The sequence below is a fragment of the Panthera tigris genome, chromosome X (genome assembly GCF_018350195.1).
Source record: "Panthera tigris isolate Pti1 chromosome X, P.tigris_Pti1_mat1.1, whole genome shotgun sequence".
Taxonomy (NCBI): Eukaryota; Metazoa; Chordata; class Mammalia; order Carnivora; family Felidae; genus Panthera; species Panthera tigris.
The window spans coordinates 126,048,286-126,177,969 of record NC_056677.1 but is presented as its reverse complement, the minus strand read 5'-3'; the positions used below and the strand labels follow the sequence as shown (position 1 = coordinate 126,177,969).

The 129,684-nt window shown below is 58.6% G+C and overlaps 9 protein-coding genes, 2 long non-coding RNA genes and 1 other non-coding gene across 15 annotated transcripts in view; 3 read left to right on the top strand and 9 right to left on the bottom strand.

The window, feature by feature from the left end:
- Positions 1–9,091: 9,091 nt before the first annotated feature.
- FAM50A (family with sequence similarity 50 member A) lies at positions 9,092–15,771 on the bottom strand. Its single transcript, XM_042975024.1, has 14 exons — positions 15,755–15,771; positions 15,577–15,715; positions 14,265–14,349; positions 14,064–14,163; positions 13,730–13,875; positions 11,212–11,288; positions 11,033–11,099; positions 10,831–10,892; positions 10,443–10,519; positions 10,006–10,060; positions 9,764–9,812; positions 9,594–9,664; positions 9,401–9,511; positions 9,092–9,270 (listed from the first exon to the last, which is right to left on the bottom strand). The coding sequence occupies exons 2-14, from the start codon at positions 15,685–15,687 to the stop codon at positions 9,262–9,264; spliced, it is 1,020 nt and encodes a 339-aa protein (XP_042830958.1). The 5' UTR covers positions 15,688–15,715; positions 15,755–15,771; the 3' UTR covers positions 9,092–9,261.
- A 771-nt stretch (positions 15,772–16,542) lies between these two features.
- On the bottom strand, positions 16,543–22,593 carry GDI1 (GDP dissociation inhibitor 1). Its single transcript, XM_042974733.1, has 11 exons — positions 22,429–22,593; positions 21,093–21,200; positions 20,854–20,953; positions 20,573–20,707; positions 19,912–20,110; positions 19,513–19,644; positions 18,827–18,926; positions 18,265–18,436; positions 17,822–17,966; positions 17,631–17,685; positions 16,543–17,548 (listed from the first exon to the last, which is right to left on the bottom strand). Exons 1-11 carry the CDS (start codon positions 22,471–22,473, stop codon positions 17,396–17,398), a joined length of 1,344 nt encoding a protein of 447 aa, XP_042830667.1. The 5' UTR covers positions 22,474–22,593; the 3' UTR covers positions 16,543–17,395.
- Positions 22,594–23,172: 579 nt separating this feature from the next.
- Positions 23,173–31,156, bottom strand: ATP6AP1 (ATPase H+ transporting accessory protein 1). Its single transcript, XM_042974623.1, has 10 exons — positions 30,955–31,156; positions 30,590–30,716; positions 28,126–28,200; positions 27,654–27,847; positions 27,089–27,129; positions 25,926–26,011; positions 25,250–25,488; positions 24,576–24,623; positions 24,252–24,483; positions 23,173–24,029 (listed from the first exon to the last, which is right to left on the bottom strand). The coding sequence occupies exons 1-10, from the start codon at positions 31,101–31,103 to the stop codon at positions 23,820–23,822; spliced, it is 1,401 nt and encodes a 466-aa protein (XP_042830557.1). The 5' UTR covers positions 31,104–31,156; the 3' UTR covers positions 23,173–23,819.
- Positions 31,157–39,893: 8,737 nt separating this feature from the next.
- TAFAZZIN (tafazzin, phospholipid-lysophospholipid transacylase) lies at positions 39,894–51,578 on the bottom strand. The gene is made up of 10 exons (XM_042974876.1): positions 51,145–51,578; positions 50,848–50,976; positions 49,800–49,845; positions 49,470–49,555; positions 42,044–42,124; positions 41,932–41,973; positions 41,645–41,707; positions 41,398–41,450; positions 40,899–40,976; positions 39,894–40,746 (listed from the first exon to the last, which is right to left on the bottom strand). Exons 1-10 carry the CDS (start codon positions 51,251–51,253, stop codon positions 40,645–40,647), a joined length of 789 nt encoding a protein of 262 aa, XP_042830810.1. The 5' UTR covers positions 51,254–51,578; the 3' UTR covers positions 39,894–40,644.
- Positions 51,579–53,663: 2,085 nt separating this feature from the next.
- Positions 53,664–59,578, top strand: DNASE1L1 (deoxyribonuclease 1 like 1). The gene is made up of 8 exons (XM_042974410.1): positions 53,664–53,872; positions 55,957–56,168; positions 56,518–56,606; positions 56,686–56,772; positions 57,722–57,822; positions 57,968–58,080; positions 58,161–58,409; positions 58,492–59,578. Exons 2-8 carry the CDS (start codon positions 56,037–56,039, stop codon positions 58,606–58,608), a joined length of 888 nt encoding a protein of 295 aa, XP_042830344.1. The 5' UTR covers positions 53,664–53,872; positions 55,957–56,036; the 3' UTR covers positions 58,609–59,578.
- A 929-nt stretch (positions 59,579–60,507) lies between these two features.
- On the bottom strand, positions 60,508–63,169 carry RPL10 (ribosomal protein L10). 2 transcript variants are annotated; one of them, XM_007097282.3, is made up of 6 exons: positions 63,001–63,162; positions 62,058–62,116; positions 61,856–61,963; positions 61,488–61,626; positions 60,806–60,968; positions 60,508–60,718 (listed from the first exon to the last, which is right to left on the bottom strand). In XM_007097282.3, the coding sequence occupies exons 1-6, from the start codon at positions 63,021–63,023 to the stop codon at positions 60,566–60,568; spliced, it is 645 nt and encodes a 214-aa protein (XP_007097344.1). In that variant the 5' UTR covers positions 63,024–63,162; the 3' UTR covers positions 60,508–60,565. The 2 variants fall into 2 exon arrangements, with proteins under 2 accessions (XP_007097344.1, XP_015399818.1); XM_015544332.2 differs by lacking the exon at positions 60,508–60,718 and having other exon boundaries at positions 60,849–60,957; positions 63,001–63,169.
- LOC122235608 lies at positions 61,018–61,150 on the bottom strand. Its single transcript, XR_006213649.1, has one exon. It is a non-coding gene; the product is annotated as a small nucleolar RNA SNORA70 (small nucleolar RNA).
- Positions 63,170–65,500: 2,331 nt separating the features above from the next.
- Positions 65,501–68,708, top strand: LOC122235338. 2 transcript variants are annotated; one of them, XR_006213404.1, is made up of 4 exons: positions 65,502–65,848; positions 65,987–66,569; positions 67,077–67,179; positions 67,306–68,708. It is a non-coding gene; the product is annotated as an uncharacterized LOC122235338 (long non-coding RNA). The 2 variants fall into 2 exon arrangements; XR_006213403.1 differs by having other exon boundaries at positions 65,501–66,569.
- Positions 68,709–80,384: 11,676 nt separating this feature from the next.
- On the bottom strand, positions 80,385–82,884 carry EMD (emerin). Its single transcript, XM_042974166.1, has 6 exons — positions 82,667–82,884; positions 82,470–82,577; positions 82,220–82,297; positions 81,866–81,999; positions 80,870–80,916; positions 80,385–80,774 (listed from the first exon to the last, which is right to left on the bottom strand). The coding sequence occupies exons 1-6, from the start codon at positions 82,746–82,748 to the stop codon at positions 80,441–80,443; spliced, it is 783 nt and encodes a 260-aa protein (XP_042830100.1). The 5' UTR covers positions 82,749–82,884; the 3' UTR covers positions 80,385–80,440.
- A 4,458-nt stretch (positions 82,885–87,342) lies between these two features.
- Positions 87,343–113,075, top strand: FLNA (filamin A). Of its 2 annotated transcripts, XM_042973882.1 has the most exons (48): positions 87,343–87,440; positions 90,495–90,982; positions 93,982–94,230; positions 94,338–94,435; positions 94,563–94,710; positions 95,207–95,325; positions 95,405–95,482; positions 95,576–95,738; positions 95,829–96,029; positions 96,537–96,674; positions 96,761–96,884; positions 96,978–97,114; positions 97,213–97,406; positions 97,556–97,669; positions 97,763–97,906; positions 98,617–98,740; positions 98,823–98,983; positions 99,068–99,158; positions 99,249–99,418; positions 99,687–99,804; positions 99,900–100,162; positions 100,391–100,988; positions 101,082–101,255; positions 101,338–101,500; positions 101,580–101,740; positions 101,830–102,000; positions 102,391–102,514; positions 102,603–102,759; positions 103,443–103,632; positions 103,788–103,811; positions 106,213–106,460; positions 106,572–106,667; positions 106,856–106,958; positions 107,045–107,185; positions 107,278–107,406; positions 107,580–107,753; positions 107,851–108,012; positions 108,106–108,309; positions 108,385–108,537; positions 108,655–108,777; positions 108,899–109,165; positions 109,314–109,451; positions 109,630–109,745; positions 110,277–110,409; positions 111,102–111,278; positions 111,448–111,666; positions 111,757–111,960; positions 112,568–113,075. In XM_042973882.1, the coding sequence occupies exons 2-48, from the start codon at positions 90,610–90,612 to the stop codon at positions 112,753–112,755; spliced, it is 7,944 nt and encodes a 2,647-aa protein (XP_042829816.1). In that variant the 5' UTR covers positions 87,343–87,440; positions 90,495–90,609; the 3' UTR covers positions 112,756–113,075. The 2 variants fall into 2 exon arrangements, with proteins under 2 accessions (XP_042829816.1, XP_042829817.1); XM_042973883.1 differs by lacking the exon at positions 103,788–103,811.
- A 9,295-nt stretch (positions 113,076–122,370) lies between these two features.
- On the bottom strand, positions 122,371–125,850 carry LOC122235333. The gene is made up of 3 exons (XR_006213398.1): positions 125,230–125,850; positions 124,509–125,091; positions 122,371–124,001 (listed from the first exon to the last, which is right to left on the bottom strand). It is a non-coding gene; the product is annotated as an uncharacterized LOC122235333 (long non-coding RNA).
- A 2,312-nt stretch (positions 125,851–128,162) lies between these two features.
- Positions 128,163–129,684, bottom strand: part of TKTL1 (transketolase like 1) — a 25,211-nt gene continuing 23,689 nt past the window's right edge. Inside the window, exon 13 of the mRNA XM_042974758.1 lies at positions 128,163–129,005. Within this exon, the coding sequence (XP_042830692.1) occupies positions 128,833–129,005 (173 nt within the window). The 3' untranslated portion in view covers positions 128,163–128,832. The remainder of the gene's footprint in view (positions 129,006–129,684) is intronic.

Sequence of the window (129,684 nt, the reverse complement as noted above, 5' to 3'; positions counted from 1 at the left end):
CATTTTTAATTGAGTTTTTGCTTTGTTGTTGTCAAGTTGTAGGAGTTCTTTATATATTCTGGATATTAATCCCTTATATATGATTTGCAAATATTTTCTTTCATTCTGTGGTTTCTCTTTTCACTTTCTTGATAGAGTCCTCAGATGCACAAAAGTTTTAGATTTTGATGACAACTAATTTATCCTTCCTTTGCTGCTTGTCTTTTGTTGTTCTAAGGAACTATTCCTTAATCCAAGGTCACAAAAACTTACCCCTATGCTTTGTTCTAAGAGTTTTATAGTTTTTGCTCTTAAGTTTAGGTCTCTGATCCATTTTGGGGTTAGTTTTTGTATGTAATGTGAGGTTGTGGTCCCATTTCATTTTCTTCCATGTGACTGCTATTCATTTGTTGAAGAGGCTGTTCTTTCCCCCATTGAATGGTCTTGGCACCCTCATCAAAAATCAGTTGACAATAGATATATGGGTTTATTCCTGGACTCTTTCATTTCTATTCCACTGATCTATATGTCTATCTTTATACCAATATCACAGTGTTGATCACTGTAGTTTTGTAGTAAGTTTTGAAACTGGGAATTGTGAGTCCTCTGAATTTGTTCTTTTCCAAGAGTGTTTTGCCTGATACTCAATGTCCCTTGCATTTCCTTATGATTTTAGGGTAAGCTTGTCAGTTTCTGCAAAAAAAAAAAAAAAAAAAAAAACCAATGGGAGTTCGGTAGAGATGAAATTGACTCTGTCAGTAAACTTAGGGGGTGTTGCCATCTTAATAAGATTAAGTCTTTCCATCCATGAACATGGGATGTTGATCAATTTTATGTTTTTTAATTTCCGTTGGCTAGGCTATGGTCCCCAGTTATTTAATCAAACACTCATCTAGGTGTTGCTGTGGAGGTATTTTGTATATGTGGTCAATGTCTACAATTAGTCAACCTTAAGTACAGATGGCCCTCCATGATTTGTGTGGGTCTGGTCCACTCAATTGAAAGCCTTAAAAGCAAAAATTAAGGTTTCCTGGAGAAGTAGAAATCCTGCCTCAAGATTGTAACATAGAAATCCTGCCTGAGTCTCCAGCCTGCCAAATTGCCAGCCCCCACAATTGCATGAGCTAATTCCTCAAAATAAATCCTCTGTGTGTGTGTCCTGTTATGTTTCTCTGGAGAACTCTGACTGAACAGATGTTTTTCTGTTTATTTAGGTCCTTTTTAATATCTTTTGACGATATTTTGTAGCTTTCAGTGTACAAGCCTTGTACTTCTTTTGTTAAATTTATTCCTAAGTGTTTTATTCTTTCTGATCCTATTTGTAAATGGAATTCTTTTCTTAGTTTCAGTTTGGATTGTTTATTGCTAGGGTATATAGAAATACAATTGGTTTTCGTAATGACCTTTTGTCCTGAAACCTTGCTGACCTCGTTTATTACCTCTAATATGTTTTTAGGGGATCTCTTAGGCTTTTGCATATACAAGATTACGTCATCTGAAAATATAGTTTGACTTCTTCCCTTCTAACCTGGATGTCTTTTATTTTATTTTGTTGCCTAATTGCCATGGCTAAACCTTCCTGTCAAATGTTGGCTAGAAGTGGTTGATTTCCTTCTAACTTTATAATTTGCAATTGTTTTGGACTTACAGAAAAATTGTAAGAACAGCACAGAGAGCCCTCATGTGCCCTTAACCCAGACTCACCCATAGTTCATATTTTGCCCCATTTGCTTTCTCACTCACCCTCTCCGTCACCCCCACCTCTCTGATGTATGCACGTGTGTGTATATGTGTATACATATATATATATATATATATATATATAGTGTAAAACATTTATTTTATGTAAAAAATTGATATTTTTTCTGAACTATTCAATGTCATGTGCATACACCTTGCCCCTTTACCGCTAAATGTTTCAGCCTGCACTCCATAACCACAGTATAGTTACGATAGAATTATTTTAGCGACTTACATAACCACAGTACAACATGTCAACATCAGAAATGTTCACGTTGTTTTTTCTGATGCAGGGTCCAGCCTAGGACTGCACATTGCATTTGGTTGTCACTTCTCTTCAGTCCCCTTTCATTTGGAACATTCCTGTGCTTGCCTTGGCGTTTCATGACATGGACACTTTTGAGGAATGCAGGCCAGGTATTTGGTAGAATGTCCTTCAGTTTGGGTTTGTCTGATGTTTTCTCATGGTGAGATCCAGGCTGTGTCGTGTTGGGAAGACACCCACGCTCTCTCCCTGTGAGGCTAGGCCGTCTCTCTGTGTGTCTTTGCCTTGTCCCTTCCCTGTGACGTTCACTGTGAGCACTTTGTGAGTTCGAGCCCCGCGTCGGGCTCTGTGCTGACAGCTTGGAGCCTGGGGCCGGCTTTGGATCCTGTGTCTCCTTCTCTCTCTGTTGCTCCCCCGCTTTCTCTCTCTCAAAAATAAATAAAGATTAAAAAAAAAAAAAAACTAGTTTGTAGCTGAGCCCCTCGCTGGCTCAGTCAGTGGAGCGTGTGACTCTTGGTCTTGGGGTTCTGCGTTTGTGCCCCGCGTTGGGTGTAGAGTGTACTTAACAAAAAAGTACTTTGTAGGAAGATACTTTAAAACTAGGTAAATATTCCGTTCCTCATCAAAACGTCACCCAATCATTGATAATCCTTGCCTGCATCATTGATTATTCTGACAGCTGAGAGAGGGGTTTTCTTCCTCAGTGACCCCTACTACATTTATTCGATGGCCTTCTGCCATCAGGAAGAGCTCCTCTGTTTATCTGTGTATTCATCATCAGTATGGGCTTGTGGACCGTCATTTTATTCAGTGGACTATAACCCATTATTGTTCATTATTCATGTTGATGCTCAAATTGTGTCAGATTTGGCCCCTTCAAGCTGACGATTCTGCCCTTCTGACATGTCCCCATCATTGTTAAAAACTTTTTTTAATGTTTATTTTTGAGAGAGAGAGAGACAGAGTGTGAGCGGGGGAGGGGCAGAGAGAGAGGGAGACACAGAATCCGAAGCAGGCTCCAGGCTCTGAGCTGTCAGCGCAGAGCCCGACGTGAGGCCCGAGCCCAAGAGCAGTGAGATCATGATCTGAGCCGAAATCAGACGCTTAACTGACTGAGCCACCCAGGCGTCCCGCCCCATAATTCTTTAGGTCCTTTATTACTTTTGGCACAAGAATTTCCACATGCTTCTTGTACTTTTGCTCACCCCAACCCTGGAATCAGCCATTCTTCCAAGGAGAATAATATTTAGAAACCAAGAAATGGGGCTGAGGTGTGCTCATCGCTACTGCGGTATCATGCTCTTAGGCACTCTCAGTGGGCAGAGCTAGGATATCTGCCCCGATAGATGGATATACATAGATAGATAGACGGAGAGATAGATAGACAGACAGATTTATATATACAAATCCGGAGGACACACTACTGATACCTTCCCTTCCAATTCCACAATAAAAGTTCTTAGCCTTTCCCCAATCCATATTTATGTCTCCCTTCTCCAGTAGTGGGAGACAGAGACCTAGCTCCCAACATCGTCAATATGTTGACTCGTTTGCGTGATCCTCCTGTACATAGGCAGCACCCACAGCCCCAGGACAGACAAACCTACTGAGTGGGGTTTGGGATTTATTTGCAGGATTTTGTTGTTTGTGTCTTCCGTCGGCACTGAGGGTGTAAAGTAAGAATGCTATATTTAAAGATTGCTTGGGGGCGCCTGGGTGGCCCAGGCGGTTAAGCGTCCGACTTCAGCTCAGGTCATGATCTCGCGGTTCGTGGGTTCGAGCCCCGCGTCGGGCTCTGTGCTGACGGCTCAGAGCCCAGAGCCTGCTTCGGATTCTGTGTCTCCCTGTCTCTCTGCCCCTTTCCTGCTCACGCTCTCTGCCTCCCTCTGTCTCTCTGTGTTTCTCTCTCAGAATAAGTAAGTAAACTTTAAAAAAAAAAAAGTTTGCATTTTTATGAAGTCCAACTTATTTTTTAAATTTTTTTAAATGTTTGTTTATTGTTGAGAGAGAGGCAGAGACAGAGACAGAGTGCAAGCAAGGGAGGGACAGAGAGAGAGAGGGAGACCCAGAATCCGAAGCAGGCTCCAGGCTCCAAGCTGTCAGGACAGAGCCCGACGCGGGGCTCGAACCCACAAACCGTGAGATCATGACCTGAGCCGAAGTCAGACGCTTAACCGACGGAGCCATCCAGGCACCCCGAAGTCCAATTTATTCATTTTTCCTTTTATGATTAATGTCTTCTGTGTCCTGCCCAAGGTCACAAAGATTTTCTCTGTGTTTTACTTAGATGTTTTTCTCAGTCTGGGCTCTTACTTTTCGGCCTATAATCCATGTCTAGTTCATTTCTCCATGTGGTCAAACAAGGTGAGTGTCCTGGGGCTGCCGAAAGAAAGTGCCACATACTGTGGGGTTTAAAACAAGAGATGTTTATCCTCCCACAGCTCTGGAGGCCAGAGGGGGGAAAGCAGGGCCGAGCTCCCTCCGAAGGTTCTAGGGGGAGGCTCCGTCCTTGCCTCTTCCAGCCTCTGGTGTTGCTGGCAGTGCGTGGCCTTCCTTGGCCAGTAGACACACCACTGTAGTCTCTGTTGTCACATGACCTGCTCCCTGCATGTGTGTGTCCGACTCCTCTCTTCTTAGGATGCCAGTCATATTAGATTGGGGCCCATTCTCCAATACAAGCCCATCTTAACTTAGTTACATCTATAAAAACCCCGTCTCCAAATCAGGTCACATTCCAAGCTCCTGGGGGAGTACTGCAACATTTCTTTCTAGGGGACACAATTCAACCCATGACATCAGGGTTAAAATTCACTTTTTCCATACAGATATCTGAGTGCTCCAGCACCCATCCATCCTTCCTTCCTTTCTTTTTAAATGTTTATTTTTGAGAGAGAGAGAACAACTGGGGGAGGGGCAGAGAGAGAGGGGGGGCCAGAGGATCTGAAGCAGGCTCTGCAAGGACAGCACAGAGTCCGACATGGGGCTCGAACTCATGAACCGCGAGATCATGACCTGAGCCGAAGTCAGTTGCTTAACCGTCTGAGCCACCCAGGCGCCCTCCCAGCATCATTTCCTAACCGTAAATGTAAGGATTTATTTCTGGACTCCTGATGCTGTGCCATCCACCTGCACACCTATCCTTGTACTTATATGACATGCCTTGATTAGTGTGGCTTCATAGTAAGTTTTGAAATCAGAATTGTTTTTTGGATATTCTGGGTCCTTCGCATGTCTATATGCTTTGAGGATGAGGTTGTCAATTTCTACAAAAAAAGCATGCTGGGGTTTGGGGTAGGGATTGCATTGAATTCATAGATCACTTTGGGGAAAGTTGTCATCATGGGGCAAAATTCTAAGATGGCCCCAAGCTTTCTGCCTCCTAGCATATAAGCCTGTATGATCCCCTCCCCTTGAGGCAGAGCAGACCCTTCACACATGGTGGGACATCACTGCCATGGTCAGGTTACTAACCAGCTGACTTTGAGTTCATCAAAAAGGAGAGTATCTGGGTGGGCCAGACCTAATTAGGTGAGGCCTTAACCACAGAGGGGCCTTTCCTGAAGAGAGAGATTCCAAGCATGAACATGGCTATGGAGGGCTCTGGGGTGGCAGTGAATCTCAGGTGGCTTCTGGGAGCTGAGAGCATTCTCTGGCCCACAGCCAATGAGAGAACAGGGACCTAGTCCTGGAGTCACAGGGAACTGACCCCTACCAAGAACAATATGAGCTTGGGAGAGGACCCCAAGCCTCCAATGAGAATGCAGCCCAGCCAACCTTCAGGGAGACCTCGTGAGGCCCTGAGCAGAGGCCCCGCTTATGTCATGCCTGGACTTCTGACCTACAGAAACGGTCAGGTAACGACTGGGTGTTGTTTTAAGCCACTGAGTTTTGCTTAATTTGTTACACAGTGATGGAAACCTAATAGAGACACCCTGATGGTATTGAGCCTTCCAATCCATGAAGATGAAGTGTCTTTCCATGTTCATAGATCTTTAATTGTATGATTCTGTTTATGTGAAATTTCCAGAAGATGCAAATCCATACAAACAGAGAGAAGGTTAGTGGTTGTCAGGAGCTGGGGGAAGGGGGTGAGGAGAGACTATTTAATGGGCACAGGGTCTCTTTTTGAGGTGATGGAAATGTTTTGGGACCAGGCAGAGGTCACAGTTGCACAATATTGTGAACAAAGTAAATGCCACTTTGAAACCTACATTTTTCAATGGTTAATGGTTGTTGTTATGTGAATTTTTCCTCAGTTGAAAAGAATTTTTTTGAGAGAGTGTGCAAGTGAGCGAGGGGCTGAGAGAGAGAGAAAGAGACAGAGAGGGAGAAGCGGGGCTCACCCGAGGCGGGGTTACAGGTCACACGATGTGGGACTTGAACTCACGAGCCGTGATCATGACCTGAGCCGAAGTCAGAAGCTTAATGACTGAGCCACCCAGGTGCCCTTCGGTTGAAAAGACTTTTTAAAAATTAAATAAAAGCCCCCACTGCGAGAACACACACTCCGTCTCGGGTTGCGTCTGTCCCCTGGCGAGGAGTGATGGACCGTCCCCTGTGGGCAAGGCTCAGGGGCGCCAGGACACTCTCACCTGCTGGTGGGGTTGCAAAATGGGCCAGGCCCTAGGGAGGGGAATTTGCCAACGTCGGGAAAATCAATTATACTCCTTTAAAACAGAAGCATGAGGAAGCTCTGCGTGTACAGACGCGGAGAGAGACACAGGACACTCAGATGTATTGGTTAGTGACAAAAGCAAGAGCTTCTGTGTTGGGGGCATTGAGGAGTGGGAAGGGAGGACCGGGCAGGAGGTGGGGCATCCCCGCGTCCCCCCTTTCTTGCTGATGTATGAACTGGGTGAAAACCTGGGCTTTGCAGAACCATTCAAGGTAAACGAAAAAGGATCGGCATCCACCCCTCCGGCTCATCTCCCGGACCCTAGGCTTCTGACCTGTCTCTCCCTTCCTTCTCCTTCCCGTCCGTCCTTCCCTCCATCCCGGCCCTGCTCACCTCCAGCCTGCCTGCCAGTGTCTTCCCACTTGCTCTCCCCTCTGCCTGCGACACTCCCTCCTCCACTTTGAGACGGCTGACCTCTTGCCCCTCTCGCCAGCTTCAATGTCCTGACCTCAGAAAGTTCACTTCTGGTTTCCCTGTTTGTTGTTTACGTTCACACACGTGCACACTCAGCCTCCCACCCCACCCCCCACTAAACACATCAGGAATGAAGCCTCTCTCACTTGTGTCCTCAGGACCCAGCCCACCCCTGGCACAGGCTGGTCCCCGGAAACATCGGGGACTCACTGACCTTGGTGACGTCACTAGTTCCAGAGTCTCACACCTGTCCAGACAGCTTACCTACTTCTCCCTGCAGCCGCCCACCCTCTCTGAGCTCCACATTCCTGTGGGTCCAAGGTCCCAAGAGGAAGGCCGTGCAGTCCCCCTCCTCACAGGAACTCTGGCCTGTGCCAGCCAAGCGTGAGGCCAGATGCCCAGTGCCAGCAGCCAGGAAGAGCATCTGAGTAACGCCCTTAGGACAAGGGGCTCCTCCCTGAGACCCCGCCCCCAACTATGGCATAGCCTTTTCTGTCCCTTCATTGGCTATAAGGAAGTGGGTCTCCTTCCCTTACAGTCCCACTGGCCCGTCGATCTTGACCCCCAAAAGACTCCCTCCCTGCCCCACCCCCACCCAACCTCCAGGTCCTTTCCTGCCAGGACCCAAGATTGGGCCCAAGGAGTTTATTTTCCAGAAGCTATGGGCCCCCTGAAGGCGGTTCCCTTGGAAACCATTTCCATTGGGTAAGCTGGCTAACAGGGGCTCCCTTTCCTTTTCAGAGACAGCACGAAGGATTTGGTGCAGAGGCCGGACGATCCCCTGTCCAGGGTTCCCAGTGCCAAACAAAAGGCCCCGTTGACGTCCTCACACTTGTCCCCCACGTCCAGGACCTAGGGTCAGGCTTGGCCACCCACTCCCTGCTGTGCCCCGAGGTGCTCTGGCCCAGGCTGCCTTCTTCCCTCCTGCAAATGACCCCAGATGGCTCTGCTCCAGGACCCACCCCCCGCCGTGTTGCGTCCGAACAGGACTCGGGGCCCAGCCCGTGGGAGGAGGGCACAGGAGCCTCTGTACCCCGGGAAGTCCTCCCACGGTCGGATCTGTGCATCTGCCAAGGAGGCGGGGCCAGACCCAGAGCCTGGATGCCCTCTACCAGCCCCGGGGCCGCCCCGTTCCCTCTGCTCCGCCTCAGGCAAGGGGAAGAATGGAAGCTGGGACTAGTCAGATTGCCTTCCTCAGCCTCCCGGAATGGGACCGTCTGCCTCAGCTTACCCAAGGGGAACTGGGGGATCTGGCTGCCAAGGTGGGGGGGGAATAGGGGCACCCACCCCCAAACCAGATTTGTCCCCTTGGGACCATGACGGCGGTGCGAGCAGGGCTGGCTGAGCCCGCGTGTACAGCACCCACGGCCGCCTTCCCACGTGAGGACGGGAAGACATGCTGGGAAGGGAGCGGCACCAGGGGGCCGAGGGGTGTCTGCAGAGCCCTGGTAGGGACGGAGGGCGCTGGGAGCCACAGGCCGGTCATGTCCCCTGTGGAACGGGGAGCTACGAGGCACAGAGGGGCCCACGCGCCTGGGGGGGACACCCTTCCCACCCACAATAAGGAACCACAGTGCCATGTAGGTGCCCTGGGGAGTGCGGGTTGGCCGCAAGGACAGCTGGGTCCGCCCAGGCCCCAGTGGGTTGCAGATGCCGCCTTCTCCCCCCACAGACTCACATTCCTCTTCTACCTTCCCACCCCCACCCGCACCAGATACACACTTTCTCACCAGACACAAAGGCCAGAAATATTGTATGATTCCACTTACGTGAAACTTCCAGAAGAGGGAAACCCATGTGGACAGAAAGTAGACAAGGGGGTACCAGGGACTGGGGGAGGGACTGTGCATGGGCACGGGGTCTCCTCGAAGGATGACAGAAATGTTCTGGAAGCAGGCAGAGGTGATGGTTGCCCAACACTGTGAATGGACTAAATACCCCTGAATTGGACACCTTCAAATGGTCAAAATGGTGAATTTTCCTTCAGAAAATGTTTAAAACAAAACACAACGGAGGTGTTCCGACTCTGACACGTGTTTATTTACTGTAAAAGAAAAAGGCAGTAAATGACGACAGCAGGGGCAGGGGCCGGCCGGCCCTTCACGTCAGGGCCGGGACAGTGGGGGGCAGCGCCCGGAGTCCGGAGGCCCCGGGAAGGGGGCGGAGGGGGTCGGAGGCGCAGCGACATTCACCGGATCTGGTGTGAGCACAAGAGCACAGAAGAGGGAGGTGGAGCGGAGCAGGGGCCGGAAGGCCTTGGCCTTCCATCCTCTAGTGGCCCGCACAGCCCGACCCCCGCCCAGCCTTCCCGGCCCGGGGCCACTCACCGTGTACTTGTCCCACTTTTTCTCGGGGTCGTAGGGCTCCCAGCGGCTGGCAGGGAAGATGTGCTTGTTCTTTTCGTACCAGCTGCGCAGCACCACCTTGCCCGCGTGTGACTGAGGCGGGGAGAAGAGCCGTTCAAGGCTACTGGGGGGAGGGCGGGCACCCCATCCCTCCGCTCCCCCTCCCCCTCCACACCTCATCCTTCTCCACGGTCGCGTCACTGAGCAGCCGCACGTCATCGTGAACGTCGAAATTAAAGAGCGGCCCTGCAGGGAAGCAGCAGCCATCCCAAGGTCAGGGTCACGCTGCCGCCCTGCCACACAGGAGAGAACTCAAAGGCAGGGGGCCGGGCCGGGCACACTTACCACTCTTCCCTCGGGCCTTGGTGACAATGAAGTCATAGAAGCTGTGGTGCTGCGAAGGCAAGAGAGCCGTGGTTGACGAGCCCCCTTCCCCCCCCCCCCCCCCCCCCGCAGCCCACCCGCCGGCCCGAGCCAGAGGGCCAGGCTGGGGCAAGGTGCCCTCTCGAGAAGCCCCGAGGCACCCCACAGCCCACCGCCCCGCCCGGCCGCCCCACCCCCAGCTGCAGGGAAGAGAAGGGCCTCACGTGGGGGATGATCAGGTCCTCCTTGATGTACATGAGCTGCTCCACCCCCGCTGACCTGAGGGAGAAAGGCACGAGGCTGTGGGCGCCCGGGAGCAGCCACCCAAGGAAACCCCGGCACCGGAGCTGGGAGGCAGTGGTCCCGGTGGCAACCCAGAATGCTTCGTGGCAGGCTGCAAGGTCTGGCGGGCCCAGGATGGGCACCCACCACCCTACGCCTCGGGGCTAAAGAACCAAAACAGGTACCCCCACCTAAGCTGTCCCCGGTGACACGAACGGAAAAGAAACCTGACCCTCTGGCTCAGGAACACAGTGCCCAGCATGCCACCTTCCCACCCAAGGAGCAGCAGCCAGACTTTGGGGCTCCGGCACCTGGGACCCTGCGCTCCAGACGCGCAAGCATACACACGTGCTGCGCGTGCTCCTGAGCTCACACGCACCTGAGCTCGCTGAAGTCTTTGCGCAGGATTTCAAGCGCCTTCTGCAGGAATTGCTGCATCGTGTTGCCCTTTTTCATCTGGAGCAGCGGCCCGGGAACGAGCATCCACAAGAGCAAGGGGTTGGTAACACAAGACAGAAGCCTGGAGAAGAGCTCTTAAGAAGGCAGTGGCCCAGAGGTCCCTGCCGGGGACCTAGGAGCCCCAGGCTACCCCCCACGAGGGTCAGGCCCTTTTCCCTGCCCCTCCAGGCTCCCCAGGGTCCTCCCACAGGAAAGGGCCTGTGAAATTCTGAAGTCGGGACTGAAAGCTCCTTTCCCACCGAACCCGAGGGAGGCTGGGCCCTGGGGGGGGCCCAGGGAGGGGGCTGTGCGTGCTCCCCACCACCCACCTTGACCGTCCGCCGGTGCCCGGAGCCATCCCAGTAACTGAAGGTGATTTCGATCTCCTCACCTACAAAGCAGAATTGCCTTTTGGCCTCCAGACGCAGACGTCCCTGCCCCCTGCAAGTTCCCGGGACCTGAGGCCTCTGCCCCGACAACTGTCGGCAGGAGAGGCAGCCCACCCCAGCACCCCACGCGGCAGGCACTCACTCTTGATCTTCTCCTGCTTGGCCTCCCACTCCTGCCGCAGCTCTTCCCGGAGCCGGTTCTCCTCTTCCTGGGAGAGGAGGGGGATGAAGGAGGGGGGCCCAGGGCTGTTCGGGGGGCGAGCGGGACCCCACTCCCCGAGAAAAAGCCCCTGCCCGGGCCAGGGGGCAGGCCACTCTTACCTCACGGTCTCGGTCGGGCAGGAAGCTCGTGTCCACATCTGGGTTCTTCCCCAATTTCCTCTTCTTTGCAGTGATCTCTGGAGCAAAAGGAAACAGGGCAGTCGGCTGCACGACGGGCCCCACTGCCAGGGCACCCTGGCCCTCTGTCTCTGCAGCCTCAGCTCAAACACCACCTCCTTGGAGGCTTCCCGGAGCGCCCTGGCACCACCATGGGTTCCCAGTCACGGTGGCCGGCACTGTCTCGTCCACAGCACTACGGAGACCCAAAAAGCACCTTTGCCAAGAGGCCTTCGCCTCGCTCTCCACTGCCAGCAGCTGGACAGGAGTTCGGGGACTGTGTTCACATCCCATCAGCTGCGACCTCAGGCGCCTCAGGGGACCTCAGGCATCGGTGCCGGTGTGTGAGGGAGCAAAGGGCCCTCTGTACGGAGGGACGGGGCATCCTCAGAAGGGTGGATGCTTGCGGAGGACCCGCTCTGCACCCAGAGCCGTGCTCATCATGGGCCCACACCCAATGTATCACCTAACCCTCACGACGGCCCCGAAGGGGTGTGGCGCTCCTTGTTCCCAGACAAGGACACTGAAGCCCAAAGTCCCATGACTACTAACACTGGGGCCGGAGGGGAAGAGGGAAGAAGAAGCCCCGCTAGGGCTCAGGCCAGGCTCGTCAACATCTTGGACTCTGGGACTCAGTTTCCCTAATTCAGACACGAAGGAACTACAACTTGCTGGTGTCAGCACCCCGAACCCTCTTCCTTACAAGTTACCAAGGACCCCGGAGAGCTCTCACCTCTGGGGGCTGTAGCTCTGGGTAGTCACCGAATTTGTAATTAAGCCTGAGAAACAGTGAAGACCCGGAAATGGGAAAGCCCACGTTCCGTTAGCTGTTGGAGTGATGACATCATCACATGTCACGTGGCCTCTGCAAAGCTCCACACCACACGCTCAAGAGAGAAGGAGGATGAAAAAGGCCGAGCAGGCTTTGCCGCGCTTACGGAAGTGTTTTTGACCTCGCAGACCCCCCAAAAGGGTCTTACAGGCTCCTAGGAGCACGGTTCCGGAGCCCGGCTGCACGTCAGCATCACCCAGAGAAGAATCCCACACCAGTGCCTCATCGCCGGGCCCCCCAAACAAAACCACCGTGGGGAAGGAAGTGCTCACAAAGCCCCAGTGACACACACTGAGCTTCACGGCCTCCCCCCAGATCCGCGCCGTCCACCACAGTGCTCCCTGCCGCAAAGATGCACAGTTCCCGTGACAGTATCGAATGCTACTCAACACTTATATTATGAAACAGCACTGGGGCGCCCAGGGGGCTCAGTCGGTTGAGCATCCGGCACTTGACTTTGGCTCAGGTCATGATCTCACGGTTCGTGGGTTCAAGCCCCGTATCAGGCTCCGTGCTGGCGGCGCAGAGTCTGCTTGGGATTCTCTCTCTCCCCCGACCTCTCCGCCCCTCCCCTGCTCTCTCCCTCTGTCTCTCAAAATAAATAAATAAACAAACAAAATTACTAAACGGGACTGCAGTTATCTTCACTGGTTTCTCTTCAGCGTGTTTGACTGCGGCTCGTGAACACAGGGAAACCCAGGAGGCTCGGGCTCTCTCTCCTTACCGCGTCAGCCGGTCCTCTTGAAGCCACCATACGGGGCCGCGGCCACGCCGTGAGGTACCATCCCCCGCCTCAGATCCCTCACGCCGGGAAGCCCTGCCACGTCCTCAACTGTGTCCGTTCCCGCTGGCTCTACTGCCGGCCACACTCATTCTGGACGCAATACATCCCTCCACGCCTCACCTCTGGTTGCTCGTGGAAGTCCCCTTGCTCTAAAGGCCCGGCTCACCTGTTCCCACCGTGAGACGCTCTCCCCGCCCTGGGCTGGACCCGGGCCCTTCAGAGGGCGCGCGCTCACCCATGTGACTCCAAGGAGAGGAAAGGCGCCCTGCCTCTATCTATCCGCCTCGGCGCTGGCTCAGAACAGGTACGTGGCACACGGGCCCCCCATGCTGGTTTCATCCTTGCTCCCCAGCCTTCCCGAGTTGTCCCTGCCACCCCCTGGTCCCTCGGCTGAGACCTCTACTGAGGTCCTGAATGTCTGTGGCTGTATCAATTTACACTGAAATGAATCAAACAATGGACACTCGGCGTCCGTTACACAAGCCACGTGCTCAGTGGCCAGCTAGCAGCACAGAGCCGAACGTCTCCATCATCGCAGAAGGTTCTGCTGGGCTGCCCCAAGGCCATCCTCTCCCCTCCTCGGTCCATCCTTCACGGGCACTTACGAAGGGCAGCTTCTGAAGACTTCCTGATCAAGCATCGGCGTCTTGCACCAAAGAGCCCACAGCCCTGCCTAGCGGCCACACGCCAGGCCCTGACTCACTCTGCCCCTGGAGGCAAGCCCCACGGCCGCTCTCTCTCCCACCCGATGTGTGAGGTTCAGGACCGCGACGGAGCAGGCCGTCGAGACGGGGTAACGGATATGCTTCTTCTGCTATGGCCTGGCTTCCCAGAGCCAGCCTTACCTTCCCTCTCCAGCTCCTCCTCATACACAGCCACCTCCTCATCCTCGTCACCTGCCTCCTCCTCTTCCTCCAGAGTGAAGGACAGGCTGGAGATCTTCCGCTTGGCCTCCTTCTTGCGCTCCTTCTCTCGTAGCTTCTCCAGCTTCCTACCAAGGCACAGCACACCATGCGCGACGTCCCCACCCTGAGGCCCCTTCCCTAGCCCAGAGCTGCCCGCAGACAGGCAGGCCCACTCTCACGTGGCAGGAAGTGCCCGGCCCACCCCCAAGCACTAGCTATACGTTGGGGCGGGGGGGGGGGGGGGAGGGCTGCCGGCTGAGATGTCAGGACCCACAATTGCAGCTCCTTCGACTGCTCTTTCTTGGCCAGCTGCTTCTCCCTCTCCTTCACCAGCGCCTCTTGCTTGGCCTTCATATCATTCAGGGTCACGAGACCTACGAGGTGAGGAGAGGCGAGCATAAGGGTGGGTGGCCCAGCGTGGGGAAGCAGCAGGGCTCTGGATCCGGGGGGGGGGGGGGTTGTGCGCTTCGCTCACCGACGGTGCTGGACTTGAGCTCCGCCTCCACGGCGTCGTAGTGCGCAGAGAACTTCTTGTCGATGTTAGATTTCATTATGTTCTCCTGTGGCAGAGGGAGGACAGCAGTGAGGGCTCCCCACCGCCCCACCGGGGAAGCGGGGAGCTGGGCTCTAATCCCGGATCTGCCGCTGGGCTCACGATAATGTGACCCTGGGAAAGACATGTCCCCTTTCCTCGGTCAATGGGAGGTTCCACAGGGCTATGAAGGGCCCTTCCAGTGCTGAGGGAGCCAAATGAAGTGGCTCCCTGCGACCTGTGTGCTGATCTGGCCCCTCCGTGTCTCCTGCTGGGGACCAGAGTTCCCTCAGCGGCCCCGGGGTCACAGGCCCTACCTGCCTTGGGTGTTTTTCATACCCAGCCTTTAAGCTGAAGGTCTGGAGACCCAAGCCGAGAGGTGACAGGAGAGAGTGAAGAGTGGCCAAGGGGCTCTAGATGTTGCCCACAGCTTCCCATGAGACCTCGCTCCAGGCCAGCCCCATCCCACTCGGTACCACACAGGTCCGTCTCTGGCTGGTGGCCTCCAACGCAGGTGGCCAGCAGAGAAATGCAACTCCACGGGCCGAAGAGCCCACACCAAGACCGCAGGGCTTGGGCGCCAGCGTGAAGCGAGGCCACGCCAGGCCCCGGCGCACAGCTGTCTCCCTGGGCCTGGCATCCACAGTACCCAACGTAGCCTGCTCTCCCCTCTCACCCCGGGTCCCCGCTCTGCAGACGAGTCTCCCCAAAAGGCCCAAGCAGAGGAATCCTCTTTCCTGCCAGCCCGCCGCCACCGACCACTCATTAAAGCCCTTAGTGAACCGCTAGCACCCCGGACGCGGGACTCTGCCTCTGTCGCGGTGCAAAGGGCTCTGGAATGAGCCTCAGTGGCCTGTGGATGCGCCACGGCCTGTGGGGCCTGACTTCCCTGGCATCCATGGGATCAGGGCGGAGGCCTCGTTCTCAGGGCCGAGGGGCCAGGGCGAGGACGCTCTGTGTACGCGAGGGGAGCCCTAATGCCACCAACGGAGCCACGACTACGGCTCCCTCCTGTTGGGAGCTTGTCACAAGCTAGCTCGTCTCCGCCTCCTGGGCCCATTTTACAGATGAGCAGACTGTCGCCAAATCGTTTCTACATTTTGCTGGAGGTGCGGGAGCAAGGGGCCGGCCCCGGCTCGCCGCCTGCGCTCTGCATCCGCCGCCCAGGGTCTCGCGGGGCCCCAGAGGGCCGGGGCGGCGGGCGGCGGGCGGCGGGCGGCGCGCGTGCTCTAAGAGGCCCCGGCCGGGCCCGCACCTCGGCAATCCGTTGCTTCATCTGCTCCATCTGCTCGCGCTGCTTCTCCCGCTTCTTCATCAGGTGCATGGCGCGGCCCGCCTCGCTCGCGGCGCCCTTGTACTGAGCCATGGCGGCGGCGGCGGCGGCGGCGGCGGCGGCGGCGGCGGCGGCGGCGGCGACAGCGGCGGCGGCGGCGACAGCGGCCTGCTGGAGCCTCAGCGGCTGCAGGGACGGCGGCGGCCGTGCAGTCAGCTGACGCCCGCGCGGTGACGTCAGGCACCAGGGGACGCGCAGTCGCCCCGCCCCTTCCCGCCGGCCTCCGGAGGCTGGACCCCAGTCGCTCGCTTCCTACATTCCCCGTCATTCCTTTGATGACGTTACCCCCTGGCCCGAGGCTGGGTCCCCCGTCTTGCTTCAGCCAGCTGACCTCAAGCCTGGGCCCCCAGACCCTCCTCTTCCTTAATGCTGAGGCCAGCCCAAGGCCAGACCCACACCGCTGCCCCGCGCCCTTGCTGCCTCCCTGAGGCCACCCCGGTTCCCACAGCTTCGATTTTGACCCCCCACCCCCACCCAAGACTGGGCCCCAGTCTCCTGTTTTAACCCAGGCCATGAAGCTGGGCCTGGGTGTCCTCCTCCTTGACCTGGAGACAGGGACCCTGCCCTCTCCACTTCCTCTACTTCCACCCCCCACCCCAGGCCGGACTCCTTTCTCCCTCTCCTCCCCTCCCCCCCCACATTGACCCTAAGGGACTGTAGTCCTGATGCCAGCACCAATTCGCTGGGTGGCCTTGGGTAAGCCGGTGTGACCGATTTCCTCCGGACGGGCCCTTTTGGTTCAGCAGCTAATTCCCTGATGAAGAAAGTCCCCTTTCACTCCCATCCGGAGCAAAGCTAAGCCAGAGCCTAAACTGCTACAACAAAACAGCCCCGGGAGCAGAGGCCCCACCATCACCCGTTTTTTGGAAATAAAGCGAAAGACCTGGGTTCGGGTTTCAACACAGTTTTATTGAGAGGTTTTCTGTGAAATACACTAGAGGTCGGGGAAGGGGACACATTCACTTTGCAGGATAAGGGTTTCCCACCACTAAGGGAAAGGTTGTGGGCTGGGGCAGGGCGCACTGGGGTTTGGATCCATTTTCCCACCTCCTTCTGCTTTGCTCACATTTCTTTTCTCTCTCGGCAAATGCCAGAGAACACAAACACAAAACTAGCAACAAAAATAGCAAGATCAACCTCCAACCGGGCTGCACGCAAGCCCTCCCCCCTCCCAGGCCACACCAGAAGGCTGCGGGCAGAGGCACTCTGCTCCCTTCCCAAATCAGGGGGGCCGAAGTTAATAAATTAGAATAAATTAACGAGGGCGGGGCGGGCGGGGGGAGGAATGCAACTTTGTGCTGGGAGGGCCCCTTCTCTCCAACACGCAAGAGAGCTGGTGGGGGGAGGCAGGGGGCATCTCCAAAGGCCACTACAAGTAGGGGTAAGAGCAGTGGGGGCAGAAGTCAGCTTTTCCTCCACGTTCTTCCCAAACAGAGCAGAAGAATTAGGAGTGGAGGGGGAAGAGACACACACAAGGGAAAGAACCCTCTTTTCCCAGAATAAGGAAGGGCCAAGAAAGAGGATACTATCCAACCCCCCGTCTCCCAAACCATCACTAAGGTTAAGGATTTGGTCAGTGAATCAATGAGGTGGGTGACAGGAATGTAGAATGTGGTGGGGGAAGCAGAGAATGCTGGAAACAGGGGTGCCCAGCCACGCCCATCTCCCCAGCCCTGGAGGAAAACCGACTCAGGTCAGGGGAGAGGGCACCAAGGGCTAGGCTGTGGGGGAGGGGCATCAATCACTGGTCAGCTTCTCCAAAAACGTCATTCTGTTTGCGCTTCATGTTCTCAAAGTCAAAAGCGGAGCCTGCCATGCGCTTGTAGATGTCTTTGATGTCATTGCAGGTTGTCTCGAAGTGTGTAGTGGCGTCATAGGAACAGGAACAGAACACCTGGAAACACCCAGAGCCAGGGTGAGCTGGGCAGGGGCCCTGGGTAGGCAGCTAGGAGCTGGGGCCAAGACAGCCTGCTTACCTGGCTCTCGGAACCATCGTCAATGGGCTCATATAAGTCACTGATGGCCACAAACCTGAGGGGTACACGGAGGGGAGGGAGGAGACCTCGCGACAAGCCTTACTCCCTGTGGCCTCTGCCCCCCCCCCCAGCTCCTCGGCTCCCTTCCTTCCCCCCCGCCCAGCCTCGGCCCCAGCCCCCCAGCCCCTCACTTCTGGTCAATGGGCTCCAGCAGCTCCAGGGCAGGCTCAACCTCCTTTTCCGGCTCTGCAGTCTCCACCGTGGTGCTGGCAATGGCGATGTACTTGCCCTGCGCAGCCACGTTGTGTGCGTAGGAGATCATGCACACGTAGATGTCTGCCCGCAAGAAGGGGCTCCGTTAACACGGGCACAGAGGGCCCCTGGAAGCTGGGCTCGATTCGGGCCTGCCTGCCCACTCCTCCCCAGTCCGGCACAGCAGGCAGCATCCAGACCGCCACCCTCACAGAGCACAGCCCAAGCCACCCAATCCCTAGGGCCCCAAGTCACAGGGACTGCTATGCGGGTCCCCATCCTTCCATGGAGGGATCAGGCAGAGAGCTCCAAGAATTACGGGGAGAGGCAGAGCCACCCCAAAGAGAACACACTAGAGGAAGTCACGTGGGGCTTAGCCTACCTGACTTCCTGTTAACTTGGTTCTGGGGGATGATGATTTGGCAGGAGTTGGCATCATTGGTGTTCTTGATGGGGTGGCTAAGGATACAGATGATGCGGATAACCTGGCCGGCTTTCCGCACCCGGTCTGGAATGTAGCTGGGGTCACAGATCAGCTGCTTGCAGCGGGCCACCTGTGAAAACACCGGGAGGCCTATCCAAACACTCCCCTAGGTGGTCGTGGGGTTGAGTCCACAGCGAGGGCTGGCACTGTGCTCCTCTGAGCGGTACAGCTTCATCTTGTACCTCGGGGAGGTGGGCCCCCGTATGCAGCGCTGGGAAACACCTTTTACCGAGACCCTGTGATCGGGAACACTCCCTGGACCCCTGACACGGCAAGCGGGTCTGAGAGCTACCTCTCACCAACAGAAGTGGCTATGTGGACTCCTTCTGGGGCCCTGGTCCGCAGCCCAAGGGGACCCAGGGAGAGACCCAGCAGAGGCCGAGTCACCGGGGAGAGTGCCTCTAAGGAGAAGGCCAAGCCCCACCCAGACCGCCATCCTTGCACCACAGAGAAGGCTTACCTCTCCCTCTGACTTCACACCCACCACCTTGCCATTCTCCATGATGATGTCATCCACGGGTTTGTTCAGCATATATGTCCCCCCATAGATGGCACTCAACCTGTGGTGGGGAGAGTGATGGTGGGAGTCTCCTTCCCAGGAGAAAACAGGGACTGGTGCCCCTGTGCTGTCCACTCCCTGCCTCCAAACCAGTCCTAGGGTACAAAGAAGGCTGCCCTAGGCAGGCAGAGCTCAGTAGACCTGGTGGTTCTTCCCACCTCTGTCACCGCCACAGACTCAGGACTGAATTCGGAGTACTCCTTCCTCTCCGGTTTCCACCCAAAATACTCTGCAAAGGGCTACCGTGAGAGAAGCCTGAGGGCATGGCTCCTCAAGGGAATGGTCTGGGGAGCAGAACAAAGGACTCTGGGGAAGCCCTCCGACTTGAGGTTCCAAGGCCCCAGGCCCAGCCGTGGTGCCGCCTGAACGTGGCTGGGAGCCAGGCAGGCCCTGTTGGTGAAGCCCTGGTCCTTCAACCCTGTACCTCCACGCCCTGGTGTGGCACACCGCCCCCGCCCCAGCACCCGAGCACGTGCAGTATAAAGCACACTAGACCACGATGGGAAGGCACGAATGCCACAAAAATCCTCAAGGCCATTTCCGTTCTTGGTCCTACTTAGTACTGCCAACAGAAAAAAGCCACCCACCTTGCAAAGCCCTGGGGCAGCTCACCGAGGCCGTAGAGCGGATATAAATAAGGACTCTTTCCGTACCGAGCCAGGGACTCACTGTACAACTTGATGCGGTTGATGGTCTCGAGACAGGGCTGGTCCAGGTAACTGGGAGGATGGGGTCAAGAGAAGAAGCTCCAACAGCAGCACCCCGGCTCACCCCCACCCAAGCACCAGGCCAGCCACCCCACCACCGTCTACGGCCTGGGGAAGGCTCCGGGTCAAATAAATGTGCAAAAAGAACAAAAAAGCTGACGGGTGAGCATGTGGCTGACTACGAGAAACGTGCAGGGCGGATGGAGGGAGCAGCGTGCAGGAGCGGGGAGGGCAGGGTGCAGCCAGACGAGGGGGTCTGCCACGCCAGCTTCCTCTCACTCATCAGTGCGGTAGAGCGCCAGGGCATGGCCAGTGAAGTCGATGACGTCCTGGCCCAGGTCAAACTTCCGGTAGACGTCGCGCATGCTGGTGCTCTGGGGGTCGACGCCCTCGAAGGTCTTGGGGTCGTTCTCATCAAAGTTTGCTACAAACACCAGGAATTTGCGGAAACGCCGTTTCTCAAACATGCCCATCAGATCTGTGGAGGCAGATGCGAGAAGCCTGTACCCCGCAGAACGTGAAGCCCTCCTTCCCAGCAGGCGGGCTAAGAAAGCAGGTGCCCTAGCTCCCAGCCAAGCTTTGCTGACGACCACCGTGTAGGCTTACGTGAGCCCCTTTGCCCTTCTTGGCCTCAGTTTCCCCATCTGTACAAAGAAGGGATTGGGCTGGACAGACTCTGCAGATCCTCCCAGCTCCAACACTTGGGGATGTTTCACGGGACAAGTGGAGCCCCGGTCAAGAGGCTGAAGTCTTTCCAGAAGGAGCAACCATCCACACATCCGTTCTGCGTGTGGTCTTCCCTCCTGGCCTCCACTGTGAGGCTCAGGGCAGGTGAAGGAGGCCAGACCAAGGGGCTTCTGGCAGTGCGTGGGGAATGTGACCTTGGGCGCCCTGCTCTGCCCCTCGCCATAATTCTCTGGCTCAGGGAACCTGTACTCACTGGAAGCCAAGGCTTCGGTCTCAGTGGATGGCACTTTATAGATCTTTCCCCCCTTGTAGACAAAGCTGCCTTCCACCACCTTGAAGTCCAGGTAGCGCGTCACCTCTGTATATAGCAGCATCTTTACCAGCTGCCCTGTGGGGCGGTGGGGAAGAAACAACATTGGCACAGCTTCCCCCCTCCCGAAGCTCCCTAGCTGGTGTGGCCACCCCTCCTCCGGAGCCTGCCCCTCTTCAGCCGTCCTCATCACCTCCCACGACACCTCTTTTCATCTCTCTCACCATTGGCCATGAGGAATTTAGGGATCAGGTCAACGTTCCAGTCTCGGCCCCTGCCCATGGCCTCAGGGGGCCCCTCCAGCAACTGAAAACGCTTATACAGCTGCAAACAGGAGAAAGAAAGGCGCCTCAAGGACCACCCTGTCTGGTCCCTGCCCCCCTTTCCCAGAGAATCTATGGAGCTGCTCAGGCAGCTTCTGTGAGAGGGCAACGGGGGATGGGCCTGGGCCCAGGAGCCTCACCTCCTCCAGGGGCGTGATGGAGGAGCTCTCTCCCCCATAGTAGGGGTTCCTGTCCATGTGCAGCACTTTCTTGCCGTTCACGGACATGATGCCGGACAGGATACATTCCTGGAGAAGGGGGCAACACTCACTGCATTTCCCTCTGCCCACGTTCCCAAAAGCCGCCCTGATTTGTTCCCTACCCTAAACCTGACGGGAGAGCAAACCTACAGAGACCCTGCCCCAGCGGAAGCTCCTTCCACCCCTGGCTGGCTGGCTCCCCTAAAAGCCCGGGTGACAGCTTCATCTGACCACAATCCCTTTTACAACTTTGCCGAGCAGAGTTGAACAAGGAAAAAGAAATAAGGACGGTGCCCAGAGAAAGAGTGCCCAGCAGACACAGGGATGGTCTTGGCCATGACAAGAAAGCCATCTATCTACGTAGGACCATGCTAAAAGGCAGAAAGCCCACAATGAGCCTCAGAGGAGATCCAGCTGAACAACGAAGGGCACCAGAAAGGGAAGTGGAGAGAGGCTCGACACTGGCCTGCAATCTCAGGCCCCACCCTGGGCTGCTCTTTCCTCAAAGGACAGGAGCGGCTGACCCTGTGTGTGTGTGCCCAGCCACAGGAGGGGCTTCTACACCCTGACTGAGAAAGAGGAGCCTCTCCAGGGGAGCAGTCCAACAGGGTCTGGGGGAAGAGGGAAGATAAACACCCTCACTCGTTTCTGTCACCAGGCCAAGGACAAAGGCTGCAAATACTCCTCAGCCTGGAATCTCCATGGGAAACCGTGGTAGGGTAGCGGGAATGTGCTCCCTGGCCCCAATGCTGTTCCTTCTGGAACATTCCCTGGGCCCCGGACCGCATTGAGAAGCCAGGAACGCAGGATGAGGGCCCGCCCCGGTGAGGCCCCCTTACCCAGGGACCTTGTACTTCACCCGCACCAGAATTAGCACAAGATGTGGGAGGGATGCTGTGTGGGCGAGGGGTGCGGATGACGGCTGGGGGCCTGGTGGGCGGGGTCGGGGGCACGGCGGGGAGGGGGGACTCCGGCCGAGTGGGGGATGCATCTTCTGGCCCAGGAGGCCTGGATACAGAGCAAGGGGGGGATCGGAGGTCAAGCCCGGGGAGTCGAGGGGGCGGCTAGGTAGAGGGCCGCTTCTTGCAGACCGGGCGACGGGGGTGGAGAAAGACGATGGCGCGGACGGTGGTGGGATGGGCACGGGGCGGTCTTTTTTGGGGACCCGAGCGCCTCGGACGGCAATGACGGGAAGATGGGGTCGGCGGTCGGGGGCGGCAGCGCCGCAGGAAGGACGAGACGATACGGGACCCCGGGCGCCTGAAACCGCACTTACGGTGAGGCCGGTCCCCAGCACGATCACGTCGTATTCCTCGTCCATGGTCAGGCCTCGCTGCCAGCGCCCGTCGCTCCTCCTCCTCCTCCTTCAGCACAGTCGTCGCCGCCACCGCCGCCGCCGCCGCCGCCGCACTGGACCAAAGATGGCGGCAGTCGACGCCGCTTGACCCCTCCGCCGCGTCAAAGAGTCCCAGCCCCTCCCCGCGTCCCGCCGCGCCAGCTGGGGCCACCGCCTCCCTGGCTCGCCTCCCAGGAAGGCGGCCGGGGTCCGGGAGGCAGCACGAGCGCGGTTCCGCGGGCGGCGTCGCTCGCCGAGAGCCCTGAGGGGACTGGAGAGGGGCGGGGCGGGCGGGGCGGCCGGCGGCCGGTGCTGCGGCCCGCGAGGGATTCGTGCGCGGGAGCCGCGCGCGACCCGCCCGCCCGCCCCGCCCCCCAGGAGGCTGGGTGCGGCGGGCGCGCGCCGCTGCGGCAGCCGGGGGCGGCCCCCTCGGGACGCGAAGGCAGCTATTGTCACGACGGTCTCTCTCCCCCCCCCGCCCCCACAGGCACGGACCGCCCCGCCCTCCCCGCCCGCGAGCCTCAGCCCCTCCGTACCCTCGCCGGTTAAGGGCTTGCTGAAGACCCTCCGGCCTTCCCTTTGGCCTGGCTCCGTTACAGCTACATCCGGGCGCCTCCTCCTGCAGCCCTCAGCCAAGCGCATCCCCTCGTGCCCGGTGCAGAAATGAGTGACAAGAGGCCTAAGCATGGCAACCTGTCTTTATTTTATTAGGAAGGAAACCACCCAGAACCCCAGGCTCCTGCCAGGCACTCCTGGCGGGTACATGCCAGAAAACCAATGATTACACCCAACCCAGCTGCTGTGGAGGTCTCTTCCTTCTCAGGCCACAGAAATAAACCCCAGTGTACTGCTTATTATTAGCACAACATCACCAAAAGACAATGACACCAGCCAAGCAGGACAATTAAATAGTACTTCCACACTGCCCCAAACTCAGGGAACCTTCAGCTTCTAGCTGCTGCAGGGAGCCCCGTAAAGTCTGGGGAGGGAGCATTTGATACACAAAAGCACTATAAACAGCAAAGGGTGAAGGTGGAGAGATGAGAATAAATAAGGGGGAAGAGGGGGTCCCAGAACTCATGTCCTCTCCCCCTACAATGACTGGACCTGGGAGATCTGTCTCCTATCTACGAAGAACTATGTACACCTTGCTGGTAGATGGAGGGTGGAGAGCCCCTCAGCGTGTTCAACGGGTAACAAGACAGGCCGAGGGGAACTGGGGGGTTCATGCTATGGTAGGAAGAGGGGAAGCCCTTCGGTCCAGCGTGCCTCGAAGTGGGAAAGCAACAACCTGGACACCATCGTGCCTGCAACCCCCCACGGGCATGGAGTCACACAATCTGGGTCAACGAGATGGTGGGGCCCTTGTGGTCGTCAAAGCGGTCCATGGTCTTGAGGCTGAGGATCATGTGTAAGCCATAGGTGAAGATGAACAGCATGAACAGGGAAGTGAGCAGCCCCATCCAGATGCCCGGGGAGAAGAAGCCGGCGCAGTCACTGGCGTAGGAGAACTGCTCGCCTGTCACGTTGAAGGCTTGGATCTGGGAGGGGACAGAAAGGACCATGTGGCCCCACGTGAGGACCGGGGGTCCCAAGTTAGTGGGTTAGTCCAGATCCCACAGAATGGCAGCACTGTGGGCACAGGACCCTCAACTACGCGGCCAAGCCCAGGCCCAGAGATGCCGGGAGCCGTCAGGCCTCCGCTGCCCACCCGCCTCCCCCAGGTACGCTGCTCCCCACAGCCCGGGCCCCGTGCTCCCTACCTGGAAGTGCTGAAGGGTCATCTGCCAGAGAGAGGGCCGCACGCGGGGCACGAGGAGGTCGCCGTTCTTGCCCAGACAGCTGACGTACTCGCAATGAAAGGAGTAGATGCTAGGCCCTGTGACCTGGGAGGCATTGAAGTAGGTGACAGAGCCGTTGCTGTGGATTTCAAGGCGCTCCATGGTAAACCAGTGGCGGGCAGACACCGGGTAGAAGCGGTTGGCCAGAATGAACCTGAGGGAGAGGCCGTCCGGGGATTCGTCAGGCAGCCGGGAAGGCCGGAGCCACGCCAGCCTGCCCACATGTCAACTGCCCCTCGGACTCACCTGAATGTCACGGTGGTACCAAAGAGTTGTTCGTAGGTCAGCGAAAGCCTGCGGGGCCAGAGTAAGAGGGGAGTTGTCAGGCTCTGGGGGGCCTTTAACATCTAGCAGTAGAGCAAGTTCCTCAAGTCCACTCTACCTATGCTGCCCCGGGTACTCACAGCACCTGAAGAGGCAGGGTCCCAACCTGACAAATGGGGAAACTAAGGCCCTATCACATCTAGGTCAGAAGCCAGCACCCAGGCCCCCCACCTCCAGCTAAAAGCACCTTCCTCTGGTTTCCCTGAGCCTACTGCCCCTCCTTTCAGGTCCCCTCGGGGTTGCTGAGATGCCCGGATTGGGCTTTGGGGATAAAGGTGGTCTCTCCAGCCATGCAGCGAGGGTACAGAAGCCCTAGAACTAACTCAGGCCTGGTATACGCCCTCGGGCAGTCACCCTGAGGCTGCTTAAGGCAAAGGGGGTGTGGGGAAGTGTCAGGTTCCCTGGTGACGGGGAAGTGTTAACAACCAAGGTTCTGGGCAAGGACTAGAAGGCATGGAGAGGCAAAACTCTGAGCAAGCCCCACTCCAAGAGCCCTCCACCTGCCCCACCCCACAATCTCACCTGCTTCCCACAGTGAACCTCCCCCCCCAACATACACATGCACCCACCTGCAGTGGCAGGAACTCTGCCCTTACCTGGCAACGGAGTCATTCCAGAAGGAGCCAGTGAGGTTAAGATCCTGGACCCCAAAGGTGAGGGAGGTCAGGTCCTCCCAGTGGTTCCCGTATGCCACTGAGAAGTTTTGGGCCCAGAACAGGATCCGGGGGGCAGTGTCATTGTAACTCACAGGGGGATGGACCACAGCTGACACTGTCTGTTTTTGCAGCAGCTGGCGACCTGGCCCCCCAGTCACCATGGCTACATCACGGGCCACCTGTACAAACAACCCACAAGCCTTGTCTCAGTGGAGCTGAGAGCATGGCCCAGAATCAAGTGGCCTTCCTCATTGTCCCCGCTGGGCACCCTCTCTAGTATCTGCAGTTGCACTGGTCATACTCGGAGGCCCTTCCTCCAGGAAGCTCTTCCCGGGCGGACCCCTAAGCCCCTGTGATCTTCCTAGTCCCTCCAGATTAGGAACACTTGGACATATGTCCAAATATGCCAGCCTGTGAGGCCCACTGGGCCAGATAGGAGGCTGCAGCCCGGAAAGAGAAAGCATCACTTTCTGGTTCATCCCTGTCCCCCCACATAGGCCCAGGGGAGAAACCGGCCCCCGCAGGGCATTCCCCTTGGAGCCGCACACCTAGGCCCACTCAGCACTTGCCTCTGCCCCCGCCTCCCAGGGCCCCTGCAGAAGCACACACTACGTACCCGGGAAGGGCGGACAGCTGTGAGGGCGGCGGTGTACGGGACGTCTTCGGATTTGAGTGTGCTCAGCACCTGCCCGATGACCTCATCTGAGGAGCGAGGGGGAGAGCAGAGAACCAGGTCGCAGATAGCTACTTACGGTAACACCCCAACACCTGCCAGAAGCCGGCTGCCAGTCCCGCAGCAGAAGACAACAGAGACGGGGTTGTGCCCTTCCATGTGCCATGTGAGCGGCCTCTCTTGATGACATCCAGTGGCATTACCGTGTTGGGGTGGGGACCACCAGATGTCTGCACTGTGAAGCCTCCCACCCCTGGCAACTGACACACCCTGTGTGGTGGGACACCGAGATCCTCACAGAGCTGGCTCCTATCACCCTTCACTCACGTTTTCAGGGTCCCTCACGGGTCCCTAAGAGCAGCTGCTTCTTATCCCACGCACCCCCAGCCTCCCCCGGGGACACCTACGGCCTCAGCAGTTGGCTCCCTAATGCCAAGCCCTAACTAAATTAAATGAGAAAAGGGGCGCCTGGGTGGCTCAGGCGGTTAAGTGTCTGACTTCGGCTCAGGTCATGATCTCGTGGTCTGTGAATTCGAGCCCCACGTCGGGCTCTGTGCTGACAGCTCAGAGCCTGGAGCCTGCTTCGGATTCTGTGTGTGTGTCTCTCTCTCTGCCCTCCCCTGCTCACGCTCTGTCTCTCTGTCTGTCTCTCAAGACTAAATAAACATTAAAGTAATAAATAAATAGATGGATAAATAAATAAGAAAAGACAGAGATATAGAAAACTCCAGGTTCACTTAGACATTTTCAATGACCTTTTGGGGGGAACGATCATCCTTCATAGCAAAAGGGAAGTCCTCAGAACCGTTTTTTTGAAACACTGCCGGTTTGTTAAACCCAAAACGCTAGGATTCACGCTTCTGGAGTGGAGACGGACTCCACGGGCCCCCCCACACGGAAGGCCCCTAGATGTCCCAACACCTCAAGCCGGCTGAAGAGGGGTGAGGCCTGGGGGCCGCATTTCTCTGCTCGGCCGCCAATCGTTCTGAGAAGTGGGGGGGGGGGCACCCTGGGAATGAAGAGGGCCTGGGGAACTTGGAGCCAGCTCTCTGCAGCCACGGGCTGAATGAGGCTGGCAAACGCATGCCCTCCCTGAGCCCACTCACCATTGCCCGTGAGGACTTCCCTCGGCGCCATCAGACCTGAGCTGTGGAAGAGAGGCAAAGCGTTAGAGCCCCTGCAACGCCAACAGCTCCCCACCGCCTGGGGACACCTGCCCCCTACTCCTCCAGTGTGTCCTCCACCCCATGCCACCATCCTCCCCCACTAGTCCCATTCACCCCGCACACTCCAGCCGGGGGCTCTGGAAGCCATGGTCACTCGTCCCCCTGCACCTTTGCTCGCTGCGTGGCCCTGCCCTTGCCCCCCTCCTCCAGCTTCACGGACCCAGGAGAGGCCCCGCCGGCTGCTCCGTGAACGTGTCCTGGCCAAGGGAGCTAGCTGCCACCAGCAGGGCCCAGATCTGCCTCGTCTCTAGAGGGCCTCACTGAGGGGCGGGCTGCTAACTCCTGAGTCACGACTGACCAGAGGCCCTTCCTGCCTCTTCTGGACATACGAGGCACCTTCTGATAGGGCTTCAAGGCACTGAACAGGAGGACTGATGTTTTGGCCGAGTTGTGCCACCACGGCCAAGAGCTTCGCTGCTCTCTGGGCCCCGGGGCTAGGACACACCTGGCTGTGTACGGCAGGCGGATGAGCAGCAAGGCTGGGAGGCTGGCATTGAGTCTCAGCTCCCGCAGGGTGGCCAAGTCCACGTGCAGGGGGCTGGCCCCAAGCTTCTCCTGCAGGTAAGTGGTCAGAGTGCTGACCGCATACCAATCGACGGCAGGAAGCACCAGAGACGAAGGAGCCAGATCCAGGGCATTCTGGGGGCCGGGGGGAGGCAAAAGGACAAGTCAGCAAGGGACCGGTGGGCCCGTGCCAGCCCCCAAACTTCCGTGGCAGCCCTCTTTAGCAAGGCACACCCACACCGGCATCTTATCCGAGGTCAGAAAAAAAACACCCCACATTCCCGGCCCCCGACACCTCAGGCTTTTCTACCCCCAAGCTGGCATGTCTGGTTCCTAAGGGGACGGTTTTTCCTGTGCTGTGGGGGAGAGTGCTGGACAGCCCCCGTGGCCCCTGGCTGGGAGGGGACACTTACCTCCAGGTTCGAAAAGGCGCTATCCTGCTTGTTTCCAAACACGCCACCATATGCTGTGAAGTCCTCAATGCTCAGCTAGGAGAGAAGCAGAGAGGACGCCTCCGAAGGTGGGGCCAGGGAAGGGGCACACAGCTTCCGTGTGCGTTTGCGGGGCCAGCCAAATCTCATTTACAGCCAGATACGGTCTGGTCAAAAGACTGAACAAAGGCACGCTTGGGGATAGGGAGTGGGGGAAAGGAAGGTTCTCTTTTTTTCGTTCGGCACCCTCCTGGCAGGGTGAGAAAACATGGGTGGTGGTCACGGGGTTGGGAGGAAATCTGTGGGCAGCTGACTTGTGGTAACCTCAGGATTAAGAGTCAGCCACCTACCTTCGGATGAGGAACTGGGTAGGGAATGGGGAAGCTGGGAGAGGGGTAGCGGGCAGCGAGGAGCATTTACTGCAGCGCCCCCCATCCCCGGGGCGGAAGTCAGAGAAAACGAGAAGCTGCATTCAGTCGCAACGGCTATAACGCCGCCTATGTCTGGTCTGGACGGGACCCTTCTCAGACAAGGGCAAGGACCTCCTTCCCTGCCTCGTTTTGGTGGGAGGAGAGAGGTGAAGACGACGGAATGTGCTTAAGAAGGCCCCGAAGTCTTCTGAGTCTTCTGAGCTCTCCGGACCACAGTAACCCCGACCCCTCCCTATTCCTCTCCAACCTACAGATGTCCTTCAACTCCTGCCCCTCCACCCCAACTCCCAGATTCCTCTGGCTTTTCCCAGTTAGGCCCAGAGGCGATCTTAATCAGTTTCCCTAACCTCGTTCTGTTTAGTACACACACTTGCCCAGCCTCCTCTCTCTTCTGGGCTGGGATCCTGACCCTGTTTGGCCGCCTGGGCTCTCATTCTGAAAGCCCAGTAACCACCACTGTGTCCTCCCGATAGTCTTCACTCCGAATTGCCCCCAAATGGCCCCAAAGCTTCCCGCCACCTTTAGAACTACAGCAAGCCTTTCCCCCTCATGTCCTGGCTACCTGGCTAACCATGTCCTACCCGCTTCTCTCCCTCACGACACTCCACTTGAGCCACACCAGCTCTTTCTGGGCTCACGGAGAGCACCCCTGGCCCAGGGCCTTTGCACCTGTTGTTCCCTCTGCCAGGAAGCCCTCCCACCCATACCCACATGGCTCTGTCCCTCCCTCCATTTAGGTATCTGCTCGGATATTGTCAGGGAGCCCTTGCCTGATCACCCTTAAACAGCATCACCAGTCATTCTTTCCCCTTGGCCTGCTTCCTTCTCTGAAAACTACAGCACTGACATTATATGATACACCAATTCAGCATTTACCTGTTGCCCTCACAAGAACGTCAGCTTCTGCCAGGTAGAGGCTTGAGTTATTCTGCTTACTGCTCTGTCCCCAACACTTGATACCTGGTACATACTAGGCAGTCCACGTTTGGCAAATGAATGAACGTGTGAATGCCATAAGGGGACCGCAGGGAGCTGTTTTACATAGATTATAAGTGTTGCTCCTCACAGCCCTCTGACAGAGGCGGTGTCTTCATTTTACAGATGAGGAAACGGGCATTCTCTGATTCTCTCGCACGTCCAGAGTCTGGTAAGTAGTAGAACTAGAACTGAGTTGCAGTCTAACTACATTATTTACCACCTCCTGACAGGACTACCGGCCAGCATGGCCATCGCTGTCTTCCCACAGGGCAACAGGGGGAGACCACAAGGGGAATGAGCCACACAGGCCGCCACCAAGGAAGGAATAAGCAGAGGCTTGGTAACCTCCCAAATACCAAGTCTCCACTGCCCTAGAATCTTCTTATGGTCCATCTGCCTGCTTTGGAGGCAGAGAGACCTGCATGGGAGGGAAAACTGTGTGCTAGAGCACAAGCCGTGGGGGGGGGGGGGTCCTCTGGCAGACTCAGACGGGAACCAACTGTGGTGCGCATAAACTACGGACCACCAGCCAATCGTCGCACCTCTACCAGCCTCAGTTTCCCTGGCAGTAAAACCAAGAAAATGACATCAGCTTAGCACAGTGCCTACGAAGCAGTCAATAAGTGATCATTTTCGACCATCTCAATTATGATCATTAAAGTTAGGATCACAACTCTGTCACCCATCAGCTGTGTCATTTGCCATTGCCATCCTTGGACAGAAGTCTTGTCATCTGTAAACAGTGTCAATAATCCCCACCGCACAGAGTAGCTCAGGTAAGTACTTGGTACTCAGAAGATATCTGCCCTCTGACCCCCTGCTTCACCCAATCGAGGCAGTGCCATTTCAGGGCCCCCGTCCTTCCCACTGAACCTTCTCCTGCAGGCCTTCTTCCCAAGAGAGGAGTCCCACGTCCCTACAGTTGGCACAAGGTCACTGAAGCCTCCCTTGGGGAATGGGCCTCGGTGTTGGGGGGGGGGGGGCAGGGCCTGACTTCTTCCTGACAACTGAGGGAGAGAGGGGTGGGGCGGGCGCACCTTGTCCTGGAGGAACAGCAGCACATTCCGGGGGCCCAGCTCCAGGGCGGGGTCTAAGTAGGTGGAGAGCTGCATGTCGCTGGTGATGTGGCCCTCGTGGGTGTTGGCCGCAGGACCCCACAAGTCCCTGGCAGGGGACAGAAGAGGTGCTGTCAAGGGGGGAGGGGGGGCGGCGCATGACTTAGGATCTGAAGCTCACGGGCTCCCATCTTGATGCGTGGGGCCCCGAGCTCTGATCTGGCTGGACAGTCCCCCTCTGCCCCCCTTGGCCACCGCTCGTGAGGACAGCCCCGGAGCCGGGCGAGGGCACCTCAGCCGCCGCGGCGCGCAGCACAGCCTGCGCCGGCCCGGCCCGCCACGCTCACCGGTCACTCGACCACAGCACCAGCGGCACCTGCTGCTCCGCCTCCGCCTCCGCCACCGCCACCAGCACCAGCAGTAGCCACCGCATCTGCCAGAGCGCTGGGGCCTGCCGCGTCCCCGCCTGAAGCCGAGCCGCTGCGGTCGCCGCCATCACAGCCTCGGCCTCCGCTGCCTCGGCCGCCGCCGCCGCTGCAGATCAGGTGACCGTCGCCCCCCGCCTGAGCTCCGCCCCCCGTCGCCATTGGCTCGCGAGTAGGCCCGCTCCCCAGGACCGCAGACGATTGGACAAAGATCATGCCACTCACGGCCACTCCTTTTCACTGATTGGCTAGGCGTGTCTCCGGGCGCGCACGCTCCAAGTAGGAAAGGAGGCAGGGCCGAGCTCGGCCGGCTCCTGGTTCCCATCGCGAGTTAGGGCGGGGCTGGGGCGGCTGCGCTCGGTAGGTCTTCACACGCAGGGCTTCGCGTCTCTCGGTTTTAATATTCCTTCCGCTTAAAATTGCAAGAGTGCTTTCTTTTTCCTGCAGATGGATTCTGCTTGAGACAGATGAGGGGAGAAGAGGGCCCCGGATAACGTGCAGAGGAACCCCAGCACTTAAAATGGGCAGGGAGTAGGGGGGTCCAGAAGAGATCGGAGGAGTATCCAGGAGGAGGGGAAAACCCAGGGAGAAGCGTGGTTTCAAGGACACCAAGCTTAACAATGTCAGAGTTAACTGCTGCCAGGAAGCAGGTAAGATGAGGATAGAAAACTGTTTCTTGGACTTAGCAACAACTGGAAACTTTGGCAAGAGCGATGTCAATGGGAGGAAGGAGACACGGTCGTTAAGTTGTCTTTTCTCGAAGTTTCCTTTAAAGAGAGGAAAGAGACAAAGTGACAGCTAGAGTCAGAAGATGGGAGACACCGCCTAAAACGAATTGGAAGACTTTTATCTTTTTCTGTGCCATGTTCGGTTTCTCAGACTGGTGACTATTAGAAACAAGCGGACAAAAAAACCTGGTAGCTATAATCAGTGAAGTCCCGTTAGGGATATGTACACCGATTTATTTAGGAGGAAATGAACTGATGGCTGCAACTTAGTTTGAAATGCACCAAAAATAAAATGGAGGGAAGTGTGGCTACAGAGATAGGTTTGTGATAAAGCCAACAGTGGTAAAACGTTAATGGCACAACCTAGGGGTGGATCTACAGGTGGGCACTGTAAGCTTTTTTTGACCTTGCTGTATGTACTGGATGTAATGGTGACCCCTTGAAATTCATGTTCATCCAATGAACTTGTAACGTGACCTTATTTGGAAATAGGATCTTTGCAAATGTGATCAAGATAAGGTCATGGTGGATTCATGTGGGCTCTAAATCCAATGACTGGTATCTTTATAAGAAGAGGAAAATTTGGACACAGAGACAGACACACAGGGAAGAAGGCCACGTGACAATGGAGACAGATTAGAGTGTTACAGCCGTAAGCCAAGGAACCCCTGGACTGGCCACAAGCTGGAAAAGGCAGGAAGGTTTCCTCCCTAGGGCTTTCAGAGGGAGCATGGACCTGCCTGTACCTTGATTTTGGACTTGGAACCTCCAGGACTGGGAGAGAAGTTTCTGTTGTCTTAAGTCTGCCAATTTATGGTGATCTGTTATGGCAGCCCTAGGAAACTAATACACTATATGTGTGACATTTTTCATAACAAGAATTGAGAAGAAAGTTTGATAATGCCTATTGTCAGCAAGGATGTTAGGAGATAGAGTCTCACCTACAAAGTGGTAAGAGTGTCAGTTGGTAGAACCAATTTGGTGGATAATTTGGCAGCATCTAACAAGCTGAAAAAGGTATATGACCCTCAACCAAGCAATTTTCCTCATACGGGTCCATTCAACAGAAACACTCACCTGAGCCAGGAGACGCACATGCAAAAAGGTCTGCTGAGGCACCATTTGTGGTTGCAATAAGCCGGGCACTCATGATTGGACAGCGAGACACTATGGCCAGACACACCGCTGCCCTTCAAACACCCGGGCCAGCTCACTGATTACCTCTGCTTGTCAGAGAAACTGCTTAAGAGATTGTAGTCGTGGTTGTCACGAGCGTGGCTCCGACTAGGACAGTGGCAGTTGAGCCTAGAGAGAGGAGGTGGACTTGATAGGACATGGTTGAGGAAGACGGTGTCCGAAGGTGACTCTTGGGTCTCTCAGTTGAGGACTGAGAGACGGAGTCAACCAGGGACAGTTAAATTTGGGGCATTGTGGGGCCCCCAAGTGGCCATGTTCAGGCCAGCTGAGGGGAGACGTTTGCACTGGAGCTTTACTTTATCCCCAGAAGCCCCAGTGCCATGATTTGATTTTAATTTTTTTAAGGTTTATTTATTTTTGAGAGAGAGCTTGAGTGGGGGAGGAGCACAGAGAGGCGGAGGCACAGAATCCGAAGCAGCCTCCAGGCTCTGAGCTGTCAGCACAGAGCCCGACGCGGGGCTCGAACTCACAAACCATGAGATCATGACCTGAGCCGAAGTCGGACGCTCAACCGACTGAGCCACCCAGCGCCCCCATCTGATTTTTTGTTAAGCGGCTGATCTGGCTGTGGTAAGCAGAGCAGACTAGAGGGGATGAGAGCGCTAGCAGAGACCAAGAGGAGGCTGTCACGTCTCTGGGACGGAGAGGATGGGAGCTTGGCAAGAGTAATGGAGGGGCAGAGAGAGAAGGCTAGACAGACCAGAGGCTGCTGCCTCAGTGTTGGTCTGGGACTGATGTTTTGACCAGGTGTCGTGATGCCAGCATGGGGGCAGGGGTCCTGGGAGCATTGGGACTGAGAAGTTGGAGCCGGAGCCAGAGCCAGGGCTGTGGCAGCCAGGGAGACGAGGGACCAGCACACAGCACGACCCTGGGACTCAGCTGCATTCCCTCGTTTGGTCACTCACGGAAGTCCTGGAGAGCCTGCCTGGGCTGGCACCCAGTGGTGAAAGAAATGAGGTCGAGGTCCCTAAATGGCATCGCAGTGTGCTGAAGTCCTCCAGGCTCAGGACAGACCCAGAAAGGGCCATATTTTGGGAGGAAAGTTCTAGAATGGTGCCACAGGAGCAGAAGGTATCAAGGGAAAGGGATGGATGCCTTGGGGACCAGGAGAATGGTGACACAGAGTGATAAGAGGAACCACTGGCCATGAGCAAACTGAAGAATACAAAAAGAGCTGTTTAAATAAATTTTGAAGGCAATGACTTTCTTGCAAATGCGACGTTGCCAGCCAGCAGTCTCTTGCTGAAATGCTTTCATCCTTAGGGGGGAAGGTTGCTTGTGGCTGCTTTTATTCCTCTGAGTTGTCAGGGGTCCTTGGAGTGGTGACCCTCGAGGCTTCCTAAAGCACTTGCTATGGGCCAGGCACTGAGTCAGATTTGGACCCCACCCCCCCTCCCCCAAGTTCCCAATCCAGTCTGGTCTAGAGAAGATGCAGGACAGCAGGACATGACACAGGCTGATGGATGTTCAAAACAGGGAGGGATGAGGCTGGGAGGGAGGCACAGAGAGGGGCACCTGCTTGAGGCTGCTCTGACCAGGAGGTGACATCTAAGCTGAGTCACTCACACTAAATGTTGACAGCACCAATGAGCATCTTCTCTCTGTGGGCTTCCTCCACCTTTACGGTAAAAACTTCAATAATTCGGGGCGCCTAGGTGGTTCAGTCGTTAGGCGTCCAACTTCGGCTCAGGTCAGGATCTCGCGGTTCGTGAGTTCGAGCCCTGCGTCGGGCTCTGTGCTGACAGCTTGGAGCCTGCAGCCTGCTTCGGATTCTGTGTCTCCGTCTCTCTGCCCTTCCCCTGCTCATATTCTCTCTCTCTCTCTCTCTCTCTCTCTCTCTCTCTCTCTCTCCTCAAAAGTAAATAAATGTTAAAAAAAAATTAAAAAAAATTTTTTTAACTTCAATAATTCATTAGAACCCTTCTGGGCCCTCATCATCCCTATGTCTTCTTAAATTGTTTTATTTTTTTAAATGTTTATTTATTTAGTTTGATAGAGAGAAGAGGGGGAGAGCATGAGCAGGGAAGGGGCAGAGGTAGAGGGAGACAGAAACTCCCAAGCAGGCTCCGTGCTGTCAGCACAGAGCCCGACGCGGGGCTCGAACTCCTGAGCTGTGAGATCATGACCTGAGCTGAAATCAAGCTTAAGTGACTGGGCCACCCAGGCGCCCCTTCTTAAATTGTTTAATAGAATATTGGACATGAAGCAAGACATGTATAATATCTATATGCTACACAGGTTACATATGTGTTACATGTATATGTGTCACCTGTTATATGTTACCTGTATATGAAGCATACAATAAAAGGAATCCTCATAAACCCTGCCCCAGACTTCACAGGCCATTGCCAACTCCTTGGCAGGAATCTGGGTCCCCACATCCCATTTTCCTGCCTCCCCACAGAAGTCCTTGCTAGCCTGAATTTGGTATTTGCCGTTCTCTGCTTTTTCTTAGTAGGTTGACCACGTGTATATGTGCCCATGTGTCTAATGCCTGCACTCCTCTCTAATCACCTCCGTCTCATTTCCACCGAAGTGAGCCCGGACCTGACTTTTGTGGTCATCACTTTGGTCCTGATAATTTTACTAATTGCATTAACCTGTTCCAGCTGTTATGATAAAATACCACAGACCGGCGGCTTGTAAACAGCAGAGATTTATAGCTCACAGCTCTGGAGGCCAGGAGTCCGAGATCAGGGTTCCAGCAGGGTGGGGCGAGGGCCCTCTTCCAGGTTGCAGGCCTTGATTGTATCCTCACCTGGTGGAAAGGGCCGGGGAGCTCTCTGGGGCCCCTCGGGGGGCACTAATCCCAATCGTGAGGGTTCCACCCTAAAGACCTAAGCACCTCCTCGCGCCCTGCCTCTTAATACCATTAGGACACTAGGTTTCAACATATGAACTTGGTGTAGGATGACACAAACACTCAGACCATGGCACCAGTTAAGCATGCATCTCTAAATATGATGGCTTTGTTTTGCCTATTTGGGGACTTCATGTAAGTGAAATTATTCAGTATTATATTTTGCATCATGATCGCTCAAGAATGGGAGGTTAATGCGAATCATTGCATGATAGCAGTACTGCTGCGTGGCATTCCCCTGGATAAATATTCTGCCAGTGATTGAGGCCTTCCCCTGGTGACGGACATCTGAGTGGTTTCCCACCCTGGTCAGTATGGCTAACGGCGCTGCCTGCAGTTATGTATATGTCTCGTGGTGCACATGCATGTGCATTCCGGTGGGCACACACCTAGGTGGAGAATGGCCAGGTCATACGGTATATGTACCGGGTTGAATAACATCCCTCAAAATTCACGCCCACCTGGAACGTCAGAATGGGACCTTATCTGGAAATAGGGTCTTTATAAATGTAATTACTTAAGATGAGGTCATGCTGGATGAGTTAGAGCAAGCCCTAAGCCAATGGCTGGGGCCTTTTTAAGAAGAGAAAAAGGGGCGCACAGACTCAGAGAAGGTCACGTGGAGGTGAAGGCAGAGATCGGGGTGACTTTTCTAGGAGCCAAGGGACACCAAGGACCGCTGGCCACCACCGGAGGCTAGGAGACGGGCGGGAACGGATTCGCCCTCAGAGCCCTCAGAAGGAAACAGCCCTGCCCACGCCTTGACCCCGGACTTCTGGCCTCCAGAACCGGCAGAGAATACATCTCTGTTGTTTTAAGCCCCCTCAGCTTGTGGTACTTTGTTACTGTGGCTACAGGAAACTCACGTAGTATATATATTTTCAGCCCTGCCCGTTGTGTTTCCTCTCCTGTGAAATGCCTGTTCTGTCCATCTTCCCATGTTTCTGTTGCATTGTTGATCTTTTTCTTGCTGATTTATGAGGATTTATGAGCTCTTTACATATTCTGCATAAGGCCCTGTGTTGCTTATGTGTGTTACAAATCGCTTCCCTTTTCACTCTCTTTTTAAAAAAAAAAAAATTTTTTTTAAGTAGGCTCCAGGCCCAATGTGGGGCTCAAACCCACGACCCTGAAATCAAGAGTCAGGTGGTCCACCAACTGAGCCAGCCAGGTACCTCCCACCCCTTTTCACTCTCCTAATGATGTTTTCTGATGAACCAAACTTCTTAATTTTCAAAAGTCAAATTTACCATTTTTTCCTTTATGATTAATGTTTTTAATTTCCTGTTTAAGAAACCTTTCCCTGCCTCCAAGATTATGGAAATATTCTCCTACATTCTCTTCTAGAAGTTGTCTTGTTTTTCACACTTTTATGGATAGTGTGAAGGTAGGGGTCAACTTTCTTTTTTTCCATAAAGATGTCCAATTGTCCCAGTACTGTTTATTGAGACGAACGTCCTTTTACCCAGTGTCTTGAAAGAGTGCTTTTGGGCGATAAGAAGCGTCTATGCGGCTGTGGATCAGCTTCGGGGCTCTCCATGCCATGCCAGTGGTCCATCTGTCTATCCAACACCACAGTGTCTCAAGCACCATAGCTTCATACTAAACTCTGACACCTGCTCGTTCTTCTCTTTCAAGAGGCTCTTCTCGGGCCATTGTGCTTGCATATAAACTTTAGAATCAACTTGTTATATTGATCAGATTATTTCTAAAATCTTGATTATTTAGGGGCACCTGGGTGGCTCAGTCGGTTAAGCGTCCGACTCTTAATTTCGGCTCAGGTCATGATCTCGCGATTGGTGGGTTTGAGCCCCACATCGGGCTCCGCACTGCTGTGGCGGAGCCTGCTTGGGATTCTCTCTCTCCCTCTCTCTCTCTCTTTCTGTGCCTCCCTCTCTCCCTTTCTCTCTTCTCTCAAAATAAACAAATATACATTTAAAATCTTGAGTTTTAAAATTGTGGTAAGGGGCGCCTGGGTGGCTCAGTCGGTTAAGCATCCGACTCTTGATTTTGGCTCAGGTCATGATTTCATGGTTTGTGGGTTTGAGCCCCCCATCAGGCTCTGAGCTCACAGTGCAGAGCCTGCTTGGGATTCTGTCTCTGCCCCTTCCCCACTTGCTTGTGCACACACAAGCTCTCTCAAAAGTAAACTTAAAAAAAAGGAAAGTTCCCTCCTATTTATAGTCTGCTAAATTTTTTTTAAACTATGAATACTCTATCAAATACTCTTTCTGTATCTATTGAAATAACCACATGGGTTTTTTTCCTTTATTTGGTTAATACGGTGAATGGTATTTGTAGATTTCACAATCACATGACAAGCCAAATTAAAAAAAAAATTTTTTTACATTTATTTTTGAGAGACAGAGTGAGACAGATCGCAACAGGGGAGGGGAAGAGAGAGGAGAAGACACAGAATCTGAAGCAGGCTCCAGGCTCCAAGCAAGAGTTCGGCACAGAGCCCGATGTGGGGCTCGAACCCACGAACCATGAGATCATGACCTGAGCCGCCCAGGCACCCTGCCAAATTTTGCCGTGAACCTAAAACTACTCTGAAAAATAATTTGTATGAAAAAACCTAATTGCAGAAACATCTATATGGTAAATATCTGTAGTTGTTTGTTCAAATGGACATATATGAAAAAGTGGTATTACATTTGGACCTGCAAATGGAAATTAGCCAACAGTATGTGTCCCTCCCCACAAGTGATTTTTTTCCTTTCTGGTTACTTTAAAAAAAAAACCTTTGGGGCGCCTGGGGCGACTTCATGATCTCGAGGTTTGTGAGTTCGAGCCCCGCGTCAGGCTCTTTGCTCATCGGCTGGGAGCCTGGAGCCTGCTTCGGATTCTGTGTCTCCCCCTCTCTGTCCCTCCCATGCTCATGCTCATGCTCTGTCTCTCAATGATAAATAAACGTTAAAAGAAATAAAAAATAAAAATAAAAAAAAACCTTTTGGCACTCCTTTTTTAAAAAAATGTTTATTTTGGGGTGCCTGGGCAGCTCAGTTAGTTAAGCGTCCGACTTCAGCTCAGGTCATGATTTCACAGTTCCTGAGTTTGAACCCCACGCCGGGCTCTGTGGTGACCGGTCAGAGCCTGGAGCCTGCTTCAGATTCTGTGTCTCCCTCTCTGTCCCTGCGTTGCTCGTGCTCTCTCTCTCCCCCTCTCTCAAAGAATAAACATTGAAAAATTATTTATTTTGAGAGAGTGCATGCAAGCGGGGGCAGGGCAGAGAGAGAACCCCAAGCAGGCTCTGCGCTGTCAGTGCAGAGCCAGATGCAGGGCTCGATCCCACAAACAGGGAGACCATGATCTGAACTGAAATTAAGAGACGCTTAACCGACTGAGCCACCCTGGTGCCCCCAAACCTCTTACTTTGAAATAAGTAGATTCACACACAATTGCCGTCCTGATCAGGTTCTACCTTTTTTTTCTTCCACATTTCTATTATTTTGCATATTGTTTGACCCTGTCAATTTCAGAAGTTCCCACAGGTTTCAACCTGTTCTTGTTTCTGCTGACGTAAGTACAATGCTTCATTTCCCTCTATGTTTGGTGACCTTTGTGAAGTCTTCTGGGTTGAGTTCAACTTGTGGATGAACTGGAGACCTAAACCGAGCTCACTTTCCTGCAGAGGATTTGCTTTTGCTTGTACAGAGAGCACCTCCACCCGTCTTTGCTCCTTTCAAGGGTCTCCGGCTCCATCAAGGTGTCCCGCTTCCCACCTCCCCTCAAAGCACTTGTGGCTCGTGGAGGCTTGCTGGGCCCTTTGGAGACCTCCTCCCGCCTGGAAACAAGCCCGGGGAGGATTCTATTGCTATCTGCTGCTTCTTACCTTACTCGATTCGGCTTTGGAAGCAAGTCCATTAGCTTCGCTCTGCCTCCTTTGCAAAATGAGATTAATCCCTACTTTTGCAAGGTTGTTATGCGGATTACAGGTAACGACTGAAGTTTTACGTGACTGGTGCACACTGAGAGCTTGACGCCCATCTGCTCAAGGGCCCTGGTTGCTCTAAGGGTCCAGCCTTCCAGCAGGTCACCTCCCCCCATCCCCACCCTTATGACGAGGCCAGAGGTAAAACACGACACAGATGCTTTATTGGCTACAAAACATGAAAACCCAGGCCCCAGGGGTCTCTGGTGATGCCAGGGAGGTGGAAAAGACAGAGCAGTTGCTGGGCCCCGGCACACGGGTGAGTGGTTGGGTCTCAGGCCCTTGCCGCAGGCTCCATCCAGCTGGATTTCACTTCCGGCAAAAGGCTGCCCTTCTGCTCGCGGCGTGGAGCTGGGCCCTGCCTGAGGACCCCACGCCTGTGGGAAGTGTGGGCGGAAGGAAGAGGTGGCCGACGGCCGTCTCTGAGGACGTGCTGAGGCAGCTCCTGGATCGGGCCTATCGAGTGGATGCCAAGCCAAGGGCCTCATGAAGTCCTGTGCGGACTTCTGGTCTGGCCACCTGCCCCCACTCAAGTACCCTCCGTCCTGACGCCAGCTCTGGGAGAGGAAGGAGGTCCCTTCCGAAATTTTATCCTCCTCTCGTGGCCAAGTGGGAGGAGTAGCTGAAACCCTTCCTTCAACCGAAGCAGCTCAGAGCAGAGGGAATGCTCACCAGCTGGGACATGATTCCTGTTTGGGGTTGTGCACAAATCTGTCTAAAAGAACATATCTGCTCAAAACATCAGTCCGTCCCCCAGTTCAGCTCTGTGCAGGGCAAGAGCCTGGAGACAGCGCTGGTGGCCGGCGGCCGGTGGCCAGGGCCTGGGTGGGAGCTGCCTCTGTCCCGGGCCTGGGGGCCAGCCGCCCCCTTGCAGGAGGAAGTGAGGGCACCGTCTATCTCCCAGGCTGCAGGTGGTCGTGCAGCTGCTCCGCCTGGACCTTCAGGCGCTGGAATTCTTCCTGGATGAAGTCCGTCAGAGCTTTGCGCATCTCCACCTGAGGGGAAGGACTCAGGCTGGCCTGCGGCCCTCAGGGAGCTCTGCCCAGGAGCCCTGGGAGGCTGAGGGTGCCGGGAGAGGCTAAGACAGCTGCCGGGTGGCAAAGGGAAGCGGTGGGGGGGGGGGGGGCAGGGCAGAGAGACAACTCACGGCCGACTTGTTCTCTGCCCGGAGCCGTTCAAGTACAGGCATGGCGCTGAAGGGCTTCCCGATCAGCACGGTGATTTTCTGCCAGGAGACCAGCCACCAGTGGGTGACAGAAACAGGGAGAGTGCCCACAGCCATGGCCCAACCACCCCAGATAGCCAGAAGCCAAGTCCTGCCCCTAACTTGCCGCATGCTCCCTCACGGCCACTCTCCCTCTTTAAGGCAAAGTGGCCAGGCTCAGTGCTGTTCAAATCCTGCGGTCCATGCTCTGAATGTCCTGTCTTATCCAAACCCCAGGGCTTGCCGCCTCCACCCACCCTGATTTCTTTTGCTCTCCTTCTACTGGCCTTGGTGCCAGGAAGTCCCTCTCTCTCTGTTCCACTCGGTCCCCCTGCTGCAGCTTCAAGCTCAGCTCCTGAATCTGGCCTCAGCAGTGCTGAGTGGGAGACACGACGCACACAGTAGACAGACAGACACACGAAGGTCAACAGCCCCTACACACCTGTCCAAAGCGGGGGAAGTAAGGCGGGCTGTTAGGAAGGACATCATTCATTCCTGCAGCACAGTGGACAGAGGCCAGGAAGCGGGCATGGGGTAGAGCATGGTGACCTGGGAACAGATGGAGCCCCGGCCCCCTACCCCAGAGGCCCTCTCCCTGCCAGCCAGGGGAAACCCCCAAGACCTAGGGAAGCGCCTCCTCTCCCGCCCCCACACCCAGGCCACAGCCTTGGCCCAAGACAGGTGCTCACCGACATGCCACAGTGGCAGGATGACAGGGTTGAGATGACACTCGGCGATCAGACGTCCGATTCCTGCCCCGGGGAGAGGCGGGAACATCAGCAAGAGCACAGCTTCAGCGCCAGCCCACAGCCAGGCCACCCCTGCCGTCTTCCGGTTAAAACCACCTCCCCTGGTCCAGCTCCTCTGCCAGTCGAGCCCTCGTCTCAGCACCTGCCCCCTTCCCACTACAACCAACACACCCATCTGCCCCATCTGCCACCGTCCGACCCAGCCACACGAGGCCAGCAGTGCCTACCCCACTTAAAGCGCAGGAACTCAGAGCTCATGTTCACTTTCCCTGTGGAGAGAGAGGACAGAGATGAGGCTTGGCAGCTGGGGTGGTGTGCAACCCCGCCAACTGTACTGACCTTCTGGGAAGATGTGCACCCAGTCCCCATGGTTGAGCTTCTCCAAAATGAAGTCCATTCCCTTCTGGTAGACACCGTCTCCTGCCAAGAGAAGGCATGCGCCATCAGTCCCCGTTCTCTCGGGCTCCCTCCTTCCCCTGGGAATGAAGCAGCAGCTCAAGGACTTCCTCATCCTCCACCACACCATCCACGTGGACATCCTCCGAGAACTCTCTGGGGACTCAGCTCCGGTTGCGCTGTGCCCTCGACATCCTTTGTTCAGAATATTCTCTAAACTAAGTACCTGTCATGTGCGAGGCAGCATCGTTGTCTCAGTCTCCAAGTGAAATTCTTAACTGGCGATTCCCTCACCAGTCTGCACCCCGCCTTCTACCTGTTGGCCCCGCCACAGCCTCGGGCACTGAGCCACAGACACCCACAGAATGTGTCCGCGTGGGCTCCTGGATCTGCTCAGCATTCTCCTGGCCCTCCCTCCCTCTCCAGCTCCTGCAGCCTTCTTTCTCCTTGGGACACACCAGCCTTATGGCGAGCCTCCCATCTGCTGCCCCCAGCCCGGAGGGCACCGCTCGAGCAAACCAAGTCTACTCACGATCTCCAGCCTCGCTTGGGCCCAGGATCCTGGACAGCAACCCTTTCCTGGGGTCTTGGCTAGGCTTGTGCCCACAGCCATCCCTCCTGGGCCTCCCTGCCCTGCCTGAGCCCTCGGCCACCGCCATCCCTCCCTTCTGCTGACCGCTTCACTCCTCACAGGGCTCTGCTCCCTCTGAAACTAGTCTCTCAGTTATCGAGATCTCTTGGAAAAGGGAGAACATTCAATGGAACACAGTGTCACTGAGGGTTGGGAAAAACTCAGACTTGCTAGGCTGAGAGAAGGGGAGTGGAGCTGCCCTAATGCTAGTAACACTCACCTTGGAGACACCTGGGGACCATGATACTAGACCCAGGTGGCCTGGCATTTGCAGCAACACAGACACACATACCTAATGCTATATACTGGCTTTCAACTGGGAGTCCCTCGGAGACCACTGTGACCACACGTACTAAGAATCTCCTCGATCTTGTCCATATAGTGGACAGTGATAGACAGACTTATTGAGTAGGGAAAGCCATATCATATAGAGGAGGAGACACACATTGGGACTATGTCAGGCCAGTTCACCAAGAAATGGACTTTTAACCTGTTCTCTGCAAAGCCGAGTCTTTAGAAGGTGCTAGTGGGGCATCCAGGGGTCTCCACCCAACCCAATTGGGACCTGGCCTGGCAGCTTCTTCACGGGCTGGAGTTGCGGAGCAATCACCCACCACAGCTTCTCAGGGCATTGTGAGAGCACTGGTTCCCCTACTTTGGGTAGCATTAACTGGTAGGGGGTGGGCTTCAGAGGTGTCATCTCCTTCTGAGCCACTGGTGCAACTGCACCCAGCTTGAAATAAAAATTCATACTAAGCTACAATGCTCCCAAATCTTTGAGATACAGCAAAAGCAGTTCTAAGAAGGAAATGTATAGTGATACAGGCCTACCTGAAGAAACATGAAAAATCTCAAATAAACACTCTAATTTTATACCTAAGAGAACTAGAAGAAGAAGAACAAAGCCCAAACTTAGAAGAAAATAATAAAGACCAGAGTGGGGGGGCGCCTGGGTGGCTTGGTCAGTTGGGTATCCGACTTCGGCTCAGGTCATGATCTCATGGTTCATGGGTTCAAGCCCTGTGTTGTACTCTGTGCTGACAGCTCGAAGCCTGGAGCCTGCTTCGGATTCTGTGTCTCCCTCTCTCTCTGCCCCTCTCCTGTTCCTGCTTTGTCTCTCTCTCTCTCAAAATAAATAAACATTAAAAAAAAAAAGACAGAGAGGACCCAAATAAATAAAATCAGAAATGAAAGACGAGAAATAACAACTGATACCACAGATACACAAAGTATTCTAAGAAGGGCGCCTGAGTGGCTCAGTCAGTTAAGCATCCAATTGCTGATTTCAGCTCAGGTCGTGGTCCCAGGGTTGTGAGATCGAGCCTCACATCAAGCTCCACGCTGCTGGTGTGGAGCCTGCTTCAGATGCTTTATCTCTCTTTCTCTCTGCCCCTCCCCTGCTTGTGTGCCCTCCCTCTCTTTCAAAATAAATAAATTCAAAAAAATTTTTAAATATATTTAACAAAGGATTATAAGAGACTACTATGAAAAATTATATGCCAACAAATTGGACAACCTAGAAGAAATGGATACATGCCTAGACACACAGTCTTTCAAAACAGAATCAGGAACAAATAGAAAAGCTGAACAGGCCGACTACTAGTGACTGATTATTTGAATCTATAATCCAAAAACTCCCAACAAACAAAAGTCCAAGACCAGATGGATTCACAGGTGAATTCTGTCAAACGTTTAAAGAAGAGCTGATACCTATTCTTCTCAAACAATTCCAAAAAATATAAGAGGAAGGAAAGCTTCCAAATACATTCTACAAGGCCAGCATGACCCTGATACCCAAACCAGACAAAGACATTACAAAAAAAAGAGAAAACTATAGGCCGATATCCCTGATGATGGTAAATGCAAAAATCCTCAACAAAATATCAGGAAACCAAAATTCAACAACACATTCAAAGGATCATTCACCACAACCGAGTGGTATTTATTCCAGGGATGCAAAGATGGTTCAAATATGTGCAAATCAATCAATGTAATACACCACATTAACAAAATGAAGGATAAGAACCTCATGATCATCTCAATAGATGCAGAAAAAGCATTTGACAAAATGCAACATCTGTTCATGATAAAAACCTCAAGAAAGTCGGTTCAGAGGGAACATACCTCAACATAATAAAGGCCTTCTATATGAAAATCCCCCAGCAAACATCGTCCTCAATGGGGAAAAACTGAGACCTTTTCTCTGAAGGCCAGGAACAAGACAACAATGTCACTCTCACCACTTTTACTCAACATAGTAGTGGGAGTCCTATCCACAAAAATCAGACAAGAAAAAGAAATAAGAGGCATCCACGTTGGTAAGGAAGAAATTAAGTTGTCTCTATTTGCAGATGACATGATACTACATGTAGAAAACTCTAAAGACTCCACCAAAAACTGTTAGAACTAATAAACGGAATTCAGTAAAGCTGCAGGATACAAAATTAACATATAGAATCCGTTGCATTTCTATACACTAATAACAAACTAGCAGAAAGAGAAATTAAGACAACAATTCTATTTACAGTTCTACCAAAAAAAACAAAATACCTAGGAATACACTTAACCATGGAGGTAAAAGACTTGTACTCCGAAAACTACAAAACACTGATGAAAGAAATTGATGATGACACAAACAAATTGGAAGATATTCCATGCTCATGGATTGAAAGAATTAATATTGTTCCAACATCTATATGACCCTAGTCTACAGATTCAGTGCAATCTATATCAAAATACCAACAGCATTTTTCACAAAACTAGAACAAATAATCCTAAAATTTGTATGAAACCACAAAAGACACCGAATAGCCAAAGCTATCTTGAAGCAGCACAATCCCAGATTTCAAGAGATACTGCAAACCTGTAGTAATCAGAGCGGTATGGCACAAAAACACATACAGATCAATAGAACAGATCGGAGAGCCCAGAAATAAATCCATGCTTATGTCATCAATTAATCTACAACAAAGGAGGCAAGAATACACAATGGGGAAAAGACAATCTCTTCAATAAATAGTGCTGGGAAAACTGGACAGCTACATGCGAAAGAACGAAACGGGACCACTTTCTATCACTATACACAAAAATAAACTCAAAATGGATTAAAGACCTGAATGTGAGACCTGAAACTATAAAACTCCTAGAAGAAAACATAGGCAGTAATCTCTTTGTCACTGGCCTTAGCGACCTTTTTCTAGATACATCTCCTCAGAGAAGGGAAATAAAAGCAAAAATAACTCTTGCAACTACGTCAAAGTAAAAGGCTTTTGTACAGCACAGCAAAGGAAACCATCAACGAAACGAAAAGGCAACCTACTGAATGGGAGAAGACATTTGCAAATGATATTTCCAATAACGGGTTAATATCCAAACATCCAAACTGTGTAAAGAACCTACACAACACCAAAAAAATCAAATAATCCAATTTACAAAGCTAGACATTTCTCTAAAGACGACATCCAGATGGCCAACAGACCCGTGGAAAGATGCTCAACATCACTCACCATCAGGGAATTACAACTCAAAACCACGATGAGAGATCACCTCACAGCTGTCAGAATGGCTTGTATCAAAAAGACAAGAAATAACAAGTGTTGGCAAGGACGTGGAGAAAAAGGAACCTTCATGCACTGTTGGCGGGAATGTAAATTGGTACAGCCACTGTGGAAAACAGTATGGAGCTTCCTCAAAAAAATAAAAATAAAAATAGGGGCACCAGGGTGGCTCAGTCTGTTAAGCATTTGACTCTTGCTTTTGGTTCAGGTTGTGATCTCATGGTTCTTGAGTTTGAGCCATATGTTGGGCTCTGTACTACAGTGAAGAGCCTGCTTGGGATTCTCTCTCCCTCTCTCTCTCTTTCTCTCTCTCTCTCTCCCTCCCTCCCTCTCTCCCTCTCTCCCTCTCTCTCTCTCTGTCCCTGTCTGTCACTGCCCCCCCTTCTCACTAACTTTCTCTCTCTCTCTCTCTCTCTCAAAAAACATTAAAAATAAAAATAGCATATGATCCAGTAATTCCACTCCTATTAACCAAAGAAAACAAAAACAGTAATTTGAAAAGGTATGCACCCCTGCTCATTGCAGCTTTCCAATAGGCAAGATAGGGAAACAATCCTTGTGTCTATCGACAGATGAATGAATAAAGATGCGGTGTATACGTAGACAGACACAGGCGCACACACACACACACACACACACACACACACACACACACACAGACACACTCAGTGGAAAATTACTCAGCCATAAAAAAAGAATGAGATCTTGCCATCTGCAACAACACGGATAGACCTAGAGGGTATCATGCTAAGTGAAATAATTCAGAAAAAAATAAGTACCATATGATTTCACTTGTGTGGAATATCAAAATCAAAACAAATGGATAAACAAAGAAAAAGCAGAAACGGACCCATAAATACAGAGAACAAATTGAGGTTGCCAGAGGGGCAGGGGTGGAGGGATGGGCAAAATCGATGAAGGAGAGTGGGACATACAGCCTCCCAGCTATGGGCTGAATAGAAGTCATGTGGATGGAAGGCACAGCATAGGCAATATAGTCAATGGTGTTGTGATAGTGTTGTATGGTCACAAAATTCACACTTGTGAGTACAGCATAATGTACAGAGTTCCAATCACCGTGTTGTACACATGGAACTAATGTAACACGTGTCAACTATAGTTCAATGAAAAAAGAAAAAAGAAAAGCTTGTACAACACCACTTCCATACTTCATGTCATATCATAAGGCCTATGCTGGGGGGATGGAATGTTCTAGAATACAAAAGCCAAGCATGCCACATACTTCCTTTGCTTTACCACGTGAGCTCTTGGCTGCACATCGAATACGTTTAATAAATAACCTGTCCCTGCCCACCTTCTCTCACTGAAAGTGCTTAGCGCTAAGATTTTCTTTTCGGTTTTTAATAGTGCAATAGCACTTGGATGCAGACCAAAAGAAGAACAAGACAAGAATTGGACATGGAGGGGGCCTGACTGGCTCAGTCAGAAGAGCATGTGACTCTTGATCTTGGCGTCATGAGTTCGAGCCCCATGTTGGGTATAGAGATTCCTCAAAAAAGGATAAACTTTAAAAATAGCAAATGGGGGCGCCCGGGTGGCTGTCGCTTAAGCGTCCGACTTCGGCTCGGGTCACGGTGTCACGGCTTGTAAGAACTGGGTCGGGCTCTGCGCTGACAGCACGAAGCCCGCTTCAGATCCTCTGTCCCCCTCTCTCTGCCCCTCCCCAGCTTGTGCGTGCTCTCTCTCTCTCAAATAAACATTAAAAAGAACAAATAAATAAGTAAAACGTTTCAGAAACGTGCACACGGAAGACATCTGGGCGAGCCTGCAGAAGAGACGACCTGAGGCTCAGGGACGGGAGTCTCCGAGCAGAGTCCCCATGTCCGAGAGCGGGGTGTGGTAAACAAGGCCATGGTCGCTAGCCGCAACGCTGTAGCTTCCGCTTGTGTTTTAGAGAAACGAAGTCGCCTCCAAAGGCAGCAGCAAGAGCAAGCGCTCAAGGCAGCTGTGTGCCTACAGTAGCTCTCAGGGCCTGGAGGAGTGCGCGTTAAAAGCCCTCGACTGAGGTAACTTCATTGCATTTGACCACATTTCACTTTGACCACAAACAGGACACTTTGCTGCTGCCTTGGTGGCTTGTCTCTCCCTCTGTGCTCTGAGGTGCCATCCAGGCCCCCGCTCTCTGTCTGCTCTCCCTCTCTGCCATCTCTCCTCTACTTCTGCCACTCTGTCGCTGATTGGGTCCCCAACATCTTCTCAAGTGCCCTTCTGCGTTCCAGAACCGCACGTCCCACTGCCTCCGGGACTGCTCCCCTCCTCGGGGTACGGCCTCCTCACGTGAAACACGTGCACAGCGGAACTCCCCTCCCCTCCCAACCCCCGCACTGCATTCCCTTCGTCCCCTCCTCCCAGTGGCTCAGCGTCAGATGTCACCAAGTGTCACCTGTGGGCCGTCTTCTCCTCCCCCCCTCCACCATAGCCAATCTATCAACAAGTCCCGTCAACTTTGCGTCCAGAGTGCTGCCCTTGTCCAGCTGTCTGTAGTGGCCCCCAGAGGCCCGCTACCATGCTCTGCTGCCAGGATCACTGCGATAGCCCCTCATCCGGCTCCCTGCCTCTACCGGGCTCTGCTTGCAGCCACCAGCCATGCTGAAGCCAGGGTGCTCTCTGGGAAGAACAGATTTGGAAGCGCATCACTACCCAGATGACAGAACAGAGTCCAACATGCTTAACGTGATTGTTCTGGAACCTTCACATCTGTCACACCCTCACCTCGCAAGCCTGGTTGTTACCCCAAAGCCCGCAGCGCCCATCACAGACCGATGACGCTGCGGTGCCATCAGCGGGTCTCTTGGCAACACCCTTGAGGGAAGAGGCTGTGGCCAATGCCTCGTGACTTCTAACGCCAGAGTCCCGGCTTCACACAACCCTTAGGCAGTCCCAGGGCATGAGTGCTCCCCAAGAAGCCATCACTCCTCCGGCAGCCACTGCCACGTCTGCGGCAGCCACGCAATACAACTGGGACTCACACCAGTGGAGCAGCGGCTCCCGGCTCCCTTTGTTCCCAGGCTGTGTGTCCTGGCTGGGTCCCTCCACGCCCAGCGCTGCTAAGCCAGAAGCACTAGCCACAGTCCCCGTTGCAAATAAAGCCCAAAAAGGCCCCAGAAGTGCCTCCCTGCATCTACTCGCCCACGGACCCCTCCTTGGAGGCTCAGCTCACCTCGGCACACAGGCACACACTTGCCCAAGCTGAAGAAGCGGGAGTGTAGTTCTCTGGTGAAGCAGATGTCTGCAGCCGCGGGGGTCCTGAAGAAGGGACAGACGCAGTCATCCCTGGCTCCTGCACCCTAATGCCCTGCCGTCCCCCCAGCATGGTGCCTGACATCAGTGGCGATGTGGAAACGCGGCACAGGAGGGCCTGTGGAACCCCACCCCGTGCCCTGCCTGTACTGCTGGACGCCGCCTCCTGGGCAGAGCAGGAGGAGGGCAAATCTGGGCAGAGACGGGTGAGGCCTGCCAGGCCCACTGCGAGGGGCCCATTCCTCCTCACCAACGCATCAACTTCAGGTTCCAGATGTGGCGGAGTTTCAGGATCCCTAGAGAAGGAAAGGCTTCATGACCCAACCTGCCTTGTCCGCAGGGAGCATCTTGTTCGCTCCCAGTTTCAGGAAATGAGGAACAAGGGCAGCAGCTCTACCATTTATACGTGGCCCAAAGTGCCATGTTATAGACCCTTGGGCTGGACCCTCAGGTTGTCCCTGGCTCGTTCTTCTCTCCCACCCCAACCCGTATCTTAACAGTCACATCTGGCCTGCCTACCACACTGATATATTTTGACACTGTGTACTCTTGTACACTTGTCCCCCCACTGTTAGCGCCACCACCCGAGTGCAGGTTACTGAATGGCTCTAAAGCCTCCTTGTTGGCTTCCAGGGATCTGCGTGTGGCAACGTACAGACCCTTCTCTGCCTGATGGCCAGGGTGAGCTCGGAAAGGCTGCAATTTGACCAACTGACTTCCCGTGACAGTCTGACCTGCAGTCATCCGTACAGGCCCTGGGCACCCCCTGAGCCAGCCATTTGGGTTACTGGAGACTATGAAGTCAGCAGAGCAGGAACTTCTAGGTGGCGAAGTGGGCTCCCAAATGAGGGGAGTTGAAAGGTACAAACTCAGCCTGGAACAAACCCGGAACCAGGACGCAGGTCTCCCAGCCTGTAGCCTAGACTCTCCTTGCCAGGACACCCTATGGTTCTCAGATGTGTTCCACTACTCTGTGGGACCTTCAATGGTTTACAGAGGATAGAGGGTTCCACGGGCCTGATGCATCAAACTAAAGAGGCCGTCACATCTTGCCCTGCAGTCACTCCCCCACTTGCTCATTCCCTCCAAATTTCTGAGGCCGTCTCCAAATCATGTTCGGAGAGGATACCGACCAGGCCAGAAATCATATTTTGACTCCTGGGGCAGGACACCCCAGAAACAGGAGTGCCAGAGCTATGTACAGAGCCCTGTGAGAAGGGAGTTTGTTCTGCTTTTGTTTGGCGCCCTCCCGGGGTCTCTCCATGCTTCCCTGTGCCCAGAACACTGGTGCCAGGTACCCCAGAGATGAGGGTCATCCATGCAGGACTGGTGATTGGAAACAGTGATGAGGGGCGTGGCTGGGCCTCGGTTCTCGATGAGCTCGTACAGCACCTCCTTGTTGTGGACGGTGAGGTGGTTCATGTACTCTGGGGGGAGAGACGGACTGTGGGGAGGGGTCTTGGCCTCGCTGTCCCTGGGGCCCAGGGCTCCCCCCAGCCAAACTAGCCCCGGCCCGCACCCACAACCCCGAGCCCCAACTCTGGCTGGGCGTGGACAGCCGTGGCCGACCCTGCCTCGGCTTCAGGCCCACTCACTGGTCCAGAAGCAGCTGTAGGTGCCCACCAGGCCCATGACGACGCTGCTGGCCAGGGTCCAGGTGAACGGCGGCACCGCGGGGAACGGCCATTTCACACGTAGTGGCATCTCCCCCACCCAGACCGAGCTCCCCCGCTCCGCCCCAGGCGGCCTGGCGCTTCCCCTGCCACGGGGCAGCCTGGGGCGGGGGGCGCTCTAGATCTGTGTCCTCGGCCGCGGGGGAACTGGGTCCCTGACGGGCCCGCGCCACACACGGGCGCCGCGGCTCCGCGCGACCGGGGACTCGACCAAGGTCACCTCGCAGGTCAGGCCAGAGCCGGCCCGGCCCGACCTCTCGCCACAGACCAGCCGCCACCGGGGTCAGGAGCCAGGGGGCCCAAGGAGAAGCGAGAGGGGCCGGCGGCGGCACCCAGGCGCCCCGCGCCCCGGCCGGAAAGCGAGCCAGCGACGGGGCCCGGCTCCCGGCTGCCTGTCGCAAAACGCTCTCAGGCCTCTTGACGGCAGCGTGGGCGGGCCCGCGGGCTGCGTCGCCCCGCCCCGCCCCGCTCCAGCGCGAGGTGGAGTCCCGGCCGCTGGAGTGCGCGCTCCCTTTTTGTCCCCTTAATTCGGCCACAGAAAGGTCCGAGAGGCAATTTGGGCTACGCAGCACAATTAGCCGACGCCGCTAAAGGTCGGAGCTGGCGGGGACCTTACTTTCGCTTTTTTCCCCTTTATTTTTATGGAGGCAAAATTTATATAACGGAATTCGCCGTTTTGTGGTATTTTGATACCGATTTCTGCTATATACCGTATTTTATATATACAACATATATACGATGTTATACATGTTACATTATATAATTTTAAAGGATTAAAATAGTACAGATCTGTACCATATGTGTAGATGTAATATGTAATATATATGCAGCAACATATGGCATATAATAAAAGAAATACTCTGCATAATATATGTAATATAGTATTTTATGTCAGTACATTCCCACTGCCGTCAACCACTATCTCTAACTAGTTACAAAACATGTTTATCACCCTGGAAGAAAGCCCTATATCTGTTAAACAGTCTTTTTGTTTTGTTTTTATTCCTTTTTTTAAAATTTTTTAACGTTTATTTATTTTTGAGAGAAAGAGAGAGAGCACGTGCAGGGGAGAGGAAGAGAGAGAGGGAGACACAGAATCGGAAGCAGGCTCCAGGCTCTGAGCTGTCAGCACAGAGCCTGACGTGGGGCTCGAACTCACCAGCGGTGAGATCATGACCTGAGCCAAAGTTGCATGCTTAACCAACTGAGCCACCCAGGTGCCCCTATTCATTTTTTTTTTTTAATGTTAATTTACTTTTGAGAGACAGAGTGCAAGCGGGACAGGGGCAGAGAAAGAGAGGGACACACAGAGTCCGAAGCAGGCTCCAGACTCTGAGCTGTCAGCACAGAGCCCAGTGAGGGGCTTGAATTCGCAAACTGTGAGATCATGACCTGAGCCAATGTCGGATGCTTAACCAACTGAACCACCCAGGCGCCCGTTTTTAATTTAAGTATGTTCTACACCCACCATGAGGCTTGAACTCACCACCCTGAGATCAAGAGTCACATGGTGCACTTATGAGTCAACCAGATGCCCGTGTTTTTTAAATTTTGAAGCACAGTTTTATTGATTTTTAAAAATGCTTCTGGGGAGCCTGTGTGGCTCAATTGTTTAAGCGTGGGACTCTTGGTATCAGCTCAAGTCATGATCTCACAGCGAGGAGCCTGTTTGGGATTCTCTCCCTCTCTCTCTGCCCCTCCCCCACTCACAAGGGCTCTCGGACTCTCTCTCTCTCTCTCTCTCTCTCTCAAAATAAATAAACTTTAAAAACTAAGTTGATTAATGAATAAAACAGTGTTTCTAGTGTTCTCATCACCACTGCAATCCTAATGTGCTCATGCGCATGGGTCCGGCCAACAACGGGACCACACTGCAATCATCGGTGAGGACCCGCCGCCAGGCCACAGACTCCAATGAATCCCCTGGTCGTCCCAACAGCGACAGTGCAGGACCAAACGGGACACCGAGCTGCCAGCTTTGTTCTCCCCTTCTCTTGGGGACAGTTCCTCAGTCCAGCCTTGACTGCAGCGGTGCCCAGTTCCCGCGCTGACTGTCGCTCACTTGGGGTCTCCAGAGCACTTAGGAGTGTGCACCCACCCTGACAACCAGCCTGAGGACGTGGAGAGAAAGCTCTTGTGCTCGGGTGCCCAGGCTACGTTGGGCACGAGCTCCAGCTCTCGCTTGTTCTCTGCCAGAGGATGCCTGGAGGCAGCCCATGTCAGGGGCTGAGCGCTGGGCCCGGGAGAGCACAGCTCCGGGTTTGCATTCTCCAAGCAGCTCCTCCTCGCCGCGCGGCCTTGGCACAGGAAACCACTCGTTATGGGAATGCTGAGGCTCCATCACCCTCTGTGACTCACAGGTCTGTCATCCGCCCACAGCTCCCGGCCTCTGCCAGCGCCTGCTTCCAGGCGGGTCAGGGAAGGCGGGGTCGGGGGGCCGGCCCAGCCCGGGGAAGAGCCCAAGCTCCAGGAAGGGTGGGGCGACGGCCTGACCCGGACGGACGGGTGGGTCGGGAAGGCCGCCTCTTCCTCTTTTCTCCTTTCTCCCTCGGGTTCCTGCCCAGAGAGCTGCTGCGATTCCCTGAGGGTGTGGTGATCTGCTGGCCTGCTTACAGCCAAGGCACGCGTGGACCTGAGCTAGTCTGAGTAGGTATGGGCGCCCTCTAAGCAGAGGGAGGGAGGAAGTTGCCCCCAGACTGGGGAGAGGGGTGAAAGGGGAAGGGTGCCCCAGGGCTGTGGCCAAGGCTTGGTGTTGGGAGCCTGGGTTGGGCTTTGGGCCGAGTCCAGGAACAGTCACTCTCCGGTTCTTCTTGCCTTCAGCCCTTGTGGGGACCCTTGGCCCCAGAGCCTCCAGGCCTTCCCTAAACCACCCAGGGCTGCTCAAATGTCCACATACATCCCAGAATAGTAACCAGGGCAGCCCCCATCTTCCCCCCCCCCCCCGCCCCACCAGCATGAGTGACAGAGCAGGTGGCCAGGGAGAGACAGGCATTCGGCCCAGCCAGGAATATGAAGGAGATGCACAGAGACTGCATGACAAAGAGGGGAGAACAGAGAAGAGACAGGGAGAGATACAGACAGGCAGAGCCTTGGTTGAGGCAGAAAGTGAGCCCGAGGGGGAAGGTGACAAAGCCTTAGCTAGGATGCAGTGGGAAGTTACTCAAATAAGAGGGCAGAAAGTTATGAGCAGAAGGGAGGAGGGGAAGGGACAAAAGCAGAGAAGGAATATGGTTTGTTTTCCAGAACCAACAGTTCCAGCCAAGGAGACACCCAGCTAGCTAGGTGTTTCGCCCCATAGCCCCTTGCTGGCTGTGTCTCGCCTCGAAGCTCCTCACGTGAGCCACTTGGGGCTGGATCGGAGCTGACCACAGAAGCCCCCCCCCAAGTTGTCTTAAAATAACTACCTTTAGTTCATTATAATAATTTTAAGGGCGCCTGGGTGGCGCAGTCAGTTGGGTGTCTGACTTCGGCCAGGTCGTGATCTCACCATTCGTGAGTTCAAGCCCCACATCTGTGTGCAGACAGCGCGGAGCCTGGAGCCTGCTTCAGATTCTGTGTCTCCCCTCTCTGCCCCTCCCCCGCTCATGCTCTGTCTCTCTCAAAAATAAATAAACATTAAAAAAATTAGTTTTATAATATAAAATTTATAGTTGTATAATATAAAATCTTCCATAGGCAGAGTTTTCCACCATTTTTCCAACAGATGTGTGCACTAGCATGTCGACATGCTAGGCACACACAATTGAACCAAAAGTCCCTCTGCCAGCTCCCTGCCCCCACCCCCTAATACACTGGATAAAAGCTTCCTGAATTAACCCCACGGGGAGACAGTGCTTTTGGAGCTAGCTCCCTGTCGCCTTACTTGTAACAAGAAGCAAACAGTTCTTTGCTTTCAACACTTCCTCAGGTTGTGTTCCATTCGGCGCACCCCAAGTGGCGAACCCCTTGAGTTTAGTTACAAAGGTGACAGAGAGAAGGAGGCAGACAGAAGTAGGGGGACTTAATGTTGCTTACTGAGAATGTCACAGAGAGCAGGAGCAGAGCAAGGGGCTGAGCCCAAGTGACAGGACAAAGTTTGGGTGCATCTGAAACAAAGATTAACCAAGAGACGCTGCGAAAGAGGGGCCTTTCAGCTGGCAGGATGAACAAGAAGGGGTATCCAGTGTGGCGGGGGTGTGGGAAAGGGGCCCCATCACACACTGCAGTGAGTGATTTGGCATAGCTGAGATCATTTTAAATGTACACGCCCTTGAACCCAACAATTCTGCTGATATCATCTCACAAGTGGAAAGAGATCTGTGTGAAGGCGATCCTCCTACTGCTAATGATGGTGAAAAGCTGGAGTTAACTGTGAGCTTGAACTCTTGTGTACTGCCGGTGGGAATGCAAAAAAAGGGTTTAGCTACTATGGAAAATAGTATAGCAGCTCCTCAAAAAAACTAAACCTAGCATGACTGTATGATCCAGCAGTTCCATTTCTGGATATATATGCGAAAGGATTGAAAGCAGGATCAAACTCTTGATCTGAGCCCAAATCTTGACGTTAGGGTCGCGAGTTCAAGCCCCTCCTTGGGCTCCACACTAGGCGTGAAAGTCAAGCCATATGTGCCAATGTTGGAAAGCGTCCGCAGGGAGAAAGGCGGGAGATCTGCAATGCTGGCAGCTCCGGGAGGCTGGTGCTGGGCAGCAGGACGGGCGTCACTTCCTCTGTCCCCCACTGCCATGTCCTTCCAGAAGCAGAACCGAGCCTAGCTGGGAGTGTACCCTGGGACAGCCCGGGCTCCCTCGAGGGCCCTGGCGTCGCACACCCAGCCATGCATTACCCGGCGGTGCTCCTGCTTCTCCTGCCCGGTGGGGTCGAGGCCTTTCGCATCTGTGCCTTCAATGCCCAGCGGCTGACGCTCACGAAGGCGGCCAGGGAACATGTGATGGACACGTTGGTCCGGGTACGTTCATCCCTGAAGGAAAGCTGTGCCCACAGCCCGAAGCCCCTGCCCTGCCTGACCAGGGGCATTTCCGAGAGAAGAGGGGACAACAAGAGACATGGGTCTGGAGATGTGGAGCACGCTCCTTCCCTGTCATCGGCCTCAGTCTCCTCCTCTGTGATACGGGTGCGGTGTGGATGGGGTGGCACGCGGTGTCCTCCCAGGTCCTCTCTGGTCCCAGTGCTCTCTGTTGGCTTCAGCCAGAGAGCCACAGCACCCTTGGCCACAAAAGTGCCAGTTCCCCAGGGACCACACCTTCCCCTTGGGGTCGCCGGCGCTGAGTGGGGCTGGCCCTCCTGGTGTCCTGCAGATCCTGGTTCGCTGTGATATCATGGTGCTTCAGGAAGTAGTGGACTCTTCTGGCAGTGCTATGTCCCTCCTGCTTCGAGAACTCAATCGGTGAGGAGGGCTCTGTGGGTCTGATCCGCCCCGACCAGAGCCGCAGGGTCCCTGAGCCTGGCTTTCCCTATCGCGGCAGATTTGATGAGTCCGGGTCCTACACCTTGCTGAGCAGCCCCTCGCTGGGGCGCAGCACGTACATGGAGAAGTACGTGTATGTCTACCGGTAAGCGCGGAGGGCAGCCGGGGCAACTGGTGCTCCCCCCCGGGGGTGGCCCTCACCTTCTCATTGCACTTTTTCTCCTCACTGATTGTATCTGGGGATCTTACTCTCCTCTGCCCTACTCAGCTCTGGTGCCCATATGTCCCTACAGCAAGAGGCCTGCCTTCTCCGTGCACAGAGGTGGGGCCCTCCGCAGGGCCGAGAGGCGCCAGGAACTCGGGCGCCGGCACGCACCGCCCGAGGCGGGCGCAGCTGGGAGTGAACCTGGGAATGCGGTTCAGGGCAAGGCTGGCGTCCTCTTTGGGAATTGGCTGACACTTCTGGGAAGAGACCCAACAACAGGGGCTCCCTGTGGGCCTTGGACAGGCCCGGTTTCTGGAGACAGCCCGAAGTCCTTAGGACAGCCTGGCGGCGGCAGAGCCCTCTAGGGTCAGGATGGAGAGGGCAAGGGGAGTGGTCAGGTCAGGAGGCCTATTTGTATAGATGAAATCATACGATGTGTAGAATTCACTTCAAAGTAATGGCGGAGGGGGGACAGAAACACAGCCACACGGGAACGCTCGTAACGGCCCCGAAGTAAAAATGACAGTGCAAGTGTCCATCGGCTGCGCACTGGATAAATGAAAGGCAGTATCCGTGTACAGAGACAGAAAGTAGATCAGTGGCTGCCTGGGGGGGCTGAGGAGGAGGGGACTGGGGAACGGCTGCCACGGGTGCAAGGTTTCTCTTTGGGGCCATAAAAAGGTTCTAAAATTGATTGTGGTGATGGTTGCACAACCTGTGAATGTACTAAACACCACTGAATTGTGCGTTTTAAACAGGTAACTTCCAGGTATGTGAATTCTAGCTCAATAAAAAACAGGTTCTAGGAAAAAGGCGAGGAAGGTTGTGGCCACTTGCAAACCAGAATCCATGATGTGAGGCCACTGCTTCCCATCCCTTGCTCCCCCAGGTCGCACAAGACACAGGTCCTGGATTCCTACGTGTACAATGACGAGGATGATCTCTTCGCCCGGGAGCCCTTTGTGGCCCGGTTCACCTTCCCCAGCAAGGGTAGGAAGGGGAGAGGGGTGACCCTGCTATCTGGGAGCTGGAAGGAGGACCTGGCTGGCTCTACTAAGCGCTCGGTTACTGAGAAGAGTCGGGGTGGGCAGTGGCCAGGAGAGGATGTGAGTCCTCCGTCCCCGGGGTCTTGCAGTCCTCCCCAGCCTGGTGCTGGTCCCGCTGCACACCAGTCCGAAGACCGTGGAGAAAGAGCTGAACGCCCTGTACGATGTGTTTCTGGACGTCTCCAAGCACTGGCAGAGCAAGGTAGGGCGGGGGCAGCTTGCGCGGGAGGGCCGGGGACATGATGGCTGGGTAGCCCGGCCTGACCGCCACCCCCTCTCCAGGACATGATCTTGCTTGGGGACTTCAACGCTGACTGCGGCTCGCTGACCAAAAAGCGCATAGGTGAGCTGGTGCTGCGGACTCAGGAAGGCTTCCATTGGGTGATCCCCGACGGGGAGGACACCACGGTGCGCGCCAGCACCCACTGCGCGTATGACCGCATCGTGCTGCACGGCGAGCGCTGCCAGAGCCTGCTGCGCTCCGCTGCCGCCTTTGACTTCCCCGGGAGCTTCGGACTCACCGAGGAGGAGGTAAAGGGGGAGACAGGAACGGCTTCCCAGGGAAGCGCCTCAGCCCTGGCACTGACGCTCTGTCTCGCTGCCCGCCCCCCAGGCCCTCAACGTCAGCGACCACTACCCTGTGGAAGTGGAGCTGAGCCGGGCGGCACGCAGGGTCCGGCCTCTCGGCCTGGCCGCCGCTCTGTTGCTGCTGCTGCTGCTGCTTCCCTAACTGGGCCTGCCGCCTACAGACGTGAGAACGGTGCTGCCTTCAGGACTCAAATCCTGGCCTCCGCCATCTGCTCTCGGACGGCTTTGGGGTCCAGAGACTCCTGAGGGCGTCACCTGCAGCCCTCCTCCATCTGACTAGAGCTCTGCCCCACTGGACTGTGGCTCTCCTCCATCTGTCTCTTCTTAGGCTTGGCTTGCGTTCTTTGATTGGGCTCCTGGCTGGCATTAGAATGTAGAAGAGGAAGGCAGGGAGGGGCCCTGAGGCTAGACCCATGCCACTGTGTCCCCAGCTACTGTCAGGAGTGGGGATAGAGCAGGCTCCGGGGCAGGGGGAGGAGGAGAGAGAGCTCTGGTGATTCTGGCTAAACTGCAGGTCTCAGAAAAGGGAATCACAACAGACCCAAAGATTTTTATTCTATGACAAAAAGGGAACTTACACATTGAGCACAAAAAGCTAAATTGTAGGGATATCGCATACGTGTAGCTGATACGTCAAAGGGCCATTTCCATTGCACACGGGATTCATCTACATCAGTATTAGGACTACAGCAAATACAAGGATTGAGAAGCAGTTTACACATACACATAGTAACTAGAGAACAGAAAACGTTTCAAACAGCCCCGTGCTTGCTGTGCCTGCTGCAGGAGCCCATATTTGCAACCTTCTTGCAGCCCAGGGCGCAGGGTCAGTCCAGTGGCTGGCAGGGCTCAGGTTTACAGAAAATATATGTAGCATTTACCGTGTAACTGTGGTAGCAACTGTGTGGCTACATGGTTGTTCAGCCAAAGGGGATACATGATAGGATACATAGCAAAATGTCAACAATGATCCTATTTGGGGTGTTGGTATCACAGAACCCTTCCTTCTCCAGCTCTTTTCCAGAGAGCAGTGCTCAGTAAAGCCCATTAGCAAGACATCAGAGCCACTTAAGCACAAATGTTTATGGTTTAGAACCACCTCAAGGTCAAAAATAAAGATCATTTTAAACTTCATAAATGGCTGGAAGTAATGATTACGAAAGGACTCTCAGGAGCCACAGGGATTAAGTGCAGCACAGTCCAGCTCCGGGAAGCAGTACACAGCAGCTCTGGGGCCACCGTGCACGGCTCTGGAACCAGATCCCCTTCTGCATGCACAGCCCCAGGCCATCCAGCCTGCTAAGAACTCCCCAGGCCGGTTTCTGCTGCTCCACGGATACCCAGCCTGTTCCTGCTCTTGTAATCCTGGCCCTCAGAAGTGCTGGCCAGCACACCAGGAGCTCCAGGCCAGGGGAGCTGCATACTTGCCAACTGTCTCATTGCCAAGCCTATGGGCTGTTTCAGCTGGGGGAGCTCGAGGTCAGGGGACACTGGCCAGGGTGGTGAGGAGGGACCCAGAAATGAGGCCACAGGAGCGGTGGATGGTGTGGGTCAAAGCTGGACAACTCCCAACACAGGAAAACTATTCAAGGGCTAACTGGAGGACCGGGTCTCCTCGAGTGCTGGTTAAAACATGGCTGGAACCATGCCTGGTCTGATTCACTTCTGTTTCCAGTGATGTTGCTGGTCTGGGACCCGTGGGGAAAGATTCCACAAGCAGCCAGAGGTCAACCTTAGGCCACCAGCCCTATTTCATCACTGGGCAGGGCACTTTACTAAGGCAGCATCCACTGGACTATACTGGACTAATCACAGCATGAACTTGGCAGGGAAAACCTGAATTGATAGGCTTCTGATCTAGGCAGGTCCAAGTCCAAGTCCCAACCGGACAATTGAGAGGATGCTGGTCCCAGGCCATGTCGCTAGGTCTGTCTCCTTGCTGGCCTTGGCCAGCTCATCAACCTTCTTCCGAAAAGACAAGGTAGTGACTCTCGAGTCCCCCTCCCAGCCCACCACCATTGAATCCAGATGCAAAGACAAATAGACAGGAAGCAGGATTTATTGGTGGGCATGAATGGGGAAGGGCAGTGCTGAGGTTCTCATGAGTGCAGAGCCCGCCATTTGTCCAAGGGGCCACGATTAGGGATGTATTTGACCCCACAGCCATCTGGGATGAGCCGCTTTTCAGCCACCATGTCTTCAAATTCGTCCGCGTTAAACTTAGTAAAGCCCCACTTCTTGGAAATGTGGATCTATGGAAAGATGAAAATAACGAAATCAGGAAACCTGGACACTGACCGGGGCAAGTAAAGCAGGACCAAGGTTTCGGCACAACTTACCTTCTGGCGGCCAGGGAACTTGAACTTGGCCCTACGCAGGGCCTCAATCACATGCTCCTTGTTCTGCAACTTGGTACGGATGGACATGATGACTTGGCCAATGTGGACCCTGGCCACTGTGCCCTGGGGCTTTCCAAAGGCACCCCGCATACCTGTCTGGAGCCTAGATTGGAGAAAGCATGAGGCCAACCCTCAATGTCCACTGGAACAAAAACTGTCTCCAAGGTCCCTTAGGGCAACCCGTACAACCAACAGGCTGCATACACTACCAAGGAGGCTGCTGTTCGCAGCCATTGCACACTGGGCCCCATGGGAAAAGAGCACAGTCGGCTTAACTGGCTGCAGAAAATGGAAAACCTGAAAAGACTAGGCAGCCCCTACAAGGTGTCATTGGGCTCAGCTGAAAGCCTTCCAACTGGTGGCTGCTTCAGCTACCTGCTTGCTGGCAGATGGGTATCATCAGGATTAAAGCCTCTCCCTCAGAAGCACCTCCCTCCACCTGTCACCCAGAGTCTAAGACTTCGTCATGATACCTTTTGTTTTGGGAACCTTTAACTTGGCTTTATTATGGGGGAGTCCCGTACGAGAGACCATCTCTGTTCCGATGGAAAAAACAAGGCAAACAAGAGCCTCAAGTTATGGGAAAACCCCTCAAAAGACAGACACCCAGGACCCAGCTCACCTGTCAGCTCCAGCACAGGACAACATCTTGTTGATACGGATGACATGGAAAGGGTGGAGCCGCACCCGGATGTGAAAACCATCTTTGCCACAGCTTTTCACCATGTACTTGTTGGCACAAATTCGGGCAGCCTCCAGGGCTAGGTTGGGGGCAGGTGGGAGGCAGCAGTGAGACAAGATAGGACAGAGCCACTTACTGTAACCGTCCCTGGCCCTCAGTGTACATCTGTATCGACTGGGTGAACTTCATAAAAAGGCTCGCCATCAGATACTCTTGATTAAATGGTGAATCTGGTGCTGTTTGTTCTGGGTCTGGTGGGGGAGGGGAGCAGTTAGAAAGGATGGGATTAACAAGGAATCCGGCCTCACCTTCAGAGGAGAGCTGCTCGTATTCATCTGACACCATGTGGCCACACAGTGGGAACTCATCCACTTTTGCCTTCTTACGCCCCAAGTCGAAAATGCGGATCTTGGCATCTGAAAAATATGGAGGTAAGTATGTGGGGGAGGGGCACCGGAGGCAACTGAGTCAGTGCAGCCAAACCAGTTTGGGAACTCTCCCACTACTTACCAGGGACACCTCTGCAGAAACGAGACTTTGGATACGGCTTGTTCTTACAATACCGGTAACTGTGGGGAGGGGAGAAATCCAAGTTTATAGTTCACAAGTGAACCCAATAAGCACTCTGAGAACTCCCTTCAATTAAGACCAAAGGATGGCAGGGAATGGGGACTGGGGGGCAACATCTCAATCTCTAGCTGTCTCCACTCCTGGAATTTGGCTCTAAGCAAAACACGGTCAAAACAAAGTGACCAAAAATTAGATAACACTCATACAGAAAACATAGAAGCAAAAAATCTCCCTCAACCCCGTATTATTATGGTTCCATGCTTCCTATAAGGTCAACAGGTGGAAAGGCACTTTTCCAGTTAAATAAGAGAAACATCTCAAAGGCACTGCAAATTTCTTGCTAATTAGTAACATGATTCATGCCACTGATTTTTGGGCACGTGGCAATAAATCCGCCTTCGAAACCACATGTGAAAAGATTCTGACGCCCCCTGCAGGGCACACGAGGTGGCTGAGCCCTCTGGTCAGGGCGGCCCTTGGCGACCGAGGCCGAACGGGCATGTCGCCCGGAAATAAGATGGGGATGGCACACAAAGGCCCTGAGAGGGTATCGAGTCTGAAAAGGTGGCTAATTTCCAAGACGGAGAGTAGATGTAAGGCGGCCGTCGATTTCAGCCCGTAAGTGGCGGAACACACGCAGGCCAAGGTAAATCTGGCACCCCAACAAAACAGAAGAAACGCTTAAGAAAGGCCTGAACTTTAAAAGAAACAGACAGTGTAAACGAAATCCCCAAGCGACCCGGAATATCAGTAAAAACGTGGAGTCCGTTCGCAATATAGAAAAGGTGCCCCGGAGGCCCCACCCCACGGTTAATTTTAGCGTTGAAGTACAGTTCTCCCTCCATTTTTCACATCAGCGAAATTGCACGGATTTGGCACTCACCACCGGGCGGGGCGGCGGCCCATGGCGACACCAAGATCTTCTGTGGCTGCAACGAAACAGACAAAGTCGGAACAGAAGACGCGGACAGGCCTCAAACCGGGACAGAGAACCAGCAAGGACAACGCACAACTCCAGAACCACGACTACTCACCGCGCCGAAGGAAAAGAGGCGCTCCCACGCCTGCGCATGCCTTATATAGGCGGCCGATCTTCGCGCATAGGAACCATAGAGTCCCGGCCAGAGCGGGTGGACGCTCTGTCACACTTCCGGACCATAGATGCAGCAGCTTTGTGCGCCTGCGTGCGGGCGGGGCTCCGCTCCAGAGCTGAACCGGGACACAGCTGAGCGTTCAAAGGCGGGCGGCCAGCTAGCCAATCTGGCCTCGCCACATCGGCGCGAGAAGCCTGTTTCCGGCCGGCCATCTTGGGTGTAGAACTCTTCCCCGAGGCTTTGCCGTAACTATGAACGCCATATACTCCCGGGGTTGAAAGAAGGAAAGTACCCCTGAATGTGGCTTACTGTGGCTGCTTGCGTGTTCCCGGAGTCACGGGGCTGGGATACGCACCCCCCCCTCCCCCCGAGCCTCCCTCTGAGCTCCAGGACCCCATGGCACATGCCGTGCTGGAGCCTAGGTCCACGTCCCTTTGTCGGCGGAGCGGCAGGCTCGCCCCGCCTCCGCACCACCACCCCGCCCCCCGTATTAACCGAAGATTCCAGAGCTGCCTTTGCTGTAAGCCATGCGCAGTTTCCCGGTTCGTCTAAGACAAGTGGCAGAGCTGCGCCCTCTCGCTGGAGAAAGGGCAAGGAGAAGCCTCCCTCATGATCCAGGGCATGACAGACCCCGTGTACACCTTTGGGCCCACCTCGCCCACCCTGACCAGGCAGAGAAAAGAGACGTTATGCTCCCCAGGGTGACTTGGAGACAGAGGCTATAACCGCACCGAGGGTGGCAAAGGAGCACTGTCATTCCTTCTCCGGCTGTGCCCCACTCCTAGCCTTTGAGGGCAGCCTTGCGGTGCAGTTCTGGACGCTTCCGTCCTCCCAGGGCCCAGATTGTGGCACACCCCCACGCCTCAACACACTCCTTTCCCTGCCCACTGTGTTCCAGCACATCGAAAGTGTGCCCCTGAGATGGTTCACAATAAGCCCCCCAATCCCCCAACAAGAATAGGATCCAAGAGAGGTGGGTAGAGTTAGTGCTTGAGTTACCAGCGATCTCAGTAAATCCCAGAACTGTCCACACTTCTGGAGGTAGGGACAGGAGAAAGGTAACAAAGCCTTTCCCACGTCACTTGATAGGTGTGGCCTGCCAAGGAGGGAGGCCTGCTTGCTCAAGCACACCTGTTCTCCGGGACAACCTGTCACTTGAGTACAGGCCTGCAGATCCCTTTGTGGTTTCCACGGAGCAATGGTGCAGTGTGTGTCTCAGGGGACCCACCTCCCGGTCCATGAAGGGACTCTGGGCCTCGAAACTGGGTGAGAGTCTGTGACTCCACTGGAGCAGCTCAAGGCAGATTTTTGGCTCCCATACCTGGAGCATTTAGAGTTCTATATATCAAACATGCTGTAGCACTTGGCCTGTTTTATTTCATTCATTTTCTTTTTTCTTTTCTAAAAAATGTTTATTTATTTTTAAGAGAGAAGAGAGAGCGCAGGGGAGGGCCAGACAGAGAAAGAGAGAATCTCAAGCAGGCTCTGCACTGTCAGCACAGAACCCAATGCAGGGCTCGAATGTACAAACCTTGAAGATCCTGACCTAAGCCAAAATCAAGTGTCGGATACTTAACCGACTGGGCTATCCAGGGGCCTGATCTTTTTTTTCTTTTTTTCTTAACGAGGCTCCACACCCAATGTGGTAAACTAACTACCCAGAGGTCAACAGTTGCATTCTTTATCAACTGAGCCAGCCAGGGGCCCCCATGGTGATCTTTCCAGAGCTTTTCTAAGATGCAACTGTTCCTACTCTAATGGTTCTCTCAAAGCTTCACTGAAAGGAGCTGCTTCTGGACCATCCTGTGGAACATAGGGTGTGGGGTGTTCAGATCCAACGTGATCTTCTCTCTCTAACACTTGCCAAGTTGTTCTCTCTCTAACACTTGGGGTTTTTTTCTCGTAACACTTTAGATTCCCTTCTCCACCTCATGCCAAGAGAGTCCTGGCATTGAAACCGATCAACTACAGGCCACCAGTGAGTCCAAGTTCAGTCAACCAAACAAGCACGGGCCTGTATTTCTTACGAGCTGCAAGTGCTCCACATTCCGTCAGTAACATTTAGTAAGTACATCACTATCAGTGAATCTACCCCAGTGAGTGCCTTAGCTCACCTCCTTAGCCTGGTAGCCTGAGAATCCATTCCCACAAATGTTCAAATAGGATTAATCTGTTAGATACCAGTTACATCTGGGGATTTTTATTGACACATGAGCTATTTCCTCATGGTTCAGACTTAGCCGTGGGGCATACTGTGACTGCACCCTACATATGGGCTGAATGGCAAGCGGGATGTTGCCCAGGATCTCAAGGACAACATGAATTGCATTACAAGGGACCAAGCCCACACGAGATAATGACACATTCTTCTGGCGACGGGACACCAGTCCCTTAGACACGGGGCAGCTACTTGAACCACAATGGGGGGCTCAGAGGGGCTGGTGGCATCCCGACTCTCAGCTTCGACTGAGGCCGAGCAGACGTCCCAGTTCCAGGTTTCCGGGCCACACTCCTCCAACCACGGCCATACCTTTCACACGAGGAACAGAGAGAGGCTGGGAATTCAGTGGACTTTGGGATTCTGTAACCCGCACCGATAAACTTGTGTTTAATTTTCACCACGAGGAACCCTTGCAGGTACGGAAGGAAGGGAATTTTTAGGGCTGTCGGGGGAGTTCTGTGCGTGTCGTGCTGTGACTGGAGCTGAGAGGTGAGGAACTAAAGTTGCCATTGTTTTCTCTGCGCGCTCCGGGATCACCACACCACGGTCTTCAGAGCCGTCCTTACCGCCGTGACAGTACAGCAGCCACGCCGGCTCCTCAGGGCTTCCCGCAGGTGGCCCTTCATCCCGGTTCACTGCAGGTGACAGCCTGATGAAGGAAGAGGTCCCCGCAGAGCACGGGTGCTACGTACGCGCCCAGTTCCCATTGGCAGGGAGCCCGAGCCCTGCCCTGGGGCCCAAGGGCGCGACCACACCCATCCCCACATCCCCACTTGGCGGGCCCCTCTTCTGAGAGCACTCCCAGGTCCGACTCTGTAGCAGTCGGGCAGGAGAAGGAGACGAGAAATAGACACGGTTTCTCAGCAGACGAAATCGAATACGAGCATTTGGTGGCTCAGGGCCCGGAGGGCCGAAGAAACAGATCGTATGGCAGAAAGCTGCCGTCCCTAAGGCGAGGGGAAGCGGGGAAGAGGTCGGGCTGAGCAGACACCTAGACGCCAGGATGAGGGGCCTGGAAGAGGCAGAGCCTGGATCTCTGAGGAGGGGCTGCCACAATTTCTCAGGGAAGGCGGAAGCAACCTTATCCACCACGAGGGGATATGGGGCAGGAGATGATTTCTGAGGACCATCTTCCAGGTCAGTAATTCTTTCTTCAGTGGCATCTGTTTGTGGTTTCATCCGTCTGTTGACGGATTTTATTCCAAAGGCTATGTTTTGTGACTCCTACGCTTTTTCATGTCTATTTTAGAGAGACCGAGAAAGAGCATGAGCAGGGGAGGGGCAGAGAGAGAGGGAGACACAGAATCTATGCTCCAGGCTCTGAGCCATCAGCACAAAGCCCGACGTGGGGCTCAAACTCACGAACCGAGAGATCATGACCTGAGCCAAAGTCAGACACTTAACAGACTTAGCCACCCAGGCGCCCGACTTCGACAGTTCTTTTTCAAAATTGCCTGGGTGCTTTTTTTTTTTCTTTTAAGGAACCTCTGTGTGCCCAACGCGGGGCTGGAACTCGCAACCCCGAGACACAGAGTTGCGTGCTCTAGTGATTGAGCCGCCCAGGTGCCCCGTGCCTGGGCTTTTAAAATTATTCTTATCTGTTCGATTCCCTCTTCTGTGTTTTTATTTTGTTGTGTCTCACAGGCCATTGAAGACTTGGGGAGGTGGAGTAGCTTTCTCTCACAATAACGCAAACAACGCGTAGATATCCACGAGCGCCACTCTCTGATCTCCTGAGAAATCAAAGGTAATGCCAGTCTGGGTTTTGAAGTCCCGTCCCCCCCCCCCCCCCGCCCTGCCCCGGTTAAGCACAAGAGGGGAAGGCGGCTCTCTTTCTCACCCTGCCCCCTTTGCTGTGTGCTGGCCCGAGGAGGCTTCCGTGGGGGATGGCCACCTGGGCTCACCTCTCAAGCCTCCAGGACATGCTGAGTGTGCCACACGTTCCCCGGGGACCTCCAAGTGAGGGAGCGAACCGCGCCGTAGAGCACAGCCCCACAGAAGGGGATCTGGCTTGAGCCCGACGTCCTTGATCCACACCCCGCCTGGGCCACTTGCCAGCTAGTGGTGCGGAAGAAGCCGTGAATGGGGATCACGCCGCGAACAGGCTGCTAGGGCTGCGGGATGGGAGGAGCCGAGGCACACCGCAAGCACGCAAGGCCATGACCGCAAATGATGTCCTCTGGCCTCTGAGAGTTGCACCCTGGGAAGGTCCACAGGGCCAGTCCTGTCTTCGACAGGCCTGCCGGTTCTCCACCAAGGTGGGCCGTGTCTTCAAGTCGAGGTTGCTGACACGTGTCCCGCTGGGCCTCTGGGGGTCCTGGGCCGGAAGCCTGGGGTGAGCTACCCTTCCAGGGAGGGTGGATGTGCTCGGCCGGCCCGGAGCCCAGCAGTACCACGACGATGCAGGGGGAGCGGGGAGCGGTTCCTCTCTCAGCCTGCAGCTAGGGGTGGGGGGAAGGCAGCCCCTCCCTGTTCGCAGCTGCTAGGACTGGAGTCAGGGGGGCGTTGGTCCCCGCTCCCTCAGACCCACTTCTCCTGATAGCACCATCCTGCCTTTGTGCCGCGGGGGTCACCCTTCACCAACACGGGTTTTAGGTGGGGTCTCGGTTCTGCCCTCTGACCTTCTGAAAGCCATTTGCTCCTGGCACCTGGGAACCCCACCCCGGGAGCTCCTCCCCACCCCGGGAGCTCCTCCCTACCCCGGGAGCTCCTCCCCACGGCCCTAGCGCATCCCTGCTCACCCACCCCTGACTTTGCATTTGCTCTGCGTCCTCTTCCCCGGGATTTCTCTTGCTTACCCGCGCGCAACCTATGCGTGTTTCTCATTCCGTATTCGCTGGACTGGCATCCCTGGAGGGCAGAGGCTGGCTGTCAGAGTGGCACCGCCCCCAGCCCCCAGCCTAGGCAGCACTGCATCATGTGACCGGCGCCCAGGGCCACAGCCATTGGCCCAGCGGGTCAACCTACCAGCCCGGGTCACCGAGGACTTGGCAACAGGCTCACCAATGCCACCCCGAGTCTCCTTACTGTCATCACACGTGGGAGGAGGCCTTCGTGCCCACGATACGCAACCCAGAAATCGCCAATTGACAGTTTAATACCCTTGGTGGTATCAAAATGTGTAACTTTGGGGCGCCTGGCTGGCTCAGTCTGTAGAGCATGTGACTCCTGACCTCAGGGTGTGAAGTTGGAGCCCCAGGGTGGGGTGTAGGGATGACTTAAAAACAAAAACTTTAGGGGCGCCTGGGTGGCTCATTCGGGTAAGCCTCCGACTTGGGTTCAGGTCATGATCTCACGGTTTGTGAGTTCTAGCCCCACATGGGGCTCTGTGCTGTCAGCATAGAGTCCGGTTTGGATCCTCTTGACTCCCTCTCTCTGCCCCTCCCCCACTCGCGTTCTCCCTCTCTCTCAAAAATAAACAAACATGGAAAATAATTAAAAATTGGGGTGCCTGGGTGGCTCAGTCGGTGGAGCGTCCGACTTCGGCTCAGGTCACCATCTCACTCACGATTCGTGGGTTCGACCCGTGTGGGGCTCCGGGCTGACAGCTCCGAGCCTGGAGCCTGCTTCAGATTGTGTGTCTCCCTCTCTCTCTCCGCCCCTCCCCTGCTTGTTCTCTGTCTCTGTCTCTCAGAAATAAATCGCGTTAAAATTTTTCAAAGAAAATAAGTAATTGAAAATAAAAGTAAAATAAAAACTTAAAAAAAAAAATGTATACCTTCTTGACTGCCCAAACCGGCAAGCCTTGTCCTTGAAGACAAAAGACATACTGGGGGCAAAATATTTGCAACATAGGTGACAAAGAACTAACAGCCCTAGTGTACCACCAGTGGGGTCTTTCCGTCGGGAAGGCCATCTCTTAGTATCTATTGACATTTCAGACGCCCATAGGTTTTGACCTGTCAATTTCACTTAGAGGTAATTATCCTAGAGGGAGGCTGACACACGTTCACAGTTGGTACTTGCGGTGCTAATGCCAATGGCAGAGAGAAGAGGAAAGGTAAACGTACCATCCAGTTGGGGATTCATTATGTAAATTATAGTAGCTGCATATAGTACATACATACAGTACATGCATCAGATACCACGCAGCCAGAAGAGAGATGAGCTAGACATTTGTTTAGTGACATGGAAGGTTTTCAAAGACCTATTGCTAAGTAAGTAAGAGAAAATCACAATTAAATATATAGGATGTATGCTTTTTATTTTTATTCATTTTTGTTTTTCCCTGCCCGCCCCACCCCCGCCCCCACCCCCGCCCCCGCGTATATGCTTTGTAAAACTCTGTAAATGACTATGTTGGTGATTGCATTAGAAGACTATATGTAGAAGAGAGAGACAAAATTGTTAACAATCTTGCTTAATATAATGTTGCTTTGTAAAAATGTTCAATGATGCGCTCTAAAACTGTGCAGGGTGCTAATGGAAAATGATAACAGCCAGGGTGGACCGCAAGTGGGCACTTTCTCCTAAAGCTAAACATCCAGGGGCGCCTGGCTGGCTCGGTGGGAAGAGCGTGCAACCCTTGATCTTGGGGTGGTGGGTTGGAGCCCCACGTTCGGTATAGAGATTACTTAAATAAATACCCTAAAATTAAATGAAATATTTAAAGCTAAACATCCATGTCCATAGGACCCAGCAATTGCACTCTTGGGCATTTAGGCCAAAGAAACAGAAGCTTAGGATCACGCGAAAACATGTACGTGAATGTCCATAGCGGGGGTATCTGCAGCAGCCTAGGACTGGGGACGAGCAGCGTGTCCTTCAGCGGGTGAATGTTTGAAGCAAGCGGTCGATCCACACCAAGGACCGTAGCTAGCAATACGAAGGAAGAACTGACTATGGATACACGCAACCATCTGGATGGATCTCAAGGGCATTATGAGAGTGAAGGGAAAAAAGCCCACCCCGCGTCACTGAGACCTACTGCATACCGCATGGTTCCATTTACCGAAGTGCTCAAATGACCAACTTGTACACGAGCGAGCACACAACACTGGTGGTCGCGGGGTGGGAGGGAGCAGAGGGGAGGAGGCTGTGGTTACGAAAGGTTAACAGGAGGGGTCCTTGGGAGGGAACCAACTGGACGCGGATGCCCGTGGGAGTCGCCCGAATCTACACGCGTGGCGAAAGTGCAGAGCTACGCGCGGCCGCACACGCGGGTGCGGCACACACGGAGCAGCTCTCGGACGGCAGCAATGCCAAAGCCGGGTGTGCGATTGCACTAGATGTGCACCCTGCCGGTCCCAGGGAACTGCGGGAGGCGCCCTGGCGCTTCTCCGGAACTCCCCGTGAGGTCCGTTACTTCAAGATCCAAGTTCCAGCCGAAAGCACACAAGCAGGGCTTGGCGTGGACGGACACGACGACTTGCGCGACTCTGCACGCAGACGTCCCGCTCGTCCCGCCGGGACGTCTAGGCGTCGCGCGGCCCACCGGGCCCGACCGCTAGAAAGGAGCGCGCGGGAGCCGAGCCCAGAGGGGCGCGCAGGAGACCGGCTTGTTTTGATTGGGCAGGGGACACGTCCGTCAGGCCGCGGGGCCGGGGCTTCCGCGGGCGGCCTGGGAGCGGCCCCGTCCTGAGCCGAGCTGGGGCATTGGCGGAGCTAGCCGGAAGGGGTGGGCAGGAAGGCGGTGCCCCGCGACCTGTGGGGCGGGGCTTCCTGTGGCGCGCTGAGGGACAGGAGGAGACCGGTGCCGGGGCGGTGAGGGTGGGCGCGGCGTGCGCGGACGACGCCCCGGCCTTCTGGACACCGCCCTCCGTCCCTGGGCTCCGCTCCCCGCCTCTCCGGGTCCTGGCCCCTGCCAGAGTCTCCGTTCCCCGAGGCCTGGGGACCTGTGCGTTCCGCCGGGGCGAGGCCGACCTGACGGTGTCTGGCCCTCTAGACGGCCAGGGCCAGTGTATCGGGGCCCCCCGGGGCCTAGTGAGGGGAGAAGGGGGCGGCGGCCCCACCGGGATGACCAAGGGCATGGTCACCGCGTCTGCAGCCCCTCCCCGCCCTGGCCTCGGAGAGCGGCCTTGCTGTGCGGTCCGGGGCGCATCCAGCCTCCCGGGGACCGGATCGCGGCACCCCCGCCCCACTCTCCCCCCCCCCCCTCCGCCCCTTCCTTGCCCGGCGCGCTGTGTGTTCCAGCGGCCCTGCGTGCGTCTGGGACAGTTCTCTGTAAAGCATGGATCCCACCTCCACACACACACAGGCCTAGTACCCGGTACCCGGGAAAAGGTGGGCAGAGCTGGTGCCCGTACCCGCCAGTGTGGTGTTGGCCAGGGGAGCTCTCCAGGCTCCTGCAGGTGAGGACGGCAGGAAGGTAACAAAGTCTTTCCCACGCCACTTGACAGGTGTGGCCCCCCTGGGAGAGAGGCCTGCCCGAGTCACCCTGCTCTCCAGGACCACCTGTGGTTGTCCCTGCCTGTCACCTGGGGAGGTCACAAGCAAGGGCGGCCCCGCAGAGGCAGAGAAAGCTCGTGGCTTCTCTACAAGTGGGTGCCATCAGGAACCATCCGTCCCCGTGGTTCTCACGCTGGACGGCCGCGTGGGAACACCTGGAGGGCTTGTTCAACCTCGCGACGCCGGACTCCACCCCGGGGTCTCTGATCTTGCAGATCTGCGGTGGGGCCTGAGAACTTGTGACTCTAACAAGCTCCGGGCTGACGCTGCTGCCACCACCACGGGTCTGGGTCTGGGACCCCCTCTGTGAGGAGCACTGCTGCGGAGACCTGAGACTCACTCCTAGGTGTGTGCGTGCCCCGTGCCCTCCCTACCTGGGCATGGCCCCTTGGCCGGGTCCCCACGGGCCTGGGAAACGCCAGGAGGCTGCTAGCCCTCGAGGATTCGGGGACTTCCCAACGAGGGGCAGTCAGCGTTTCCTGCCCCGGTTTGTCTGGAGGGCACCGTCCACAGCCCGGGCGGGGAGAAGGTGTCTGTCGGGTTTGTACAGGCGCCCGGCAAGTCCCAGACCGGAGCGGATAGGTCCGGACACGTAGGAGAGAGAGGGGCGGAGATCAGAGTGGGGCCCGGCAGTGGGGATGCAAAGAACCCTCGGATGAGGCAGAGGACAGAGCCGCACCCTGAGCTCGGGGCCGGGGGAGGACCCTGGGCCCTGAGACCGAGAACGTGGATCTGGGGGGAGCGTGCAGACGGGCAAGGGGGTCGTCTGCCCGGGACCGGCCCTGCCAGTCGTCTGGTCCGTGGGTGCCGTCGGCCCTCTAGCTGCTGGGAAGCCACTGCCTTTCTCCAGCAACATGGCCTCCCAGGGCCCCGGCGGTGCCGCCCGGAGCTGCTCGGCACCCGGCGCCACGACCGCCACCCACCCACCAGGGCCGGTCTCTTTGGTGGTCGCTGTTTGTTTGACTCCGCGGTGGCTTGTCCCCGGCTGGTGGGGGCAATGCGGTGCCCGGCACTGGCCGCCATTTGTCTCCAGAACGAGCAGCTCTGCAGGGTGGCGCACGAGCGGGTTCTGGCCGTGGGGTCGAAGGGTGTAGCCTCTGCCTCTCCTTCTCCCTGCTCGCGCCCCCTGCCTCTAGCTACCGGGTCTTGGCGCTTTTCCTGCTGGACCGCTTCAAGCTCCCTCGATAGGTTGATGCTACGAGGCCTGAGTCACGTCTTGCTAATCTTTCCCCGCGCTGCACTGTCACTCGTCTCTTGACTGTGGTTTTGGGTTTGTTCAGGCCAGGCAGACGCGTTTAGTTTCTGTGTCATCGGGCTTTCCAGGCTCTTCCTAATGGCTTCCGGGGCTTCTCGTGGGTTCCTTTGCTCCAGACTTACTCAGAGAGGCTTTCTCCACGTAAATACCCGAGCGGCTCTGCGACGTGGCACACGAGCGTGTTGTGGCCGTGGGATCAAACGGACTAGCCTCTGCCTCTCGTCCTCCCTGCTCCCCCTGCCCCCAGCTACCGGGTCGTGGCGCTTTCCTGCTGGACCGCTTCCTTGTATTCCTCACCCATTGCTGCACACCGAGTTACCCCGACGTACCCCTGCCACCACTAATCCCTGTGTTCTGACCTCCACACTGTCTGAGGACAGGCTCCTAGAGGGCTCGGTTGGGGGGCTCTGGCTCAAGGTGGCTCACAGGCCGCAGTCCAGGCATCAGCTAGGGCCCAAGCCACCCGGTCTGCCTGTCGAGCGGGCCCTGCATCCAAGCTGGCTCCCGTGGCTGTGGCGGGGCCCCGGTGCCTCCCCCGTGGGGCCCCTCCATAGGGCAGCACAGGGCAGGGCTTCCCAGAGCCAGCGATGTGACAGACGAGAGACAGAAAGAGACGGAGAGCGAGGGGGCGGGGGGGGGGGAGAGAGAGAAGAGAGGGGCCCCGAGATTGAAGCCTCAGCCGTTTTACAACTTCATGTCTGTGTTCTTGTTCCCTCCCCTCTGCTGTGTCCTTCTAGGTCACACGGGTCCACCCGGAGCAGTGCTGGAGGGGACGACACAGGAGGAGCGTCCTGGCTCCTGAACCTGGGTGCGGGCGTCCTGGTCTCACAGGGCCCCTCGGGAACACGTCCTTTGTCTAAAGGGGGGGTGGCACGTTCCGGCCCGGGGACCAAGGCAGGCAGGGCCCGCATGTGTATGGGCAGAGGGTGGCTCTTCGTCTTTAAAGGCTCGCAGACAAAACGCACAAAGAGCCAGAGACAGGAAGAAGAATATGGGACCGGGTTCCCGGGCGGCCCACGCAGCCCAAGAGGGGCGCTTTCTGCCCTTTGCAGGGCAGCGTGCAGCCCTGGCGGCCGTCCCGGCACAGGGGCGGGCAGCTGTCTGTCGTCACGGCAGCCGGTCAGCACCGTTGCCAGCGTGCTGAGTCCTGCCCAGGCCTGAGAGCAGGAGGCTCCGGACCGCCGGTGCTCCCGCCCCCGCATCCTCTCCTTCCCCGGGGCCGGGGGCAGCTGCCCCGTGAGGCAGGCAGGGGTGACCTCTCTCCACACACAGGCGTGCCCTCCCTTCTGCCCCCTGCCCTCCGCCGGGCGGCTGGCAAGCGGGTGAGGGCAGGGAGTGGAGAGGAGCGGGCCCCTCCTCAGTGATGGTTCGGGTAGCCGGGTGGCCCCGTGCTGGACTCTGGTGGCCCAGGTGGTGGCAGGCTTGCGGTGGGGGAGGGGCGGGGTGCAGCTGTCAATCCAGGAAGGAGCTCCCACTGTGGCCACAGGAGGCCAGCAGCATCTGGTTTCCCTGGGGAAGTGCCCACCCCGTCCTTCCTGGCTGGGCCTCAGAGATGAGCTCGCTCTGACACGCTCTGACATGCTCACGAGCTCTGTGTGTCACGCCGGTTCTGTGGGCCGGGCCTTTCCCGTTGGCCGTTGCTGCCGCGCAGGGCCAGGCCCCGTGGTGCAGCTCGTGGCACCGTGCGGGGGGCGGGCGGGAAGGGGGCGGCCGCCGTGTGCTTTTTGAACCCGAGGACAGAGGGTCTCGGGGCAGCGGGGCCGTGTCCCGGGAGCAGCAGCAGAGACCAGGGCGTTGCTTGCTGGGCCTGACCTCGGGGACTGTGGTCGTGGCTCCTGGGGACATCCCCCGGCCAGCGTGTCGGGTGGCTTGGTCCTGAAGACGGCCCCCCGGAGACCCACAGGCCCAGTGTGGCCCCACACGCCGGGGCCATCTGACCGGCGTCGTCGCCAGCTCCCTGGCGTGTGTCTGAGCTGAACGGCTTTCCCGTCCCTCGGCCCCGGCAGGAGGAACAGCAAGGAGGGCCCGGCCTTCCCTCTTCCCTCGGAGGCCTCCTGCCCCTGGTGGTGGTGGCGGTGGTGGCGGCGGCGGCGGCGGCGGCGGCGGCGGCGGCGGGGGGGGGGGGGTGGGGGGGTAGGGGGGGGAGCGGGGCGCGGAGTCTTCCCTTTCCCTCACGGGGCCGCGCAGGCGCTCCCCCTGGTGGCCGGCCCTGTGGGTGGGCGCAGCCCCCGGCAGCCAGATCCTGCGCCCGCTCACCTGCCCACCCACCTTCGGTGCCCATCCCTGCACCTCACCGTCTCTGCCCGAGGACGTCTGTGCCCGGCCGGTCCTCAGCAGGTGTGCCGGCTCAAGGGCAACCCCCCACCCCACGCGTGGCTCAGTGGTTTGCTCAGCCCCGTCCCCTCCGCCGCCGCCAGTGGCCTGGCCGGGCTCCTGGAGACCTGCTGAGAGACACGGCCCGGCCCGTGGGGAGCCCGTGGGGAGCGCGAGAGGCGGCGGAAGCCAGCCCCACCTCCGAGCCGCACAGCACAGCGGCCCCAGCTCGGGACGGCCCTCCCCCGGATGCACCTGCCCCGGAGGAGGAGACCCCACCCTCTGGGGGACCCGTCTGCACTTGCCATGGGCCCACTCCCCCACACCCACCCGAGCGGGAGCGGGAGCGGGAGGAGACCGTCCAGAGCTGCAGAGCGCTGAGCGCACGGGAGGTGCCTGTGGCGGGCACCTGTCGCTCTGCTCTGCGTGCTCGCTGGCCCTGTCTTAGCGGCCACCCCATCCTCTTTCCCTTGGTTCCGCCGGGGTTCCGTGGTCGGGGCTGCCCTGCAGCACCTTGGCCCTATGCCCTGGAGCGGGATGTGGCCACACGCGCTGGGGTGGGCCCACAGAATCCTAAGGGGCCCCGGACTAAGGTTCCCCTTGTGGAGGTGCTGGGACTCCCTCGCTGGCTCGGGTGAGTGGCAGCCCCACCCACCCTGAGGGGCCGGGTGCCCCCCTTTCCTCACCCCAGTCCCCTTCCAGCCTCTTTTGGGGGGATGGGGGGCGGCGGGCGATGGGGCAGAAGGGCGACAGGCAGGGCCAGGTGCAGAGGTGTGGCTGGGGCGGGCTGGAGGCTGGCTGTGGGGTGGGGCTGGTCAGCTTCCCCCTGCCCTGCGCTGCCTGGACTCAGAGCGGACAGGACCCCAAGGATGGGGGGCGGGGGGGCGTGCTGCTCCCCACTAGGGTGGCCAGCGGTCCCGTCCCTACACTTAGAAGATGAGATGGGGCCAGCCTGCGGTCGCCGTGTGGCGGGGACCGCTCCTCTGCTCCTGGCGCCCTGCCTGGCAGGCAAGGCCTGGGCGCCGGTGCGGGTGCGGCGGGGCTGGGCCACCATCCCCGCTGGCTCCGGGCAGGTGACCAGGCCTCCACACCCTGTGTGTGAGCCCGGTGGCGGGCCCGGGCCCTGCCCCTCCCCGTCTCCTCCTAGCACCTAGCGGCCGGGGTGTCCTGCCGGGACTCTGCCAGCGCACCGGGTCCCAGCCCGCTTGCCGCTCGTAGGATGGAGTCCCGGTGCCATGCGCCCGTCCTACCCCAGAGCCCTCTGCAGGGATGGAGCCCCAGTCCTGCTCCCTTCTGCCCCCTGCCTGGGCAGGGCCGGGTCGTCCTGTAGCCTCCGTGCGGAGCCTTCCCCCCGGGGCTTGTTCCCCACCCCCAGGCTGGCATCTTTCGCCCTTGCTTCCCTGCGTGTGTCACAGCTGCCTGGACAGGATGTGGCATCCAGGGAGGGACAGGGGCTCCTCCTCGGCTCAGCCCAGCTCTGGAGCTGTCCTGTGGGGACCCTGGCCAGCATGCCCTGCAGAAGTGGTGGGGCCTGACTTTATTCACCTGCGTGCGGCCTGCCTTGAGAGGGCGGTGTCGCCCGGGACTGGCCACCGGGCGCCTAGGGTGGCAGGGCCGCCGTTTTCCAGAACAGAGAGGAGGTAGTGCGACTTCCCCATCCGTTACGGTCTTAAGGCCTGGGGTAGTTTATGCTCGTGGAGGCACTGGGACCAAATGGCCTGGCCACTGCCCTCTCTCACCGCAGCTGCTGGCTTCTGGACAGTGGGCGTGTCAAGGCAGGCCCAGTCCTATGTCGTTCCAGTGCTGTCCTCCTCTTCCCCTGGACATTCAGGGGCCCGTGTTGGAGGGCCAGGGTCAGGAGCACTCCTTGCAGACCACGTTTGTAGGGCCCTCCTCTCTGTCCCTGTCCTGGGATGCTGCTGTGCCCAGTCTGGCAGCCCCTGCCTGCCGGGGCCTCTCCTTCCCAGCAGGGCTGACATCCCTGCACCAGCACAGCCGCTGTGCCCTGGACCGAGGGCAGCTACTGTCCCCCTACTGTGCCCCTGGCCACCTCACAAGCCCTTGGAGGGGGAAGGAGGATGACCTGAACTGTTGGGAGTGGGAATCCTGGAACCCCAGCTGCCCTGGTGGGGCTACTCCGGAGCCCTAGGTAACTTCAGGAGGGGGGCCCGTGGGAGCTTTCCCAGAGGCAGTCCCAGAGTCCTAGAGAGCACTAAGTAGAGACCTTGAAGCTCAGTGCTCCAGCAGATCCCCATGGAGCCATCCACAGCCTTAGGATCAGGGCCCCCAGAGCAGCAGAGAGCACTCGGGTGCCTGCTAGGGATGGGGCACAATAGCACGTGGAGGCCCGGAGCCTTCAGAGCACTGGGAGAGGTATGGGAGTCCGCGGGGACCCACAGAGCCCTGGGGCAGGGGGCCAGGCTTGAAGTGGAGTCCTGGGGAAGGCCCAATATCCTCCCAAGCTATTGAGACTGCATGTGACAGGGGTGTCTCTGAGCCCTAGGGCAGGAGGCTCAAAGCGGGAGCTCTCTAGGGACTGTGCGAGTCCTCAGCAATCCTCCACCTGGCCACAGGGGGGTGAATGCAGGTCACCTCGGGGAAGAAATGAATGGAAAGGGGGAGACTGAGTCACATGGGTAGGACCGTCTCCTCCCTCTCCTCTCTTCTCACATCCAAGAAACCACAGTGGTTGCCAAGCACACCTTGTCGCCCTGCCCCCTTTCCCGCACCAGATGGAGGCCTATAGAGGGCCATCACGTCCAGAAGCCATGCCGTCTCTGTCCTTTCCTTGGGATGTCTCAAGCTCAGCTCCCCTTCGCCTCCCACTGTGCCTTCACTCTGCCCCAGCCTCTCCAGAGTGTCACCGCGTCAAGCTCGCCACTTCCCCAGGCCCTATGTTGGGTCCGCTAGGCTTCACTTGCGTCTCTGCCTGGGTGCCAAGTGCCCGTGGGGTAGCTGCCCTCCCAGGCAGGGTCAGTCCCTCCTCTCAACACACCTGACTGGGGATCAGTGGGTGAGACGAGTTGCATCATCGTGCCCCTCTGGGGTCTTGGCGCACTGGCGGCCTCACTTGGGCTCACTGATCTGATCAGGCCCCTTCGTCATCAGGAAGGAGGCACCGTCTCGTGTCCGTGCCCACCGCCCACCCCAGAGCAGCCGGGTCTAGGTGGACGGTAAGGGGCAGAGGCAGGGAGCCTGGGGAGTCCTCCCCGAAAGTGGCTGGGCCCTGGCGGGAGAGGGGTGGGGAGCGGGGGTGGGGGTGAGCCGGGGTGGGAGTGGCTTGGAGCAAACGAGGGAGGCTGAGCTGTGGGGGTGGTGAGAAAATGAGAAGCCATTCATTTCTTTCATTTTGTTCCCTAAATTCTAAATGCACGTGTTACTTTAAGAAAACACACACACACACACACACACACACACACACACACACGTGGGAGAAACACTAGCATGCAGGAAAAAGAAATGGTCAGGAGCACGGGGTGGGGGGGGTCCCAGTTCCAGCCCTGACCCAAGTTCACTGTGTACCATAAATAGGGGCCCGCGGGTGCTGTGCCCAGGGAGGTAGGCCTGGCCGAGTCCTACTGCCCAAGCAAGGAGCTGGTCAGAGGTGAGGGACTGATGCCAGGGCCCCACCTGTCGGGGACCCGTGCCAGGGACTCTGCTTGCCACCTGAGTGCCTGCCCGGACCACCCCCCACCCCCACCCCTTGCGCCTTCCTCCTCAGCTGGCATGCAGAACCAGGATGCAGGGCCTCACGCAGTCTGCTGCCCTCGGGCTCCTTAGCACTTGCTTTAAAAACTACATGTAAAGGCACCCGGGTGGCTCAGTCAGTTGAACGTCCGATTCCTGATTTCGGCTCAGGTCATGATCGCACAGTCGTGGGATTGAGCCCTGATTCGGGCTCCATGCTGAGCGTGGAGCCTGCTTAACATTCTCTCTCCCTCCCCACCGCCTGCCACTCCCTGGCTTGTGCTCTCTCTCTCTTAAAAATAAGTCAATAAATAAAATAAAAAATACATGTAAACTTTGGGGCACCTGGCTGGCTCAGTCAGTAGAGCATGTGACTCAATCTCGGGGTTGTAAGTTCGAGCCCCACATTGGGTGTACGAAATCTTAAAAAATGTATATATATGTATGTCAACTTTGAAGATTATGAAACACCCCCCAGCCCCGCAGAAAACCTGGAGATAGGCAACAATATAGCCAGGCAAGGGGTTGGATTAGACCCAGAAGCGATGAGGCATTTGAGTACTGTGAGTTCCCATGCCACTAAGCAAGCAGCTTTCCAGGAGAAACCCCAGCAAACAAACATGTCTCCTTTCCTGCCCACGTCCCTGCCCTTGGACACTGAGGCCCGTTGTCAGCTCTCCGAGGTTAAAGCCTCTGTAAGTAGCGTTGTGCCCGTGCCCTCGCCTGCATTCCCAAATGTGCTCTCCGTGCCCCGTGGTGGCAGTTATTGTCCTAAGTAGTTACAGCAGCTTTGGGTAAGGAGTCAGGAACCCTACAAGTAAAGCGCAAACGCGCCTACGGGTAGCATGCGATCCCTACCCCAACCCCAAAGCAAAAGGGGAGAAGCGACAAAGCCAGATGTCGACCCCGGAGGCCCCCAGCCGGGGGAGCCCGACCCATACCCAGCAGAAGGAGCCCACACGTTAAAAATAAATGGTCTTTTTATTGCGTGTCCACGAAAACAAAGTCGGGGTGGCTTTTGGCTGACCCCCCCCCCCCCAACGAGGTGACAACGGACAGGAGGCATGCAACGACAACAACCATGTTCTCCTCTCCGGGAGAAGAGTCTTGCCCTCCTGGGCCCTAAGGGTCAGAGGCAAGCAGGATCCAGAAGGCTCCAGAGGAAGGCCTGCCCAGGCCCACCGTGCCACGGAGGGCCTGGGCCTGCCACCTACCCCGCAGAACGAGGGGAGCGAGCGGTGCCCGGACCCAGGCCCGGCGCTCCCAAGCCAGAACACACAGAAAAGCCCCCACCCCCTCCCCCAGCAAACACTACTAAGGCAGTCAGCCAGGACTTCTGAGAACAGGCGGCCACGAAGCCAGAGCCTCAGGGCTCCGTCCAGAAGGGATTGCCGTCCTCAGCCTGCAAGGAGTAGTAAACAAAGAGCAGGAAGGCGGCAAAGACCAGGAACAGGAGCAGCTGGCCCCAGAGGGGGACCTGGCGGTCCTGGCCCAGACCGGCCCCAGGGGCCTGCTTTTCCGGCCGGATAGCTCGACGAGTGAGCCACGAAGTGGGGGAAGATGGAGAGGAGGACATGGGGGAGGCGGAGGAGGAGGTGGGATAATAGGATAGGCCCAGGGAGCTTCTGGACACGCTGGACACAGGGCGGTAGTGCGCGACGCTCTGGTAGGCGCCGTCCCGGCCATACACGGGGCGCTCCCTGAGGCAGAGAGGGGAGCGGGTGAGCCGGGCGGGGGGGGGGGGGGCGCCAGGGCCTGGAATCGCACCCAGTGCCCGGTCCTCCCTCCTACTCACCTATCCTTGCTCTCCTCTTCAGAAGAGAAAAGACTGTCCTCACGCACCTGTAGGTGAGAGTCAGGAAAGGAGACCAGCAGGCAGGTCGGCGTGGCCTGTCCTCTCCCTCAGTCCAAACTCTCCCAACCGGCCTATTCTGACCAATGCTTAAAGGCCCAGACCCTGCCCCTCCCAGGACCCTCCTGAGGTCTGAGCCCTGTGTCTGTAGGGCTTTGTTGCTTGCTCCTCGCCCGTCCTGGCTGCCTGCACCTTACTTTCTGCCCCGAGGTTCCGAGAAAGAGCTCAAAGCTAGATCCCAGATCAGGGTGGAAGGCCGGTCCCAAGTGCTCTAGTCTTTTTCTTTTAACGTGTATTCATTTTTGTATTAAAATTTTTTTCTAATGTTTGTTTCTTTTTAAGAGAGAGAGAGAGAGAGAGAGAGAGAGAGAGAGAGAGAGAATGCGAAAGGGGGAGGGGCAGAGAGAGAGGGAGACACAGAATCCGAAGCGGGCTCCAGGCTCCACGCTGTCAGCACAGAGCCCGACGCGGGGCTCAAACTCACGAACTGCGAGATTATGACCTGAGCCGAAGTTGGGCGCTAAACGGACTGAGCCACTCAGGCGCCCCTAATGTTTATTTATTTTTGAAGGAGACAGAGACAGAGCGTGAGACGGGGAGGGGCAGAGAGAGAGGGAGACACAGAATCCCAAGCGGCCTCCGGGCTCCGAGCTGTCAGCAGAGAGCCTGACCAGGAGGCTCAAACCTACAAACCATGACCTCGTGACCTGAGCCGAAGTCAGAAGCTTAACTGACTGAGCCGCCCAGGCACCCCACAAGTGCTCTATTCTTAACAGTTCTGACAGCCCCCCAAAGAACGGTCCTGACCAGGAAGGTGTCTGCTGACCACACCTTTCTGGAGGCACGGGGGCCACCATTTGTCCCAGCAGCCCCCCTGTTTTATCCGAAGGCAGCTACGACCCCCTCAGGTAGCACCCAAGTGCTCAACGGCCAGCTCACCTGGTGGTGAAAGGTGTCTGTGTCTGAGAGTGAACTTGGGGGCTGGCGGAACCCCTTCGAGGCGCCCACAGGCTCCGGCTCCCCATAAGTCCTGGTGCTCAAGTAGCTCTCCTCATAGTAGTCATCACCGTAGCCTTGGGAAGGGGTGGGGGACAGGGTAGCAGAGGAGAGAGCAATGCCCCACCTCGGCCCAGTGGCCCTAATCTGAATCCCATTTGCCAGCCTGTGGCACCGTTTCGCCCCTCTAGGGCTGCCGAGGGTGATGGGGGTCGAGATCCCAGGTTCCCCCCGACACCAGGGTCCCTGAGGGAGTGCCATAAAGGTGGCTGGGTGCCCGGCCCACCGCGGCCTTACCCTTGCTCTGGTAGAGTAAGGCGTCCTCTTTCTTCGGCAGATCGTACATATCCGAGTCCACTGAAGCCGAGTCTAAGTCTGAATGGGGGGGGGGGGGCCGGGACCATTTGCCCCCGAGGCCCCCCTCCTTTCCCCCGTGCCCCTCCCTCCCGGCCGGCGCCCCTGCTGCACCCTCCCGACCCCGGCCTCCGTGGCGCCCAAGCCCCGTCCCCACGGGACGCCAGGTGGGGCTCTGGGGCGGGGGCCTCACCCGAGAACCGATAGGAGAAAGACGACGCGGACGAGTTCGGGGGTGAGAGCCTCCGCCTCTGGGTCTCGTACTCGAAGATTTTCTTTTCGTAGAGCTTGCGTGTGGAACCTGGCCAGACACGGGACGCGGGGCGGTCAGGGGCGCGGGCCGGGAGCCCGGGGGCGGCGCGGGGAGGGGGCCCGCTCGCCGCCGCGTACCCACGACAGGCCCGTGCGGGATGTTGTACTGGCGCAGCACGGCGGCCAGCTCAGCGTCCGACAGGACCGCGTAGTCGTCCATGGCGGGCGGCGGGCGGCGGGGACCCGGGGGCGGCCCGGGGCCTGGCGACGCGGGCCGAGCTACGGCTGCCTCGGAGCGCGGCGGGGACAGCGCGAGCGCCTCGGGAGCGGCGGCACTCGCGTCACGCCCGCGTCACGCCCGCGTCACGGCCGCGGGCTCTGCGGACGGCGCGCGCTGTGCGGGGCGGGGCCGGGCCGCGAACAGCAGCCGGTGCGGATCGGTCGGGCCGTGGGAGCAGGCGGGGCGGGCCTGACGAGCCCTGACGTCACAAACGGGCAGGATAGGCTAGAGGCAGAAGGGGGCGGGGCGTGCGCGGAAGCCCGGACCGCGCACGCCCGACCGGCCGCGGGAACGGGCGGGGCCGCGCGCCCCGGGAAGGGGGCGGGGCCGGCGACTCTAGAGACACCGCCCGCTGGCGCGTTCCGGAGGGACTCGAGAGGGGAGCTGGGCCTGCGCGCGAGGGGAAAGAGCGTGGGCTCGTCGGGACGTGGGAGCGGGGCGGGGTCAGCGGCCGAGGCGTCACCGGCTGGTGTGTCACGGCCAGAAGGGAGGAGGTAGGGGGTGCCTACGCAAATCGAACCGGCAGAAACCGGCCAGGACAGGAAAGCCGCGCGGGACCGAGGCGCTGGGCGTGGCTCGCGCTCCCCGAGTCACGTGGACTCCGTCCCGTCCCCGCAGCCCCCCGGCCCCCTCCCTACTCGGGACTCCCGCGCCTGGGGTTCCCCGGACGCCCCTGCAGCAGCAGGAAGGGACCCGATCCTAAGAGCGAGCCCTTGGAGACCGCGCGTCCCAGGCCCGGCGCTGCTGCCAGAGCTTCACGCCCGTGCCCCACGCCAGGGAAGCGGCCGCGCCACAACCCCTGTGCCTGGCCCGCCTTCCCGCTCTACGCGGTCCTGGCCCGCGCACCTGCGCCCGCCGTCCCGCCGGTCCCCACCGCCTCCCTCCCTCCCCACTCCACTCGGGAGGAAATGGGGCACTGGGCCAGGAGGCCGCCGGCACTCCAGGAGCAAGCAGCCTTGCAAGGGACTGGGCGTGCCAGTGGGCACTGGCAGAGGGCCGAGTGAGGCGCGCAGACGGCGAGTGTACGTCTGACCCACCATGCCATCCACCTGGGGCGCTGGGGGTTTGCTCTCCTCTTGCAATGCCCGCCGCCCCCCCCCCTCCCCGGTCGCCCCAGGAGGCAGCCTGGCAGGGGGCGGGGGGGGGGGTCGGGGCACCTTCCAGACCCAGAGGGCCTGCTCACGAGTTCCAATAAGGCTTGGCAGGCTCTGAGTACTCAGGTCTGGGTGGGCCTCGGCCCCGTTGCAGCACAGGGGAGGGTGCAAAGACAGGGATCCGGGGTCCTGTTGTGGGCAAACCATGGAGGGCTGCAAGGCCTGCGGAAGAGCGTAGACTACTATTAGGAAATGGTGGGGGCCTTGGTCAATAAAGAGCTGTCCCTAGGGAGATTGCAAAGGCGTGATTATAACAATCATATCGTGAATGAAGCCGGCTAATGGAGTGTCGGTCCAACTGATGTACTCCTCCCTGGGTAGGGCCAGAGCTGGGAGCATAGGGAGAGGAGGTATTGTGTCTGATGTCAGATGACAGCTGGCGACCAGGAGACGAGGGGAGGGCTCTGGTCAAACCCAGGCTGCTAGGTCCAGCTGGTGAGGGTCACAGACTGGGTCTCTGTGAGTTATGGGGTGGAGAAGAGGTAGCCACACACGGAGTGGTGAGGAGATGTGGTCCTGATGTGAGCACGCGCAAAGACCCCCAGAAGAGTTGCAGCTGGCTGGGTTTTAGAGTATACGCAAAGCCTGCTCTGTCTCTCGAAATCGGAGGCGGAGGTGTGTGGCTGCCGAGACAAGTGCATGGCAGCAGCAAGGGGACAGCCTGGGCAGGGCGGGGGCTTGCTGTTCATCTTTCAGAGCAGGGAAACACATGGCATTCGGGCTCGGGGCGCTCAGAGGCTGCCTCATGGAATTGTGAGTTTTGGCAAGATCGGATTCCCGAGCACCTCTCCAAGCCTTCTTCTGCAGTGCTGGCCCCTGTCCCAGAGGCCCGGTCCTCCTCCACGCCACCCCTCCCCGTAGGGATCCGAGCTGTTTCCTTATGAGGTCAAGGAATTCTAGGTTTGCCTTCTCCCCAGGGAACACCCCTTCCCCCGGCACCTGCCTCGGCACTCTGCCTTTTATGTCCCACCCATTGCCCCGCTACGGGGTCCCACCACGGATGGCACCAGGAGGCTGAACCGTGACGGTCCCCTGCGCCCACCCCGCGGGCACCTGTAGCCCCAATCCAGCCCCACTGCCGTGCAGGTCTATTCTGGACACCAGAAACCAGGAAAGCCCTTGACCATTGGAGCTGAGAGGCCCTCTGCACCACCCCCATCACACAGAGGAGGAATTGGAGGCCTAGACAGGGAGGCGACTATGCTCAGGGATCGCCAGTGCAGCAATTCCATCATGGACGTCCCCACGGCTAGTATTTAGTTCTCGGGACAGTGACCTGGACGGTCTGGGGGTTCTGAGTCATCACGGGGGCTGTTGGGGGAAATCTTGGGCCTCCAGCAGAGTCTTTCTGGGAAGGGTGTGCAGAGGTAAAGAAGAGGAGGAATTTCTCTGGAACTTCAGCCAGACGATTGTTGACTGAGCTCTTTAACGTTTTAAGATCAGAATCTTCTTGATACTTTAGTTTGATATAAAACTTAACTTTTCAAAGATGTTAAGGATACTTTGGATTTACCTAGTGGTATTCAAATACTTTGAAACATTGCTCAGATAGGAACAAAAGTCGTAAGGGCAGGACTACTGTGAAAATAAGTACGCGGAAGATTGTCACAACCGATATCAAACCTTCGCCAGAGAACAGCGGGCGCCGTACAAACGTTCGCTTCCCCCCAGCCTGTCTGGGTCGTGTACAGAGGAGGAGGGAGGCAGTAGTGTAAAAAGAGGATTCAAATGGAGGTGGGGGTCCCAAGATCCGGCCACGTGGCCATAGCCTCCATGGTGAGCTCCACCATTACAATGTCTGTTTCCATCCCCGAAGGACAGTCTTGGCCATAAGCGCCGGCACAGCCACCTCACAGGCCTGAATTCATGGTGGCCATCCACGCTCATCTATCAAGTGACAAAAATCCACTGGTCCCTCCAGCAGTGTGTGTGTGTGTGGGGGGGGGGGGGGTTCCCACGAGAGGGAGCAGCGGGAGACCCTGGCACCGCTGGAAGATCCCACTCTGGGTCAGGGTGGAAGGTCATTGCCAGTGGAGCCGGCAAAGGCAGCAATGAATGCAGGGAGGCCAGGAGGACGATCAGCGCCTTGCTGTTAGTGTTAAACTGCAGATGGACGGCCAACTTCATTTAGCGGGTATGACCGACTTCTTTCCCTGTCCCTCCTTTTCTTCTTTTCTTTTTCTCTCTTTTTAAATGTTTACTTATTTATTTATTTTGAGAGAGAGAGAGAGGGAGGGGGAGGGGGAGGGGGAGGGAGAGGGAGAGGGGGAGAGAGAGAGAGAGAGAGAGAGAGAGAGAGAGAGAGTCCCAAGCAGGCTCCACGCTGTCAGCACAGAGCCCAATGTGGGGCTTGAACTCATGAACAGTGAGGTCATGAACTGAGTCAAAATCAAGAGCCAGGTGCCTAACCGACTGAGCCACCCAGGCGCCCCTCTCTTTTTCTTTTAATGAGGTAGAATAGAATAAAAAAATACCAGAGTGCTTTGCAGGTAGTAAGGAGAAGTCTCATTTTGTGAAATGTTTCTTTCAGTTACTTGGGTCAATCTGTGTGCGTGTGCACGGGCAAGCACATAATACTGGCTCAGGATGTAAAATGTAGTTCTTATTGGGCTTTGTGGGCAACATGTTAAAACGACACTGCTTTATGTGGCCTTCCCCAAGGAAATGACATTTGAGCCGAATCTGAAGCTGCCAGGCTGTTGGCATGTAGAAGAGGAACAGGAGCCCCGATACTTGGCTCTTCGACTGCACCGCCCTGGGCCCTCGCAGACTTCGGGACCGCACCTAATCGTGCTCCTGAGAATCAGTGTCTTTCTGCCGCTGGCTCCCAGGCCAGGCCTGGCAGCCAGCAGGGGCCAAATCGGTGGCAGCGGGATGCTCGCTCGGCACGGGGCTCGGGGCTCTGACCCACTGTGGCCTTGCGGGTGGTAGGAGCTCAGCGAACACCTGCAGCGGACTGTTGTCCGTCCCCCCCCCACCCCCACCCTAGGGGGCAGAATCCAACTTGCCCGGCCAGCCCAGGCTTGGGGCAAATGCAGGGGGCCGTGACTGTGGGCGGCTCCCTGGAGGGAGGGGCCTTTCCCGCTGAGCTGAGATGTGGGCCCCGTAGACCCCGCGGGATCTTGAGGCAGGCACCCCCACCCCCAGGCGGACCTCGCCGGGCGGTGAGCTCATCGGGGATGGGGGGGTGGCGGAGTCGCCGGGCGGCCCCGGCGCTCGAGCTCGCGGCGCGCCCCCGCCCCCCGGCTCCTGGGCGATTTTACCAATTAAGGCTTTCTCGCCGGGCCGGGCGCGGGGCGGGCGCGGGGCGGGCGCGGGGCGGGGGTGCGGCCAACAAGAAGGCGGGCAGCGGCGGCCCATTCGCGTGGAGGCGCGCGGCGCGCAGCGGACGCCAGCGGAACCCCGAGGCTCCCGGCGCGGGCGCGAAGGCGACCCCGGCGCCACCCCCGCCGTCGCGGGCCGCCCGCGGCGACAGCAGGTGAGGCCTCCGCGCGAGACGGTCACCGCGCAGCTCGCGGACCGGGAACGGGGGTGGCGAAGGAGGGCGGAGAGGCGCCAAGAACGCGGGCGCCGGCCCGCACAGCGCCGGAGCCAGGCGCAGCTGGGAGTGAACCTGGGAATGCGGTGCCCAGGAGCTGCCCTCCCTAGTTTACCCGGGAATGCGTGCTGGTGCCCAGCAGTGTGGGCGCCCTGGGCCATAGAGGTCCCTCAGAGAGATGGTGTCTGAGTGTTTGGCAGGACACGGGCTAAGCGGGTGCCCATGAGCTGACCACTGCATTGCTGGGAAAGAAAGGCTCCCGAGAGCAGGAGATTGTATGGGCTGAGACCGAGTGGTCACCTAGAAGGACGCTTCGCAGCCAGTATGACCCCCGGGGAGGGTAATAGTGGGGTCGTCGCTGGCACCAGTCCTCAGGGCACCAGCTGCCTCCGGCACGGGGGAGCTGGTTCCGGGGCAGCTACGCTCCGTGGGGGCTGGGGCAGGGGTGTGGCCAGGCACAGGCAGCAGGGGCTCCTCCTACGGGCCGGATTCCCCGGCTGGGCCCTATCCCAGGTTGGCTCTGAGCTGGATGTTCAGCGCCAGTCAGGATGTGAGCAGCAGCATCCCCAGATTCCTGTGCCAGCTGGGTCCAGGAAAAGTAGGTGAAGTCCCCTGGCAGGTCCACCTGCACGTGCTCCAGGCCAGCGGTCAAGGTGGGAGCTCAGGAAGTGAGTGTCCACACCTGCCGCACCTGGACTTGCCTTTCCAGCCCAGGTCTCTTCTCACCGGGCCACCCTGCAGCTTTGCGCCCCAGCCGAAGCGCCCATGTGGGAGGGCCTGGCCTGGGGTCTGAGGGCCGGGGGTGGGGTGGGGGCGGGGTGTGTCTAACGTCCAAGAATCTACTCCAAATAAGGGAAAATATGAAAGAGCTGGATTTTGGCTTCCGAGGGCTGCCCGATCTGGGGGCTTGGAGATGGGGCGCCATCTGGTGGCGATACTGTGTTTCCTGAGGACAAGAACCCTCTACACCCACCTCCCTGGTCTCCCCCAAACCGGGAAAGCTTAGGGCTGGAAGCCTGGATACCCAGCTTCTGTTCCCCTTTCTGCTGGGGCTGACTACCGCTCAGTTGTGCTGACTTAGTTTGCCTGGTCTCTGAAGATTACAGAATGAACACAGATGACCCAGTGGGATGGCACTTAGTGGAGAGAAAATCCAGTGATTTCCCGTCATTCTGTCCTTAGGAACTTGCTTTTCCAGTGGGGCATGGGGACAGACCAGGTCACATCTCACATCGTCCTGACGGGGCCTGGTAGGGAGGGGTCCATATGGGTTCCCTCTTTACAGCTGTCACTGCCACTCCCAGCCCAGGTCCCAGACACCATTTCGTGGAGTTTTGTGCAAGCGTGTTTGAAAGCGGTCGGGAGAGGGAGGAGCGCAATAGGGTGACAGGCAGCCCCGCAGGGAGCGTGCCAGAGGGCGGGGGACATGCTGCCTGGGACTGCAGCCCCACCGCGGGTAACACAGACCCCCGGGGCTACTTCAGTCAACCATATTTGGGCACGACCTGCTGGCTGACCCAGGGCCTCCTCCTGCACTGGTCTTTAGGAGGTAACTTAAACCCTGCTAGTGTGCAGTTCAGTCTCACAACCACGCAGGAGGAAGAGGCATGGCTTTCTTAAGAGAAGACATAAGGAAGGGAACAGGTTGCAGAGGGGAGGCGCACAGGCCTGGGAGGAGTCCTGGTAGGCTGGCTACTCTAGACTGAAGAGGGTGGCAGCGAGGGTCCCCAGAAGACCTCTGGTCTCTGTTCCTTTGGTGGTCTCTGTCTGTCCACGGCAGCCTTCCCACTGTCTCCAGACCAATCGACCAGAAAAGTGATCTTGACTGAATAACTGCCCATTGCCCTTGCAGCCCTCCATGCTTCGCCCACATCAGGACCCTGGATCCCTGTCTTTGCCCCCCCCCCCCACCCCTGTGCTGCTACGGGGCTGAGGCCCACCCCGATCCAAGTACTCAGAGCCTGCCAAGCCTTATTGGAACTCGTGAGCAGGCCCTCTGGGTCTGGAAGGTGCCCCGACCCCCCCCCCGCCCCCGCCCCCTGCCAGGCTGCCTCCTGGGGCGACCGGGGGGGGGGCGGCGGGCATTGCAAGAGGAGAGCAAACCCCCAGCGCCCCAGGTGGATGGCATGGTGGGTCAGACGTACACTCGCCGTCTGCGCGCCTCACTCGGCCCTCTGCCAGTGCCCACTGGCACGCCCAGTCCCTTGCAAGGCTGCTTGCTCCTGGAGTGCCGGCGGCCTCCTGGCCCAGTGCCCCATTTCCTCCCGAGTGGAGTGGGGAGGGAGGGAGGCGGTGGGGACCGGCGGGACGGCGGGCGCAGGTGCGCGGGCCAGGACCGCGTAGAGCGGGAAGGCGGGCCAGGCACAGGGGTTGTGGCGCGGCCGCTTCCCTGGCGTGGGGCACGGGCGTGAAGCTCTGGCAGCAGCGCCGGGCCTGGGACGCGCGGTCTCCAAGGGCTCGCTCTTAGGATCGGGTCCCTTCCTGCTGCTGCAGGGGCGTCCGGGGAACCCCAGGCGCGGGAGTCCCGAGTAGGGAGGGGGCCGGGGGGCTGCGGGGGCTGCGGGGACGGGACGGAGTCCAGGTGACTCGGGGAGGAGTCACCCCACCCCACTTCACCTCACCCAACACCCCCCCCGCCCCCCGCAGGGGACTTGGGGAAAGAAAGTCCCTTGTATGGCGTGCCCGCTGGTGGCCAAGTGGTACGGCGCCAGACGCTGTTCACCCGTTCCTTGCTGTAGCGTTTCCTGCAGCGCTGGTGCGAGGCCATGAGGCGAGGGCGCGTCCTTGCCCCCTTCGGGGCCCAAAGACCCTCCCCGGAGCCTCGGTGTCGGGTCCGAACTGACGGGACTGGGGGCTGAAGGGGGCATTCCGACGGGCGGGGCGGGGCGGGGAGGGTGCGGCCCGAAGCCCCACCCCGGGGCCCCGCCCCGCTGTGGCTCCGCCCCTACGGAACCCGCCCCCCTCCCGCATTTAAAGGGCTCGCTCTCTCCGCAGCACAATCTCCGCTGTCCGCCTCGCCCTGCGTGTGCCGAGGTGCCTGCGACTTTAATTAAAGGGCCGTCCCCTCGCCTAGGCTGCAGCACCGCCCCTCGGCTCCTCGCGCCTCAAAATGAGTAGCTCCCACTCCCGGGCGGGCCAGAGCGCGGCAGGCGCGGCTCCGGGCGGCGGTACCGACACGCGGGACGCCGAGATGCCAGCCACCGAGAAGGACCTGGCGGAGGACGCGCCGTGGAAGAAGATCCAGCAGAACACGTTCACGCGCTGGTGCAACGAGCACCTCAAGTGCGTGAGCAAGCGCATCGCCAACCTGCAGACGGACCTGAGCGATGGGCTGCGGCTCATCGCACTGCTGGAGGTGCTCAGCCAGAAGAAGATGCACCGCAAGCACAACCAGAGGCCCACCTTCCGCCAGATGCAGCTGGAGAACGTGTCGGTGGCGCTCGAGTTCCTGGACCGCGAGAGCATCAAGCTCGTGTCCATCGGTGAGGGCGCGGGTCGCCCCTGTGGCACCGGGAGGTCGAGGGCGGGGGCTCCACGCGTCCTCCCCTCTCTCCCGGGCCAACCCCTCCCAGCCACCCCCGCCAAGCCGCGGCGCTGCCCCGCGGCCGCCGGGCTCCAGCGCGCAGGCCTCGAGAACAAAGGCGCGCTGGCAGGCCGGCCAGGCATGCAGACCGCTACGCGCCCCCGCCCGCCGCACCCCGGCTGGCCCGCGCCCAGGCTGAGCTCACATCCTCCGCAGGCCGCGCCCCCGCCACCGAGCCCGCGGTGGGAGAGAGCCTGCGGAAGGCGGGCACTGGCCAGGCTCTGGCCCTGCGCCCAGTGCCCCATCCCTGAGGAGGGGGAGTCTCAGGCTCTCCACCACCTCCCCTTCGGCAGTTTGGGAAGGGCCCTCTGGCCTCCCGCGCTCCTGTAGTTCCTAAACAGGGTCTTGGAGCTCGCGGGTCCCATTGTCTAGGGCTCTTGGCTCCTTTTGGCCTTGGGAGATGGGTCCTTCTATTGGAGATGGTCCCAACCCCCAGTTTAGATCTCCCCTCGGGGAACTCGGGGCCACAGAGGACGATAGCTAGCCAAAGGGCACGTGAGATGAGTCGGCTGGCGAAGGGAGCTGGTTTGTAGTCTACTTCAACTCCAAGTTACCGTTGAGCTTGGGCCAAACTCTTGCTTCCATGTAGGACTTGCTTTTCTGCATCTAGAATGCAGGAGTTGGCTGGGAGGTACTCCAGCGTGCACTGGGCTCACCGCCAACCTAGTGTCCGTGTCACTGGACGGGTGAGGCTGGTGAGGCTGGTGAGGCTGGCATTGACCGGACCTACTGCGGCATCCCAGGTTCTTCTCAAGATGGGGGCTGCTCAGAGACAGGCACCGGAACTGGTGGGTCACTGGGGGGGTAGCGTGTTGCCGAGAGAGAAGGAAAACTTTCTTTTCTTTACAGTTCTTCTAGTTGTCCCTACGGCACGGTCCTTGCTGAGCCTCAGTCTGAGTGACGGAGACTCAGATGCCCCCAACCACTCCGAGGGCAGGTCTCCAGGGCCCCACCTCTTTCTTTGGAATGCCAGTCGGGGATGAGGCCCACCCCTCAGTCCCAGCCTCAGTCTAGCCAAGCTGAGTCATCTCTGAGCCTTGGGTGGGGGGGCAACCGGATGTGGGGAGGCAGGCCACACCCCAGCTGTCTGGGGGGGGTCTCCTCCTCCCTCCTCCCTTCTTCTCCTCTTGTGAGCTGGCTGGAGCAGGCCTAGTTCCCAGAGCTTTGCCATATAAGGCAAAAAAATGTTGGAAAGCAGCAGTGATTAGGGGAGGGAGGGGGCAGGCTAGCCCCGGGGCTGGGGAAAGGGGGTGGGATGGGGCGGGGCCATCCAACCGGGCTGTCTCCCAACCCCGGGCCCTGGTTCTTCCCTCCCTCTTTTGTGAGGGGGATGGAGGAGGGCTTAGGCCCGCCTCCTACTGATGATCGAGGGGAGGGCCCAGCCCAACGACTGAGGCTGATGAGCTTGGCCTGATGTGTCCTCTCCTAAGTCACAGCAGGACTTGAGGTGGGGGCCTGCTGGGAAGCCCTGGCTAGGCCTGTGCCTTTGGTCTTCTCTGAACCTTCCATTCACCCGCAGCCCGAAGCCCCTCCTCCACCACGTCCCCTTGCTGTCTGGGCACAGAACAAGGCAGGGGTGCAGAACTAGGACGCCTCAGTCTGGGAGCAGAGAGGCTGCTTCGCTGAGTGGCTTGGCCGGTCCTCGAGGCTGCCTGCCACTGATGGCCCTTTTGGTGGCGTCCATCTCCTTCTTCCCACCCTCCAGTTGACTCATCACACAAGTATTTTCTCCTGATTTTGATGGGGGTGCAGGACTCCGGTGGCTCCCGGAGCCCTCCCCTTTTCAGGGCCCCACCCCTGAGGAAGCTGAGACCCAGAAGTGCCTTGGGTGGGGCCCAGAGCCTGGAGGGGTTGCTGGGGTGACGGGGTGCCGGGTGCCCGCCCTAACCGCTTCCCCTGTGGTGAGTTTGGCAGCCACCCCCCTGAGGCCCAGGGCCCCGTTAGGTGGTGAAGAGGGCAGGCGGCCGCCGGCGAGCTCTGCTGAGGCAGCAGGAGTCAGGGACCCCACCCATGCTCCCAAGCGGGGCCCTGGCTGCCCCACCCAGGCTGGCTAGCTCTGCCCTTCTCCTCAGACTGGGTGAAGGGGCTCCCTGGCATGTGTCCTGGCCATCACCCTGGGTGGCAGGCCAGCTGCTGGGTCTCAGTGAGTCAGGGCCACGCAACCCAAGCACTGGCTCTTGTGTCCTCCGCACTCCCCACCCCGGGCCTGCTCCCAGTTTGGGTCTGTGGGGGGGTGGGAGGCACTGAGGAAGTGGGGGTAGGGCCCACATCCTCCATACAAAGGGTCCTTGCCCAACGCCTCCACTTCCCCTGTCCTGCGTGGCCCTCGGCCCACCCAGTCATCCTGAGGCAATGGTTTTCTTTCTCAACTGTCCCGCCGGCCAGATTTCCTCTTCCTCAGCCGCAGCCCCAGTCCGCAGCCAGTGCCAGGGTCAGCTCAGGGGCTCTCTCGCATCTAGGCCCACCGGGGCCAGGCTGCTCCCCCTGCCCGATTCCTTGGGGACCCTGGAGGCAGGCAGCTGCAAAGCACCTTCAGGAGAAGGGCTCTTCCGGAGCCGCCACCCCCCCCACCACCACCCCGGGCCCTGTCTGCAGCCTGGGTCCATCGTCGGGGCTGCCTCTGGGCCCCCAGCAACACCCTTCATTGCACTGTATCGGCACCACGTGTCAGCGGGTGTCACCCCGTCCGTCCCCAGAGGTCTCTCTCGTCTCCACCCCGCACAGGGACCCTGGGCAAAGGGCACAACCCACACCCCATGCCCTCAGGAGGGCTCTCCCGTCCCCCCCCCCGCTCCCCCTGCGCCACCTGTGAGCGCCCGGTGCCCTGTGTGCGCGTGCTCTGGGACGCTCGAGCTCGGCCGCCTACGTGCTCAGTGTGGCCACTCGCTTTCCTCACAGACAGCAAGGCCATCGTGGACGGGAACCTGAAGCTGATCTTAGGCCTCATCTGGACCCTGATCCTGCACTACTCCATCTCTATGCCCATGTGGGATGAGGAGGAGGATGAGGAAGCCAAGAAGCAGACCCCCAAGCAGCGGCTCCTGGGCTGGATTCAGAACAAGCTGCCACAGCTGCCCATCACCAACTTTAGCCGGGACTGGCAGAGCGGCAGGGCCCTGGGCGCCCTCGTCGACAGCTGTGCCCCAGGTGAGGGGCGAGGGGGTGCGGGGCAGGGGGCTGAGGTGGCGGGCAGCGCCCTCGTCGGGGGGCCCGCGGGTCCCTCCCCTCTCCTCCCAGCCTTCCTTGCGCCGCAGGCCTGTGTCCTGACTGGGACTCCTGGGACGCCAGCAAGCCCGTGAACAACGCGAGGGAGGCCATGCAGCAGGCCGATGACTGGCTGGGCATCCCTCAGGTACGCCCCCGCCCGGCCGCGTGCAGGCCGTCCAGGGGGTGCGGTCCCAGCGGGCAGCCCAGCCGTGTGGCTTCCCGGGAGCCTGAGGCTTGGAGGTCATGTGGTTTCTGTCTTCCGTCTGTGCTAGGTGATCACGCCCGAGGAGATCGTGGATCCCAATGTAGACGAGCACTCCGTCATGACCTACCTGTCCCAGTTCCCCAAGGCCAAGCTGAAGCCAGGGGCTCCGCTGCGGCCCAAACTAAACCCAAAGAAAGCCCGCGCCTACGGGCCAGGTGAGGAGGGGGGGGCAGGGATGCTCTGAGTGCTTACCTCGTTCCCGCGGGACCTGGAGGTCTTGGGAACTCTTTGCTTACGTGGCGGCTAGGTTCTCAAGCGCCCCCTCAGAATCCAAGAAGTGGGCCAGGGCTGCTCAGGACTGGCCACTTGGCTAGAAGTCCCCGAGTCACCAGCACAAGGTGGAGCGTGTTCAGGAGGGAGGACCCAGCCGCTCTCCTGTAAACAGAGATAAGCCAGCCAGGGCGAAACATGGGAACTAGGGCCCAGGCCGACCGAGTGAGGGTACTAGGAAACAGACCCGGGCCCAGCCCACGGCAAGAATGCAGCGGGGGCACGAGGGCAGGCTGTGTGCTGGGCCAGGATTCACATGGAATCGATTCACCCAGTTCGGAGCCCGCCTGATGGGGAGAGGGGGGAATGGCAGGGGAGGGATGCAGGGGCGAGGCGGCGGCCCTGACGGCCGGCTCCCGGCTCCCTGACCCTGCCCGGCAGGCATCGAGCCCACGGGCAACATGGTGAAGAAGCGGGCAGAATTCACGGTGGAGACTAGAAGCGCCGGCCAGGGAGAGGTGCTGGTGTATGTGGAGGACCCGGCTGGCCACCAGGAGGAGGTAGGGGTCCCGGCGGACGGCGGTGGGCTCGGCGGTGCCCCCGTTCCGAGCATGGCTCATGTGCTCCTTCCTGCTACAGGCAAAGGTGACAGCCAATAATGACAAGAACCGTACCTTCTCTGTCTGGTACGTCCCCGAGGTGACCGGGACTCACAAGGTGAGCCCTCAGCCCCAGGGGAGGCGGGGGGGTGGAGGCGGCGGCCGGCAGGCCCAGAGCTCGCCCCTCACGGTCTGCCCCTCCTGGGGACAGGTCACCGTGCTCTTTGCCGGCCAGCATATCGCCAAGAGTCCCTTCGAGGTGTATGTGGACAAGTCCCAGGGTGATGCCAGCAAAGTGACTGCCCAGGGCCCCGGCCTGGAGCCCAGTGGCAACATTGCCAACAAGACCACCTACTTTGAGATCTTCACGGCAGGTGAGGGGGTTTTGCTGAGGCTGGCAGGTCTGAGGCGGGAGCTGCCGGGGTCCCGGAACGGCCCGGGCCTGAGCCGGTGCCTTGTGGCAGGAGCTGGCACGGGTGAGGTGGACGTTGTGATCCAGGACCCCACGGGACAGAAGGGCGCCGTGGAGCCCCAGCTGGAGGCCCGGGGCGACAGCACATACCGCTGCAGCTACCAGCCCACCATGGAGGGCGTCCACACGGTGCACGTCACTTTTGCCGGCGTGCCGATCCCTCGCAGCCCCTACACTGTCACTGTTGGCCAAGGTAGGCCGGTCCCAGCCGCCCCCCCGAGCGGGGCGCTGTAGACTGGGCCTCCCTCAGGAGGGGGTAGCTAGGGCGAGTCTCCGTGTGGCCCCGGCCCCGGCCCCCTGGGTCTCTATGCTTCCACTGTCTGGGCTCTCTGTCGTCCCCTACTGGGGCCCTTCCTCCTCCTTCTCCGGCTCTCTCTCCACGCTTTCACCTTCAGAAGAGCTCGCTCCAGCTGTTTAGAAACCTGCTGCTCTCTGCTCTGCCCACAGGGTCAACGGTACTTGGATCTGTCTTCCTCTGGGAGGGGGTGGGCTGGGTGGGGGGCGGGGTGCTGGTGTTGAGGAGCTGGGAGGAGGCCTGGCCTGCAGGTCCTGGGGTCACGGTCCCTTGCAGTTCTTTCTTGCATGTCCCTCGCCATCCCGTGGGACCAAGTTCTGAGGGACCCCCAGCCCTGTGCGGGGGGCGGGGGGCGGGGTCGCCCACGGCCCGCTGCCAGTGGCTTAGCCGGCCCTGTACCCACAGCCTGTAACCCGGGTGCCTGCCGCGCTGTCGGCCGGGGCCTGCAGCCCAAGGGTGTGCGGGTGAAAGAGACTGCGGACTTCAAGGTGTACACGAAGGGCGCGGGCAGTGGGGAGCTGAAGGTCACCGTGAAGGGTCCCAGTAAGTTGGGCCACAGCTGGGATGGGCAGCGGCAGACCCCGGGGCTGCTGCTGGCCAGGCCTGAGGCCCTCCCTTGTCTTGGGCAGAGGGCGAGGAGCGTGTGAAGCAGAAGGACCTGGGGGACGGCGTTTATGGCTTCGAGTATTACCCCATGGTCCCCGGCACCTACACTGTCACCATCACGTGGGGCGGCCAGAACATTGGGCGCAGGTGAGGCCCCGGGCAGAGCCCTCAGAGCCCAGGCAGCACGCTTTTCTCCCTGCTGGGCCCTCAGCGCTGCCCTGCGTGGCTCTCTTTTCACAGTCCCTTCGAGGTGAAGGTGGGCACGGAGTGTGGCAATCAGAAGGTGCGGGCCTGGGGCCCTGGGCTGGAAGGGGGTGTCGTCGGCAAGTCAGCAGACTTTGTGGTGGAGGCCATCGGGGACGACGTCGGCACCTTGGGTAGGTTGGAGGCTGTGATGTGGGCACCTCGGGGCGGAGGGCGGTGAGGCCACCCGACCGGGTTCCAGGGTGCTGATGGGACCGGCGGCTGTCCTCAGGCTTCTCGGTGGAGGGCCCGTCGCAGGCCAAGATTGAATGCGACGACAAGGGCGACGGCTCCTGTGATGTGCGCTACTGGCCCCAGGAGGCTGGCGAGTATGCAGTGCACGTGCTGTGCAACAGTGAGGACATCCGCCTCAGCCCCTTCATGGCCGACATCCGTGAGGCGCCCCAGGACTTCCACCCAGATAGGGTGAGGGGCACGCGCTGCTGGCCTGGGTCTCGGCCCCCTTCTGCCTCTGCGTGGGGCCTTGGGAGGCGTGGCCGGGCTGGTATCCCCAGGGGTGTGTTCCTGCCACTCTGGGTCCTTGGTGGCCTGAGACCTGGGTGGCCTCTCATCAGGTGAAGGCGCGCGGGCCTGGGTTGGAGAAGACGGGTGTGGCCGTCAATAAGCCGGCCGAGTTCACGGTGGATGCCAAGCATGGCGGGAAGGCCCCTCTCCGGATCCAAGTCCAGGTGGGGTGCCCACCCGTGGTGGGGGTGGGGCGGGGTGGGGTGGCCAGGTGCCCGGGCTGATCGGCAGGCTGCTTGTCCCTGCCCGCTTTCCAGGACAACGAGGGATGCCCCGTGGAGGCGTCGGTCAAGGACAACGGCAACGGCACTTACAGCTGCTCCTATGTGCCCAGGAAGCCTGTGAAGCACACGGCCGTGGTGTCCTGGGGAGGCGTGAACGTCCCTAACAGCCCCTTCCGGGTGAGCCGGCCTTCCCGGGGCCTCCAGTGGGCCTGCAGCCCGTCTCCCCGGGGCACCTGCTTCCCTTCTGTCCTCCACCTGTGTCAGATGACAGCCACGCAGTTCCCCCATCTCAAGGGTGCAGCTCGGGGGTTTTGAGTACCTCCAGAGTTAGGCAGCTGCGGTCACAATCAAAGCAGAGCGCATCTTCATCATCCCCGAAGAAACCCCCCTACCCTCCAACCCCCCCTCCCCCAGCCCTAAATAACCACCGATCTTCCTGGCTGTGTGGGTTTGCCCGTCCTAGACGTTTGCTATAGATGCACCATCTGGTATGGGGCCTCGTGTTCCTCGCCGCTTTCACTCAGCATCACGCTCTCGTTACGGTTCACCCACATCCTCTCGTGAATCAGCACCTGCCGCCCTTTTAGGGCTGAATAACGTGCCAGTGTGTGGACAGACCACACGTTGCCTATCTCTTTGTTGATGGACATTCGGGGGTTCTGTGCCTTTTGGCTGTTGCGAATAGTGCCACCGTGAACATTCGAGGATGAGTGTTCATGGGGACGAGTCGTCTCCTTCCTCCCGATACACAGACACCTAAAGGTGGCATCGCGGCATCAGATAGTCACTTCATGCTCACATTTCGTGTGCTTGTCGGCAGTGAGTGAAAAAGGCCGGCCTCTCCCCCAGGCCGGTCATGCCATTGCACTTGCCTCTGTGCCCTGCAGGTGAACGTGGGAGCCGGTAGCCACCCAAACAAGGTCAAGGTGTATGGCCCCGGAGTAGCCAAGACCGGGCTCAAGGCTCATGAGCCAACGTACTTCACTGTGGATTGCACAGAGGCCGGCCAGGGTAAGGCCCTGCCCCGAGCGGGTGGGCGCGGGGGTGAGGTGTCCCTACGCGATCCCAGCCTCTGCTCCCACCACCACCGCAGGTGATGTCAGCATCGGCATCAAGTGTGCTCCTGGCGTGGTGGGCCCCACTGAGGCCGACATTGACTTCGACATCATCCGTAATGACAATGACACCTTCACGGTGAAGTATACACCGCGCGGGGCCGGTAGCTATACCATCATGGTCCTCTTTGCCGACCAGGTGGGTGCTGCTCCTCCCAGCCCCTGCTCGCTGAGTGTTGGGGTGCTGTTCTCCTCTGAGCCTGTCTCCTCCCACCCCCTGCAGGCCACACCCACCAGCCCCATCCGGGTCAAGGTGGAGCCCTCCCACGATGCCAGCAAGGTGAAGGCTGAGGGCCCTGGCCTCAGTCGCACTGGTGAGAATGAGCAGCACCCCGTGGGGAAGTCGGGGGCCCACGGGGAGGCTTGGGGCAAGGGGCCCCTACATGGCTGCCACGTTTCCTCAGGTGTTGAGCTTGGCAAACCCACCCACTTCACGGTCAATGCCAAAGCTGCTGGCAAAGGCAAGCTGGACGTCCAGTTCTCAGGACTGGCCAAGGGGGATGCGGCGCGTGATGTGGACATCATCGACCACCATGACAACACCTACACGGTCAAGTACACTCCCGTGCAGCAGGTAGCTGCCTTGACTTCCCAACAGCCGCGTTCCTCAACTACCCGCACCGAGCCCGTGGGCCTCCTCGTCAGTGGGCTAGCTGGGCTGCTCCCGAGTGCTTCCTACCCACTCTTGATTCCTACCCGGGAGAGAGCCAGCGTGGAAGGCTGGGGGCGGGGGAGCGAAGCCAGCGTTTCTCTCACGCTCCCTCCATGCCCAAGTGGGGAAGGCACGGGCCGGGGTGACCAGGATCCTCACTCCTTACCCTGCCTCTCTGCACTGTTTCCAGGGTCCAGTCGGCATCAATGTCACTTACGGAGGGGATCCCATCCCCAAGAGCCCCTTCTCGGTGGGAGTGTCTCCAAGCCTAGACCTCAGCAAGATCAAGGTGTCTGGCCTGGGAGAGAGTAAGTAGTTGGGGCTCTGTCACAATCAGTGAGGGTGCCCAGGGGCACGTGGGCTGGATGCCACAGTTCTCTCCCTCCTTTGGTCATCTCAACAGAGGTGGACGTTGGCAAAGATCAGGAATTCACAGTCAAATCGAAGGGCGCTGGTGGCCAAGGCAAAGTGGCATCCAAGATCACAGGCCCCTCAGGCACCGTAGTGCCCTGCAAGGTGGAGCCAGGCCTAGGGGCTGACAACAGTGTGGTGCGCTTTGTGCCCCGAGAGGAGGGGCCCTATGAGGTCGAGGTGACTTATGACGGTGTGCCTGTGCCCGGCAGCCCCTTTCCTCTGGAAGCCCTGCCCCCCACCAAGCCTAGCAAGGTAATTGGGGTTTGGGAGCCCACCCCCTCTCCTCCAGGCTCACCCTCCCCCTTCCCCAGTTTTGTCCTTAGGACCAGTGGCCCTGCCTAGGCCTGCTGGTGCCCCTAGCTGGTGGGGGAGGGTAGCCAGAACGAACGAAGGTAGATGTAAGGTCAGGCTGGGGGGTCTCGGGTCAAAGGCCAGGGAGGTGGTATGGGTTCGGCTCCTGACGTGCCCCTCTTCCCTCAGGTGAAGGCGTTTGGGCCGGGCCTGCAGGGGGGCAGCGCAGGCTCCCCCGCCCGCTTCACTATCGACACCAAGGGTGCTGGCATGGGTGGCCTGGGCCTGACGGTGGAGGGCCCCTGCGAGGCCCAGCTCGAGTGCCTGGACAACGGAGACGGCACATGCTCCGTGTCCTATGTGCCCACCGAACCCGGGGACTACAACATCAACATCCTTTTTGCTGACACCCACATCCCTGGCTCCCCCTTCAAGGCTCACGTGGTCCCCTGCTTCGACGCGTCCAAAGTCAAATGCTCAGGCCCCGGGTTGGAGCGGGCCACCGCCGGTGAGGCGGGCCAGTTCCACGTGGACTGCTCGAGCGCGGGCAGCGCAGAGCTGACCATCGAAATCCGCTCTGAGGCAGGGCTGCCCGCCGAGGTGCACATCCAGGACCACGGCGACGGTACCCACACCATCACCTACATCCCGCTTTGCCCCGGGGCCTACACCGTCACTATCAAGTATGGTGGCCAGCCCGTGCCCAACTTCCCCAGCAAGCTACAGGTAGAGCCCGCGGTGGACACTTCGGGCGTCCAGTGCTACGGGCCTGGGATCGAGGGCCAAGGTGAGGCCCCACCGAGGATCATGGGGCGGGGGGAGGCCGGTGCCCCCAGGGTCCCTGGAGCCCTACGCTTCCTCCCCATGCCTGCCCCTGCAGGTGTCTTCCGAGAGGCTACCACTGAGTTCAGCGTGGATGCCCGCGCTCTGACGCAGACCGGAGGGCCGCACGTCAAGGCCCGCGTGGCCAACCCCTCAGGCAACCTGACCGAGACGTACGTGCAGGACTGTGGTGACGGCACGTACAAAGTGGAGTACACGCCTTACGAGGAGGGTACGCGCCGGGGCTCCCAGGGGACGGTGGCTCAGAGATCCGGTGGCCTGGGCTCCTCCTGACCCAGCCTGCCCTCCTCCAGGACTCCATTCTGTGGACGTGACCTATGACGGCAGCCCCGTGCCAAGCAGCCCCTTCCAGGTGCCTGTGACCGAGGGCTGTGACCCTTCCCGGGTGCGTGTCCATGGGCCAGGTATCCAAAGCGGCACAACCAACAAACCCAACAAGTTCACCGTGGAGACTAGGTGAGCAAGCGCCCGGGAGGGCTGGGGCTGTGAGGGACCCCGGGACCCCAGGACGTAACGGGCTGTCTGTCTGCACCAGGGGAGCCGGCACTGGTGGCCTGGGCCTGGCCGTAGAGGGCCCCTCCGAGGCCAAGATGTCCTGCATGGACAACAAGGATGGCAGCTGTTCGGTCGAATACATCCCCTACGAGGCTGGCACCTACAGCCTTAACGTCACCTATGGTGGCCACCAAGTACCAGGTAAGCACGCGAGTTCGCTAGGGCTGTGCTGGGACTGCCCGCTGGCCCTCGACTCTCTCACACAGCTGTCCTCCTTCCTCACTCCCCAGGCAGTCCCTTCAAGGTCCCTGTGCATGACGTGACGGACGCATCCAAGGTCAAGTGCTCCGGGCCTGGCCTGAGCCCCGGCATGGTCCGCGCCAACCTCCCTCAGTCCTTCCAGGTAGACACGAGCAAGGCCGGCGTGGCCCCGCTGCAGGTCAAAGTGCAGGGGCCCAAAGGTGAGTGTTCTTATGCCTGGGGGCGAGTGGGGAGGGAGACCAGAGGCCCAGTGCGGAGAAGTCAGTATGCGAGTAGTTCACGGAGGAGTCTCACGTGACAGTGAAGCCAGTGCCCCGGGGGCAGAGGCCCAGAAGGAGGTCTGACAGACAGGACTTGGCCACCGAGCAGATGTGGCAGCAGGGAGGGCAGGAAAGGGCCCAAGACGGCACGCAGATCAGTGTCTGGCGTCTCGGGGGGCTCAGGGCCATCCCCAGGGATGGGCAGGTGAGGGCGAAGCACGGCCTAGGCCCGGGGTGGGGGCTGGGTGCACCGCCAAGCCTGGCTGCTCCGGTGTGGTAGGGCTGGGGACCCAGGAGACGGGCTGAGTCTCTTTCTGGGCCTGGAAACAGGCCTGGTGGAGCCTGTGGACGTCGTGGACAATGCGGACGGCACCCAGACCGTAAACTACGTGCCCAGCCGGGAGGGGCCCTACAGCATCTCCGTGATGTACGGGGAGGAGGAGGTGCCCCGCAGGTAGGAAGCAGGGCCTGCTGCCTGGGGGAAGGTGCCTGGCTGAGCACCAAGAGCCTTTCTGACCATTCACGACACCCCGGCCCGACAGCCCCTTCAAGGTCAAGGTGCTGCCTACGCACGATGCCAGCAAGGTGAAGGCCAGCGGCCCCGGGCTCAATACGACTGGCGTGCCCGCCAGCCTCCCTGTGGAGTTCACCATCGATGCAAAGGATGCAGGAGAGGGCCTGCTGGCTGTCCAGATCACGGTGAGCTGGCCACCTGGGACGCTGTGTGGCCCTGCTGGATTACAGCTCCAGGCACAGAGGCGGCCAGGGAGGAGGGGGCTGAGGCCAGAGGGCTGTGCAGCGTAGGGCAGGAGACTAGGGTAGATGGACCGGTCTGGGTCTACGGTCTCCCCTGGAGCCGTGCCGGCCAGGCCAGGCCCCCTGCCTCTAGGATGGCGGTGGCAGGCACGGGCTTCCCGGGCACACGCTTGCTCACTGCTGACTTCGAGCACGTGACCGAAGCCCTTAGTGCCTGGGCTTGCCCACCTGTGACCTTCTTGTGGGTCAGGGGTCAGAACAGGACCCTGAGAGCTCTCGGGGGAGCTGTTCCTAGTGCCAGGGCAGGCCCTGGGGCGGGGGATGGGAGCCAAGAGGTGGTCACGGGGATAAAGCAGGACGGGCACCGAGCTCCCTGCCGTACGTGTCGTCACCTGGGGGTGTGCTGGGCATTTGGGACATCCCTCGCGTACCTTGGCCACGCCAAAGTAAAGGGCAGTGCCGCAGTGCCGGGTGCGGGCAGTCGTTTTGGGCCGTGGCGGTCGAGTGACTTCGGAGGCTGTCCCTGCAGCGGCGGGGCTTGATGCCTGCTCCTTTGAGAGGGTCCGAGGTAATCCTGGGCCTGGCTGGGCTCGGGCCAAACACCTCCCCTGTGCTCTGCGGCGCAGGACCCCGAGGGCAAGCCCAAGAAGACGCACATCCAAGACAACCAGGACGGCACGTACACCGTGGCCTATGTGCCGGATGTGACCGGCCGCTACACCATCCTCATCAAGTACGGTGGTGACGAGATCCCCTTCTCCCCGTATCGCGTCCGGGCCGTGCCCACCGGAGATGCCAGCAAGTGCACAGTCACAGGTGAGCCAGCCTGCCGGCGGCCGCGACGCTCGGCACGGGGCTTGGGTGTGCCTGTGTGCAAGGGCTCGCTGCTTGGGGCGGCGTGTGGGAGTGGGGGCCGCCCCCCTGAGTGACTCACCTGACCTTTCTCCTTGCTCTCTGCCCTCTCACCTCAGTGTCAATCGGAGGTCACGGGCTAGGTAAGCTGCTTGCCGGGGGCCCCGATGCCCCTCCTGCCCAGAGGGCAGCTTCCTTCCTCTTCCGTGCTGACTCCCAGGGCGGGGTCCAGCTGCAGCTCTCGGCAGGGACAGAGGGGGAGCTGGAGGGTTAGTGTCCAGGGGGGCCTCCAGACAGAGCACGAGCGCTCCGGCCCTCCCTCTCTCTGGGCCTCCGTTTCCCCATCTGAGATGTCGGGTTGCAGCTGAGAGCTTGGGGGTGAGGTGCATCCTGAGAGGCACCCCACTGGGGGCTCCGGGGTCTGGGGATCACGGCACCCTGGGGAAGCCCTGGGGGCGGGCAGCAGGCCCTTCCTTCTCACTTCTTCCTTCCGTGTCAAGGGCTCCTGCGTGGGCTAAGGGGACAAGGGGTCTCCCCTTACCGGTGGGAGGCCCCGGCCCTGGCCGGATCCACAGACCCCGCATCCCCCTCTCCCGGGGGCCTCGTGTCCCAGGCCGGGGGAGGTCCAGGCTGCATGAGTGGGTGGGATGGGCTGGTAGTGCAATAGCACCAGCGTCGACTGCTTGGGCGGGCAGCATGGCTGGGCCCAGCCCAGCCTCAGAGCCCCAAAGTGCACTCGGTGGCCTGCCCGCCCTCCCCACCTCCTTCCCTCCCCTTGCCCCCTACCCAGCAGTGACGTTATTCAGATACTGCCCAACCAGGCATAGAGATTCTCCTGCTTGGGCATGGGAGGGGAGCTCTAGCGCCAGCCAGGGACACCAGGGACTCCAGTGAGAGGTGCCAGTTACGTGGAAGCCTCCAGACGCTCCTGGCCTGGAGCTTGGGTGAGGTAGCCAGGACAAGATTCAGAGGGTGGCTAGGGTCTTGGGGCAAGGGCTCGGTGGCTTGGTAGGTAGAACAGTTCTAGGATCTGAGGTGACAGGCATGTATGCCTAGGGCCGGGGAGAGGGACAGGGCCAAGACTTGGCTGAGGGAGTGGTTTCAGTTTATCTGGCCACTGTGTGCAGAATGGAGGCAGAGAGCCCCGTAGGGGAGCCAGAGTCACTTCTGGATTGGTCAGAGTGGCGGCCTGGGCCAGGTTGGTGGCGATGCGGCTTAAGTGGGGAGCGAACGTGGCAAGTGCAGTTGGAGGACGGGGCAGCCAGGACCTGTGGATGGGCTAGGCGCTGAGCGGGGAAGGTGGGGAACTGGGGGGACCTGTGGGGTCGGGGCTGAAGCCGCTAGCTAGATGGCGGGTCCAGATGACGAGCTGCGGAGAGCGGGTGTGGGTGTGAGGTGAGGCCTCCCAGGGCAGGGTGGGCAGCAGGCGGCCGGGTCTACAGCCTGAGAGAGCCGTGCAAGGCCGGCAGGGAGCCTGGCCCGGTGGGAGCCCTCACCTAGCAGGGAAGCTCAGTGGCAGGCCGGCCAGGGGGACCCCTTCAGCTTAGCCCTCGAGTGGGTCCAGTGCTCCCGGCTGCTTCCCCGCAGGGGCCGGGCTGCAGGAAGCACACTCACCGCCGGCCCTCGCAGCCCACAGCCCCCCCCCCCCCCCGCCCCAGGCCTTCACGGCTGAGCCCAGATCATAACGTCACTGCCCCTCCCCTCTCCTCGGGCACTCTGGGGCCCTAGAGGCTGCTCAGCTGCTCTGCCCTTGCAACGTAGTGGCGGTGGCTGCGGCTTGGGCCTCCCGTCCCCCCCACCCCTGTCGCCACTGCCTGCTGTGCTGTGCCTCTCCCCCCCCTTCCTCGCCACCCCCCCCCCCCGGATGCCGCCACTGCCTGCTGTGCTGTGCCGCTTGGGGGCCAACCCTGCTGCTCCCTGCTTCCTCGCTCCCGGCTCCTTGCCTGTGCCGGGCCGCACTGGCCACCCCTCACCACGAGCCTCTGGTCGAGCGAGTGTTCTCAGTCGTCAGGAAAGCCCGGTTTCACCTTCAGGCCTGGGGGGCGGGAGGCGAGAGTCACACGCCCCCACGCTGCAGCAGGACCCTGCCTCACCGCATCTGCACACAGCGCTGGGATCCAGGGCCGGGCTGCAGGGACGAAGGCGGCCGTGGGCCCGGCCGGGGCACTGGTGTCGGTCCACTGCACCGGCTGAGGCCCAGTTGGCCGGGAAGGTGGCAGCAAATGCTTGTGCCCTGACGGTGGCGGTGGCCTCCTGGGTCTCCAGGCCCTTCCTTCCTCCGAGACACCTGTGCGCCACCTGTCAGGCCTTTCCCACGTGGAGCTATCCCCAAGACAGGGTCCCCGGGCTTGAGGCGGCTCAGGGGAACCTTTCCTGCCTTCTGAGAAACCACTCACCGCCCCAGCTTGGGGGGTGGGGGCGGGAGGCCTGGCTGCGCTTGGTGGTGGCAATGAGAGGCCTGGGCGGGTGGCAGGCAGACGGGAGCAGCTCAGGTGCCAAGCTCACGCGCCGGCCCCCCTCTGGGGACCCACCCCGCCCCACCAGGTGCTGGCATTGGCCCCACCATCCAGATTGGGGAGGAGACGGTGATCACCGTCGACACCAAGGCAGCAGGCAAAGGCAAGGTGACTTGTACTGTGTGCACACCCGACGGCTCGGAGGTAGATGTGGACGTGGTAGAGAACGAGGACGGCACCTTTGACATCTTCTACACGGCCCCCCAGCCGGGCAAATATGTCATCTGCGTGCGCTTTGGTGGCGAGCACGTGCCCAACAGCCCTTTCCAAGTGACGGTCAGGAGGGGCCGGGGCTGAGGGGTCTGGGCGGAGGGAGCCTGGCCTGTCTCTCCCCCTGGGCCATCTCTACGACAGTAGACTCACCAACTCTTCTGTGATGCTCTGCAGGCTCTAGCTGGGGACCAGCCCACAGCACAGCCCCCACTTCGGCCTCAGCAGCTGGCCCCACCGTATACCTATCCCCAGGGTGGCCAGCAGACCTGGGTATGACCTCGCGTGCCTCATTCTGGCTCTCCCGGCCCTAGGGGACATGTGGGGCTGGCCAGCTGGGTATCCCATGAGGCCCCCTCCTGCCACGTGTGAGGAGGGACCTCCAGATCCTTCCGTTGGGACTTCCTCGTAGGCCCACCCATCCTACAGCGCCTCACTTGGGCCCTCTGTCTCCACTACAGGCCCCAGAGAGACCCTTAATGGGTGTCAATGGGCTGGATGTGACCAGCCTGAGGCCCTTCGACCTCGTCATCCCCTTCACCATCAAGAAAGGCGAGATCACTGGTGAGTGGGAGCAGGAAGGGGCTCGGGAGCCACAGAGGCTTGGGTTTGCCAGTGGCTGCCCTGACCCTGGCCCCGTTGGCCTGCAGGGGAGGTGCGGATGCCCTCGGGCAAGGTGGCGCAGCCAGCCATCACTGACAACAAGGACGGCACTGTGACCGTGCGCTATGCACCCAGCGAAGCAGGCCTGCACGAGATGGACATCCGCTACGATAACATGCACATCCCAGGTGCGCCCCCACACTGTACTGCCAGCGCCCTGGGAGGAGCCTGGGGAGGTGGCACAGAGCCCCAGTCCACCTGGCCCCTTTTCCTGCCTCAGGAAGCCCCCTGCAGTTCTACGTGGACTATGTCAACTGCGGCCATGTCACCGCCTATGGGCCTGGCCTCAGCCACGGAGTGGTGAACAAGCCCGCGGTCTTCACCGTTAACACCAAGGATGCGGGAGAGGGTGAGCCGCTCCGGTCTTAGCCTCACATTGTGCCGTGGGACGCCGTCATCCAGTGGAGACGCTCCCTAAGTGGGGCTCCGCACCTGCCACCCCGACCTCTGCCTGTCGGGGCTCTGTGCCATCAGTGCAGGGGCCCCGGCGTGGTTCCCATCCTCACCCACGACTCTCCGTAGGGGGCCTGTCCCTGGCCATCGAGGGCCCATCCAAAGCAGAGATCAGCTGCACCGACAACCAGGATGGCACGTGCAGCGTCTCCTACCTTCCCGTGCTGCCCGGGGACTACAGCATCCTGGTCAAGTACAACGAGCAGCACATCCCGGGCAGCCCCTTCACCGCCAGGGTCACGGGTATGTGGCACTGGGAGCAGTGACAAAAGCAGGCAAACGGCGGGGCGGGCACCCTCTCCCCCCCGCACCTGGACATGCAGCGACTGTCCCCTGGCAGGCGACGACTCGATGCGCATGTCCCACCTGAAGGTGGGCTCCGCCGCCGACATCCCCATCAATATCTCCGAGACGGACCTCAGCCTGCTGACAGCCACGGTAGTGCCACCCTCGGGCCGGGAGGAGCCCTGTCTCCTGAAGCGACTGCGCAATGGCCACGTGGGTAAGAGGTGGAAGGGCAGGGCCTCCTGGGAAGGGGGAGGCCGTGAGGGGAGGGCCCGCCTTCCCCTGGCTGACGGCCCTGCCCTGTGCCCAGGGATCTCATTCGTGCCCAAGGAGACGGGGGAGCACCTGGTGCACGTGAAGAAGAATGGCCAGCACGTGGCAAGCAGCCCCATCCCAGTGGTGATCAGCCAGTCGGAGATCGGGGATGCCAGCCGTGTGCGGGTCTCAGGCCAGGGCCTCCATGAGGGCCACACCTTTGAGCCTGCAGAGTTTATCATCGACACCCGTGATGCAGGTAGGTGGTGGCCACCTACCAGCTGGGGGGGGACCCCCGTGCTCGGCCCCCTGGCTCAGGGCTGTCGCTTCCCAGGCTACGGCGGACTTAGCCTGTCCATCGAGGGCCCCAGCAAGGTGGACATCAACACAGAGGACCTGGAGGATGGCACGTGCAGGGTCACCTACTGCCCCACAGAGCCCGGAAACTACATCATCAACATCAAGTTCGCTGACCAGCATGTGCCTGGTGAGTGGGGCATGCACACGTTGCCCCTGTGACAGGGCCACCCTCCCTGCCACGCACCACAGCCTGTCGGCAGAAACGTAACCTGCGTGGTGCACGGGCTGTGCTCTCTTCCTGCAGGCAGCCCCTTCTCTGTGAAGGTAACAGGAGAGGGCCGGGTGAAAGAGAGCATCACACGCCGGCGACGGGCCCCCTCGGTGGCCAATGTCGGCAGTCACTGCGACCTCAGCCTGAAGATCCCTGGTAGGAGCCCTAGGGAGCCAGGGAGGGGGCCTTGGGGAGTCCTGGGTACCAGCCCCACGGGGCCCCGAGCAGAGGGGTGGGGCCCGGGATTCTTGCTCACCACGTTGTCCCCCACCTGCAGAAATTAGCATCCAGGACATGACAGCCCAGGTGACCAGCCCATCAGGCAAGAGCCATGAGGCCGAGATCGTGGAAGGGGAGAACCACACCTATTGCATCCGCTTTGTGCCTGCCGAGATGGGCATGCACACAGTTAGCGTCAAGTACAAGGGCCAGCACGTGCCCGGGAGCCCCTTCCAGTTCACCGTGGGGCCCCTGGGGGAAGGGGGAGCACATAAGGTCCGCGCTGGAGGCCCTGGCCTGGAGAGGGCTGAAGCCGGAGTGCCAGGTATGCCTGCTTCCTGCCAGGCTTTTGCTCTTCTGGGCTGGGGTGGGGGGTGGGGTTGAGGAAGTAGCTAGCAGCACGTCAGCCATGCTCGGAGGGGACTGAGGCCAGGATAGCAGCCCTCCGTGAGGACACACTGCTCTTTCTACAGCCGAATTTAGCATCTGGACCAGGGAAGCTGGCGCCGGGGGCCTGGCCATTGCTGTCGAGGGCCCCAGCAAGGCCGAGATCTCCTTCGAGGACCGCAAGGATGGCTCCTGCGGCGTGGCCTATGTGGTCCAGGAGCCAGGTGCTGAGGGCGTGCCCAGGGCCACGGGAGGCGGCATCGGGGTGTGGGTGTCGGTCTGGGTCTGAGCGGATGGCTCCACCTGGCTCCCGCCCTCCCCTCTGAGGTCCCAGGGCCACCCAGGCTGTTTGTGGCAAGTGGGGGCCTCCCAGCACGCCCTCTGTGCTCTCTTCCTGCCCAGGTGACTACGAGGTCTCAGTCAAGTTCAACGAGGAGCACATCCCTGACAGCCCCTTCGTAGTACCTGTGGCTTCTCCGTCTGGCGATGCCCGCCGCCTTACTGTTTCTAGTCTTCAGGTGAGGCACCGAGAGAAACCGCCTGCCTGGGGCTCCTGGGCCCGGCCAGACCAGAGCCGTCGCACAGAGCAGGACTTGGCCCCGTGTCGAGTGACCCGCCCAGCCCAGCTCAGGGCGCCGGGCCTCTGCTCTGGCCGGGCGCAGCCCACGCTTGGGGTCGGCAGGAAACACCCCTGCCCACTGTGTGGAGTTTTTCTCGTGTCTCAGGTCTAAAGGCTTTGAACAGAAGCCTGTGCCCGTTGAGCACCAGGGCTGAGGTTTAAAGAGGGACAGCCTGCCAGGGCCCAGTGCTGCCCACAGGGCAGGGCTACCCTCCATTCCTGCCGCCTGGCTGTGTGACTGCAGAGTGTGGGTCTGGGGGCGGGGGCGTGTGCCTGTAGCTTACTGCCCCTCAAGAATCAGTGGCTCTCCCTCTTTAAACCAAATCGGACGCCAGATGGGTAAGTGTAACCCCCGTGGGCCTCCCGCCGCTGGGACCCTGCTCTCCTGCACCCCAGCCACCCTGTCTAACCACATCTGCTGTGCTTCCAGGAGTCAGGGCTAAAGGTCAACCAGCCAGCCTCTTTTGCAGTCAGCCTGAACGGGGCCAAGGGGGCGATCGATGCTAAGGTGCACAGCCCCTCGGGAGCCCTGGAGGAGTGCTATGTCACAGAGATCGACCAAGGTGAGGCCCTGTCCCTGCCCGGGCCACCCACCCATCTTCCCTGGCCCTGCTGGGAGCAGCGGGCCTGCCCAGCTGGCTGGAAGCAGACTGAGAGTACAGAAGGAAGGTACAGATTCTGCAAGCAGGGCCCAAGCGCTGGGGCTCTCCCAGCCGGGCAGCCCCTCCCCTGCTCACGACCCCAGCCCTGGGGGGGGCGGCGGGTCTGCTTGGAAGCCGCAGCTTCTAGGAAGGAGAACGCCTTCTGCAGGCAATATGATGCGGTCTCCTGAGGGAGAGACCCGAAGTCTAGCCACGGGGCTGGCACCTGCAGACAGGCCCGAGGCAGCCAATGTCGCCAGTCCCACAGCTAGTCGTGCCCCTGCACAGCCCCATGACCTCCGTGCCCCTGGTAACAGGCAGGGGCTGGCATCTCTGGTAACCTTTTTCCGGAGGCAGAGAGGCAAGTGCTTTGCCTGTAGATTTCCGTCCAAGTGAGCACCGACAGCAGGCTGCTTGGGTGTTTACCGCTTCAGTCCTCCGGTTTGGGGAGGCCTGTGCCATGGGGTGTGGGTGCCCGGTGTGGTCCCCAGAAGCAGCGGAGTGGACCACGTGGACCTCCTGGACTGGTGGGCGAGGGAACCTCTTCACAGATGCCACCTGCTTGGTTTTCGGGGAGGGATGTCAGGCCCTCAGCATGCCCTTCTGTCCCTCAGATAAGTATGCCGTGCGCTTTATCCCACGGGAGAACGGTGTCTACCTGATTGACGTCAAGTTCAACGGCACCCACATTCCTGGAAGCCCCTTCAAGATCCGAGTTGGGGAGCCTGGGCACGGAGGGGACCCGGGCCTGGTGTCCGCCTACGGAGCCGGCCTGGAAGGTGGTGTCACAGGTAGGTCAGTGGATGCGGTTTCCGCTGTGTGGACACGGCTGCTAGGCCCCCTCCTCCAAGCTGTCAGTGACAAGAGGAGGTGCAGAGGTGATGAAGCTACGCTGGGGGGCTGGGGGGCTGGGGAAGCAGGCTGGGCCAGCGCTTCCTCACTGCCCCCCGCCAACCCCAGGGAGCCCAGCTGAGTTCGTCGTGAACACGAGCAACGCGGGAGCCGGCGCCCTGTCCGTAACCATCGATGGGCCCTCCAAGGTGAAGATGGACTGCCAAGAGTGCCCTGAGGGCTACCGGGTCACCTACACCCCCATGGCACCTGGCAGCTACCTCATCTCCATCAAGTACGGCGGCCCCTACCACATCGGGGGCAGCCCCTTCAAGGCCAAAGTCACAGGTAAGCCTGGCAGCAGACTGCCGGTGCCCAACGCAACGCCTGGCACTCTGGCTACCTCTTAGCGCCGCCCCCCCCCCCACCGCCCCGCAGGTCCCCGTCTTGTCAGCAATCACAGCCTCCATGAGACATCGTCAGTGTTCGTGGACTCCCTGACGAAGACTGCCAGTGCCCCCCAGCACGGGGCCCCAGGCGCAGGTTCCACTGACGCCAGCAAGGTGCTGGCCAAGGGCCTGGGGCTGAGCAAGGCGTACGCGGGCCAAAAGAGCAGCTTCACGGTGGACTGTAGCAAAGCAGGTGGGTGCCCCGGCCCCGGCCATCACCCCTGCCCTCCAGAAAGACGAGGCCAGAGATGAGATGGGATGACCAGTGCCTGGGAACATGGGAAGAAGGGGGTGGATGGGGTGGGAGTGCCTTCAAGGGCATGGTTGTCACTTCTTTTTTTGTTTTTGTTTTTGTTTTTTAACACGTATTTTTGAGAGACAGAGACAGAGCATGAGTTGGGGAGGGGCAGAGAGGGAGGGAGACACAGAATGCGAAGCAGGCTCCAGGCTCCGAGCTGTCGGCACAGAGCCCGACGCAAGGCTCAAACCCACAAACTGCGAGATCGTGACCTGAGCCGAAGCGGGCCGCTTCACCCACCGAGCCATCAGGCGCCCCCAGGGCGTGGTTGTCACTTCTGAAGCCACTTCCCATCTGCGCCTCCCCGCCATCATTTTTACCCTTTGGGAAGCTGCCTGGGGAGGAGCTGGGTCTCCTGTGCTGGCCGCTCTTTAGGAAGGGCCATCACCCCTGAACACAACAGGGTGGTGGGGGCAGGATACCAAGACAGAAAGAGGGCTCGGGGGATTCTCAGTAGGAGGGAGAGACTTGGGGTCTGGAACTGAGGCCCCTTCTCTACCAGGCAACAACATGCTGCTGGTAGGGGTGCATGGCCCCCGGACACCGTGCGAGGAAATCCTGGTGAAGCATGTGGGCAGCCGGCTCTACAGCGTCTCTTACCTGCTCAAGGACAAGGGAGAGTACACGCTGGTGGTCAAGTGGGGTGACGAGCACATCCCAGGCAGCCCCTACCGTGTCCTGGTACCCTGAGCTCTGTGCCTGTGCCAGCTGGCAACTCCCAGGATGAGAAGTGCTCCCACGCCCATCCCCCCAACCTGAGCAGCCCCCCCTGGTCTCCTTGGCCCCGGAGCCCCGGCCGGCCCTGGCCGCCCCATCACTGCAGCCACCCCTCCCTGCGTTGCACTCACCTGCCTCCACATGGGCAAAGGAGAGAGGCGAGCAGAGGTAGCCCTTTGGTGGTTCCGCCTGTCTTCTTTGGTTCTGGGAGGGGTGGGGGGGTACTATGCACGACCACCCGCTAGTTCTCTTCCCTAGCCAAGAAGAATAAAGTTCTGCTTCCATTCTCCTGAGGCTGGTTCTGGCTTTCTTGCAAGGGTGCCTGCGGGATGATCGAAGTGTGGGCGCAGGCCCACAAGTTGCTAGAGCTCCAGGCCTAGCACCCAGGGGCTCCCGCTTTCCTGGACCCGTGCCCCGCCCCCAACTGTAAGAGGCCCACTGGCAAGTCTTCTCTGCCTCCCTGGGTTCAGACCAAGGTCAGGTGAGAGACGTGTCCCACCCCCAGAAAGGGATGTGACGCTGGTGTACTTTGCCTGGGGCCGCACCAGGAACAGAGACTGTCCTAAGGGAAAGCCAGGCCATGACCAGACTACAGGAGGCAAAGTACTGGATGTCGGGACCAGATAGACAGGCCTTGAAATCACAGCAGCCCCTGGCCATCTCCCAGGCTTCTTGCGTCACCATCCCCCTGGATGAGGGACTGGTCATGAGGACCTCTGTCCCAAGGGATCTCGAGGCCACTCGGTGGCCCCGATCAAGGAGAGGCAGACTGGCTGCAGTGTGCTGGTTCCCTGCCCCAGGCGGCCTCGCGGGGAGCTCGGAGCCCCACGCTTAACTCCTGCACTGCCTCCCTGCCATCACTCGCCACGTCCCACACCACAGTCTCCTGCTCTTAAAAAAAACGGGTGCCTCGCTTCAAGTCCTTGTTTTGCCGCCACCTACAAAACACGGTCACCGACGTGCCACTCATAGCCACCCCCCCCCCCCCCCGAAGTCAGCCTTGCCCCTCACATGCAGGGAAGGGTTCTAAACCCAGCCAAGCCTCACCTTGCAGGCCTCCCCTTACTGGCCACTCCAGGCTTGCTGGCCGTGCTGTCTGGAAGCACGTCCGGGAACAGAAGCCCAGAGCAGAGGGCACAGTTCTGATACTGTCTGATAAAAAAAGAACTGCAGCCAGGAAGGGAGGAGAGAACCGGGATGTGGCCAGCTGTGCAGGCGGCAGACACGATCGGCAAAATAGAGTGAGAACAGACACTCCCTGAACTGCAGAAAAGTCGCACTACCTCCTCTGTTCTGGAAACTGGCGGCGGCCCTGCCACCCTAGGTGCCCGGTGGCCAGTCCCGGGCGACACCGCCCTCTCAAGGCAGGCCGCACCACTTCTGCGGGGCATGCTGGCCAGGGTCCCCACAGGACAGCTCCAGAGCTGGGCTGAGCCGAGGAGGAGCCCCTGTCCCTCCCTGGATGCCACATCCTGTCCAGGCAGCTGTGACACACGCAGGGAAGCAAGGGCGAAAGATGCCAGCCTGGGGGTGGGGAACAAGCCCCGGGGGGAAGGCTCCGCACGGAGGCTACAGGACGACCCGGCCCTGCCCAGGCAGGGGGCAGAAGGGAGCAGGACTGGGGCTCCATCCCTGCAGAGGGCTCTGGGGTAGGAAGGGCGCATGGCATCGGGACTCCATCCTACGAGCGGCAAGCGGGCTGGGACCCGGTGCGCTGGCAGAGTCCCGGCAGGACACCCCGGCCGCTAGGTGCTAGGAGGAGACGGGGAGGGGCAGGGCCCGGGCCCGCCACCGGGCTCACACACAGGGTGTGGAGGCCTGGTCACCTGCCCGGAGCCAGCGGGGATGGTGGCCCAGCCCCGCCACACCCGCACCGGCGCCCAGGCCTTGCCTGCCAGGCGGGGCGCCAGGAGCAGAGGAGCGGTCCCCGCCACACGGCGACCGCAGGCTGGCCCCATCTCATCTTCTAAGTGTAGGGACGGGACCGCTGGCCACCCTAGTGGGGAGCAGCACGCCCCCCCGCCCCCCATCCTTGGGGTCCTGTCCGCTCTGAGTCCAGGCAGCGCAGGGCAGGGGGAAGCTGACCAGCCCCACCCCACAGCCAGCCTCCAGCCCGCCCCAGCCACACCTCTGCACCTGGCCCTGCCTGTCGCCCTTCTGCCCCATCGCCCGCCGCCCCCCATCCCCCCAAAAGAGGCTGGAAGGGGACTGGGGTGAGGAAAGGGGGGCACCCGGCCCCTCAGGGTGGGTGGGGCTGCCACTCACCCGAGCCAGCGAGGGAGTCCCAGCACCTCCACAAGGGGAACCTTAGTCCGGGGCCCCTTAGGATTCTGTGGGCCCACCCCAGCGCGTGTGGCCACATCCCGCTCCAGGGCATAGGGCCAAGGTGCTGCAGGGCAGCCCCGACCACGGAACCCCGGCGGAACCAAGGGAAAGAGGATGGGGTGGCCGCTAAGACAGGGCCAGCGAGCACGCAGAGCAGAGCGACAGGTGCCCGCCACAGGCACCTCCCGTGCGCTCAGCGCTCTGCAGCTCTGGACGGTCTCCTCCCGCTCCCGCTCCCGCTCGGGTGGGTGTGGGGGAGTGGGCCCATGGCAAGTGCAGACGGGTCCCCCAGAGGGTGGGGTCTCCTCCTCCGGGGCAGGTGCATCCGGGGGAGGGCCGTCCCGAGCTGGGGCCGCTGTGCTGTGCGGCTCGGAGGTGGGGCTGGCTTCCGCCGCCTCCAGCGCTCCCCACGGGCTCCCCACGGGCCGGGCCGTGTCTCTCAGCAGGTCTCCAGGAGCCCGGCCAGGCCACTGGCGGCGGCGGAGGGGACGGGGCTGAGCAAACCACTGAGCCACGCGTGGGGTGGGGGGTTGCCCTTGAGCCGGCACACCTGCTGAGGACCGACCGGGCACAGACGTCCTCGGGCAGAGACGGTGAGGTGCAGGGATGGGCACCGAAGGTGGGTGGGCAGGTGAGCGGGCGCAGGATCTGGCTGCCGGGGGCTGCGCCCACCCACAGGGCCGGCCACCAGGGGGAGCGCCTGCGCGGCCCCGTGAGGGAAAGGGAAGACTCCGCGCCCCGCTCCCCCCCCACCCCCCCACCCCCCCCCCCCCCCCGCCGCCGCCGCCGCCGCCGCCGCCACCACCGCCACCACCGCCACCACCACCAGGGGCAGGAGGCCTCCGAGGGAAGAGGGAAGGCCGGGCCCTCCTTGCTGTTCCTCCTGCCGGGGCCGAGGGACGGGAAAGCCGTTCAGCTCAGACACACGCCAGGGAGCTGGCGACGACGCCGGTCAGATGGCCCCGGCGTGTGGGGCCACACTGGGCCTGTGGGTCTCCGGGGGGCCGTCTTCAGGACCAAGCCACCCGACACGCTGGCCGGGGGATGTCCCCAGGAGCCACGACCACAGTCCCCGAGGTCAGGCCCAGCAAGCAACGCCCTGGTCTCTGCTGCTGCTCCCGGGACACGGCCCCGCTGCCCCGAGACCCTCTGTCCTCGGGTTCAAAAAGCACACGGCGGCCGCCCCCTTCCCGCCCGCCCCCCGCACGGTGCCACGAGCTGCACCACGGGGCCTGGCCCTGCGCGGCAGCAACGGCCAACGGGAAAGGCCCGGCCCACAGAACCGGCGTGACACACAGAGCTCGTGAGCATGTCAGAGCGTGTCAGAGCGAGCTCATCTCTGAGGCCCAGCCAGGAAGGACGGGGTGGGCACTTCCCCAGGGAAACCAGATGCTGCTGGCCTCCTGTGGCCACAGTGGGAGCTCCTTCCTGGATTGACAGCTGCACCCCGCCCCTCCCCCACCGCAAGCCTGCCACCACCTGGGCCACCAGAGTCCAGCACGGGGCCACCCGGCTACCCGAACCATCACTGAGGAGGGGCCCGCTCCTCTCCACTCCCTGCCCTCACCCGCTTGCCAGCCGCCCGGCGGAGGGCAGGGGGCAGAAGGGAGGGCACGCCTGTGTGTGGAGAGAGGTCACCCCTGCCTGCCTCACGGGGCAGCTGCCCCCGGCCCCGGGGAAGGAGAGGATGCGGGGGCGGGAGCACCGGCGGTCCGGAGCCTCCTGCTCTCAGGCCTGGGCAGGACTCAGCACGCTGGCAACGGTGCTGACCGGCTGCCGTGACGACAGACAGCTGCCCGCCCCTGTGCCGGGACGGCCGCCAGGGCTGCACGCTGCCCTGCAAAGGGCAGAAAGCGCCCCTCTTGGGCTGCGTGGGCCGCCCGGGAACCCGGTCCCATATTCTTCTTCCTGTCTCTGGCTCTTTGTGCGTTTTGTCTGCGAGCCTTTAAAGACGAAGAGCCACCCTCTGCCCATACACATGCGGGCCCTGCCTGCCTTGGTCCCCGGGCCGGAACGTGCCACCCCCCCTTTAGACAAAGGACGTGTTCCCGAGGGGCCCTGTGAGACCAGGACGCCCGCACCCAGGTTCAGGAGCCAGGACGCTCCTCCTGTGTCGTCCCCTCCAGCACTGCTCCGGGTGGACCCGTGTGACCTAGAAGGACACAGCAGAGGGGAGGGAACAAGAACACAGACATGAAGTTGTAAAACGGCTGAGGCTTCAATCTTGGGGCCCCTCTCTTCTCTCTCTCCCCCCCCCCCCGCCCCCTCGCTCTCCGTCTCTTTCTGTCTCTCGTCTGTCACATCGCTGGCTCTGGGAAGCCCTGCCCTGTGCTGCCCTATGGAGGGGCCCCACGGGGGAGGCACCGGGGCCCCGCCACAGCCACGGGAGCCAGCTTGGATGCAGGGCCCGCTCGACAGGCAGACCGGGTGGCTTGGGCCCTAGCTGATGCCTGGACTGCGGCCTGTGAGCCACCTTGAGCCAGAGCCCCCCAACCGAGCCCTCTAGGAGCCTGTCCTCAGACAGTGTGGAGGTCAGAACACAGGGATTAGTGGTGGCAGGGGTACGTCGGGGTAACTCGGTGTGCAGCAATGGGTGAGGAATACAAGGAAGCGGTCCAGCAGGAAAGCGCCACGACCCGGTAGCTGGGGGCAGGGGGAGCAGGGAGGACGAGAGGCAGAGGCTAGTCCGTTTGATCCCACGGCCACAACACGCTCGTGTGCCACGTCGCAGAGCCGCTCGGGTATTTACGTGGAGAAAGCCTCTCTGAGTAAGTCTGGAGCAAAGGAACCCACGAGAAGCCCCGGAAGCCATTAGGAAGAGCCTGGAAAGCCCGATGACACAGAAACTAAACGCGTCTGCCTGGCCTGAACAAACCCAAAACCACAGTCAAGAGACGAGTGACAGTGCAGCGCGGGGAAAGATTAGCAAGACGTGACTCAGGCCTCGTAGCATCAACCTATCGAGGGAGCTTGAAGCGGTCCAGCAGGAAAAGCGCCAAGACCCGGTAGCTAGAGGCAGGGGGCGCGAGCAGGGAGAAGGAGAGGCAGAGGCTACACCCTTCGACCCCACGGCCAGAACCCGCTCGTGCGCCACCCTGCAGAGCTGCTCGTTCTGGAGACAAATGGCGGCCAGTGCCGGGCACCGCATTGCCCCCACCAGCCGGGGACAAGCCACCGCGGAGTCAAACAAACAGCGACCACCAAAGAGACCGGCCCTGGTGGGTGGGTGGCGGTCGTGGCGCCGGGTGCCGAGCAGCTCCGGGCGGCACCGCCGGGGCCCTGGGAGGCCATGTTGCTGGAGAAAGGCAGTGGCTTCCCAGCAGCTAGAGGGCCGACGGCACCCACGGACCAGACGACTGGCAGGGCCGGTCCCGGGCAGACGACCCCCTTGCCCGTCTGCACGCTCCCCCCAGATCCACGTTCTCGGTCTCAGGGCCCAGGGTCCTCCCCCGGCCCCGAGCTCAGGGTGCGGCTCTGTCCTCTGCCTCATCCGAGGGTTCTTTGCATCCCCACTGCCGGGCCCCACTCTGATCTCCGCCCCTCTCTCTCCTACGTGTCCGGACCTATCCGCTCCGGTCTGGGACTTGCCGGGCGCCTGTACAAACCCGACAGACACCTTCTCCCCGCCCGGGCTGTGGACGGTGCCCTCCAGACAAACCGGGGCAGGAAACGCTGACTGCCCCTCGTTGGGAAGTCCCCGAATCCTCGAGGGCTAGCAGCCTCCTGGCGTTTCCCAGGCCCGTGGGGACCCGGCCAAGGGGCCATGCCCAGGTAGGGAGGGCACGGGGCACGCACACACCTAGGAGTGAGTCTCAGGTCTCCGCAGCAGTGCTCCTCACAGAGGGGGTCCCAGACCCAGACCCGTGGTGGTGGCAGCAGCGTCAGCCCGGAGCTTGTTAGAGTCACAAGTTCTCAGGCCCCACCGCAGATCTGCAAGATCAGAGACCCCGGGGTGGAGTCCGGCGTCGCGAGGTTGAACAAGCCCTCCAGGTGTTCCCACGCGGCCGTCCAGCGTGAGAACCACGGGGACGGATGGTTCCTGATGGCACCCACTTGTAGAGAAGCCACGAGCTTTCTCTGCCTCTGCGGGGCCGCCCTTGCTTGTGACCTCCCCAGGTGACAGGCAGGGACAACCACAGGTGGTCCTGGAGAGCAGGGTGACTCGGGCAGGCCTCTCTCCCAGGGGGGCCACACCTGTCAAGTGGCGTGGGAAAGACTTTGTTACCTTCCTGCCGTCCTCACCTGCAGGAGCCTGGAGAGCTCCCCTGGCCAACACCACACTGGCGGGTACGGGCACCAGCTCTGCCCACCTTTTCCCGGGTACCGGGTACTAGGCCTGTGTGTGTGTGGAGGTGGGATCCATGCTTTACAGAGAACTGTCCCAGACGCACGCAGGGCCGCTGGAACACACAGCGCGCCGGGCAAGGAAGGGGCGGAGGGGGGGGGGGGAGAGTGGGGCGGGGGTGCCGCGATCCGGTCCCCGGGAGGCTGGATGCGCCCCGGACCGCACAGCAAGGCCGCTCTCCGAGGCCAGGGCGGGGAGGGGCTGCAGACGCGGTGACCATGCCCTTGGTCATCCCGGTGGGGCCGCCGCCCCCTTCTCCCCTCACTAGGCCCCGGGGGGCCCCGATACACTGGCCCTGGCCGTCTAGAGGGCCAGACACCGTCAGGTCGGCCTCGCCCCGGCGGAACGCACAGGTCCCCAGGCCTCGGGGAACGGAGACTCTGGCAGGGGCCAGGACCCGGAGAGGCGGGGAGCGGAGCCCAGGGACGGAGGGCGGTGTCCAGAAGGCCGGGGCGTCGTCCGCGCACGCCGCGCCCACCCTCACCGCCCCGGCACCGGTCTCCTCCTGTCCCTCAGCGCGCCACAGGAAGCCCCGCCCCACAGGTCGCGGGGCACCGCCTTCCTGCCCACCCCTTCCGGCTAGCTCCGCCAATGCCCCAGCTCGGCTCAGGACGGGGCCGCTCCCAGGCCGCCCGCGGAAGCCCCGGCCCCGCGGCCTGACGGACGTGTCCCCTGCCCAATCAAAACAAGCCGGTCTCCTGCGCGCCCCTCTGGGCTCGGCTCCCGCGCGCTCCTTTCTAGCGGTCGGGCCCGGTGGGCCGCGCGACGCCTAGACGTCCCGGCGGGACGAGCGGGACGTCTGCGTGCAGAGTCGCGCAAGTCGTCGTGTCCGTCCACGCCAAGCCCTGCTTGTGTGCTTTCGGCTGGAACTTGGATCTTGAAGTAACGGACCTCACGGGGAGTTCCGGAGAAGCGCCAGGGCGCCTCCCGCAGTTCCCTGGGACCGGCAGGGTGCACATCTAGTGCAATCGCACACCCGGCTTTGGCATTGCTGCCGTCCGAGAGCTGCTCCGTGTGTGCCGCACCCGCGTGTGCGGCCGCGCGTAGCTCTGCACTTTCGCCACGCGTGTAGATTCGGGCGACTCCCACGGGCATCCGCGTCCAGTTGGTTCCCTCCCAAGGACCCCTCCTGTTAACCTTTCGTAACCACAGCCTCCTCCCCTCTGCTCCCTCCCACCCCGCGACCACCAGTGTTGTGTGCTCGCTCGTGTACAAGTTGGTCATTTGAGCACTTCGGTAAATGGAACCATGCGGTATGCAGTAGGTCTCAGTGACGCGGGGTGGGCTTTTTTCCCTTCACTCTCATAATGCCCTTGAGATCCATCCAGATGGTTGCGTGTATCCATAGTCAGTTCTTCCTTCGTATTGCTAGCTACGGTCCTTGGTGTGGATCGACCGCTTGCTTCAAACATTCACCCGCTGAAGGACACGCTGCTCGTCCCCAGTCCTAGGCTGCTGCAGATACCCCCGCTATGGACATTCACGTACATGTTTTCGCGTGATCCTAAGCTTCTGTTTCTTTGGCCTAAATGCCCAAGAGTGCAATTGCTGGGTCCTATGGACATGGATGTTTAGCTTTAAATATTTCATTTAATTTTAGGGTATTTATTTAAGTAATCTCTATACCGAACGTGGGGCTCCAACCCACCACCCCAAGATCAAGGGTTGCACGCTCTTCCCACCGAGCCAGCCAGGCGCCCCTGGATGTTTAGCTTTAGGAGAAAGTGCCCACTTGCGGTCCACCCTGGCTGTTATCATTTTCCATTAGCACCCTGCACAGTTTTAGAGCGCATCATTGAACATTTTTACAAAGCAACATTATATTAAGCAAGATTGTTAACAATTTTGTCTCTCTCTTCTACATATAGTCTTCTAATGCAATCACCAACATAGTCATTTACAGAGTTTTACAAAGCATATACCCTGGGGCGGGGGCGGGGGTGGGGGCGGGGGGGGGGGCGGGCAGGGAAAAACAAAAATGAATAAAAATAAAAAGCATACATCCTATATATTTAATTGTGATTTTCTCTTACTTACTTAGCAATAGGTCTTTGAAAACCTTCCATGTCACTAAACAAATGTCTAGCTCATCTCTCTTCTGGCTGCGTGGTATCTGATGCATGTACTGTATGTATGTACTATATGCAGCTACTATAATTTACATAATGAATCCCCAACTGGATGGTACGTTTACCTTTCCTCTTCTCTCTGCCATTGGCATTAGCACCGCAAGTACCAACTGTGAACGTGTGTCAGCCTCCCTCTAGGATAATTACCTCTAAGTGAAATTGACAGGTCAAAACCTATGGGCGTCTGAAATGTCAATAGATACTAAGAGATGGCCTTCCCGACGGAAAGACCCCACTGGTGGTACACTAGGGCTGTTAGTTCTTTGTCACCTATGTTGCAAATATTTTGCCCCCAGTATGTCTTTTGTCTTCAAGGACAAGGCTTGCCGGTTTGGGCAGTCAAGAAGGTATACATTTTTTTTTTTAAGTTTTTATTTTACTTTTATTTTCAATTACTTATTTTCTTTGAAAAATTTTAACGCGATTTATTTCTGAGAGACAGAGACAGAGAACAAGCAGGGGAGGGGCGGAGAGAGAGAGGGAGACACACAATCTGAAGCAGGCTCCAGGCTCGGAGCTGTCAGCCCGGAGCCCCACACGGGTCGAACCCACGAATCGTGAGTGAGATGGTGACCTGAGCCGAAGTCGGACGCTCCACCGACTGAGCCACCCAGGCACCCCAATTTTTAATTATTTTCCATGTTTGTTTATTTTTGAGAGAGAGGGAGAACGCGAGTGGGGGAGGGGCAGAGAGAGGGAGTCAAGAGGATCCAAACCGGACTCTATGCTGACAGCACAGAGCCCCATGTGGGGCTAGAACTCACAAACCGTGAGATCATGACCTGAACCCAAGTCGGAGGCTTACCCGAATGAGCCACCCAGGCGCCCCTAAAGTTTTTGTTTTTAAGTCATCCCTACACCCCACCCTGGGGCTCCAACTTCACACCCTGAGGTCAGGAGTCACATGCTCTACAGACTGAGCCAGCCAGGCGCCCCAAAGTTACACATTTTGATACCACCAAGGGTATTAAACTGTCAATTGGCGATTTCTGGGTTGCGTATCGTGGGCACGAAGGCCTCCTCCCACGTGTGATGACAGTAAGGAGACTCGGGGTGGCATTGGTGAGCCTGTTGCCAAGTCCTCGGTGACCCGGGCTGGTAGGTTGACCCGCTGGGCCAATGGCTGTGGCCCTGGGCGCCGGTCACATGATGCAGTGCTGCCTAGGCTGGGGGCTGGGGGCGGTGCCACTCTGACAGCCAGCCTCTGCCCTCCAGGGATGCCAGTCCAGCGAATACGGAATGAGAAACACGCATAGGTTGCGCGCGGGTAAGCAAGAGAAATCCCGGGGAAGAGGACGCAGAGCAAATGCAAAGTCAGGGGTGGGTGAGCAGGGATGCGCTAGGGCCGTGGGGAGGAGCTCCCGGGGTAGGGAGGAGCTCCCGGGGTGGGGAGGAGCTCCCGGGGTGGGGTTCCCAGGTGCCAGGAGCAAATGGCTTTCAGAAGGTCAGAGGGCAGAACCGAGACCCCACCTAAAACCCGTGTTGGTGAAGGGTGACCCCCGCGGCACAAAGGCAGGATGGTGCTATCAGGAGAAGTGGGTCTGAGGGAGCGGGGACCAACGCCCCCCTGACTCCAGTCCTAGCAGCTGCGAACAGGGAGGGGCTGCCTTCCCCCCACCCCTAGCTGCAGGCTGAGAGAGGAACCGCTCCCCGCTCCCCCTGCATCGTCGTGGTACTGCTGGGCTCCGGGCCGGCCGAGCACATCCACCCTCCCTGGAAGGGTAGCTCACCCCAGGCTTCCGGCCCAGGACCCCCAGAGGCCCAGCGGGACACGTGTCAGCAACCTCGACTTGAAGACACGGCCCACCTTGGTGGAGAACCGGCAGGCCTGTCGAAGACAGGACTGGCCCTGTGGACCTTCCCAGGGTGCAACTCTCAGAGGCCAGAGGACATCATTTGCGGTCATGGCCTTGCGTGCTTGCGGTGTGCCTCGGCTCCTCCCATCCCGCAGCCCTAGCAGCCTGTTCGCGGCGTGATCCCCATTCACGGCTTCTTCCGCACCACTAGCTGGCAAGTGGCCCAGGCGGGGTGTGGATCAAGGACGTCGGGCTCAAGCCAGATCCCCTTCTGTGGGGCTGTGCTCTACGGCGCGGTTCGCTCCCTCACTTGGAGGTCCCCGGGGAACGTGTGGCACACTCAGCATGTCCTGGAGGCTTGAGAGGTGAGCCCAGGTGGCCATCCCCCACGGAAGCCTCCTCGGGCCAGCACACAGCAAAGGGGGCAGGGTGAGAAAGAGAGCCGCCTTCCCCTCTTGTGCTTAACCGGGGCAGGGCGGGGGGGGGGGGGGACGGGACTTCAAAACCCAGACTGGCATTACCTTTGATTTCTCAGGAGATCAGAGAGTGGCGCTCGTGGATATCTACGCGTTGTTTGCGTTATTGTGAGAGAAAGCTACTCCACCTCCCCAAGTCTTCAATGGCCTGTGAGACACAACAAAATAAAAACACAGAAGAGGGAATCGAACAGATAAGAATAATTTTAAAAGCCCAGGCACGGGGCACCTGGGCGGCTCAATCACTAGAGCACGCAACTCTGTGTCTCGGGGTTGCGAGTTCCAGCCCCGCGTTGGGCACACAGAGGTTCCTTAAAAGAAAAAAAAAAAGCACCCAGGCAATTTTGAAAAAGAACTGTCGAAGTCGGGCGCCTGGGTGGCTAAGTCTGTTAAGTGTCTGACTTTGGCTCAGGTCATGATCTCTCGGTTCGTGAGTTTGAGCCCCACGTCGGGCTTTGTGCTGATGGCTCAGAGCCTGGAGCATAGATTCTGTGTCTCCCTCTCTCTCTGCCCCTCCCCTGCTCATGCTCTTTCTCGGTCTCTCTAAAATAGACATGAAAAAGCGTAGGAGTCACAAAACATAGCCTTTGGAATAAAATCCGTCAACAGACGGATGAAACCACAAACAGATGCCACTGAAGAAAGAATTACTGACCTGGAAGATGGTCCTCAGAAATCATCTCCTGCCCCATATCCCCTCGTGGTGGATAAGGTTGCTTCCGCCTTCCCTGAGAAATTGTGGCAGCCCCTCCTCAGAGATCCAGGCTCTGCCTCTTCCAGGCCCCTCATCCTGGCGTCTAGGTGTCTGCTCAGCCCGACCTCTTCCCCGCTTCCCCTCGCCTTAGGGACGGCAGCTTTCTGCCATACGATCTGTTTCTTCGGCCCTCCGGGCCCTGAGCCACCAAATGCTCGTATTCGATTTCGTCTGCTGAGAAACCGTGTCTATTTCTCGTCTCCTTCTCCTGCCCGACTGCTACAGAGTCGGACCTGGGAGTGCTCTCAGAAGAGGGGCCCGCCAAGTGGGGATGTGGGGATGGGTGTGGTCGCGCCCTTGGGCCCCAGGGCAGGGCTCGGGCTCCCTGCCAATGGGAACTGGGCGCGTACGTAGCACCCGTGCTCTGCGGGGACCTCTTCCTTCATCAGGCTGTCACCTGCAGTGAACCGGGATGAAGGGCCACCTGCGGGAAGCCCTGAGGAGCCGGCGTGGCTGCTGTACTGTCACGGCGGTAAGGACGGCTCTGAAGACCGTGGTGTGGTGATCCCGGAGCGCGCAGAGAAAACAATGGCAACTTTAGTTCCTCACCTCTCAGCTCCAGTCACAGCACGACACGCACAGAACTCCCCCGACAGCCCTAAAAATTCCCTTCCTTCCGTACCTGCAAGGGTTCCTCGTGGTGAAAATTAAACACAAGTTTATCGGTGCGGGTTACAGAATCCCAAAGTCCACTGAATTCCCAGCCTCTCTCTGTTCCTCGTGTGAAAGGTATGGCCGTGGTTGGAGGAGTGTGGCCCGGAAACCTGGAACTGGGACGTCTGCTCGGCCTCAGTCGAAGCTGAGAGTCGGGATGTCATCAGCCCCTCTGAGCCCCAGCAGGCTGTGGGAGGACAGGCATACACTGAGGGGGAGGGCAGAGTTCCTGTCCACCCGCAGTTCCCCTTGTGGGCTCTGGGCTTCCTATTTTGATCGTTCTGTGACTCTGCTGTTTGTCGCCCTCCCCAATAGGGAATGATTTGGCATCATTTTAGGATTCCAAAGTTCCAGGCCACTGCTTTTCTGCTCCCAATCACGACTGGCATGGTAGCGCAGGAAGGAGATGGAAGTAACCTGTCTTATGCTCCGGGGGCAAGCAAGGCCACAGCTGGACTGCCATGGCTGTGGGTGGGCTGCTCTGGGCAGAGAACTCCTCTCCCAGACCCGCTTGCTTCAGAGGTGTGAGTGTGACGAGGCACGCTGTTTCCAATCATTTTCCTTCCGCTTTGGTAGCGCAGGAGGGCCTGTGCCGCACACTTCTGCCCCACTCTACCTGCACCTCCAGCCATCTCAACCTTCAACCTTCCCATCCCTGCTCCTGCGGGGCCGCCCCCCCCCCCCCAGTGTCCCCTTCTCTCTAGGCATTCCCCTGTCTCCTGCTGGTCAGGCCGCACTTAAGAGCAGCGTTCCATTTCCGACTGAGCCCAGGGTACCAGGGCAGTTGCCCACCCCTGTCAGCGTGCAGTTTCCAGCCTGGCCCCCGCTGACGCCCGCTGCTCGGGGCGTTGCCGGCCTGGCGCAGACGACGCTGATTGGCTGGAGCCCAAGGAGCGACGGGACAAAACCCAATAACGTGGCTCTGCTGTCACCAGGGATTGGGTGGGCGGTGTCCTGAGCGGGTCGGGGGCATAGGGCCGGCCTGCGGGCGGGCGTGGCAGGAGCGAGGCGGTGTCAAAGGTGGGTGGAGGGAATCCCTGTAAGGCACCGGCGGTTTGGAGGTGGGTGCGAGCAGCCAGGAAAGCAGAGGAGGAGAGGGCTGGCCAGGGAGGGGAAAGGCGGGGCCTATTCGATGCGGAGCCCGGGACCACGCCAGTGAGGCCCAGAAGGGACTGAGGAGTAGAAACGTGCCAGGAAGGAAGGGAGGCCCTCCATTGGGACATCTCGATGGCACCTCTAAAATCCTGGCCTCGGCCCTATGACATAGATACTATCACCGTCATCAACACAAAAAGGTTCATCCCCCCTCGCCCCACAACACCCAGCCGTCTTTCACCAACTACACCATTTGACAATGTGCTCCCCGCTCCCCCCATAACCTTGGCCATACTTTGTAGTCAGGAGGCCTAGCTGCACGCAGCTGGCCACAAGGCCGTTCCCTTCCCCTCGAGGTCGTGGCTCCTCTGGGCCCATTACCAAATCAGTCCTACCGCGTTGGCCTAGCACCTGTGGGGGCCTGCAGGCTTCTGGAATGGTCCTTGAGTCGTGCATCACCCTTGTTACTCTACTTTTGATGTGGAGCTCATCTGATGGATGCAAGCAGGTGTGGTGCCCCCGTGTGGCCACACATCCCGGCTGTATTCACGACGGATTTCCTCAAGAATGTGGGGCTCCAGAGGTCACTCCAGAGGTCACGGACTCTTTCACTCCACACAAACCGTTTTCACACACACGCACATGAGTGAACGGACGTCACAGGGCCCTACAACTCCACTCCGTTTATATACGCCCAAGAGAAGTGAAAATACACATCCACAAACCTGAATGGGAAGGTCTGTAAACGTATGTCAGCAGAAGCAACCCACATGTCCATCAACTGATGGACCGATAAAATGTGGTCTACACATGGGACGGATGTGGTCACAAAAAGGAATGGAGTCTCAGCACACGCTACGATGTGGGCGAACCCCAAATGCGTTACACTAAACTAAGAAGCCAGACCTCAGAAGGCCGCATGCTGTATGACTGCAGTCCTAGGAAGTGTCCAGAAGAGGCAAATGCGCAGAAAGCGGAAATACAGGAGTGACCTCCAGGCACTGGAAGGGGAATGGAATGACTGCTAAGGGGTTCAGGGATTCTCTTTGGAGTGATGCAGAGATCCTAAACCGGACCAGGGTGACAGTCGCAAAACTCTGTGAGTATACGAAAACCCACTAAATTGTGCAGTTTAAAAGGGTGAATCGTATGGAGCGTGAGAGGTCAGAATTTCCTCTGCTTTTCTGAACTTTCTACAGTGATCCTTGTGTTTTACCAAAGATCCAGTGACATTTTTAGTATTTGTGTGTTTATATATTTTTGTATCTTGTATCCACTGTCAACTGTTTTATAGAAAAATACAGGTTTTTGAAATCTTTGGAAACAAGTACAGCAACGGCCATGTGAATGGTACAGGCCAGGAAACCAGTTCACGGTGATTTAAAAGGGCAGGAGCAGAAGCGGGACTCCAAGTGCCAGACCAGTTCTTTGGGCTCTCTACCATACATTCTAGAACAGAGACCCCCTGACGAGCACTTCATGAGGACAATGAAAATTAGAACTGTATCAGACACTTCCAGTCAATTTTAGTTTTCAAGTTTGGACTGACCTCTAAGTTCCCTGGCTGTTTTCTTCCTGCGTACCAGCCACAGGAGTCCTGTGCTCACAGCTGAAGTAATGAGTCCACTCCGGCCCTACACCATCCTCGAGCGGCACACCTCCCATCCAGTACCCTTTCCATACCCTCCTTTCCGAGGTTTCTGTTGTGGGAGAGCGTGGCTCGCTCCCCTGGTTGAGATAAAATTCTAATTAAGGAAGGAGTTTCTAGCAAACAGAAACCGAATCGCACAAATGGAATCGAGCAGCTGCTTTTTAAAATGCTTTATTAACAGTAACACGTATTAGTAGAGGAATGTAATCGAGCTATCAGATTTGGTCTGGACACTGGACAAATGAGACATTTCTGAGACCTCACAAGGGAGTGCAAGGGAGTGCAGTGTGGGGACTAGAACTGGTTGGGTCCCCTCTGCAAGCAGCACAGGACATCCTAAGAGCTTTTGCCACTGCTCTGCGGCCTCTGCGCCGGGCCGTGGAGGGGAGATGAAATGAAGCACCGGGAGGACACTGCAGGGCAACTACAGTCACACTGGACCCGGGAAGCTGCAGGTAGGATGGCAGCGCACAAACTCTCGAACTCGGACAGCGGGGTGTGGCAGGGTGCTACAGTGTCCCAAGCCTGAGGGACTGCAGTGCACGGTTCAATTTGCCTTTCTTCACTTCTACACACATTTGGGAAATTTACACTAGCTGATGCCCAATTCAGTTACATGTTGTCCTCTCAGAAAACTTCATATTAGGTGGTTGTTTTGTCAGCTCCTCTGTTTTTAACCTTATAACACACTATATAATGACTAAAAGATCAGTGTTACACTTGCATATGTAGTTATAGCCTAAGGTAGTTAACTTGCTTTGCTTATAAAAACAAAGCACAACAGTATAGATTTAAACGGTAGTATGTCAGAAGTTAACAGCTATTTTAGTTCATCAACATACATTTCACAGCCACTATGATGTGTTTTGCACTGATTCCGAACATATCTAGCAGCTCACTGGGCTTCCCACTCCGAGGGATTCCTGCCACTGCCAGCTGATGGACCAAGATGTCAGGCTCCATAGAGACAGCTGCAGCGACGGCCTCCCCGATGCCACCTGGGGAAACAAGAGACATGAGGCTCTGTTCTGGAAGCAGCCGGTCAGCCTTAAAGCCTCAAGGTATAGAAGCCTTTGAATTTGCTGGCTCCTAGGGAAAAATATTCTTCAGCAGCCATTGATTCACGTCAACAGCCACCCTCTGGCTAGCCAAAAGAAGTCTCATTCGAAACTGTGGGTCTCCAAATTCCTCCCAGCCCCACTACAACAGGAGCTCAATTGGGGCTCCGTAGATGCGGGGGTCTGCAAGCTGAGATACTTAAGGCTGTCAGGAAACCCAAAATGATTATGCCAACAAATAAACCATACAGAAAAGAATGACCAGCAGGCCACCAGCTTCAGCAAGGCTGCTTGCAAGGCTAGTCCTCAGGTGACACCTGGGCAATGGGCTGGTGTGAGTACCCAGGAACAACTGCTTTGCTGTGTGCCCGGCAGAGGGGGCCCGTGTGGCCAGTGCCCAATAAGACCCATGCTGCGGAGTCTTGAGTGGGTTCGCTGGTCTCCAGGGATGCATCTGTCACTGCTGGAGAAGGGAGAGCACTCAGTGGTCCCCCCACGGAAGGGAGGGAGGGAGCCCAAGACGTGGGGTCCTTCACCCTGACCTGTGTCTTCTGTCCTTGCGGGTCCTGGTGTGTGTTCTCTCCTCGTAATAACCTCAGCTGTGAGAGCAGAGTGCTTC

What these genes read in the sequence shown, in the direction of transcription:
- FAM50A (XM_042975024.1), bottom strand. Translation starts at nt 15,687, where the DNA reads ATGGCTCAGTACAAGGGCGCCGCGAGCGAGGCGGGCCGCGCCATGCAC. An exon ending in GGCACCGGCGGACGGTCAAG is followed by an intron (nt 10,520 to 10,830) that starts GTGGGTGGTGGG and finishes CCGCTGCTCCAG; the next exon opens with ATGAAAAAGGGCAACACGAT. An exon ending in AAAGACTTCAGCGAGCTCAG is followed by an intron (nt 10,061 to 10,442) that starts GTGCGTGTGAGC and finishes TTTCTCCCTCAG; the next exon opens with GTCAGCGGGGGTGGAGCAGC.
- GDI1 (XM_042974733.1), bottom strand. Translation starts at nt 22,473, where the DNA reads ATGGACGAGGAATACGACGTGATCGTGCTGGGGACCGGCCTCACC. An exon ending in TAAATTCCTCATGGCCAATG is followed by an intron (nt 20,708 to 20,853) that starts GTGAGAGAGATG and finishes ACCGCCCCACAG; the next exon opens with GGCAGCTGGTAAAGATGCTG. An exon ending in ACGATGGTTCCGAGAGCCAG is followed by an intron (nt 17,549 to 17,630) that starts GTAAGCAGGCTG and finishes GGGTGTTTCCAG; the next exon opens with GTGTTCTGTTCCTGTTCCTA.
- ATP6AP1 (XM_042974623.1), bottom strand. Translation starts at nt 31,103, where the DNA reads ATGGCGGCGACCGCAGCGGCTCGGCTTCAGGCGGGGACGCGGCAGGCC. An exon ending in TGGAATGACTCCGTTGCCAG is followed by an intron (nt 24,624 to 25,249) that starts GTAAGGGCAGAG and finishes CTGGCCCCGCAG; the next exon opens with GCTTTCGCTGACCTACGAAC. An exon ending in GGTACCACCGTGACATTCAG is followed by an intron (nt 24,484 to 24,575) that starts GTGAGTCCGAGG and finishes CCTCTCCCTCAG; the next exon opens with GTTCATTCTGGCCAACCGCT.
- TAFAZZIN (XM_042974876.1), bottom strand. Translation starts at nt 51,253, where the DNA reads ATGCCACTACGTGTGAAATGGCCGTTCCCCGCGGTGCCGCCGTTCACC. An exon ending in GGTGCACATCTTCCCAGAAG is followed by an intron (nt 41,974 to 42,043) that starts GTCAGTACAGTT and finishes CTCTCTCCACAG; the next exon opens with GGAAAGTGAACATGAGCTCT. An exon ending in GTTCCTGCGCTTTAAGTGGG is followed by an intron (nt 41,708 to 41,931) that starts GTAGGCACTGCT and finishes TCCCCGGGGCAG; the next exon opens with GAATCGGACGTCTGATCGCC.
- DNASE1L1 (XM_042974410.1), top strand. Translation starts at nt 56,037, where the DNA reads ATGCATTACCCGGCGGTGCTCCTGCTTCTCCTGCCCGGTGGGGTCGAG. An exon ending in CTGCTTCGAGAACTCAATCG is followed by an intron (nt 56,607 to 56,685) that starts GTGAGGAGGGCT and finishes CTATCGCGGCAG; the next exon opens with ATTTGATGAGTCCGGGTCCT. An exon ending in AAGTACGTGTATGTCTACCG is followed by an intron (nt 56,773 to 57,721) that starts GTAAGCGCGGAG and finishes TTGCTCCCCCAG; the next exon opens with GTCGCACAAGACACAGGTCC.
- RPL10 (XM_007097282.3), bottom strand. Translation starts at nt 63,023, where the DNA reads ATGGGCCGCCGCCCCGCCCGGTG. An exon ending in TTTCTGCAGAGGTGTCCCTG is followed by an intron (nt 61,964 to 62,057) that starts GTAAGTAGTGGG and finishes CATATTTTTCAG; the next exon opens with ATGCCAAGATCCGCATTTTC. An exon ending in AGTTCCCTGGCCGCCAGAAG is followed by an intron (nt 60,719 to 60,805) that starts GTAAGTTGTGCC and finishes ATCTTTCCATAG; the next exon opens with ATCCACATTTCCAAGAAGTG.
- EMD (XM_042974166.1), bottom strand. Translation starts at nt 82,748, where the DNA reads ATGGACGACTACGCGGTCCTGTCGGACGCTGAGCTGGCCGCCGTGCTG. An exon ending in CTTACTCTACCAGAGCAAGG is followed by an intron (nt 82,000 to 82,219) that starts GTAAGGCCGCGG and finishes CCCCTTCCCAAG; the next exon opens with GCTACGGTGATGACTACTAT. An exon ending in GAAGAGGAGAGCAAGGATAG is followed by an intron (nt 80,775 to 80,869) that starts GTGAGTAGGAGG and finishes TCTCTGCCTCAG; the next exon opens with GGAGCGCCCCGTGTATGGCC.
- FLNA (XM_042973882.1), top strand. Translation starts at nt 90,610, where the DNA reads ATGAGTAGCTCCCACTCCCGGGCGGGCCAGAGCGCGGCAGGCGCGGCT. An exon ending in CGGCTGGCCACCAGGAGGAG is followed by an intron (nt 95,326 to 95,404) that starts GTAGGGGTCCCG and finishes TTCCTGCTACAG; the next exon opens with GCAAAGGTGACAGCCAATAA. An exon ending in TCCCTAACAGCCCCTTCCGG is followed by an intron (nt 97,907 to 98,616) that starts GTGAGCCGGCCT and finishes TGTGCCCTGCAG; the next exon opens with GTGAACGTGGGAGCCGGTAG.